The 144,179-nt window shown below is 40.0% G+C and overlaps 1 protein-coding gene across 1 annotated transcript; it reads left to right on the forward strand.

Annotated features, from left to right (window-relative positions):
• Positions 1-25,969: 25,969 nt before the first annotated feature.
• On the forward strand, positions 25,970-89,039 carry LOC124595429 (sodium-independent sulfate anion transporter-like). Its single transcript, XM_047134167.1, has 12 exons — positions 25,970-26,155; positions 31,193-31,388; positions 41,200-41,420; positions 42,684-42,861; positions 42,960-43,136; positions 56,049-56,210; positions 63,510-63,650; positions 67,521-67,666; positions 68,808-68,972; positions 77,486-77,639; positions 83,485-83,621; positions 88,486-89,039. The coding sequence occupies exons 1-11, from the start codon at positions 25,970-25,972 to the stop codon at positions 83,553-83,555; spliced, it is 1,797 nt and encodes a 598-aa protein (XP_046990123.1). The 3' UTR covers positions 83,556-83,621; positions 88,486-89,039.
• The last annotated feature ends 55,140 nt before the right edge of the window (positions 89,040-144,179 follow it).

The following is a 144,179-nucleotide window of genomic DNA, read 5'->3' on the forward strand; positions in this document are numbered from 1 at the left end:
AATACTTGAGTCCGACAGCCGCAAAAGTAATCTAAAAATGAGCAGAAATACACCTTTAACAACGGGCAGAGATTTACACATTGCGACTGCATAGAGCAAAATTCCGAGGCCACACCACTGGGACGACCTACCTCCAGTGTCAGCTATCGATACACCTCCTCTGCCTGGCCCATGGCAACAGTCTCGACTCACACGAAACTGCATATCATTTTAAAGTCAATGCGACAAACAACACGCAAAAACACGATTCTTCAAGTTTCCATGTAAACAATTGTACTTTGTTGACTAGGGTTTAGTCTCACACGTCCGACTCTTTTATTCAACGCATTCTCCAGATAGCTGCAAGCTCAGTCGCTTAGTGCGAAACCTGTTCTGGCCAGTCTCGTGCGCATGTATTAAGACACAATACTCTTCTATAACACATGGATAATCGGCATTTCACAGCCACGCACGATAACGTATTTAGAAATTCATTCACTCTTGTGACACCAACAGAATAATTTTATGGATCACTAAGTATCACTCACTTCCGACTTGATGTTCGCAACACACTTAAAACACTTCTTTCTCCCACAAGACCTACGAATCACATGCCTCACGCAGATGACTCCGCCATTTTGCGAGTTCGAAACCATCCCACCAATTTTAACATTTAGATTTTTCTGCCATATCAATTTCAGGAACAGAAATTTTGACCTTTTATTGATGAGTTCCTGCTCCCGCTATTAGACCTACTCTGGAAGCTGCTTCTTGCCCGGTCTATCCAAAAGCTTATTTCCAACAGCTGCTGTAAAACACCTGCGTCACGCCAAAGTCACTAGCCAACGCAGAAAGCCCCCGACTCCAATACATGTAGACGTTTTAGGAAAACCGACAGATCACCTGCAGGCTGGACAAGGTCCACTGTCGTCCAGACACCGAAAACTGCCTCTGGCGCCCATTAGGGCAAAGAGGGTGAGCCCTCAGGCTCTGCCACGAATGATATACAGGGTGATTCCGTGATGTTGTTACAAGCTTTCAGATGATGGAGAAGGGCAAATGTATTAATTAGAGGCAACTGACCCTGGTCCAGCAACAACTGTGTCGAAAGTTATAAGCTAAAACTGTTCTGGTACCTATCACAGTGGACAAGTGTACACGGAGTTTATCAGAGATAGTACCCAGGTTGCTGGAACACATCCCACTTATTATTCTTCAACAGATGTGGTCCCAACGTATGGAGCCACAGCTCACTTTGCACTGAGGATCCGTGAACACCTCTGTCAGACATTCCCTGAAAACTGGTAGGCAGTGGAGGTTCTGTTTCGAGGCCAGCACATTCACCTGATCTCACCTCACTTCATTTCTTCTTTCATGTAAAATATCGTGTACACAAGACGCCTGCGGAGACTGAAGAGGATCTCCTGACAATGTTCTTGCTCTCTGCGACACTGTTCAGACGACATCCAATATATTATAATGGGTACGACAGAACTTTGTGCGATGATGCCATGCCTGGAGTGACGCTGGTGACGCCATTTTGAGCAACGGTTGTATATGTAGTAGATTCTGAAACTTGCCCAGGTAAACGGAATTTGTTATTACTGTACTGTAGACTCAGGATTTTCGGTCTCTCTGACATCAAGATACGCGCGCCGTTACTAGTCCACGGACAGAGAAAGTTATATGAAGGCACTGGAGAGCATTCAGTGGGATTTATTACTTCATCATAGATCAGAAGTTGGGACCTTGGATTGAATGTTGCAGGGAAATTGAGTAGATTTTCGCTATGCCCTTCGAATCGGTCGTTTCCGGTCTAGGGTCCCTTACCTCAAATTGATCCATTTACCCTTCTCCATCATCCTTGAAAGTTTGTAACGGTGTAACCGAATCGCCCTCTATAAAAAAGAGACTGCCCTTTGTGAAAATCGTCATGATTACCACTAAACTAAACTAAACTTCGCCAGAAAAGGAGATGAAGACCCAAAGGTACCGACCGGCCGCAGTATCATCCTTAGGGCACAGGCCTCCAAGGATGCTATCATGGAGGGGCATGTGGTCAGCACGCCGCACTGAGCAGCGATATTTCGCTATGATGGGCCGAAATCGTCTAGCTACGGTGCCACGGTGGCAAATGTTCTGGCGTGGGCCATCTGATGCGTCCGCAGCTTCATCGCTCTTGTGCCACTGCAGACAATTTCGTGCCTCACTGGACCACGTCAGCGCGGGGAAAGCCTGAACCTGTTACGCTTTCGTTGCAGCTGATAGCTCTCTATCTTCCATCATAACCGAGTCCATCAACATGTAGTAGCAAATAAGAGGTAGCCAAGGAGGTGGAAACGTGGGTTCGACTATGCCAAGACTGCTAGGTAGCTACAACAGAAAAACACAATTAATTAGCAGGAGTACAGAATAAGAAAGTAGTCCAAGATCTGTTGGTTGACAATTATAGAAGACGCGACTAGACTAAGCGTCTGTAGAATGACATAATTTACAAGTCATAAATCTTGCAGTGACGAATTAATCTGTCGTAATCTTGAATGTCGAATCCGGTGAATTTGAAGACTAACTTGGAACTGGGCTACAAATACTTGATGGCAGCAATGACTGAGCTGCAGACGATGACTGTCTAACATCGGCGCTGGCTGTCGGCTGAGCGCGGCTACGAACGGCAGACTGGTACAACTGCACTACTCTCCCGCTTCACATGAAGTGGCCTGGCGGCGCCTCGCGGCGAGCATAAGTACTGCGACTGCACTTAATTTCTTTTTGAGGCGCTTAAGCAGAAACGTCTCTGACTTCCTTAGATTTTCCTTCATACCAGTCACCAAAATGGTTTTGTGTCTAGATAAACCACTGAACCGAATAATTTAGGCTTGCTGCTTGCCAAGCTTTTCTACTTATTGAAGGCAGTAGAATGTGCATCATGCACTCCAGCATTTATTCCATTAAATTAGCCAGCACAAATTGTCTTCTATTACCATTCATTAGACTTCAGACGTTATCTCTGTGGGAAGTAACGCAATTCACAAATAGCAAGCTAATAATAAATGGATGTTTCTTCGTGGCTGACAAGTAGGCTGACAATGATGGATCACCTGCTCATATCGAACGAGTGCTGGGAAAGGAAGTAAATGCAGTCTTATATTAAGAATTATCGCGATTTAGAAAAATCGCAAAGTAGCATGCTTACTGAAATGGATTCGCGATTTTCTGTCAGAAACGTCAGAATACCTAGTAATTGACGAGAACGCCGAAGACAAATCTGATGCTCCCAAGAGAAGTGTGATAGCCCTTTTTCATTTTGGATCTGTATAAATGATTTAGGAGACACGATGAGATAAAGCCGTTGTTTATCGCGAGATGAAAACGAATTACAAATATTTAGGCACGATATCTGAATCGTGCGAAAAGTGGCAATTGAATCTGAACAATAAAATCTGCGAGACCCTTCACATGAGTACTAAGACAAGGAAGAAAGATCAGGATAAGGCCCACTGACAACGAGATCACAAGCTGGGATTGTGTCAAGGATGGGAAAGAAAATCGTCTGTGCCCTTTTAAAGGGACCGTTGTGGAATCTCACACGAGCGATGTAAGGAAATAATGGTAAACCTGAATCTGAATGGTCGGACGCGGATTTGAACCATTGTTCTCCCGTATGATACGACCAGAATGTCACAGCTTCTGTTCCATCTTCACTTTCCCTAATCACCCATAACAAGCAAAAACTGTGCTTCCCTGCCCAAATCATCAACACCCTTATGTACATACGACAAAAATACGTGACCCGTTGAGTTGCCTTAGTTCAATGTCCTCTATACTCAATAAATTAGACCTCAATCTACATGTCCAAACTAAATGAATAAACAAACACAGACTTATATTTGAAGGTACTAGTGAGAGTTTTGATATGCTGACAGCTTCACTCATTCCTAGTTACTGGAACGATTTCACATTCGTGAATGAGACACATGACTTGTTAATGTTTTAAATAATTTATTTCCATCTCTCCTCATCATCACATTGTTTTCTGCTGCAAACTAAAAATAATGTTATAGCTTCTGTGCAACATTCACATTTTGTGTTTCTCAATCACAAGAATTCTGTTGGATGTTTGAAATGTACCATACCTTCACAGTGGCTTCAATGTTACAAAAGACATTTTCGATGATTTGGAAGAGCGTCTTGCTTATAAATTCCCCCTTGGTTATAAGAAACAAAATAAATTGAAAAGTAATTGTGTATAGTATGTGTTACATGCTAGATACGACATCGTGATGAAACCCACGTTGATGACTGAAGTTAAATACAGATTGTCGCAAAAGGTGCTTCGGAACTTCAATGTCATTAACTCGACTTTTATTTAACTTAAAGATGAAAAATAAAATTTGTCAGATGCACCTACTCAACAAATTTTATTTTGGTTCTTCGACCAACTTCTGTACGCGATCTTCTTGTGGCAGTAGAGTATCTTGTAGACATCCCAACTCACTCTCTGTTCGAATACGTCAGCGTCAACTGTCTCAATAGCTGCCGTTATCCTCGCCTTCAGATCAACACGTTGTGGCTTATCATTTGGTTTGATTTCCTGTAACAATTGCAGTCTGTACGGAAGCAGATGAAGACCCTTTGGGAGTACCCAGTGCAGTGTTGTACGACGGACTGGCAGTTCTTTTGATGCCTTACGAACAGAGTTCTGTGGTGTCGTTGGAAAACCTGTCAAATTCTCTCCTTATTTTCGTCGTTCCTTCTTGGCTTGCCTAAATGGCGCTTCAAATCCACACTCTCTCTTGCCACGACCTTCCTGTGTTATTTTCTTATGAGTGGCCGAGAGAGTGGTCGTTTCCCGTATTTCGTTCTGAAAGTTCTCTGAACCTGGCTGTCTGCCTTCGTTTCAGTAATCCACTGTTACGGCGTAAAGTCAAGCTCCGGCACGCCAGTCAGCAACGTCAGAGAAGAGGTGGCTGTGAGAAGACATCAGCCAATTCCACGCTGACCGACCTCTCTCCATAACGATGTGAAGAGGACGTAAGTGCCACGAGCGACTGGTGACGGCCCAGTTGAATAGCAGCTTCAAAAACAGGCACTTGCATAGCAGCGTCGACACTATTCATTTGGCTTGTACTCTTTATGTAGCACAGATTTGTAACTGTCTATACTGAAAAAGATTTATTATTTCGTATGTCCCCCTTTGCTTGTGACACATCTGTGTAGTCGAAAAAGTTAAGTATTTTATCTTTACTTATTGTAATAAAACTCATTGATACGATTTGTTTGATTGTTTGTCTAGCGAACCTTGTAAGCAGGCTTTGTAGACTCCACGTATTTGGCGATGAGAAGGTGAATGAATCCCATAGCAACAACCCAGAGCCTGGCTGCCATGAATTTTGTTCTGCCGTGGGTTTTTGTGTTTCGCTGGCGCGTTAATTCTACGTTGTCTTTTCTTTGCAGGAGTGTGTTTACATGTTTTAACAGTGTCTCTTATAGTGGTTTTTTTTCTATTCAGTGTTTTCAGGTGGGTGTTGCACAAGTTTTCTCTGTTTGGTTGCTTATTTTTACTGCTTGCATTGTCTGTTTATTCCATTTGCCTATTCCAAAATGAGCAACCCACATCTCCCACCCCCTGCTCAGGCGTCTCTGCTGCAAGCTATAGATGCAGCGCAGCTAACACAGATGTTTCAGTTTCAGACGCAGCAGACCTCAACTCTGCTAAACACGGTGCAAGAGTTACTAAACGCTCAAACGGCCAACGCAGCGTAAAATGCAACGACGGTAGCTCCAACTGCCATACCACCTTTTCGCCAGTTTAACGAAAAACAAGTGGAAACAGTATGAAACCCACATCATGGCTCACGAAGTGTCAGATACTGTGAAACTGCATTACTCTCTGTCAACAGTAGGAAGTGCCATCTTTCGTCACATTCAGCAATTGTTCCTTAACGCCACTCCGAGTGAACTTCGCAATGATCAGGTAGTAGATTCTGTAAGTAACTATTAAGACAAACGAGTGAATGTGATGGCAGCTAGGTACTAATTATTTTCTTACAAGAAAAGATCAGAACAAACTCATCGCGAGTGGGTAACTGATTTGCAGGATATGACGAGGAAATGCAAATTCTGATGTGCTTGTAGTGCAATTTCTCGATCAATATGATTCAGGTGCCATATCGGCTGATAAATATGAATCGTCACCAATTTCTCTGGTTGAGTCGTCGCTTGCTCACGACCGTCCCAGTATGCAGCAACATCTCGCGCGCGCCAAGCCGTGTAAATAGTTCTATAAACAGGCGAACAGCATTAAGTCATGCCCCGGGTGCTATTCACGACACAAACGCAAAGACTGCCTGTCCAGACATGCACAGTGTTATGCTCGTGGCAAGAAATGTCACATACAATCCATATGTTTGCAACGGAAGAAACATAAGAATTCTGCTTGATCACATAAATCTAGTCACAAGGCCCATGCAGTGTATTCGAAGCCTGATGAAGGCATTAGCAAATCGCAAACAAACCGTTTCTTCAGTGCTACGCCAGCCCAGCAAACTTTTTTTTCATTTGCATCTTAGTGAAAAACGTGTGAAATTTACGTTGTACACTGGTGCCTCTGTTACGTTGCTAAATCGTAACACATATAAGCTGTCAGGCTCCCCGCGCCTGACTAAAACTAACACGCACCTGACAGCTTATAGTGAACGAGACATTTCCGTTCTCGGAAAATGTACTTTGTCTGCCATGTATCGCTCGCATATGTGAACTGTAACTTTCACTGTGCTATAGTCACGCGATAGTGAGAACATATTTGTCTGTGATTCATTTGGTTTGTTTGGCTTTCAAATTCGTGACAATGTGATGTCAGTGACTGCATTCAACGCTAAAGACAGCGTAGCTTGCTTGCTGAAAGACTTCCCTGAACTTTTTTCTGAAGGTTTAGGCAAGGCTAACAATTTTGTTGCACACATTACTATGAAAGACAATGCTCAGCCGAAATTTTTGGGGGTCAGAACTGTTCCCGTTGCATTACGGGACAAAGTAGCTGCTGAACTTAAAAAATTGCAGGACAGTGGGCAAGTCCACTGGTTCAAAAATGGCTCCAAGCACCATGGGACTTAACAAGTGAGGTCATCAGTCCCCTGGACTGACAACTACTAAAACATACATCCATGCCCGAGGCAGGATTCGAACCTGCGACCGTAGCAGCAGCACGGTTCTGGACAAGTCCACTGGTTTTGCTCCCCAAACCTTCAGGTCCCTTTCGCCTCTGTGTTGACTTTAAGTCTACAGCAACCCACAACCTGTGATTGATACTTATCCAGTGCCACGCCCAGAGTATCTCATCGACAGGTTAGGCGCTGGTCGCTTCTTTAAAAATTGATTTGCGAGGCGCATGTCTTCAAATACCACTTCATGAAGAATCTCAAACTGTGTGTATTGCGAACAGTCATTTGCGCTTGTTTGAATATTTGCGTTGCCTTTTGGCAGTGCTTCCGCACCCGCCATTTTCCAACGGTATTTGTAACATCTGACTGCTGAAGTTCCAATCTGTTCAAACTATTTGGACGATATCGTCGTAGCAGGTCGAACACATGAAGAACACATTGCAAATTTTCGTGTTTTGTTTTGTGTGTTATCTGATGCAGGACTAAAGTATAGACTGGACAAGTGTGATTTTCTTAAAACCCGAGTTGCTGTATCTTTGTTATGTCATAAACAGTCGAGCTGTACATCCTCTTCAGTCACATTTGCTCGCCATTCGTGACCTGCCAGTTCTTCTCAATGTCACAGAGTTGCAGTCAGTCTTAGGAAAAATGAACTATTATATTCGGTTCATACAGAATGCTGCACAAATCGGAGCTCGATTACATCGTTTGCGTCGCCAGAACGGCCCCTTCGTTTGGACAGATGAGTGCCAAATAGCTTCTCAGAAACTTAAAGATGCATTGCTCAATGATCGATGCTTGGTTCATTTTTATTCTGACAAACCAGTTGTGTTGCAAGTTGACGCTTCTTCTAACAGAATCGGTGCTGTGCTTTTGCACAGATTTAGCGACAAAGATAATCTATTGCTTTCACATCAAAAGTGTTGTCCAAAGCCGAGTGTAACTCTTCACAAATAGAGACAGATGCATTGGCTATTGTGTATGATGTCAACAAATTCCACCACTATTTGTTTGGCAGAAAATTCTACTTAGTAACGGATCACAAGCCATTGCAGTCCTTGTTTCATCCGATGATGAAGCCGATTCCTGTACGAAATGCACAAAAATTGCAAAGATGGGCTTGATTGTTGTCTCAGTATCAGTACGAGATTGTATATCGTCCTACTGCTCAACATGGTAATGCGGACGCACTTTCAAGTCTTCCGACTGGCCCTGATACAGACTTTGACGCTTTTGCTGTATCTTGCTGTCACATCGCCGCTCACGATTTTGAATTGCTTCAATCTTTCCTCTGCACTACAGAAGAATTTCATAGACTACGGTAGCTGATACAGAATTGAACATTTTGCTAAAATACATCCGCACATCTTGGCCTCGCTCATTGCACCCGGTCGTTCGCCGACACTTTGTACGTCGGCATAGCTTCGATATACAGCAAGGTGTGATCCTTGTTCAAAATGACTGTGGACAGTCACATGTGTTGATCCTCAAAGCTTTGCAAAAAGATGTGTTGCAGTCACTTCACCAATGACACTGTGGGATTGTTCGTGCGAAACAGTTGGCGCGTCGACGCTGTACTTGGCAGGTTATCTACACCCAAATAGCACAGATGACGTCTCTGTGTCACGCATGTGCGGAAAATTAGTCCGCTCTACCACAAAAATTCTCTGTTCGGCCTAAGTCGCAATCACCAAAACTAGCTAGACACCAAAAGCAAACCAGAACGCAGTTAAATACTCGGTCCTGTCACATCTATGTTCGACCTCAATTTGCAATAACCACTCGCAGAATCAGATGGGGGCACTAGCAGTGGAGGATTGGAGGATATATAAAGTGCGTCGGATGGGGACGGAAAACCATGCAGTTGTTGTCATAATGCGGAAATGGAGCGATTTATCCGACGCCTAAATGGGCGCAATAGTTGGCTTTCTGGCCAATGCTGGAAGCACTTCCAAAAATTACTAATTCTGTAAACCGTTTGAGTGTCTCTGTGATTAAAGATACCGTGCATGACAAAATGGCGCTATCCGAAACTGGCACCGAGGCAACAGCGGTGCACCACAGGAGTCAACGACCGCCGTGGAGATATTTATTGGCTAATAGGCGTGCAACTGTTGAGAAGCTAACTGCCCAGATGAACCAAGAGGCTACCAACAGTGTCTTCTCATCGACCATTCAGAGAAAGGTGCTGCATATGGGGCTCCGCAGCAGACGCCTGATTCATGCACCCATGCTGAATGCTGTTTATCGACGACGAAGGCAATACCGGAGCTGGACTTGCACCGAAGGGCGCCATGTGGCCTTTTCAGACGAATCACATTTGATGCTCCATCGGACTGATGGCCGTTAGCGTGTATGGCTTGAATCTTCAGAACCCAAACACCTTGTAACAAACGTCAGAAGGGTCCAGGCCAGAGGAGGGAGCGTTATGATCTGGGGAATGCTTTCGTGGCATTCCCTGAGCGATCTTGTCGTTCTGGAAGGCACAGAGGATCAACAAAAGTGTAAATCTCTCTTCCGAAAATTTTGGTATTACCTGAGCAAATCTCTTAATTTTTCAGTTTAAACAAATTCACAACAATTCTGTGTGTGCTTCCCACTTGGGAAAACAGTGGAAGCTATAACCACTGTGAGGAACCTATGATTTTGCCCATATCCTCGGGGACCATCTCCAATGTGTCACACGGCTCGCATTGTATGTGCGTGTTTCGAAGAGCGTCAGGATGAGTTAACCGTACTCCTCTGACCATCAAACTCCCCTGATTTAAACCAAATCGATAATCTATGGGACCACCTGGATCGGCCTGTTTGAGCCTTGGATCCTGAAACGAGAAAGCAAGCGCAACTTGGCAGGTAATGGAGTCGGTATGGCTCCACATCCCAGTCGGTACCTCCCAGAACTTCATTGACTCTCTTCCTGTACGTCTCTCAGCGACCTGGGCTGCAAAAGGCGGTCATTCAGGTTTGTGACAGGTGTTAACATTAATGTCAATGGATAGTATATATAGTTGGAGGAAAATTGTAACCTCTCGAATCATCATGTAATATTTATTTCCGTATAGGAACCCGCGACACAAAAAAGTAAAAAAAATATTTCTGTGCCTTGACTGAGTAACTAGTACCATTTATAAAAAATGAAACTGATAGGCCGACTTTACGCTGACGCATTTCGAAATTTCTTGTAAAGATAACATCGCAATGAAAAAAGGCCTTTTGTTTTAATGACACCCATTCCAACTCGCTTATATACCCGAAAGACTCTTTCCTCTATTTCATCATAAAACGAAACGAGCCGCCCTTGCCGGCCGGGGTGGCCGAGCGGTTGTAGGCGCTACAGTCTGGAACCGCGCGACCGCTACGGTCGCAGGTTCGAATCCTGCCTCGGGCATGGATGTGTGTGATGTCCTTAGGTTAGTTATGTTTAAGTAGTTCTAAGTTCTGGAGGACTGATGACCTCAGTCGGCATCCAAAGTGACACACATGATTGGTACAGACGTGAGCTATCAGCTGTAGTTGGCTGCACCCTTGCTCTTCATGGCATCTGGGAGGATCTGTTCCACATCTGGAATGACCCCACCCAGTATGTAAATGGCAGCCGTCTTGGCAGCCATGTCCCTAAGGGGCCCCATAACGCGCCTGATGTTGGAGCTCCCAAGTGTCTGTGATTGCCCAGATCTTGCATTCTGAGAGGTTTCCTCTGAAACACGAGAGGCGACAGCATCTGGCTTAGCGACAGTGACAGCCACAGAACCTGTTTGTCAGACGAACCGGGGAGGCCTTATGTGCGGCCCACTGGGAAGTCTTTTGTCGCCTGCTATGTCCTGGGGAGACCTCCCACTCGACCAAAGGTGAGGGGTTAACTTTTAGTGAGAGCAGTAACTGAGCTCACCACTGGTGAGGACCGACTGGAGGACGCTGACGTGCTGGACGTCCGTTGGATCCCCAAGGCTGACCCACAACAGTGGTTCCCATCCACTGCAGCATCGAGCTGTGTAACCGAAGCTATCACAGCCTGGAGCTGAGAGCGAAGTGTCACCAACTCGGCTCACTTCCACATACAACAATCACATTTTCTATCCATACTAAAGACAGTGAAAAATTAAACTACCGAGATAAAAGGATTCTCGGTATGTGCTGCAGAACTCTACTGTAGATGCTGACGAAAACTCAGGAACTGTATCTAATAGATTAGATTAATATGCAGAGGTTCAAAAACCTAACTGCCGAAGCACTGAGGTGAAACTAAATAATTTCCCCTTAATTAGGAACTTATAATATGTCACAACGTCGGTTTACTTTCCGACGCAAACGAAAACGCGAGAACTTTGGCTATAGATATTAAATTAACATGCAGGAACTGAAGAAACTAAACTATTAAGCCACACAGATGATATTATATAATTCGCTCCTGGTTAGGAATTCGTAAAAGTCACAAAATCGGTTACTACTCTGTTGCTGCGTCCGTCTCGGTCGGATGCTGCTGCTTGACTGTCCAAGAAGAATAAAAATATCGGCAGACAAAATAAAAAGCCTCCAATAGGAACACAATTGAAACTGGAAGATATGCAGCTTGATGAAAAAATAGGAAACACATAAACAAGAATAAGAGGGAAAACAAGGACAAGTTGAAAGTCATGGAGAAAGGAAGAAGAAATTTGGTAGGACATTTCCGATTGTCGTTCATACGGTATCTGAAGAAAAATCTAGAGAGAGAGACAAAAACCACAGCGTTTTGCAACGGTCATCTGTGAATTCAGAATAATAGGGAAAAGTTACGGCCCCAGCTGGCTCAAGTGCTGTCATCACCTGCTACTGGAAAGAGAATCCAGTAAGTAGAGATAATGTACGACAAACAACTCTCCTGATTAAACGCGAAGCTTTGAGGCTACTTAACACAGGGCCGTGGCGGTGGATTTTGCAACCGATGACCAGGACTGGAGGTAATGCCTGGGAGCGCCGCTGCGACGTCAGCCGTAGGCGGCTCGCGTTATAAAGTGGCGGCACCGGGGCTGCTGCGCCTCATACGGGACAGGGACCCCAACACGGCCACAGCCGTCCAGCCCTCGCAGCAGCGCGGAAAAGCGGCAGCGCGCACCTCTCACAGCACAGTGCACATCTGACGACAAGGTCGAGGTCAGTAACGACGGAATTGTATCTGGTTCTTGTGCCTTGAACAAAAACTATTTTTGTTTTTCTCTCCCAAACATTTTAATACTGTTTTTATTTTGTTTATTTTTTTTATTTATTGATTTTTTAGTGTCCTTTTAAGATTACCCTCTTCTTTGGATTACTTTTCTCAGTTACGTTACTTTGTGACAGCGTTATGCCCCACTGGTTTCAGTAAGGTTTCAACGGAGCTATCGTTGTCCTTCGTATAAAGACATTGTTGTTTCCTTCATGTTTAACTGCTGTTACATTGTCCGCTATTTTTCACCGTCGGTATGAATCTGAACCATGAAAGTTGGCCAATATGTGTGTATTTCAGTTTTGAGTCACATTTGAACGTAATTAATCTTTTCTCATTCTCCTCCTCGACGAAAGGAAAAGAAAAAAAAAGCTTGGGAGAAATAAAAATGGCCTCAGAAATTATTAGAGAATAATGCGCAAAAGGAAACTAGTTCAAAGGGCTCTGAGCACTATGGGACTTAACATCTGAGGTCATCTGACCTCTACAACTTAGAACTACTTAAACCTAACTAACCTAAGGACATCACACACATCCATGCCCGAGGCAGGATTCGAACCTGCGACCGTAGCAGTCGCGCGGTTCCAGACTGAAGGAGCCTAGAACCGCTCAGTCACACCGGCCGGCAGGAAATTAGTCTAATACATTAACGGATAGTATTAATAAACCGCTTGACGAAAATTCCTTTCAAATAGCACTACAGATTTCCTTCCTCGTCCTAATCCAAACCTGTGTTCCGTCAGTAATGACATCATGGACGGAACGTTAAATATTAATCGCCCCCCGACAGACACAACCAACAGAAAGTACCTTACACTAGGTGATCAAAACGTCCACATGAAATTACAGTCGGAGTTTCTTCAGCAATGCAGCTCAGCGTCTCTTCCCTGTCTTCCAAGTAGGCGCTACAAAACATTTGGTGCAACAGTCTGACTTTCGTCAATGGCTTTGGAGGTCACCCCTTGCCTCTTTTAACTCAGCGACTAATTTCTCTTAGTGTCACACTTACTATTTGCTCTGAGATTTATATTTACGATAACCCACCTTTCAAATAGCTTGCTATTTGATGTGACTGTTTATCTTTCCCGGTGGGTATGTTCAACATATGCTCTCCAGTATGCCACTGGACCACGTTTTGTTTATCCCAGTCTTTCCTGTAAGTGAGCAAATTTTTGGACATCGTAGCTCCTTCTACTTTCCAACAAGCACGCAACACATGATGATGTACAGCAACTGACTCGAGGAAATACTGTGGGACACACAAAGCATGCTCCAGAGGCACACGTGAGAGCCATGTATCTCGGGATTTCATTTGTAGTGGGGAACAAACACGGTAACCAATAATCACAGAAAGGAAGCATCATTACACTAAAATGAATTTTTAAAAAAAGAAGAAAAACCGATCCATAACGTCGAAAATGATTGTGGTATAGCACGTCATTCCTTTTTATTCCCCCATGAAGTACGACACTGTAACATACTTCAGAAAATCAAGTACTCGCTGTAACAAATACTTGTTTGCAAACACAGGTAGCGGAAATGTCACTGTAGATAATCCTACAAAATCTCATCAGAGATGGGTGTCCTGTTCATAGTGTGTAATGAGAATAATGTAAAGTAGAGAAATCGAAATCTTTAGATTCCCCGTAAAGGGAGCCGAACAGCTAAAAAGTTCTTCTATGTAACTCTAAGACAATTCAGAGACAGACGAAAATAATCCTACAGTCCGGCAATGGTTTTTGTACGGTTTTCATGCAAGTTTTATTTCTTTACACTTTACTGACACGGAACAAACGATGATACTCGTACAAAGACTGTTTCTGAGAATATGTATTATAATATTCTATACAATGGTACCTGCAAGTGAAGAGTACATACCACTTTTTCCAAGCGTTGACGGATAAACAGTCATCGTATACTCATCTACATTTATTATAACCTTACTGAATGTAGCGGAAGGTACTCCAGGTACTATTGACTTTATTCTTTCCCCTTCCATTATCGACAGGAGCGTGGTAGAACGACTGTCGGTAAGCGATCGCATGAGCTCGAATATCTGTGACTTACGTGTCACGGTCTTTACGTGAGGTTTATGTGCGACGAAGTAAGACGCTGAATGACTCTGCTTGGAAGACATGCACAACGCCTCTTTGTCGCGTCTCATGTTGTAGTTTGATGAACATCTCCGTGACGCTATTAATCCTACCTGCTGAAGATTCCAGACTGACGAGCAACTAACGCGAATCTGTTGAACGTTGGTTTGGTAAACTTCTAATTACGATTCCTTCGAATCTTCCAACGAATTTCTGTCTGGTATCAGTTTTCCTGCATATTTCTCTTGCGCATTCCAGTTGAAATCACTGCAAATCATTCTTCAACATATTTTATGGCTGGTTTTGTTTCCACTGACTGAGCGCTAGTCTTGAATTCGAACATTAACGGGTTTTCTCGCCTCTTTGTGTGCATTACATAGCATTTGTTTACGTTCATTGTCGGCTGGTAATACGGTACCAATTGCCGATCCTCTGCAGGCATTTCTACTTTTCGCTACAATTTCCTTGTATCCCGGAAGTCTCATATAGGTGCCAACCTCACCCGCCATATCGTTTGTGCAGACCGATTTCGAGGCACTGTAGACGACGTTTTTGTAAAGGAAGAAAAAATAAGGGTAGGAGTCCAGTCTGGAAACATCACCCAACAAACCTAAGGAACTTCGGAATTATTGGGACCAAAGACTGCTAATAGGCCAATCCTTTGGCAGACAGACGCTAGAGAAACTTATCGAAATGGGCCTGACAAAATTATGTCAGGTTGCTAGATGGCGTCGAACACGTTCGCACCTGCCGAATACGCAAAGGGCTGTGGCGCCAGTGTACACAGTAAAGGCTGCTGCCGAGTGGGTAACCTAGTGGTAGACGCTGTCCCCTGCAGCTCCGTTTTGCTGTACCCCGTACACGTCGTCAACAGTAACGGGTTACTTTGACTTACAACGACAACGACGACTCCTCCTCTCCATTAAGAACCATCTGCTGAGTTTTGTCTTCGATATAGCCCCATTACAATCACAAAGCTGTCTCAAAATTCTGCATGTTCGTATTCTGTTCACCAGGCAACAATACGGAACCGTGGCTGGCTCTGAGCACTATGGGACTTGACATCTGTGGTCATCAGTCCCCCAGAACTTAGAACTAATTAAACCTAGCTAACCTAAGGACATCACGCACATCCATGCCCGAGGCAGGATTCGAACCTGCGACCGTGGCGGTCACGCGGTTCCAGACTGAAGCGCCTTTAACCGCACGGCCACACCGGCCGTACGGAACTGTATGGAATGACTTCCGGAAGGAAGGAAAACGATGTTAACCTAGGCGCTGTTGTTGATTGCCTATTGGATCGCATGTGCGAGCAGAACAAGCTAGACTTCACTAGGTCGCTGTTTACACGCTGATTTCTACATATTGGTTTCGATCTTGAAAGAAGTTCATAACACGCGAACATAAAAAGTATTATAATTTTACAACAGACTGAAGTAAGGAACATAAGCCTGTAGTTGTGTCTCTGTCCGATAACTTTTGAAAATGAGAATTACGTGCGCAATTGTTCCTCATCAGCTTAGAATGTTTCTTTCTTTGACTGGTCTACTATAAACTGCTACTCATGAACAAACTGACTCATGCAATCTAAATAGGATCACAGAGGTAATTCTTCAGGTCCTGTTGCTTTTTCCTTGCTGAGCGATTTTAGTTCATTTTATGTACTATAATTTCGACATTTGTGTGAACATCTCCTATAGAGAAACATTCTGAAAAAACTGAATTCAGTATTCTGGCACTACCAGTGGTCTCCTCCCATTCACTGTCACTACAGAAACTAAGTGATTGTATAGAAAACTTTCATTCATCTTCACTCACATAGGTTATTTGTCAGACATAATTTTAAATAGTTTGAAGCATAAGAGTACTCTCGGTTTCTCCTCATCCTAAAATCCATCTGTAAAAGAGAATCCTTCCCAAGTTATTGTAGTTGATGATAAAACAGATTATAAATTTTCAGTACTCATTTCTGCGGTGAATTAAATATGTATTCAGACCGTAGTTTTAGAACAGTACCGTTTCCTGGTTTCATTCCACGACATTATACTACATTTTCAATCTTTGGGTAGAATATACAAAATCATCTCATGGCAAGTTCTGGGTACTGCCAGCTTTCTCAGGACTTGAAAAAGAATCGAAAGAAACACCTACAGCTACCTGTGCAACTTTGCTGATTCTGGAATGAATTCGCGTTAAGGAGAGGCATAAGTAATGTAATACTAATGTTATTTCTTTCCAGTGCAATCGTTTGTCACATTCGTATATACATCTACTGTTTCCTGATTTTCTTTGACGACTTTTTTCAGTCTGGCTTCACCTTTGATACACGCAGAGTTAGTTAATTATAATGATTTTTTAAAGAACGATGCCACCACATCATGAAAAGTCTCTTTGCTCATACCCATAAGGTCGTAACGAAGGAAAGGATTTTCATCTAAAATTATTATTACGAAATACTTGCTCATGAAATAGCAATTAAAACTTATCGTCGTTAAGGAATAAATTTCGATTTTCCATACTGTTATACTTCATTACTTTTGTTGTACGTCGTATTAAAGAGAACGGTACATTGTTCTCCTACAGGAATGCTTTTCTCTGAAGAATCTGAAATAAAGAAGACTCTTCTCTGTTGTGAGTGAAAATACGGCATATTTACACCATTTGTATTTCATTTTGGCAGTTTATCGGAGTCTTTGGTCTTGGTTCTGGTCGCCAAGTAATTCCATACCTGTCCAGTTGTCTTCAAATAAAAAATGGAACTGATTTATTATTCGTCTAGATTTCTAAATAACACCTCTAGAAATTTCTGATGTGTGTGTGTGTGTGTGTGTGTGTGTGTGTGTGTGTGTAAGGCAGGGTGCGGAAGAGCGGGGGGAGGGGATTGCGGGCGCAGTTCCACACGGGGGAGAACACGCAGAAGAAATCACGTTTGCATGAGGCAGCTCGGGGAAACAGGGTTTCAACCAGTCTCGCTCCGACGCGGCCCCAGTGTATTTATCGATTCCAACACGCTCGTCTGGAACCGAGCGACCGCTACGGTCGCAGGTTCGAATCCTGCCTCGGGCATGGATCTGTGTGATGTCCTTAGGTTAGTTAGGTTTAAATAGTTCCAAGTTCTAGGCGACTGATGACCTCAGAAATTAAGTCGCATAGTGCTCAGAGCCATTTGAACCATTTGAACCAACACGCTCAGAGCAGTATTCAGTTTTACACATAGTGTGTGTGTGTATGTGTGTGTGTGTAAGTGAGAGAAAGGACGGAACACTCTACAGGGCTAAGAACTGTAATATCAATGGATTTAGACCTGTACTGGCAATGAGAAACACTACTATGAACGCAAGAAAAAACGTCTATTGCCAAGACATCAAGAGCCAGAAAATTGAATGACGTATCGTTTTAGATATCAGCCACGAAGAAAATTCAAAAGTAGTGTACATGTTACGGGTGTAATCGTTTCACTTTCTCCCTTGTCACAACATTCTCATTTCAGTTGGGTGAATATCTGGTCCGAGGAAAAATAAAATATAGTTTTGTGAGCTCAGTCACTGTTACTGTGAATAAACGCTTACAAAGCGATGCTGTGAAACCCACGCGAAACCCATGAACTGCATAACAGTCTCTATTTACTCCACAAAACAACTGTTTGCTTTACTTCGGTAATTACAAGGTATTCTGTAGATTTCATGATCCATAGCAACAATTCTGTTATATCATTTCTGTATCTATTTCTGCATCTTTATCAAAATTAACTAGGTAACTCATTGGAGCATATGGTTTTATATAACATTTTTGGAACAAATTGTACAGAATTCAGAGATATTATTATATCTTAACGTGCCCATTATATTCCGCCTGGAATCTCATTCACTGCAATAGAATTGTCTTCAGTGATAGTCACGCTTCGAACTGAGCCCCGATGACCGCCGAAGACGTGTCTGGAAAAGCTCTGGACAGCAGTGGGATACCGACCCGACTGCGGCCCTCCATACCGCTCGACAGCCTGGAGTGACGGCTTGAGGCGCCATTTCATTACATAGTACGTCTCCTTTCGTTGTCATCCGCGACATCCTTACAGCATAGCAGTATGTCGAAGATATTCTATGCCCCGTTTTGTTGCCCTTCACGGCAGGCCGTCCTGAGCATACATTTAGACAACATAATGCCCGCTCAGCGAGAGTTTCTACTGTTTTTCTTCGTGTTTGCCAAATCCTACTTTGGCCAGTAAGATCGCTGATTCCCTCCCCAATCGAGAACGTTCAGAGCATTATGGGCAGAGCCCTCCATACCGTCTGGGTATTTTGATGATTGGACAGAATTTGGCAAGATATCCGTCAGTAGCACGTCCAACAACTCTACCAGTCAATATCAAGCCGAATAACTGCTTGCATAGGGGCCAGAGGTGGACAAACGTGTTATTGACTTGCTCAGTTGGTGAAGCTCTTTCTTTTGAATAAATCATCTAATTTTCCTCAAATTGTAATCTTTCGTTAGTCTGTGTGTGTATATCACATCTACTGATTTCCGTCCCATTAGGACACTTCTTTCGTGGTACATTTTTTTTCCTTTACGGTTTAGATATACCTAAGACGACTGCCACTGGATACATAATTAATTCGGGTTATAGTATTTCGGCTGTAGCTTAATCTGTCTTTTAGCATTGCATACGTAGACTTCTGAACAGTGACAGAAAGTTTATTTAGTCTGCAACATCCCTGAACCACGTCTCGTTCGTTTCTCGTTGTAGTCTGCTGTTACATTTGGCTAATATTAGGAAATCATCAGCATACCCAGTTTCTCCCAATGCTTCGGGTTTTTATTGTAGGGTATTCAAAAGAGGTTTGAGGTTAATGTCCTAGAAAGAAAACTGACTCCTGAAGACAGCGTTTAATGATTGATTTTTTTCATTACCTTGTTGGGTTCAAATGGCTCTGAGCACTATGGGTCTTAACAAATGGCTCAAATGGCTCTGAGCACTATGGGACTTAACATCTGAGGTCATCAGTCCCCTAGAACTTCGATCTACTTAAACCTAACTAACCTAAGGACATCACACACATCCATGCCCGAGGCAGGATTCGAACCTGCGACCGTAGCAGTCGCGCGGTTCCGGACTGAGCGCCTAGAACCGCTAGACCACCGCGGCCGGCCACCTTGTTGGGGCTTGACAAATTTACTTCTCAATGCGCACATTAGTTCAGAAGGCTTCTGTAAAGTTTGCATAGACAGTTACAGTGTTTCAGCCACACGTGTAACGAGGTGTATGAAAGATCGTTAAACGCATTAGATATATTAATGATAAGAGCCTGTTAGATAATTACTAGAGGTAACTACAGTAAGAGTACTTACTTTCACAATGATGGATTAAAGAACAGTTAACCTCTTTTAGGCGACTAGACACAAAGTAGCTTATCTGAATGCGCAAAACCTGGGTGCTGATGCAGGCGGCTTTCGTTTTTTCTCAGCTACATGTTTACAAACGCTTAACGCAGCTTTCAACTATGAATTTGTGTTTACTGATGATGCAACTGCATTCCCCGTGCACTTCTTAGGAGATGGTGCCGAGACAATCTATTCCACTGGCGGAACGAGAGAAAATAAGTCACAAGCTGACATAGATTGAGATGGTTTACTGAAAGAGGTACTGACTGCCCATTCTCCCCCAGCGCCCTATCATTGTTCCGCAATTTAACGGTGTCTTAACCCTTTCCTTCAGAGGAAAATTACGTAATCTAGATTCTCACTGTAAATATCTGGTAGTCCCTTTTTGTACGAAACTTTTTTTTAAAACACAATAGACAAAGCATCAGTGTTATTGATTGAGGAGAGAACAAGAAAATAATGCTTTTGGTGACTCACACAATGGACAAAATCCACAGCCATGTACGCCATGCCATTTTTAAAATAAAAAGTTGATTTAGTAAATCAATATAACAAAGCCACACAAAAATTAGTATACTGATTATACAGGAAATTAAAATTAACAATTACGGCTCGCAGTTCGCTAAGACAACATATTTCTCAAGTCAGCGATGTATTTCTATCTGTGTTTTAACTGTTAAATACTAGCTGCATCGGCTTTCAGTTGAAAAGTACGTCAACTGTGATTCCTCAGTTCCTTCAGAATGCTTCTTAAAGAGAGTGTCGAAAAGAAAGTTGAGCAGTATTCTAACCTCAGGCTTTGCAGGATTAGGTCATGGGAGCTATGCTGCACATAACCTATTACGTCACTGTGATTTGGAGATGGTTCTGATTACCAAGAAATGTTAGCAATGCCGGAGATAATTTCTGAAAAGGAAACAAAACGCGAGAACTTTGGAATGCACTCCGAAACCTGATAAAGTAAATGTACGTAAAAAAATTGATGTGAAAAGAAACAGATCATTTCAAACAGTGTTATCCTATAGCGGGAAGTGTCTTATGTTACATCTGAAGCAACCTCTTTCTTCTTCCTATAACGTTTAGGCCTGCTGGCCTATTACTGTCCCAGTCCACCTCCTTGTTGGATTTCCCACCACTCTTCTACCTTCAGGTCAGTATTGGAAGATTTTTCTGGGAGGGGCGGAGGGGCGGGGGGGGGGGGGAGGGTTCCTGCCAGTCTCCATGGTGTTTCCATAATGTTCTATAATTCTGTACTGTGTTGAGCATTGTTTTTGCTTTGAGATCCTTAAGGATGTCATCAGACCTTTTGCTCTTCCATGGTCAACTGTTCTTCTCACCAACCGCATCTCCGCTCTAATTTGGTCTCGATTCGTCATCTCTGCAGAGTGTCCAAGCTTCGCTGCCATAAAAGAGGACAGATTTTACCCGCATATTGTGTAGTTTGAGTTTCGTGTACCGTTGAACAAGAGATGGTCTGAAGACATTATTTATTAGTCGTGCAACTTCTGTCCTGCAACTTAACTTCTGTCCTGCAACTTCTGTCCTGCAACCTCTGTCCTGCAACTTCTGTCCTGCAACTTCCTTGAAGTCTATTAAACAATTTGTATTACACGCAAATTTAATTTACGATGAACAAAGGGCCTTCCTTCTTAAACTTCGATCGGGCGTAGTTCGAGTGCCCTCAACTGATTTTTTATTTACGAAAAGAGCGGACTACTCAATGGAATTATATCAAACTGTCTATTTGTTTTCGCATCCGCGTTTGACACTGGCGACCCCATCATGAACAAATTATTGCTCACTGCAGTTTTCTTTTCATAGTGTTCGTTCAGAATCTACTGGAGATGTACCTGCATTAAGTGACAGCAGCAATTCTTATCGTGTTTGAAACCAATTGTCATTGGCAATGCATGACACTTATCTCAAGTCTCGGTTGCTTTAAGACACTGTTTCTTATGCTTGCGTCTAACTTGAATGTGGTACACCAAACCTGAATTGACCAGAACAGCCAATAGACAAAGGATTCGGTCTCACACTGGGCAGAAATGAGTCAACAAAAATTTTGTGGTTTTCTTGAAGGAATCATCTGCGAGGAACATAAATCAAGATAGTTAGTAAAGATTAGAAAACCCCCTCCTCCAAAATATGTGCCACCGCATCTAGTCTCTTCAGAAGAAAGTTCAATTTAAGTGGTTTAATATGTCCCATGATAGACTTTGTTCCCTGATAAAGGCCGTCTTTGCAGAATGACAGTGCCCACATTCACACAGCTACCTCAGTTGAGCTGTGGTTCGTCGAATATGCGGGTGGACTCCAACACCTCACCTAAACAGTCCAGTTCCCTGATTGGAACATTATGAGGATCTTTGGCATGGTTTCTAGAGAAAAATCTAGCGCTGTAAACCTTGCCTCCATTTAACGTAACAACTTGACAACCACCGTAAAATTCTTCTCGAAATACTTCACATATTGTATCAATATATTTCGCAACAAACCGCAACTTTACGACGGATTAAATTTCACCGCTTTTCTCTAAGGAGTTTGGTTTATTTGCGTGAATAGATGTATCGTGAAATTCGTTGTAGGATCTGGAGGGGCGACGTCTAACGTAACAGCGAGGTGTATAACAGTGGAAGTATTGTATTGCTGACGGATCCACATTAAGTGAACTCACACTCCTAGCTCGCAACGTTCTGACACGTGAGTCGTAATGCTGCACTATGAATATCTATTTTTACTGATACAGCCTACATGAAATGTCGAAACTCCATTGGTAGCACCGCGATTAACGGCTGACATGTTAAGCCTTGCATTTACCCTGAAGTTTTACAGGGATTATTGTAACTCAGTCCACTAGTAATCTGTGCAGGCTTATTAATATCATCTTACGTAAGAAATCTTAAGCGCATGACAGGACTCAAATCTCCATTTTAAGAACCTATCATTCTCACTGTAAATCCCACACTTTCTCAATAATTAATCAAAGTGGCCCTTTTTAGAACAAATAAGAGGCATTTTCCTTTTGTTATTTCTCCATACAGACGTGCATGAGCATAGCTGTGCAATCAGGAGTAGGCATTTTTTAACTTTGATTATGTCTGCCACAAGCCCTCAGTACAAGAAGGAGCACAAGTGGGACGATTCTTTGAGAGGAACGAATAAACAATAAATTTTATCTCCCCTATTGATACTATGTGGAATACACTTAAAAAATGATTAGGTGGAACTGCGAGACTACTAGCAGATAAACCAGCAACATATGACACAGTTACTTCAGCAGACCGGATACAAAGTCAAATTAGTGGATCCAGCAAGGCTCCAGAATACGCGTCTCTCGATTTTTTTTTAAAAAAAAAAAAAAAAAAAAAAAAACAGTTGCTCCAACATCATACCACGAACTAAGAGTCAGTTGAAACCTGAAGACGGGAGCTGAGAATTTTTCGATAGCATGTGGAACATATATCGGAAAGATAGATTAGACTCTCCAGGAATAACGCTGTTTACCAGGGTATGCAAAAACATTAGGTTAGCGACCTCCCAAATGAATCCGATTCCGAACTACTAAGGATGAGAATAACCAGTCCGGTGGACTTAAATTAATAACCCTACTGTTCATCAGAATCACACACATCAGTCATAGAATTCGGTTATTGAAAGATAACCTAAATCTGATAGCACAGAAATACCCTGAGCATTTGCTAGTAGTGTGTGATAACAAACCTGCCCAGTATCTGCTGGGAAGACTAAGCGTATGTTATTGGCAGTAAGTTCGAATATAATAAATTTCCATGAGAGGTAAATACTTCTATCCATAAATTAGTACAGGTTTAGAAAGCATTGCTCGTACGAAACTCAGCTTGCCATTTCCTCACATAATATACTGTGAATCATGGATGAAAGGCAACTGGCAGTTTCCATTAAGGCATTTGATACGATGCACCACAGTAGACTGTTAATGAAGATATGTGCATATGGAATAGATGTACAGATATGTGAGTGGTTCAAAGTCTGTTTATGTAACGTAACCCAGTATGTTGTACTGAACGCCAAGTGTTCACCAAAGACAGGGCTATCATCAGGAGTGTCCCAGAGAAATGTGAAAGGACTGCTACTATTCTCTATATGCATAAATGATCTGATACTCAGGTTGAGCAGCAGTCTGCGGCTGTTTGCTGAAGAGGCTGTGGTGCACAGGAAGGTGTTGTCATTGAGTAACTGTAGGAGTATACAAGATGACTTACACAGAACCTCTATTTGGTGTGATGAATGGCAGCCTACCCTAAAAGTAGAAAAATGTAAGTTAATGCAGATGAATTCAGAATTAGTAGTGTACTGCTTGACACAGTCACATCGATTGTATACTGTATACAGATGTAATGTTGTAAAGCAATATAAAATGGGATGAGGTGTAGGGAAGGTGAATGGTTGACTTCAGTTTTTTGGGAGAATTTTGGGAAAGTGTAGTTCATCTATAAAGGAGACTGCATGTAGAACATGAGTCTGACACTTTCTGGAGTACTGCTTCAGTGTTTGGGATCTCCACCAGGTCAGACTCAATGAAGACTTGGAGGCAATTCAGAAGCGAGCTGCTGAATTTATTACTGTAGGTCGGTCAATACGTATTATGGAGATGCTTTGCAAACTCAAATATGAAGTGAAGATGACGTTCTTTTTGCAAAACACCATTTAGAAAGCTTAGAGAACTGGCATTTATGGCCATCTGCAGAACAATTTTACTGCCACTAACATATATTTCATGTAAGGACCATAAAGGCTCTGTGCAGAGACATTTAGAAAACCATGTTTACATTACTTAATATGTGAGTGGAACGGAAGGGAAATGACTACTAGTGGTGCAAGGCACCCTCCACCATGCACCATATAGTGGCTTGCAGAGTATGTATGTATATTTAGACAGATGTAGGTAAGGATATTTTGTGTGGCAGCTGCCTTGAAGAAGTAGCTCGACAACCAATATTGAAGTAAATATTTTGATTTCCTGGCTACAGACTGATCACATCGTTTTGAGAGTCTTAACTATGAGAGAGGATTGCCGACCATGATGGTACAGTACTATGAGAAATATTGTCATAAAAGGCAAAGAGGTCATCAAGAAAAATAATGGGGGGGGGGGGGGGGGGCTATTTGTGTTCGCTCTAACAGATAGATAGTCACCACCAGTTCACTTATAGGGTGAATGGAGAACATTTAGTTCAAATCTGGTAAATGTACAATTTTAAGACACACACACACGCACACACATACACACACACACACACACACACACACACACACACACACATACACACACACTAACCTTCTTTTGTGCATTTCATATTCTCATCAAGGTAGCAGTTTTTCTGAAAAGTAGATTCCCTGCCTAATTGTCTATGGGGGCACACAAATTGTAGAAGTCTCAGTACTTTCCAAGCCAATCCCAGGAAGCTGTAAAGAAGTGCCTAAAGGGTGATATTACAAAGAGGGTTTGCAGTTTCAGTAGATGCTGTATATGTTTATTTTTAGTCAAATATCAACAGTAAATTGTAACTAGGACAAGGGTATTACTGAGGATGTTTGAGAGGAGATTAGTATTTCTGTCATTTGCCTTAGATCAAAGCGAAACATTTTGTAAAATCTTAGAACTGTAGACTGGTCGCAATAAAAAAATATGTAAACGCCGTGTGCACACTTACATGTATTGGTGTGTGCATTTATAAAGAAAATATTTGACAAGTGTCTTGGTGTTGAGTGAAATAATTTGTTACCTGCAAGAGCATCATCCTGTCCTTGAAGGATTTGGTGCTACATAATTAGCTGGAGTTTAATTTGGGTGTGTGATTCCTTTAATTGTGTACAATACTTTGGAACACTGTATTTTTGTGTGAACCTCATTCTAAAAAAATTCTTGATAGTTTCAAAGTCATAATGCTTTATTCACTAGAATGGGTAGTTATAATAATCTGTCGCTCATTTTCAGTATATAGTGTATTCACTATATACTGTAATGCTTCCTCCATATATTTTATATACATGGCATATACTGAACATTTTTTGGCTATAAACAGTTCCATAAAGGCTGTTGTGATTTGTCACTTAATGGCAGCAGTTACCATCATAGTAATTTTGACTGTACAGTGACTTTACTCTGACCGGTAAACATCCTGCACCAGAAGATGCACATATGGCTGAAGAGGGCATTCTCACAGAAGACACTGCTTAAGAGGTTGCCCGTCCTGTCATGGCTGCCTCGCTACTCCACAGAGGATGCTGTGGGGGACCTGGTTGCCGGCATCACCGTTGGACTCACTGTCATCCCCCAGTCACTCGCCTATGCCAGCATCACCGGTCTTCCACCACAGGTACTGCTGCCATCAGAGCAACACTGTTTCATCTGAACATTTTTCTGGTTGCTCTTCTTCATGTATACATCTTTACATCTCTCCCCATACCAACTAGCCAGTCCTCCCTCCCTTGAACTCCCCCTACCCCTTCCTGCACCTGAGCATATACATGTAAATGCTCTCTAATCAAAGTGTGTCACCTTAACACAGTGGTTCTCAACATCAGATTTAGCATCTCATGGGTGGGCAGAGGAGATGGGGAGTGTGGGAGGGGTGACGTGCATGTTTGTGGGGGGGAGGGGGGGGGGGGAGGAGGGCATTTTCGTTTCTTGAGGAGCTGTGAGACAGAAGTTGGCAGCAGCGCACTGTTGGCATGAAAAGGATGCTATGGGCAGCAGCAGCGATGAGTGTTTGTTATTTGAGCAACAAAGAGACAAAGTGTATGTGCATTTAATTTTCTAAATATTGCTACGGTAATATGTTACAGCTAGATCCAGTATCATTGATGAAAATGATATTTTTGTTGGAAGTTAGTTTAAAAATTATACAAAAATAACTTTAAAAAGATGCAAATAAATAAAATAGTTGCTTTAAAGAAAGTATTGTAAGACTGTGTACTTTAGTTTCCACAAAACATAATAATGTTGGCAGGTGTTTTACCTTTGAGTCAGTATGTACTCATAAAGTGGACAAGCTCAGATTCAGGGAAAGCTCCAACAAGGGAATTAATTCCCTGTGTCTCAGTGTACATAGAAAACCCACACACCCATGCCTTGAGCCATGTGTCACAAAGAACTTCCAAGTGAAAGATTCTGGTCCACAGAGCTCAAATGCCATCTAATAATGACAGCCTTGCCAAAGAATTATAAGACCTACGAACTGTGTTCTGGGTTCTCAGATCGACAAACTGAGTGAGTGTGGCAGTCAAAATAAATGAAAGCTGAGGAAGATGTTTAGAATGATAAACAACTAGAGATGCCAAGAATTGCTTATATGCCCAATCTCCAAAAAGATTGCTAGTCTCCTATGGAAACATGGCAGTGAGGGTTTTTTGCTCCCATCAACAAAAACATCAAGTTTTCTTTGTAATGTGAAAGACAATCCAGTTCTCTGATAGCAGGTATGTACCCCATTCCATAAGAATGTCTCATATCTTATGCAAGTCATACTATTAAAAATAGATGAGGAGAGTTGCAAGGAATATCAAAGAAACAGCCATTCCTAAAAATTTCCAGTTTGCTCTGTATAGCACTTTGAGCTACAAAACTAGAAAAACAGTCAAGTATATTGATATAATTATGTGTTTTTTCTCCCTGCCCATCCGCTAGTTTGACTTCCAGACAAATTGAATAAGTCTTCCTCATACATTCATAACACACCCCATGAAAAGAACTGCACACTGAATCATAACTTGTTCCATGCACCATGACTGCTTAGTATGTGGGATGTAAACTTGATTTCCCTGGAAGAGGGAATGACTTTAAACCATGAGTGATACTGAAAAGTGCTGTTTCATACAATGTCAAAATTGTCAGTATAGCAGCTGTAAGATATTTTTCACAATATATGCTTGACATTATTCCACTCTGGGGGCAATCTAGTAAAGTGCCATGCTCGCTTGAGAAGACCATTTATTCAGGCTACCGGTTTCAGCAAAACTTTGTTGCCATCTTCAGATCTGTAAAGCATAGACTGAGTAACTACAATAACTAGGTGTGAGATATTAACATAATGTAGATCCATAATGTACCTTATCTGCTAAACTTCAAAGTATCTCATCCAAGTCTACAATGATTTGTGTCACATAATTAACAGACAATCCAAGAACATGCATGGTACAGTGTATCCGCATGTCAAAGATAAAACAATCAGTATGTAAAAAATCATACACAGTGCACCAAATATATATTCTCATGCTTCCTTGAAAGCTGGATACACACTGAGACTGTTTGGTAAACATGGTAGATACTATAATCAGCCCCAGATGGCACCACAGTCATAACAAACTGAAATACACAGTTTCTAATAAAGCCTAGGCACAAATATGAATCTGTAGACATGATTACAATGAAATTATACAGGCAATGATGCAAATCAGAGTATACATTTTTTTATAATTTTTTATATTTAAAAAGCAATTTCTTAATTTTTTTTGTTTTACAGTTTTTAAGTTTACAATTCTTTATTAACCATAAAAGAAAGTGCTGCCCATCTATAATTATAATTCAATGTGTTTTAAAGAAGCAAGACATATGGTGTGTTCAAACTAAATACAATGATGAACAAGATGTCAAAGTAAGTCTTTATTGTTGACAACTGATTTTCACAGTTGTACCTGTTACCCTTTGGCTTCAAAATATTTTTTGCTTTGAAATGTATTACATTGTGAGTTCATAATTCATCCATGTTGTCGTTATGGTGGATAAAATAAAGCACATTATACACTACTGGCCATTAAAATTGCTACACCATGAAGATCACATACTACAGATGCGAAATTTAACTGACAGGAAGAAGATGCTGTGATGTTCAAATGATTAGCTTTTCAGAGCATTCACACAAGGTTGGCACCGGTGGTGACACCTACAATGTGCTGACATGAGGAAATTTTCCAACCAATTTCTCATACACAAACAGCAGTTGACCGGCGTTGCCTGGTGAAACATTGTTGTGATGCCTTGTGTAAGGAGGAGAAAAGTGTACCATCACATATCTGACTTTGACAAAGGTCGGACTGTAGCCTATCGCAATTTCAGTTTATCATATCGAGACATTGCTGCTCGCGTTGGTCGAGATCCAATGACTGTTAGCAGAATATGGAATCAGTGGGTTCAAGAGGGTAATACGGAACACCGTGCTGGATCCCAACAGCCTCGTATCACTAGCAGTCAAGATGACAGGCATCTTATATGCATGGCTGTAATGGATCGTGCAGCCACGTCTTGATGCCTGAGTCAACAGATGGGGACGTTTGCAAGACAACAACCACCTGCACGAACAGTTCGACAATGTTTGCAGCAGCATGGACTATCAGCTTGGAGACCATGGCTGTGGTTACCCTTGACTCTGCATAACATACAGGAGCACCTGCAATGGTGCACTCAACAACAAACCTGGGTGCACGAATGGCAAAACATAATTTTTTCGGATGAATCCAGCATCATGATGGTCACATGCATGTTTGGCGGCATAGCGATGAACGCAAATTGGAAGTGTGTATTGGTCATCGCCATACAGGCCATACTGGCAAATGGGGTGCCATTTGTTATATGTCTCAGTCACCTCTTGTTCGCATTGACGGAACTTTGAACAGTGGACGTTACATTTCAGATTTGTTACGACCCATGGCTCTACCCTTCATTTGATAATGCACGATAATGCAGGATAATGCACGACCACATGTTGCAGGTCCTGTACGGGCCTTTCTGGATACAGAAAATGTTAGACTGCGGCCCTGGAAAGCACATTCTCCAGATCTCTCATCAATTGAAAATGTCTGGTCAATGTTGGCAGAGCAACTGGCTCGTCATGATATGCCAGTCACTACTCTTGATGAATTGTGGTATCACGTTGAAGCTGCATGGGCAGCTGTACCTGTACATGCCATCCAAGCTCTGTTTGACTCAATGTCCATGCATATCAAGGCCATTAATACGGCCAGAGGTGGTTGTTCTGGGTACTGAATTCTCAGGATCTATGCACACAAATTGTGTGAAAATGTAATCACATGTCAGTTCTAGTATAATATGTTTGTCCAATGAATACTCATTATCATCTACATTTCTTCTTGGTGTAGCAATTTTAATGGCCAGTAATGTATATAGGTTACTCAAAACTATAACCATTTACATTTAAAAAGCATCTTGTGCACATGGGAATATTCACATATGTCGCACTCAAAGATGCTTGTGTATAATGTATGATATACAATAAAATTCACATTTGTCCATCTGTTAATGTTTGTGTTACATGTTAAATATTTCAGGGATCCACCTTACCCAAAGCATGTGGAAAGCAGTGGAATGGTTTTATTTTTGACAAAACTTTGTATAATGTGCTGCATTTTATGCACCATAATGACAACATGGCATGAGATATGAGTTCACAAATGGAACACAATTCTTAACAAAAATTTTGAAGACCAGGAAATGACAGTTACAACTGTTGAAACTGTTTGTCAACAACACAAACTAAGTTATGCAGTCTTGGCCATTGAAAGTTTTTTCCCACATAAAATATAAACAGCTCCTTCATAGTTCCCAACATGAGAAAATTCATTCAAGTAGTAAAAGCGCCATTCCAGTTGTAGAGAATAAGACACAGTATAGATAATTTATGATATAATATTTTTAAAGAAAAATGTATTATGTTTATAGAAAGGCAACATAACAAAAATTTAAAGCTGTAATCTTCATTTCCTTATACATGTGTCGTATACTATACAATACTAACTGTGCAATATAAATTCTGTACAATAAAACATAATTCTTGATACCTAGGAGAATTTATTTGAACTGTAGACACCACAAAGGACACATAATGGTCCTCTTCATTATATATGAAAATAACATAGTCATTAGTTTATAAAAAATTGGGACTTGTTCTCTAGAATAAGCATTCAGGTTATCTAGGTGGAATTTGCTGGTTAAGCAATCGAAATTTTGCACATGTTTCAGTTTTGACAAATATATCACAGTGAAATAATTACAATATTTGTGACTGGTGTACCCTCTTTGCTGAGAATGGCATCAGCAGGTTTTATTTTATGTTTGTAAATTTCAAGTTACAGTAGACTAAAAGCTGACATCACTTGTTTCCTTTGTACAATATGGCAAGACCAAGGTATATTTCATCTGTTGTGAGACTGCAATGTTGGATATGAGGGACTACTGTAGATGTTTTAGTTGAACTTGAAGCCATGTACTTCCCCCCTTGTAGCAGCTTACTCATTTGATGGTTATTTCATTTTGCATCCTTATTGGCAATTGATCAGGACACTATACTCCACAACAACATGAACTTGCAGAGCAGACACCACCTTTTTATGTGTTCCAGTATGGGTTGTATGGCTCATTCATGGGCTGCTTCCTGTACATATTGTTTGGCAGTTGCAAGGATGTCCCCATGGGCCCTTCTGCAGTCATCTCTCTGCTGACATTTCAGTCAGTGCACAGCATGGGTCCAGAGCATGCCATACTTCTTTGTTTCCTCACCGGAGCTGTCCAAGTCGTCATGGGGATCCTGGGACTTGGTAAGCAGATCTGCTTCATTTTTGCAATGTAATTGTGGTGATGAATAGATTAAGACAGAATTCACAGTTATATATGACAAAGGTTAACATTCAGAATTATAAGAAGTAAAAACATTCAAACATCTATATCTGATTGTTTTCTGCATTGTGTTTACTGCCTGAAAACCTGTTCTGAAGCTCCTGATTTTGTTCTTTTGGAAAGTTTAGGTCATATTGTGAATTTAAGTATTTGGTTTAGCACAAATTACTATGCCAAGATTTCTGTTTCCTGCCATTGGAAGCATCAGATCCATTTGTTATTGAGCTGATGCAGAATTCTCTAATTCTTTTATGTGTGATTATTCCTGATACTCAACAAGAGCTTACTGGGTTGCACAGCAAAATTAGTCCACACTGACACAAGATTGGACTGAAAAGTAACAAGTACATTCTTTACTATAATACATCTTAAAAGGGATGGTGCCCATTTTTTAATATTGTAGCTATGCACAGTAAAAGGTGATACTGGACTCCCTCTTTCTCCCTGAAATTGACCGCAATGACAGACTGATTTCTAGTGTCACCAGAGGTCTAGGTTACGTTCAAAGGTGAAAATTTGGTTGAGAGTAGGCAAAACCAATGAATGTGAATGCCAAATAAAGAATGTAGTGACAGACTGAGTTGTAACATAGCCTAATGTTTACATTTGGTCCATATTTAAATGCACTTTCTTAAGGTTTGTGCATATTTCAACATAGGAACTAAAACTGGAAGATAAATTCAGAAGACATATGTTAGATAGTAGACAAGTCTCAAACAGGTATTTTGTTGCATATTATGTACATGTACTGTAAATAAACTATGAAAAATGTGAAGGGGTGAGGGCCCATTACGTAACTTTTCCCACTGAATGGCATAGTTAAAAGCAAACAACATTTGTATGATTCCTCCTAATGATATATCCCACATTTATATTAAAGTACAGTAACTTGTGCTGTGGCAAGCACAATGAGACATGTGTAGTGAACTTTTACTGGTGAAATAATTCAAACATGAGATGTGTACAAATCTGAGAGAAAGGATGACAGAAGAACTGCAAGACCAATCATGCTTCAAACAACTTGAGTAATTATGTATTACACACATGCTGTAGCTGGTGGATTACATCACTGATAAGCCCCAATTATTTTGCTGTATATTGTGGATTATAAACTGCATCTGTTATGGCTCAGGACATTTGCTGGCATGGTACTGTTTGCAGCTTCATGTTCTGTAGTAGTGACCAACATCACAAAGCTCAAAATTTGCAGTTATCAAAGCTTGAGTTCTTTGTTATTATTCTGATAATTTCTTTACATTTTACAGGTGTGCATGCTATATCTTTCATACTGATGAACAAAGTGTAGAAAGACAATCTCCACTACCCCATTTAACACCTTGCAGTTTGGAAGGAAATCCTTCATGTCTTCAGGAAAAATACCAAACACATTCTTTGTAATGGTTAATACCATTTGCAATAAAGCAACTGCTCTTCATCTGTACATGACACACCAAGGAAAAAATTACTTGAAAAAAAGCTCAGTTCCTAAGCATTTCAATGGTCTCCTTCCCCATTCTTTCCTAAATTGTAACACCCACATAGAAAGATAAAGTCTAAAGAGTTTCCAGATCATTAATGATATCAAAATTTGACCACTTAACAATGTTTCTCAGGTTAAAATTATTCCCAATCTGTGTTACGTTAGTCAATGATCTTCATCTTAAAAGTGTTGCATTATACATGTTCTTAAGTGACAAACTGTACTGGAACAATGACATTGGGATTTCATCAAATTTCTCCTTGTAGTCTCTCAGTAGATAACTAAAAATGGACAGGCAGAAATGCTGAAAACTTCATTTTAAACTGTCCAAAAGTGCAATGTTTCATTACATTTGAATCAAAATTTGTGACAGGTGTTCCTGCCATATTTCATACTTCATATAGGAAGGATGTGACAGTATGTGACATTAGAACTGTTAAGAATGCAATTTCAATATTTATATCTGTGATTTTCATAAATTAACATTGTACATAAAAAAGCTTTGTCATTGTCATTATTCTGTGCTCAGTTGTCTACAGTTATTTTTCAATTTAATAAAACCAACTATTGATACATTTTTAGAGTTTTATGTAAGGCCAAGAAATTGAAAATTTATCAGGTTATGGGCCTGGGTATGGTTTAAAATGGAATTTGTAACAAAATACATGGCCACGAGTGTATGCTCATGTTAATTTTTTTCCAGATGGCAACTGAAGTGGAAAAATGACATATTTCTTTATTTGATGGAACAAATTTCAACAATTGGAAATTCATGATGGGAACTTTTCTCAAAGAACTTGAAATTTTAACATTTGTGCAAGTGAATTATCTCAAAACGGTTTACTTTGTGGATGGAGAGACTGACATACAGTGTGTCACAAAGGAAACACAACCCGCTGAATTGGGTAAACAAGAGAAGAAATGCAATTCTCATCTTATTCAATGCTTCACCAACAGTCACTTGGAATATGCAAAAGATAAAATATTATTAGGATCTCTGTGGAATATATTTGAGAGAAAAGGAATTGCTAGTCAACTTTTATTGAGATAACAGTTGTTAACTATGAAATTTAATGCAACAAGTGATTTGCTAGTTAAGTTTGATATACTGATTCGAGAATTACATTTGACTGTCAAAGAAACCAACTTTGTATGCCACCTGCTTTTAATCATGCCTGCAGAATACAACATAGAGGTTACTGCAATGAATGTCAGTAAAAGACTTTCCATTGAGCTTTATGAAAAATAGGCTACTGGATGAAGATTTGAAGGGGAAGGGAGTCATCAGGAAAAACAAAAATGAAGATACACTGCCTCCTACAGCATTTTGGACTCAACGGTATCAGAAAAAAGGTTCGTCAGACACAGTAAAACGAGAAATCAGCAAGGAACTTCAGGGAACCCATTCAACTTTACTTGTCATTGTTGTGGAAAGTCTGGTCACAAAAGGGCTAATTGCAGAGTTAAGTTACCAATCAAGAACTCAGGAACCAGCAGTTCAATTGTTGTGGCTAATGTCGAAGAGGGAGACGGATTTTCTTTTACAACATCAAGTGAAGATCAGTCACCAAACAGCATAAATTGGTTCCTACACTATGGAACAATGGAACACTTGATTAATAGTAAGATACCTCTCACTAATTTAAAAAACCTGGAACAACCAATTAAAGTTAAATTAGCTAAGTCACACATTTTTCTTGAGGCTACAATAAAAGAAGAAATTAGTCACTAGTGTTGTAAAAGGAAAGGAAATTCAGATAATGCTCAAAGGTGTTTTATCAGTGCCTGATCTTAATTATAATCTGCTGTCGGTTAGGAAACTGGAAATGAATGGTTTTAGTATCACGTTTATAAAAGCTCGAAGTTTAATTAAAAAGGAAGAGAAATCATTGCAATTAGGAATGAATCACAGCTATATTTTTTAAATTTTTTGCAACATTAAGCCTTGTCAGCCACTTCAACTGAAACTAATGTGGAACTGTGACACCACAGGTTAGGCCATTTGAGTTATGGAAGCATTAAACACCTTCAGTCATAAGTTGATGGTATGGAACTGGACACTTCAACAATCCCTATGGAACAATGTTCAGATTGCGTCAAAGGAAAACAATCACAGCTGTCATGCAATCACACTAGGAAACATGTCACCAGATCTCTTGAGTTCATCCATAGTGACCTGTGTGCGCCAATCTCACCAGAATTGTTTGACTGTATGGAGTATGTGCTCATGTTTGTCAGACTTTACACATTTCGTGGTGGCCTACACACTGGAATCAAAGTCAGAGGTAACTCACTATCTGAAGATATTTCACACCATGGCTACAGCTCATGTGACCAATTTTTTTCTGACGCAACGGTACACCACAGCATGTTGTAACTGGCTGGGCTAAGTGGAGGAGGGTTGTGTTAGCTTCGAAAAGCTCTTTGTCTCATTCGGCTGCAAGCTGCCGGAGAGTCAGGACATGCATTTCCGTCAACCCCATTTTGAGTTTATGTAACACGGCACAGTGGATCATTCTGCAGAGCAACGGTACACTATCAAATTTTGCGATAAACTTGGGAAGTCTGCCACTGAAACATTTCCATTACTTCAGCATGCCTTTGGGAATGATTGCTTGTCCAAATCACAAGTTTTCTGATGCCACAACTCATTCATGGAGGGCCAAGAGGAGATCACCGACGAACCTCGCAGTGGATGGCCATCAACCACATGAGTCAACAAAAATGTGACGCTTGTGCATGATTGTTTAAACTCTGACAAACGGCTGAGCCTTCAATTGATAGCACAATCTCTAAACATGTCAAAAATAACCGTTTTCCACATTGCGACCAAAGATTTTAACATGAGAAAGGTGTGTACCAAACTCATCCCAAAAGTGTTGAGCGACGAACACAAGCACATGCGAGTGCTTTGGTGCCGAGAAATGTTGGAAATTTTGAAAATGATCCTCATTTTTTAAACTAAGTTATCACTGGTGATGAGTCATGGATTTTTGAGTATGACCCTGAGACAAAAAGGCAGAGTTCAGAGTGGCACACCCCATCATCGCCCCATCCCAAGAGGACACGCATGAGCAAGTCCAGGATCAAAACCATGCTCATTGTCTTCTTTCACGTCAGAGGCATTGTCCACCACAAATTTGTACCTACTGGGACAACAGTGAACTCAGCTTTCTATTTGAAAGTGCTCGAAAGACTGAAAAGGAGGGTCTCACGCTGCCAAAGTGACATCAAGGACATGTTGAAAGTTCACCACGACAATGTGCCGAGTCACAGCGCCTTCATTGTCAATGATTTCCTGGCCAGGACCAAGACCCCCATTGGTTCCCTAGCCTCCCTACAGTCCTACCCTGCTCCCACTGACTTTTTTTTGTTTCCTCAGTTAAAAGGAGTCATGAAAGGAAAACATAGGGACACAATTGAAAGCATCCAGGTGCATGTTACTTCAGCTCTAAAGGACAATCCAGAAAAGGCATTCCAGGATGCCTTCCAGGCATGGAAACACCACCTCCAGAAGTGTATCAATGCAAGATGCTGCTATTTTGAAAATTTTTGATTATTTGTACAAATATATTCAATAAATGATTTTTTATGAATTTGGTCGCATCACTTATGGAACACACCTTGTACATATCAAATGAGTTGAAGCAGTTTTTTGAAGAACAAGGAATACAGTTTGAGTTTACAATCAGATATACTCCTCAGCAAAATGGTGTCTCAGAATGGATAGACAGAACCATTATTGATAAAGCTCCCTGTTTGATACTTCAATGCAAATTAAGTAAGGCATTCTGAACAAAAGCTGTTTGTAATACTGTATATCTGCAAAATAGGAATCCTACTGTGGCTTTGGAAGGAAATGTTCCTACAGCTTTGTGGTACAATGAGAAACCTAACTTGAGTAAGCTGAGAGTATTTGAATGTATTGTTTACCTACGTGGAATTGAGAACAGGGAAGTTTGACAGCAAATCTTTGAAGTGCTACTTAACTGACTACTATCCTAATGGCTACAGACTTTGGTGTCCAGAGGAAGGAAAAATAGTCACAGGAAGGAACATTGTTTTCCACAAAGGAAAATTTTCCTTTGAATGTGTACCAGATAAGGACTGCATTCCAGAATCTGTTCAGAAATCATCAGAGAAGAAATACAACAATGATAATGGAGGTGTGAGCTCATCGAAGATTATGTTAAATCAAGTGATGGAGGTCGTGAAAGAATTCCCATACCAGAAGTGTCCAATGATGAACAGGAAACTGAAAATGAAGCTGTTCAATGTTCCATCAGGAAGAAGAACCCTCCCAAATATTTAGATAACCATGCTGTTCTTAATTGAATGCTGAATCATTTGTGGATGATGTACCAAAAAGCTACAAGGAAATTGCAACTTGTGAAGATAAGGAATACTGATATAAAGCTATACTGGATGAAACCGACTCTATAAAGGAAAATAAGACTTAGATTTTTGTTAAATTACCCCTGGAAGTAAGGCCACTGGCAGTAAACATGTATTCAAATTGAAGGACAAGGATGGAAATATCATAAGACACTGAGCTACATCTGTGGCTGAAGGATGTTCACAGACAAAAGGATTTGGTTACAAGGAAACATATTCATCAGTGGCTTGACTTGCAACTGTTAGAATAATGCTAGTTATTGCAATCCAACAAGTACTGGTTCTGGAACAATATGGTGTTGGCAATGCTTTTCTTCATGGATTACTCAAGGAGGAAGTATACATGATTATTTCTGAAGAGCTATTCCTGGATAGCTAAAAGACACAATTGATTTGCTTTCCAGTTTACAGAAGGCTTTATGCGGCTCAAAGGAAGCACCACTAGCATTGAATCATTCTATTCATACGTTTCTTATCTCTATAAGATTCACTCAGTCAGAAGCAGATAAACGTCTTTAATATATAATTTTACAGGTAGTTGTTATTTGCTCTCTGTTGACATTCTGATGGTACAAAATAATGCAGAGGAATTTGACGGAGTATTTTCCTATTTGAAAGTGCAATGTTTATAAAGAAATAACAATAACAAATCCTAGTATCCTCCTCAAAAATGAAAATGTTCATCATCATAATACAAGACAGAAAACTGACTTTCATGTACTCCATACAAAAACCAGTTTGTGCCAAAAAGGAACATTACACCATGGAAAAATTATCTACAATAAATTGCCAGAGAAATTAAAGTAAAGACTGATGTAAAAAATTTTAAAGCAGCATTAAAAAAATATCTGTTGACACATTGCTTTTATAGCATGGAAGAGATCCTCCAAAATCCTCGAGAGTCTAAGTGATGATTATGCAAATACTGTGACCATTAATACTGGCCTATAAATACATTCAGATGTAATTCTCAAGTTTCTAATGGGGTTCAAGTATAAGTTGTATACTGACTTGCCCAGTATATGAAGTAAAATTTTGTGAATGTAATTCTCTAGTGTACATGTCGATTCATAGTGTAGAAGAGCTTCTCAAAAATCCTTAGAGCTTAAGTGAGGATCATGTAAATACTGTAATCGTTAATATTGTCTTATACATGTATTCAGTTGTAAACTTCAAGTTTCTAATGTGGCTTAATTATAACTTACACATTGACTTGCCCAGTATATGAAGTGCTGTAAAATTTTGTGAAGATAATTTTCTAGTTTCTAAAGTGTTTTAATTGTAAGATATACTTTGACCTGTCCAATATCTGATGTGCTGTACTGTACATGTAAGATTTACTGGACCAATAAATACAATACAAATTTAAGTTAGAGAAGAAGTTTAAAATAAAGGAATTAGGAAAACCACAATCATAATTGGGAATTGAGATTTCAAGGATCAAAACAGAAATGTATCTTCTAAGTCAAATGCCATATTTGAAGTGTTTGCTAAAACGATTCAGGATGCAAGATTTTAACCTGGCTGAAACACCTATGGAAGTTAAACTGGAAACCAGGGAAGAAAAAAGGATCTACAAGCCATGCAGAGAGTTGATTGGATGCTTGATGTATGCAATGACAACAACAGACCAGAAACATGTGCTGAGGTCAACCTCTTAAGCAGGTACCAAAACAATCCATTGGAAGAATGCCGGGAATACCTGAAAAGTATTTTGAGATAAATCAAAGGAACTATCTATTTGAAATTACATTATGGAGAAGTGAATGTGATTATCTGTTACAACTGTTTGGAAATACTGTCTGTTGGGCTTCTGCAGGGGCAGAGTATGTACTCTGGGAACAGCAGCTGCTGAGTTGCTCTGACTGAAATACTTGCTGGACAGCATTCAAATTGTACTCCAGCTACCAGTTTGTGTATTCAAGGATAATAAGTCCTGTACATGCTTCCTGAAGAAATGGGAACATCATCAGCTGAGGCACATCAATGTTAAATATTGCTTTGTGTGTCAGCTTCACCACAACAAATTAATCACTGTTGAGCATGTGCATTTGGAGGACCAGATTCCAGATATCTTTACCAAAGGCTTACCAGCACCTAGATTCATTGCTTTGAGAAGCTTGTTGGGTTTACCTTAATTTTTGTTACTGTTAAATATAAAATCATTGATCAGATGAAGGGATGTTGAGAGTGCAATTTCAATGCTTATATCTGTAATTTACATAAAATATCTTCATAGATAAAAAAGCTTTGCTACCATTGTTATTCTGTGCTCAGTTGTCTTCAGTTATTTTTCAATTTAATAAAACCAACTAATACATGTTGTGACTGTTATTTAAGGATGAGAAACTGAAAACTTATCATTTGAGTGTTATTTAAGTGTGAGTCATGTAAATGTTATTCAAGGGTGAGACTGAAAATTTATCAAGAGCACATCTGGTTGTTTGTCTCTGTACAAATGAGGGATGTCTAAAAGATAGACTGAAATTTAAATGGATCCCTAGAAGCATGCAACATTCAGTGTATAGTTTTTGTCAACTGCATGTGCCAATGGTGTCCCCTCTTCTTCAGATGAGACACCATAACAGTCACCAGTACTTGAGGAAAGCTTTCTTGGCAACAGAGATAAAAGTGCATCTCTTACAAAGAGCATCACAATGTAAATGTTAGAAAATTGTGGGCTTCATTTGAGGTAGCAAGTGCCTTCCAAATTGACACACACAAGAGCTATTAGTGAAGTTTTAAATATCCTGTGTTTAGTGATGTCTCATAGAAGGAACTTATGAATCAACCATTGTCAGGGTATGATTAAAAGTTAGACATTTAAAACTGAACTGTGACAGATGTAACCTCTGAAAGACATTACATTTTGTAAATGGGTTGTATTGCCAAGGCAGACAAAAAATTTTACACTGAATGTCAAGCATCTACATTTATAACCTGTAACGGACCCCAATAATTTGGGATTTTTTTCAAAAGAGACCCAATTTGTGTTTGCCTGTCTATTATATCTTCACCAGTGGTCATTCCAACAAAGGAGCAATTTTCTCAGAACTGCTTCACTTCATGACTGCAAAGAATTTGTGTAACATCCATCCATTTTATGTGATGTAGACTACTTTTTTAGTTTTCATTCAAATATTTTCATTTTATTTTAGCTTCAGTTTTCTGATGTAATGAAACTTCATGTTCTGGATTTATTCTTATGTATGCATATATCTGGAAATATGTATGTGAAACATGCAAGAAACACATGAGCTACCAAAAATTACTCTGTATGTTACACCCCATTCATCTAGTAATAGTAATTATCTTAAAACATAAAAATAAAACAAATATCTCAGATAAAATTTCATTATTGGGACTTAAAGTCAGACATAAAAATGTCCTTACAGTTGTTTCATCTAGACCGCACAGTTGGGAACCTGAAATTGGCACACAGTCATGAAATTCACACAAGTTTAGGAAACATGGTGGCAGTGCTACCACTAGCACACTCCTCTATACCTCTACCCTATCATAGACCAAGTTGACTAAGTAGACTTCCATAACAAAATGATTCCTGCCAGCTGGAAAGAGTTTGGACTCATGATACATCTACACTTGAAAATGAAAGAGTCCAGTAAGTGTGAATAAAGAAAGATTTTCAGAACTAGGTGGCTGAACCCTGTGAACAATGCTATACAGAATTACATTTTATCCACTCACAGGTAGCTGAGATGCAAGATTTACACAGATAATGTGCAATAAAAATATAGTATAAATAATATAATAATCACGCATCCCCAATATAAAAATAGAATTCTGGATCATGGATTAGCAGAGGATTAAAATATTGTTTCATTTTGTTTTTGTAGGTTTCGTTATTGACTTCATATCTGGACCAGTGTCATCAGGTTTCACATCAGCAGCTGCTCTCATGATTGTAACATCACAGATGAAGGATCTGTTGGGAATCACAGCAGAAGGCAGTACTTTCATTGAAGTATGGGGAAGTCTTTTCCACAACATGCATAACACAAAACTCTATGATAGTGTTTTGGGTGCAGTTTGCATTGTGGTGCTACTATTGATGAGGGTGAGTTGTTACCTTGTGATCAAATAATAGGAACTGTAGTGTGATTCCACTATTAGCAAAGCCCGGACATTTATTATTTCAATTGATTCAATGTTACTTCTCTCTGAAATGTTGCATTTTGTGTCAGTCAAGCAAATTAATTTTTTGTGTTGTTTCACAAAACTTCATTAGTTTTGTAAGACCTCGGTTATGGGTTGTAGGTCATTTTCCTGATTCAGTTATGTAATGGAAAATGAGCTTGTAACCTGACACTTGTATAGTAAAAAAATAATTAAGTTTTCTGAAACAAGGCAAAAAACCATTTTGCTTAGTAAATACAAACACTTTTACAACAGCTCAAATATGTCTTGTCATCTCCATAACACCACTGGAAAAATGCTCATGCATGAATGAACAAGTTATTTTCCAAATAGTGTGCAGGAAATTGTCATATAATTTGAATATAAAAATAAGTGAGAAGCATATTTATTTCTTGTTTTGCTAGATAATTTGGTATCACAGCTAAAAACATGACAGATTGTCACTTCATTGTATATACAAAGGGCATTCAAAAAGTTTTGCAAAGTCGTCTCTAATTTATTTTATTTTATATTATTTTATTTTTTATTTTATTTTATTTATTTATTTGCAGGAGGAGAATGATATCTTTTGTGCAAAACTTTTTAATGCCCTTTGTATAATGTTGGGTAATCAGTGCTGATGCAAGCACTTTAAAAAAATAAATATTAACCTACTGATGATGGCACTAACACGTTGAAACATGTTTGGGAGATAATATTCTTTAAAAATGAGTTTCTCAAATAGCAGAATGTGACAATACTTTCATTTTGTGCATAAAAAGAAATGTAATCTGATTAACAATAGTATTGTATGGTTGCATATGTAATTCAGTATCTTAAGAAAACATCTTTTTTCCCATCTAACATTAATACAGCAGAGTTTGATGCTAAGAAAACTGTTGTTGTCAGTTCTTCATATTATATTTGCCACATTTACTCTAAATTAATGACAAAATCACTGCTAAATGATCTGCAACTATCCTGAAGTACAAGTTGCAGACAGATGTGGCAGAATGACACTACTGGCTGGAATCCTACATGGTACACCACACATGGTACACTGCTCTTGCCATTGCAATGACCTTTTTACTGTGCACCTGAACAAAGCAAATGGCAGGATGTGTATGAACAAATCGAACTCTTAGATTCTTATTTTTAGTGCTTTACATTAATCATCACTTATGGACAAATTTGATTGTTACAGGTACTGGCGAATTTTAAAATAGGACCAAAAGAAGATGAAAGGAAGACAACCACCCACAGGATTCTAAATAAAGCTATCTGGCTTATTGGGACTTCTCGCAATGCTATCCTCATGGTTATATGTGGTATCATAGGACATCAGCTATCACTCTCAGGAGATTCACCTCTTAACCTAATAGGTTTGGTTTTAAATTCAGAAATATTAATGTTCAGTTCTAGAGTACTAATAATAACTGTTTGTGACTTTGACTAATATGTGAATTTCCTTTTTCTTTAGGTCCCATACCTCCTGGACTTCCACCTTTTCAGTTACCACCATTTACTGTGACTTTAGAGACAGCAAATTCCACAGTCAAATATTCATTTGTTGACATGTGTTCAAACCTTGGATCTGGAATTTTTGTTGTACCTCTTGTAGCACTACTGGAAAATATTGCTGTCTGCAAGGCATTCTGTAAGTTCAGGTTTTGTTACACAATATTATTTGATTTTACCCTTTTCTTCAGCTGTACTGAAAGGCCTTTGAGTTACATTATGACAGAGAAAACTTTTGCTTAAGTTGTGACAACAGATATACATGAACAGAAGCAATAATATCACTAACATGCAGCATATTAGGTTTCTTCATCTAACAAAAGAAGGAAGAGGTTGGTAGAGACAGAACTATTGTAGTATTAAGTAGTATTCTTTCTCAAGAAAGACATGGAATGTCAGAGTGAAGGGACAGACAACAAACACCACCAATAGGTAATGCCTATTCTCAATAACACCAGGTAATGCAGCCAAGAGTGTCCAATATCACACAGTGTGCATCAACACTGTAGATTCTTTTTCTGTCAGAATGTGTTAATACAGAGTGCTGAGCTAGTTACAGTGGAGCAGGAAGTTTGTATTAATGTACATGAGTCTAATGCATTGTTCATGATTGTAAAATATATTGTGGAAGGCATTTTCTGCAATATGTTGTGGTAACACTGAATTTGGTGAATGGTGTTTGACTGTCTGAAATTCTTCTTCTTGGTTTGGGTATGGACCACTACTTTTTTTCAGTACCAAATTTATGTATCAATGGAATAATGTTACTTGCCACAATGCAACAACCATCTCCTTGATGGGTTGAAGAAAATTAGGCCATCTTGTTGGGTGACACATTTCAAGTCCCAAACCTGAACCAGGAAATCATGTAACATCTTTAGGATGCAATAAAATTTAAACTATGGAACATTCAGGATGCAATAACAACAGTGTTATGAAAAGGATAGATTGCTACTCACTATGCAGAGGAGATGTTTAGTCCAAGACATGTACAGCAAAAAGACTGTTAAGCATTTAACCTTTTGGCCAAAAGCTGCCTTTCTAAAGTAGAAAACACACTCACATTCACACAAACAAAACACACACACACACACACACACACACACACGCACACACACACACACACACACACACACACACACACACACACACACACACACACACACATGACCATTGTCTCTGGCTACTGAGGCTGGACTGCAATTGCAGTTTGGTCTTGGTGGCCAGAGGCAGTGCTTATGTGTGTCTGAGCTGTGCTTGCATGAATGTGTTTGTGTTTTGTAGTGTTGAAGAAGGCTTTTTGGCCTAGAACTTAAACGTATAGTGATCTTTTTGTTGTACCTGTCTGCTACTCAGTGTTTCCTCTATATGATATGTAGCAATCTATCCTTTTCATAATATTGTCTCTGAGATGAAACAGTCATTTGTGTGCTATATATATTTGTCCAGAATATGGCAATACCTCTCATCACCTTAATTATGAAAAAATGTAAAAAAGAAAAAAAAAAAACACCTCCGGTATGTCAAAACTTAGAGTAAAAGATATCCCACGTACTCAACACTATAATATTGACAAACAAGTTTTTGTAAGAATAAGAATAAGAATCTTTATTAGCTGTTCAGTATTTTCTTATACAATGGGCTTCGTCAATAAGTTCAATTACAGTATAAAGATGGTTATATTCTCATAACAATGTATATATAAATCATATGAAATTTAGTGTAGTACAATAGCACACATTTGTAATTTTATATATTATTAATTTTACAATAAAAAGGAAAACATTATACAGATTTATATTAAGCAGGGAGTATTCATGTTGATGACACTATTTCATTATCATATACACGTTGACAACACTATGTCATTATCCTAAGCTATTGATACAAATTTAGGTCCTACTACAGGCAGAGGTCCCTTTCTCTATGTTAAAACAGCAAATCTGCCATATTACAATCATTAAATTCATCAACTGAGTAAAATGCTTTACCTTTGAGCCATTGACCCAATGTTGTCTTAAATTTACTTTTAGATACTGTTTGTACAATTTTAGGGAACATATTAAACAGTTCGAGGCCTACATATTTATAACTATTACGTATCTTAGACAGTCTAGAGTATGGCAGATCAATTGTGTGGTTTCGTCTTGTATTGTGGGTGTGAACAGATGACCTAAGGGGATATTGAGCTATGTTTTCTTTTACGTGTAGCAAGCAATAATAGATGTACAAACAAGAAACTGTCGTGATGTTAAGTTTTTTGAAATGTTCCCTGCATGTATCCCTAGGAGATAAACCCACTATACATCGAAGAGCTTTTTTTTGCCATCTGAAAATTGATATTTAATTGGGAGAATTTCCCCAGAACAGAATACCCTATGAAAGATGGGGGTGGACATAAGCAAAATATGAATGCAGCAGTAAGTTTTGGCTAACATTACTCCTAAGCTTATAAAGTAGGAACATAGCACGTGCAAGTTTAGAACAGACGTAAGTGACATGTTTATCCCAGCTAAGTTTCTGGTCAATCATCATTCCTAGCAGTTTAACAGACTTATTTTCTTTGTTTGATACCTTCAAATTAAAGAATATTTCCTCAGTTTTTGTTTCATTTATGAATAGGGAGTTTGGACTAAACCAATGAACTGATTTTTCAAATATTATATTATTTTTTTCTCATACAGATTCAAGAGTCTGTCCTGAATTGATAAAAGTTGTATCGTCTGCATAGAGGACTGTTTTACAGGGTAAATACTGTGGCATATCATTAACATACACTACAAACAGAAAGGGCCCAAGTATGGAGCCCTGTGGCACACCTCTTTTTATTGTTTGTGGATTTGACAGCTGCCCATTTATACTAACAAATTGTACTCTGTAGGATTCTAATAATTTCAGGGTGACCTCTTCCATGCCGTAGTGTCTTAATTTCATGATCAAAGTACTATGAGATACATTGTCAAATGCTTCACTCAGGTCTAGGAGAGTAGCACATGAGATTAATTTATTTTCAAAGCCATCATATATATCACTAACAATATTTTCAACTGCTTTAACTGTGGATAGTTTAGACCTGAATCCATATGGTAAGTTACTTAACAAATTATTCCTCTCAAAATAGTGATTGTTTGTTGGTGAACACAGTCTTCGATTATTTTAGATATTATTGGGATTAATGAGATAGGACGATAGTTACTTGGATTTGATTTATCTCCTTTCTTAAATATGGGAATAGTTACTGCTATTTTCAAACAGTCAGGGGAAATCCCTTGCTGTAATATACGGTTAATGAGAGTGGTTAGAGGGGGCAGAAGATCACTTGACATCTTCTTTATGACAAAGTTTGACAGACCATAGAAGTCCTCTGCTCTGGAACTACTTAGTTTGCCTATTGCTTTGCTAACATTATTTTCAGTTACTGTTGCCCAGCAGAATTTATGGACTACATACTTATTTGAACCTAAAAGAGTTTTAGCATCAAGCATGGCGTTGGGGGGAGACAAATCTTGTTGTAAACTGAAGTTAAGAAAGTGTGAGTTTAAGATATCTGGGGCTATGGGTATAGCTAGTTGAGTTGTTGGTCTATTTATTTCACTTTTAATTACTTCCCAGGCAGCTTTACAGCTGTTTCTGGATTCAAGAATATAGTTATCATTCACCCTATGTTTTGCCAAACTTATTTCAGATCTATAAATTTTTCTTATTCTAATGTACCTCTTTGTACTCATTGCTGTTATGAGATCTGTCCTTAAACATAAGAAGCATAATCCTGAAGCTGTTGAGGTATGGTGTAAACCAATTATTTAGTCTCTGTGGTTTATGAGCTTGGTTATTATTCTATCTTTTTACTAATCTGGGACAACACTCATCAAATATTCTTGCAATTTCCTCTATAAATAATTTTCTTGTCTTATTCACACACACATATCTTTGTATAAGATGTCATTCCAGTTAACTGACCTTAATCTAGTTCTAAACTCTCTTATGTTGCATTCACTCATAGGTCTAACAGTTTTGTGTTGTTCATCTGGAATGCTGACTGGAACTGTAATCCATAGGCCATCATGGTCAGCTAAGCCTAACTTGACTACTCCAATTTCAACATTATTTTCATGGATATTACTTCCTGTATTGTCTAAGCATGCATTATATCTTGTAGGCTTGTCATTTAGACAATAGCAATCAAAAGCTCTTAGGCTATCCAAGAATTCCAATATGATATGACTCTGTACCCTGATATCCATATTAATATCACCAAAAATTAAGATTCTTTGATATTTATATTTAGGCTTAGTTTATTTATTTTATTTATTTATTTATTCATCCGTGGAACAATAAATATTGTATGGATGTCGTCACTTTACAACACATGAGCACACATTTACATTTACAATGAAACAGGTTTCTCACATTTTGTGTAGTTTTTATAACTAGTCATACACACATTTACAATTACATAATATTTTGGTGATAATGTCATATGTTGCTAATAATCTACATCTATGTTAAATATTCTTTTACCGTATAACAACTTTTACTTTCTAAAAAGGTTTTAAGCTTTTGTCTGAAAGTGAGGGGCTCATTTATTCCATTAGTTTCTTGTGGTAATTTGTTATACAGTTTTATCCCATTATAAAATATACTTTTTTGCGTCTTTGCCTTGTTCTTTCTATCTAGATGGAGGTGGTGACAAGCTCTTGTTTCATGGTCATGCATTAGGCTGTTTGTGTTGTACATGTTGAGATTTTTCTTAACGAACATTATGTTCTGAAAGATATACTCACAAGAAACAGTTAGAATGCCTAGCTTTCTAAATAATTCTAGTCAGTGGGCCCTGTTGTTGCTGTTTGTTACTATCCTTATGGCTCTTTTTTCTACTTTGAACACAGTTTGTATGTTACTGGCACTTGTTCCCCAAAACATGATCCCATAGCTGAGGACTGAGTGTAGATATCCGTAATACGTTATTTTAAGACAGGTATTATTGCATACCAGTGCAAGGATAATAAGAGCATAGCATGCTGTGGATAATTTCTTTGCCAAAATGTTGACATGGTTTGTCCATTTCAGTTGGCTGTCTACATTCATCCCTAAGAATTTGGTAATTGTTACACATTCTAAGTCATTATTATTAACTTTTATTCTAGTGGCATTGTGTTTTTAGTTCAGTTGGAAGTTAATATAGTTAGTTTTCTTTACATTTAGGATTACTTTATTTTTTAATGACCAGTTGTGGACATCATTGAGAGCCTCGTTTCCTCTTTCTGACAGTTGTGTTGGATTTTCACCTGTTATTACTATGTTGCTGTCATCAGCAAAAAGTATTTTTTCTCCATGTCTGATACTTTGTGGGAAGTCGTTAATGTATATAAGAAACAATATTGGGCCTAATACACTTCCCTGTGGGACGCCTATATTCACATTTTCTGGATCAGACAGGTGTTTTATAAGGGAATTGTTTGAAACTTGTGATATCTCAACTCGTTGAACTCTGTTTTCCAAGAATGATTTGAACCACTTCTTTGTCACACCTTTTATTCCTATTTGCCCTAATTTATGAAGTAAGATTTTGTGGTCAACTGTATCAAAGGCCTTGGACAAGTCTAAAAAGATACCACTTACATTTTCACCTTTGTCCAGTGCTTCTAAAATTACTTTAGTGAACTGTGCTATAGCAGATTGTGTGCCTTTTCCGGGCCTAAAACCAAATTGGTCATTGGAAAGAAGATTATATTTATTCAGGTAATTTAGCAGTCTCTTTTTGACTAGTATTTCTATTATTTTAGAAATGATAGACAGTATAGAGATCGGCCTGTAGTTCTCTACATTTTCCACATCTCCGTTTTTAAGGATAGGTATAACTTTTGCTTGTTTTAGGTACTCCGGAAAGTATCCAGATTCGAAAGATTCATTAATTATGTCTGTTAATGGGCCCTTTATGGAGTCTATATAATCTTTAATTACGCAGACTGGGATTTCATCAAGTTCTACTGAAGTTTTATTTTTTAGTTGGTGTACTACTAGTGCCACTTCCCTTTCTGTAGTTGGCAAGAGCACCATTGAGTTTGTTGGCTGGTTCTGAGTAGGTAAATCATACGTATCTGGAAATTTCTGCTGTAATTTTTTTGCAATACTACTGAAATATGAGTTTGCAAAATCAGCTATTTTTTTAGGGTTACCTACTGGTACATCTTTGTTTTTAGTATGTGAATTGAGGTCCTTTTTAGCAGAGTTAGATGTTTCCTGTTTGACGATGTTTCAGGCTGCTTTGCTCTTGTTTTCAGCTTCAAGTAATATTTTGTTGTTTGAAAGTTTTTTTGCGGCTAGAAACACCTTTCTGTATATTTTCCTGTACATTTGTCGAATTGCAGAACTTCTGGGTTAGATTGATTATTTTTTATGGAGTTGAGATATCTAAGAGTTTATGAGGAGTTTTTGATACCTGTAGTCGCCCATTGATTTCTCTTTGTAGTTTTAATTTGATAAAGAGTTTTGGGAAACATCTCTTCAAATCTGAGTTTAAAAATTGGCATGAACTTGATAAATTTCTGATTTGCATTGGTTTCTGCATAGACTTCCCTCCAATCTTCATATTATAGCTATGATTTAAACTGATACAGGGCTGATTTGGAAAACATTCTTTTGTATGTACAAAGTTTTGGAGGAGTTTCTATATGAATGTTAGTTTTTAAGATCTGGCAGAGGTGGTCTGATAGGCCCAGGTTTTGTACAACAATATAACATTTTTTACTATCAATATCTGTAGCTACATGATCTATAGATGAGGAGAATTCTTTCGTTATTCTAGTTGGACAATTAACAAGGGAGATTTGCATCGATTTACATGATGAACTTTGAGATGTGTTTTCCAAAGAAACTGACCAGAGTCAAGTCTACTGGATACATAAAGTCAAGTTCTTGGATGACTCTTGGAATTAAGAAATCATGTGAAAACATGAAAAAACTGAATTCAGAGTTGAGGGAGTGTACAAATATTGATTTTATAGAATATGTAAAGAGGTATAGGAAAATATACCGCAGAGTAATTGCAAATGCAAAGTTATTAAGTAATAATATGGAAATAAAACAGTCCAGAAATAAAACTAAAATAGCATGGGAAATTGTGAGAAAAGAAACCGGGGTACCTACCAAAGACAAGGAAATTATTCTAAAAGATGAGGAGAATAAAATGGTAGATATATATGCCATGCCTAATTATATAAATAATTACTTTTTAAATGTACCCCAGACATTAAGCAGGAATCTTGGGGAGCAGATTAAGATGGAAGCACCCAAGGCAGCCAGCAGTATGATGGCAGTTCCAACAAACGAAAAAGAAGTTTTAAAAGTGATTAAAAGTCTGAAGTCCAAGATGTCAGCTGGAGTAGATGAGGTGCCAATAATATTAGTAAAGAAAACAGCTAATCAGATAGCGAAACCATTGACGCACATAGCAAACTTGTCAATGACTGAGGGCGTGTTTCCACAAAAACTGAAAATTTCTAAAGTCATTCCCCTGTTGAAAAAGGGTGATAAACTTAAAATAGAAAACTACAGACCTGTCTCACTCCTCCCAACTTTCTCTAAAGTTTTAGAGATACTAATGAAATATAGAGTCACACATTATCTTAATATGCACAATCTGATAAACAGTAATCAGCATGGATTTCAAGCTGGGAGAAGTACTGAAACAGCTGTACTAGAATACACAAAAGAAATAATCACTAAATTGGAAGAGGGAAATAGTGTAGTTGGGATAAATCTAGATTTGTCAAAAGCATTTGACACTGTTGACCACAGCATACTTTTGAAAAAGCTTGAAGCTATAGGTATCAGAGGACCGATAAAAAAGTGGTTTGAGTCTTATCTGGAAAAGAGGATGCAGGTGGTTGACATTACAGCACCAAATATTAATCAAAAAATTAAACTAAGATCAGATCCAAGGGAGGTCACCGTAGGAGTATCTCAAGGAAGTGTATTAGGCCCCTTGCTGTTCCTCATTTACATTAAAGATATTCAGGTGTCAGAGAGAAAAGCTAGAATCATGTTATTTGCTGATGATACTAGTTTAATAGTTAGTGATATGAAGCACTCATTGCACAGTACTGTGGACCATGTCCTACAAGATATACAAAAATGGTTTAGTGCTAACAAGCTAACACTGAATGCAAAAAAACTAATTATGTGCAATATGGAAAAATAAGTGAACAGGACGACCTAAATCCCACCATGGAGGGCAAACAACTTGAAAGAGTACAGTGTGCAAAACTCCTGGGTATGCACATTGATGAGAAGATTAATTGGAAGGACCATGTGGTGAACTTAGCACTAAAACTAAATTCAGCATGTTTTGTGCTTAGAATAATTTCAAGAGTTTGTAGTAATGACTGTACCAGATTAGTATATTTTGGCTATTTTCAGTCCATTGCATCCTATGGGATAGTATTCTGGGGAAAAACAAATTGTCGTCTAAATGAGATTTTCAAATTGCAAAAACGTGCTATTCGGATAATGACCCATAGCCCACCTCAAACACATTGTAGGCCCCTTTTTAAAGCATTGGAAATTTTAACAATTCCATCATTATACATTCTGAAATGTCTGTTGGTGATCAAAATAAATCGGGACAAAATGAAAACCAATACAGACTTCCATAATTACGATACACGGCAATGTAAAGATCTCCACATACAAGCCGTAACAAGGACCCGAAGCCAGAAACATGTATGTAATCAAGGCATCAAACTTTTTAATGCACTACCAAAACACATCAAAGAGCTGGAAAATGAGGATAAATTTAAAACTGTTCTAAAGAACCACATGCTTGACAAATGCTATTACAGCATAAGTGAATATCTCTGCGCAACTGTATAAAATATATGTTTAAGTTAATGTGACAAATGAAATTACATCAGTGCATAATAAATTATGTTATAAAAACACTTATTAGTTTTATATTGTATTAAACATAAGATAGATTAGTATGAATTCAGCACAGATACAAATTTTGTAAAGATATTATATAGTTGTTAAAATGTACCCTGACAAATCCTATATCACAAATGTGATCATTGGGATGATAATAAATAAATAAAATAAATAAATAAATAAACAGCTTAGAATATTCACATATATGTTGCTAGCCTTGTCAGGCTTCATCATATTAATGTTTAAGTCACCACAGGTAATTACATTTGCTTTTGGTCCAGAAACCTTGTCCAAGCTTTGATTCAGTTTTGAGAAGAATATATTAATGTCTCCACTGGGAGAGCGGTACACACAAAATATGACTAATTTTTTTGCTATGCCAGGTCCTATTATTTCAACAGCGGAAAGTTCAAAATATTTGTCCTCACCTAGATCTAAAAGATCATATCTAACTTTAAATGACATACCTTTTTTTTACATAGATACATGAACCTCCACCATTCATTGAGATTCTGCTATAGTAACATGCACGGTCAAATGAGGCTAATGCAATGTGTTCAGTTTCCTTCCCTTTGCACCAGTGTTCAGTGATACACAAAATTTGGCTATCAAAATTTTCCAATTCTACTTCTAGCTGTTGTGCTTTGTTCTTTATGGCTTGAATGTTTTGGTGAAACACTGTTAGGCATTTGTTTTCACTTATCTTGGTGGTGCCTTTCCCTTTAGACCTGATGCTAAAAAATCCTTTAGATGAGCTGGTGGCATGGTTATTCTTCTGTTGATGACAGTGGAGGTGAGTCTGTTGCCAGTTAGACTTGGAAGTTGGTGTATCTGAAGGTATCTGCCTTATGTTAGTCTTGTAACTGAGGCCGGGTACCAAAAATCCTTGTTGTAAATTCTCTGCTTGCAAGCATTTATCTCTTTCCCTGTTATGTGCTGTTGTTCACTGCTTTGCCCCAGCAAAAATCCTGGCTTCTCAAGGGTGGCTGCTTTCTTCTGGTGTGATGACTGCTCCTATTACCACTGCTGCTGCTGTGTGCTGTTGCAGTGAATGCCAGTGATTCTGATTGCTTGGTTATTGATGTTGGAACTACTGCTTCTGATGTTGCTGTGAATGCTAATGATTCTGGTTGGTTGGTTTTTGATGCTGTAACTATTGCTTCTGTTGTTAGTTCTGCTGCTGCTAATGTTGGTTCAGTAGTAGGTTCCTCTGTTGCTACTGTATTTTGGATGGTCCATTTGCGTGCTGCTCCTGTTTTTGCTGGTGTTTCTGCTATTGGAGATTTATACCATCCCAGTTCAGTGGCTGTCACTTTGTAATTGCATTTAATTGCTTCCCTTATTAAGTTTCCTAACCTGGCCTTTCCATTTCTGTTAAGGTGAAGCCCATGTTTCGGAAAACATTCTCTGTCAAGTGTGCTTGAGTCAATTAATCTCACATTGCTGAATAGCCTACAACTACTTTTAAGTTTCGCATTAATTCTGTGAATTTCCTTATTCACACATGACCATTCAGGTAAATCATGCCTGTGGGTAAAGTTCACCAGTAAAATGTTTGTATTTGACAGTACTAGCAAACGACTCAAGAGCTGTTTATACATTTTCATAGCATTGTTTTCGTAAATGTCTTTAGCTCCTGTGCAGATTACAACACTGTCCTGCTTGTCATAGTTATATTTTACGATGTTTTTCGTCACTTCTTTGAAACCAGCACCTGGTTTAACCATGCCTGTGACTGTCGTTGATTTACTATTTACTTGCAGTTCTTGAGAAATTCCTTTGGTGTGACTGTCTCCAAAAACGTCGACTTTTGATTCTTTCTTCTTTGTCACACACGTCGGTTTTTGGTTATTTGTATTTTCACTTTGTTGCAAAACGTCGTATTTGTTTTTATCACAAAATGTGACAGATTTTACGGAGTTTGTTATTCTTTTAGTGGACAAGAGATTACCTTTTAGCGACACTTTTATCCACTCGGACGTTGTTTCACTGTCTTGCATCACTTCACTAGCGTTTTGCATATCCTTATTGCAGGCATCACTACTATTCGACAGAACACTGTACCTGTTTTTATCTGTAATTATAATTTCATTTGCTGCCTTTGATGCCTGTCTATCGCTTCCTTTCCGCTTCTCATAACTCACCAGGTTCCCGTTTTGTGGCTTTATTGTTTTATCATTTAGAATATGGCGCAACTTCTTCAGCTCACAGTTTTCATTAGTTATATGCGCAATCTCACGTCTTAGAACATCTACAACTTTTTGTAAACTTGAAATGCGTTCGTTTAGTTTTTCGATTTCACTTTTACAGTTTTCACAGGATTCCTTTTTTACGACAGAACAGTAACTTTTATTCACTCGTTCACTATGCATCACTACACTCGTCGCCATCTTGCACATTTACTCCAGTTAGTAAGACTAACGGTTTTTTTAAATTTACCATAAATTCTTATTCATTAGAAGATGGTGTGCGATATACAGATGCAACAATAATATTATGTTTAGTTATATGTACAACTGCAGCCTCAAAGATGGTGTCTATGCACAGGTCTGTGACATCAATAGTAAAGTATTGTAGATTTAGTTCATTCTTAATATATATTGCAATACCCCCATGTCCAATTGTTGATCTGCAGTAACTACTAGCTAAGGAGTAACCAAATGGAATATTGAGGTCAATTTCTGATGAATATAGCCAGTGCTCATTTACACTAAGTATACCACAGTTAGAAGTTTCTAACTAGTACTGCAATTCTTCCAACTTCTTTCTTAAAGACTGTATATTAATATATAAGAACAGAAGACTACTTTTGCTAACCCTGGGCAGTAAAGATGAGGGTCCAGATTGTCTTCTTAAGGGCACTTCTATACAGCTGATATCTTGAGTTGTTTGTAAGTCTACTGCTGGTAGCCAGGCCCCATTTTGACAACGTTGGGATACATCTAGCAACTGTTTGTGACATGATTGATGCCTTTCAAAAGACTGGATCAGTTTCTGAAGATTTTGATGACGTAGTAAATATGTACATAATAACTTACAAGAGAGAGACAAGGTGATCAGTAAGTTAAAAAAAAAAATGAAGAGGAAAGACTGTAAGTGGGAAAGAAGATGGACAGCAACAAAGACCAGCTGAAGAAAAAGCTTACAGAAGATGAAAAGATGCAAAAGAAAGAAAAGACTAAGCAAAAAGCTGAAGATTGAAAAATAATTATTAAATTATGTTTCCACTAAATCAGTCACACTCCAACAGTCACAAAAGTATGTTTGCCCTGTAATTATCTATTGCCCATTTTCTCTCATTAGTTCCAATTAGTTCACCCTCCACTCTTCTTTGGAAAGGCAACTGACAACTTCAGAGGGTATTCTCATTTGTCTTTAATAATCATCATTCATGAGTCTATACACATGATTACTAGTATTCAGTTATATGAGTTAGTTATTTCATGCTTGCAGTGTCCATGAAAGCAGGTGTAGCACCCCAAGAGAAACATGACCACACAAGGAAAATGACCACATCCTTTTCAGAGGAGACATTGTAGCACATGTCTTGGCTGATTCATGGAAACCATTGAAAATTTAAATTTCAATGGTCAGGCACAAACAAGAACGGCGAAAGCTCTGTGCTTTTATCATTAGGTATGAATCACATGATCCTACAGAACAAATATAGGGAAGGAAGTTGGCCATGTCCTTTTCAAAGGAACCATCCTGGCATTTGGCATGATTGATTCAGGAATCTATGGAAAACCTAAATCTGGATGTTCAGTTGGGAATTTAAATCCCACTTCTCCAAAATGAAAATTGTGGGCTCTATAATCACTGTGCCAATTAACATTTTCTTTTTTACAGCAATGGATATTGCTACTTGCATTTGTTACATATTCAGAAATTTAAGGAAGCAGTTGTTACATGTTTCCTGATATATGGTGAAAATTATTGAAAGCATTTGGCAATACACTTTTTCTTTAAATTTCTATATCCTCAGTCATTATTTCTCAAACATTTTTAAAAGAATAAAATTTAAACATTTAGTCTGTAGTACTTACTGTTCACATGTGTTAACATAAACAACTAAATGAATTTAAATAACAACACTGTTAGGTTAGTCTGTTTTATTTTTCAGCTAATGGTAACCCCACAGATGCCACACAAGAACTACTTGCCATTGGTATTTCCAATATTGGTAACTCATTTGTCCAAGGTTTCCCAGGAACTGGAGCTCTAGCTCGTAGTGCTGTTAACAATTCCAGTGGAGTCAGGACAACACTTGGAGGGCTTTACACAGGTGATTGTGCTTTAAATTCAAATGATACATTGTGACCAAAACCTATTCAGCAGATGTATAAAATGCTCCATAGAAGTCACAGCGAAGATTTTACAGCTGTTTACTTTCTTCCATTTTGTTATCTTTCATTTCAGTAATTTGTTTATTTATTTATTTATTCTAGTAACATTTTTATTTTATTTATTTATTTTTTTGTGTGTTAGTCAGATTTTATATAATAAGTGTTTCACATATGATGCCTGAGGTAGGCCCACAGCTCAAATAGCAAATTTACTGGCTGTTGGCCACTGGCACCTGTCATAAGATGGCTGCTTGCACTTCCCCTGAACTGGGTGAAAATTATGATACAATCTGATTGAATTAAGCTTACATTTATTTAAGGCAGTTGCTCAAAATGATGTTCCTCTGTGGAAAGAACACCGTCTCAACACATTATGAAACACTCGCTGAATTTTGGCTCTTGAAATTTGGAAAATGACTAGCCAAATCCTGTCTTCGACTATATGGAGATTGTTTGCATATACCTTATCATTTAACATTCCCCAAAGATAAAAATTACATAGTATTACATCTAGAGAATGAGGAGGCCAACCAACTATCCTATCACCAAAAACACTTCATATTAACATAACAGAGCACTGTCAGTATGTGGTCTTGCATTGCCTTGTATAAAATAATCATAGATCTCTTCATTAGGTGCTAGTTCTCTAAACAAAGTATTCAGTCTGTTATTCACACACCTATCAGAAGTTACTGTTTCATGAAAAAAGATAGGTCCCATAATTTGTCTTGAACTAACTGCACAATGCAGAGGCGATTGCTGTAACTGATGAGGACATTCAAAGCTCCAACATTGATTGTTCCATGACTTTAGATACCCTGACAAATACTGCCATGTCTCATCAGAAAAAAGAGCATTTCAGGATCAACCTCCCCATCCTGCACAAACTGTAACAGCTAGTTGCAATAGTGATGTCAAGTAACAGCATCTGAATTAGCCAGCCAATGCACTACTGTTACTTTGCACGGTTTCAGTGTTGAGTTTGTGTACAGTGCGGTGAGGAGATGCTACTGACACACAGGTCTGAAGTGCTAAATTGTACAATGATTTTCTTAGGCTTCTTTCTGAGACCTCTCATACCTCATCTAATTAATTCTCAATTAAAACACTGAGTTCTCTAGACCTCTGCTTGTCTAATATGAATCCAGTCTCTAAATTTCTTCACTAATCTGCACTCATTAAACCACTGGGAATGCACATGCTAGCAAATTTTCGTATGAATGCAAGCTGACATTCCACACAAGATTTTGTTTTTACTTAGTTCAACACAAGAAACACTCATTGATCCTTTGTGTATACCATAGAAAATGAAAACCTGACAAAAAACTCAAGGGAAAACACCCATACAATCAATCATATGGGCAGGAAAGTCCCAGACTGAGCACAGGCATCATATGTGAAACACTCAGGGGAAGCAGCAGGGGAAGCAGCAGATACAGGGAGCAAGAGCTTGTAAATCTACTGTGTGGGCAGCCGGTTTTCCCAGGAATTCCACATGAGAAATCGTATTATCACAGTTACCTAACACTATTGCCCTTGATATTTTGGCCCCTTACTTAATTGAAGGATTCAAAATGCAAAAAATAATTACATTATGTTTGAGACACAGCTGATGAACTTCACAAAAATAAAAACCTGAATCTGAGATGTCAGTATTAGAGATATGTTTTCCCTACAATATGGGCAAAAGTAGTATGAATAATATAATGGCAGCTACATCATTTCTTCAGAGAACCACTGCTTCATTTAAGTGGTGAAAGACTGCACATTCCAGGATATATTCTACTATTATTCAATGCAAATTATTATCATAGCAATGGCATTTGCTCTTATTTTACTGATGGTTGTCTTGTTATCAAATTCTTACCTACACTACAATGAAGTAAAGACTATGTGGTAATACCTTCTAGCATTCAATACATGATGATTCACAGTTGAGATAAGCAGGGATAATTTTTCATGCAGACCAACTCCCACATTTATCTAGCTACCACTAGTGCTTACATGAGCACCAATTATGGTGATGACTACTTTGATCTAATGATCATAACATACAATAAGTCATTCATTAATTGGGTAGGATTATGAGTGATCATCTCAGTATGCAGTTATTGATAGGTCAGAAGAAGACTTCAACTGGTAGGTGAAGAGTTGAGTAGTAGAAGCTTTACAGTCATAACTTGACACTTTTAAACCCACTTTTTTTGCTTTAATTATTAGGGTATACTGTGTTTTGGGATGTACCTGAGGCAGATTCTGAAACATTCTTAAAGATCAAAATTATCAGCATGACTGTGATTTCAATGTGGGTACTTGGTATAACTGAAACTGTAAAGGCTGGCCAGTGGCATGACTGGTGAGCTTATTTTTTCAAATTGTGAATGAAATTATAGTAAATGAATATGTATTATCACTTTGCTGTGATTCATTGCCTCTTGGAAAGCTTTCTATTCAATTTCAACATAACTGGGACTCATAGCCATTGAACACACAATTACTAATGTAAAGTGCATTGGTATACTGACAGCTTACATTTGATGTCATCACAATAAAAGGAAATTCAGAATCATAAAATAAGTCAGGCCATGAGAAGCTCCACAATCATGACTTGACACTTAAGTCCCCACATTTTTACTATAAGTACTAAAGAGTATTGTGTTTTTGGATTAGATTATCATGTAATGGAGGCTGATGCTAAAACATTCTGAACAGTCATTCTATAGTAAGGAACTATAGAGGAAGTCTTCGTATTTATAAGCTGTGAAAATTAAGAATGTATGTGGATTAAATGCATCATACCATGACCAACTTGTTTGTCTGTAGTGTGGATAATCTTCATCAACAAATTGGAGAACTCAAGATATAATATGACTAAAGTAATATATTATCGACACATTAAAAGGAATATCATAGATTTTAACAATGGATTTGTGGGAAATGTGGCACTGGAGGTGGGACAGAAGAATAGTGACATCCCACAGAGATACAATTTCCACACTATTTATTACTGACCACAATGTACATCACTTGTGTAATTGTTACAATCATATGGGGTGTACTAACTCTTCTTGCCTCCGGTAGCAGCAATCTTCCTTTTCTCCAGTGAGAGATGATACACCACAACAGAGAAACACACCCTTCTCATCCCCCCTCCATCCCTTGTAGTGCAGAAAACACACGAGGAGAAAGAGGCTGCAGTGAGATGTGGTCTGTCAGAAGTGATGTAGACAGCTGTGTGATGGTGGATGCAATGGAAGACATGTCATAATCAGCTGTCATGGTAGGTGACTGTTGTATACCTGAGCAGTGAATGACACACGGGGTGGTAGAGGCGGGAAGCACAGACCAGTTCGGGTCAGTACAGCAGTTGTTAGGCAGTCCTTGGCTGTGCAGAATGTCAGGGTATCTCAGCCGGGATTGTGCAAAATCGGTTTTGGTGCAGGTGCACTGGGTATTGACGGCAGCGTACGGCTGATGATTGTTGATTAGAATGTGGTGTTATAATAGTGCCTACATTCTGTCAGTGAGTTGAAGATTAAACTCCAGAGGTGCCTCCTCATGTGCTAATCTTGCTATCTAGATTTTCTCTGGCAGTTTTAGGAGCAAAAGTGTCCATAGCACACGATTAGGCAGTAGTGTTGGATCAATTAGAGCTTACAGGTGGCACCAGACCAAAGACAGCATGCTATTGCCCAAAGTAGTCTCATTCATGACAAGGTGTAGCTACTATTCAGGTGTGTGTGTTAGTTATTGTACAAGTAGTGTCTGAGCCATTTAGTATTTACGAGAAACTGGAATATCAAAAACAAGTCACTAATAAGGTCCATACTGTCTCTGAGGTGGTTAAGAAGAGTGGCTAACTTCTCATCATCCCCAACGATGCCACTGGCTGACATCAAACACTCACTGAGGACAAAAAACATCTTGAGAGAATCTGCACAGAACGAATGTAGATTCAGACAGTGGTGGATGCTGTGATGGCTGTCAGTGGTTTGATTGTAAGGCACCATCAGGAGGTGGACGTGGCATGGTGTAGGAAACATGGGAGGTGCAAGAATGTTGGAGCATGAGATGGGTGGGAAATGTGGCTTCACATAGGGAGGTGCGTGAAGAGGCAATTCATGTTGTGGCACAGGTGGCATTGGCATCACATGATGATGTATGTAGAAGTTGGGTTGCCGTTTGTAGAATGGCTGCACATGTGAGTGAAGTTCACGGGCCAATGCAGTAGGTATGATTCTCCCAATGTTAGATGTCTGAGATGGTGTAAAATGTTTATGAGACTGCACATGAGGTTGTGGCACCATAAAGAAGGAAGGTGTGGCCATTTATTATCAACCGGCACAGTATGTCATGGATTTCACACAGTCATTCACAATGTAGCAGACACAGATGTGATGTCACTCAAACTGGGAGTCAGCAGTATCTGATCTTGCCAAGGAGAGACAGTGAAAAACATGTTCAAGGAGTCCATAGTTGTTTTTGGTACTGGGTGTGAGTGATGCACATGCAAAGCACAGTGCTGGACTGCAAGGAGTCAGCTGTGATGCAAGGCATGGCTTGCACAGAAGGGTGTCTTAGTCTGTCTCTCAGAGCTCACGTTTAATGGCAATGGTCGTAACTGAATTTGGAAAATAGGAATGCACTGGTACTGAAAGATGATGCAAACCTTGAACACATGGTCTGCTAGCAGATGGATGGTGAAACAGAGTAATGGAATGGTATGGTGTAGGCCAGTGTTCAACCGTAATGGCACTGTCGGATGCAATGGTCAGAGGCACTTAGTTTAACATGTGCTCTGGAGGTGGGCAGCCATTGTTTATTGCTGTTCTCTGCTGCACTTTTCTCTGAAGTACCAGGAACAGATTCACTTAGAGTCAAATCTGGAAAGTTTATCAATAAGTCACTCAGTAAATTAGGTACTTGACATCAGTGGCAATGTGAGGTTGGTACTAAAATGTGGCGAAAAATGAAGGCATTGTCACTATGTTGTTCAGCACTGTGGTACTGTCTGAGCTTTAGTGGATATTAAGCAATTCTGCACACAGAATGTTTGTGGAATTCATGAGCACTTGTTGAGAGATGTTGTCAACGTTGCCAAAGAAACAGTGATGTTGTAGTATTTGTAACTTCAGTATTCTTGAGGTGTAACTGATGCTTCGGATTTTCAACTTAACAATAAAATCACAGCGTGACACAGAAATTCGTGGTCACCACTGGGAGGAGTGCGGTACTATCGATCAGTGTGATAGCAGAATAGTCATACATTATAGAGGTATAATTTTCACACAGTTTACTTCTGAGCACAATATACATAACTTGTGTAATCGTTTCAAGCACAGAGAGTGTACTAACTCTCCATACTTCAGGGACAGTGATCTTCCATTTCTCCAGTCAGAGATGTTATGCTGCCATGTATTTATAGAGCCAAATGAGTTTTGTATTTAGTGCAGTTTAAGCTAATAATCAGATAGGCAAGTAAAGAAAATAAGCACATGGATGGGAGAACAAACTGAAGTGGAGGATGTTATTATAGTCATAATGGCGATGATCAAGACATGTACCGGTAGTCAAGAACATAAGTTGTAGATGGTACATGGAATCTCTTCATTGGATTCAAGAAATAAGAAAAGAATGAGAAGATGATCTAAAGGTGGGTAGGTGATGTTAACTAAAACAGAGGAGCAACATCAATCCTAATAGCTAAATACCAAAATGCATAGAGATGTAGGGATGAAACTGTTGTTTGGAAGTGGTTGCCGAATAGCTGGTGATGACAACATTTCCACAAAGTAAAACAATGCATATTTTTGCTTATCCCATTCAGGTTACAAAGTAAATGAATCCAATTTTTAACTTAATAACATCTTAGTTTTCCATTTCTGTAGGCCTATTTATTTTGTTTTGAATTGACAAACGTGTCATTTACACTTATGTGGTATTGTTCTGCATTATTTTTACAGGTGTATTTAAGACAAATAGAAAAATTGTCAGGGGAGGTTAAAAGTAGGCGCTAACAATCTTCTGTTGATCATTATTGTAACTCAATACTAAAAAATAGTGTTTTGTAAATAAATGAGATGTTTCAGTGTGTTATATACTGCAAGTTGATTCCGTATTTCTAGATTTTTGGGAAGCTTTTGACACCGTTCCTCACAAGTGACTTCTAATCAAGCTGCGGACCTATGGGGTATCATCTCAGTTGTGCAACTGGATTCGTGATTTCTGTCAGGAAGGTCGCAGTTCGTAGTAATAGACAGCAAATCATCAAGTAAAACTGAAGTGATATCAGGTGATCCCCAGGGTAGCGTCCTGGGACCTCTGCTGTTCCTGATCCATATAACTGACCTGGGTGATAATCTGAGCAGTTCTCTTAGGTTGTTCGCCGATGATGCTGTAATTTACCGTCTAGTAAGGTCATCATTTAGAAAAGATTGCTGTATGGTGTGGCAGGTGGTAGTTGACGCTAAATAACGAAAAGTGTGAGGTGATCCACATGAGTTACAAAATAAATCCGTTGGAATTCGATTACTCGATAAATAGTACAATTCTCAAGGCTGTCAATTGAACTAAGTACCTGGGTGTTAAAATTACGAACAACTTCAGTTGGAAAGATCACATAGATAATATTGTGGGGAAGGTGAGCCAAAGGTTGCGTTTCGTTGGGAGGACACTTAGAAGATGCAACAAGTCCACTAAAGAGACAGCTTACACTACACTCGTTCGTCCTCTGTTAGAATATTGCTGCGCGGTGTGGGATCCTTACCAGATGGGATTGACGGAGGACATTGAAAGGGTGCAAAAAAGGGCAGCTCATTTTGTATTATCATGTAATAGGGGAGAGAGTGTGGCAGATATGATACGCTAGTTGGGATGGAAGTCATTAAAGCAAAGATGTTTTTCGTCGCGGCGAGATCTATTTACGAAATTTCAGTCACCAACTTTCTCTTCCAAATGTGAAAATATTTTGTTGAGCCCAACCTACATAGGTAGGAATGATCATCAAAACAAAATAAGAGAAATCAGAGCTCGAACAGAAAGGTTTAGGTGTTCGTTTTTCCTGCGCACTGTTCAGGAGTGGAATGGTAAAGAGATAGTATGAGTATGGTTCGAAGAACCCTCTGCCAAGCACTTAAATGTAAATTCCAGAGTAATCATGTAGATGTAGATGCATTACTAACTTATAAATGTGAAATGAAGATGGCAATCTTCCACATTTTTTTCTCTTTTCTTCACAGGACTTCTGGTGATTTTATCTCTTCTTTTTTTTGCTGATTATTTCTACTTTATACCAAAATCAAGTCTTGCTGCCATAATCATAGCTGCTGTGATATTTATGGTAGAAGTCAAAGTTGTGGTCCCAATCTGGAAGACAAAGAGTAAGTATTCACATGCTAAAATATGTTAATTTATTTATCAATGTGCAAAGGAAGACATACAATAAGAGTTTTAATCATGTGTAGATGAATTAATTGTCTGATTAAAAATGAAATCCAGGGCTTAAATCCATCTGCCTCTTTGACTGCAGTATTTTAAAAATTTGCCAATACAAAACTATAAAAATCTGTGTCATGAAAACTGTGGTGTCACCGCCAGACACCACACTTGCTAGGTGGTAGGTTTAAATCGGCCGCGGTCCATTAGTACATGTCGGACCCGCATGTCGCCACTTTCAGTGATAGCAGACCGAGCGCCACCACACGGCAGGTCTAGAGAGACGTACTAGCACTCGCCCCAGTTGTACGGACGACGTAGCTACCGATGCACACTGATGAAGCCTCGCTCATTTGCAGAGCAGATAGTTAGAATAGCCTTCAGCTAAGTCAATGGTTACGACCTAGCAAGGCGCCATTAGCAGTATATTGTCTGAAACTATAGAGTCTCACTTGTATCGTATGAAGCATGTCTCATCAAGAACGATGTATACAAAGGATGGATTAAAGTTAAGTATTCCAGAAGCTACGTACTTTTCTTTATAGCATTCATTACGTATCCTGTTTCAGACCTCACTCCATCCTTCGTGAGTTAGCGCGTGCATCTTGGCCGCCTCTTTCAATTAGTGTGCGTAGTGTTGGCAAGTCTGCCGACACTACAAAAACAAAAGCAATGACTGGAAAATCAAGTTGCTGAGAACAAAATATGCACTTTAACTAAAGATTCATAAATTTGCCTTGTTCTGGACGAGATCAGGGGGTCAGCTTGTGGTTGACACAATGACTTCCCTGTGTTTAGTCAAGCTGGAGAAGCAACATTTGATATTAATATGTGTGCCTCTTATCAGGCTATAGTATGATCTTAAACTCAATATGAAATCTGTTAACAAAGAAATTGTGTCAGTTGAAAACATTGGGTTTTATATACCGACTATCTAGTAAATCAGAGGGGACAGAAACAAGCACTGTGAGACAAGAATAAAAGCTTTTATAAAGAAAAGTAAATTCTACTGTGAGACTGTATTATTGGCTCCAAATGTTAACATCATTACAATAGGAGCACTGTACATAGAGCATATACTTATTCTTCAATATGTCAGATATAGTTAATGCTGACAATATCCTAGGGTTTCAAAGGTTCACATAATTGTGTTTCAAATTAGTCTACATTTCAGTGACGTATTTTTCTTTCATTGGAGCTATGATAGTAGTGAGAATTGTCATTGTTACTAAAAGAGACACAACATATTAAGTTCTGTGTATGCCCGCAATTGATGTTAACGCAAAATTTAATATATTTATCAATAAAGTTACAAGTCTCTTTGAAGAAACCTTTCCAAAAAAGGCAGTGAGAGAAAACCTGTTAAAATCTGGAAACAAGCCATGGATTACTAAGAGCATCAAAATTCCTTGTAAAACAAGAAGAGAACTATGTGCAGTGGCCAACAGATCAAATGATCCCAGTAGGAATATGCACTATAAACTCTACAATAAAGTTATGAATAAGACCATATGAGCAGCAAAGAACATGAGCTTGAAGACAGAAATAGATTACTTGAGCAATAAAGTAAAAACTTTTTGGGATTTTGTAAAGAAGGAAACAAGGAAAACTGCAGTTTGTAGTGAAAATATCCAAATAAAAAATGAGGGTCATCTTGTCAGCAATCCGAAAATAGTTGCAGACACATTAAACAAACATTTTTAACATTAACAAAAAAAAGGGTTTACAAGACTCCATGAACCAAGCCATCAACCTTTTGAAAGCCAGAGTGCCTACCTCAGTACAACACATGAAGGTAACAACAGTCACTGTTCAAGAAATTGAAAGAGTAATTAAATGTCTGAAAAGTAAAAATTCCACTGGGATTGACAATATTTCTAAAAAATTATTAAAATACTGCTGCAGCCATGTAAGTAAAGTCCTTCGCCACATTTTTGATGCATTACTTAAGCAAGGAATAGTTCCTGAGAGGCTTAAGTATGCAGTTGTAAAACTGTTGTACAAGAAGGGAGATAAGATGGGTGCTGCTAACTATTGGCCAGTATCACTACTGACAGGTTTTTAAAGGTTTTAGAGAAACTAATGCATGCCAGGATAGTTAAGCATCTCAGGGATCAAAATATCCTCAGGAAAAGTCAGTCTGGATTTCAGAAAGATTTGTCAAGAGAAGATGCAATATTTGCATTTGTTCGCAAAGTTTTGGAATCTATCAACAAAAAACTAAAGGTGGTTGGGATTTTTTGTGACCTAACAAAATCATTTGACTGTGTCAGTCACCAGATTCTTTTACAAAAAGCTGCACATGTCAATATAAGTGGTTCATCAGAGAAATGGCATGACTCGTACCTATCAAACAGGAAACAGAAGTTGTAGTGGATAGTCAAAATGCAGTTTCATTATCTTCAGAATGGGGTACCATCACATGTGAAATGCCCCAAGACCCAGTTCTGCGCCCCCTACTTTTTATTATCTTTATAAATGATATGACTCTCTGTAAGGAACATTGTAGATTCACCATTTAGCTGATGACGCTACACTACTTATTGATAATTCAGTACATAAACTTGAGGAAACAGCAAATAAGGTTTTAAGTGAAACAGTGTACTGGTTTAATATTAATGGTCTTTCTTTAAATTACACCAAAACAAACTATGTTCAGTTCCACACATCATTCAAAGATGAAGAAATAGTAGTGAAAATAGGTGAGCAGGTGATAACCAGGGTGGATACCTCAAAATATCTAGTCTTGCATATTGACAGCAAACTGAACTGGTCAAGCCACATCCTGGATCAGCAACTTACACATTTTGCATTATTTCTTCTTATAGAAGTATGGAAACCATAAAGTCAGCCTATTATAGTTATTTTCATGCCATTATGGCATATGGATTTATATTTTGAGGTAATCAGTCACTGGCTAAAAAAGTACTGTGTGCACAAAAAAGAGCCATAAGTATCAAGTGTGGAGTCCATCCTTGGAATCATTTTAAGAAACTTGGACTCCTTACATCCACTGTGCAATATACATATTCTCTTTGATGTGCTTCATAAGGGAAGAAAAATTCATTTTTAAACTGAATAGTGAGTATCATAGTCACGACATGAGAAGAAAACATGATATCCACTAGGAACAGGCAAATCTAAGTATGGTACAAAAAGGAGCCCATTTCCACTGGCTGTAAGATTTTTAATGCCCTCCCTTCAGGAATTAAGTGTTTGGTAGAAGATGAGCTCTTGTTTAAAAAAACTTTAAGGCAGTTCCTATTAGAAGGATCACTTTATACAATAGAAGAGTTCCTACTACAGTGTTTAGCATTCCTTGCATTGTTAAATGCAAATATGTGCCCAAATCTACATTTATAATCCTGACTTTTGTTTATTGTAAACACATATTCTGCAATGGGTATATATGGTATGCATCTCCTGAAAGAAAATTTTGCTTAATAAGCAGCTTGCCGGCTGGGGTGGCCGAGCAGTCCTAGGTGCTACAGTCTGGAAACGCGCGGCCACTACGGTCGCAGGTTTGAATCCTGCCTCAGGCGTGGATGTGTGTGATGTCCTTAGGTTAGTTAGGTTTAAGTAGTTTTAAGTTCTAGGGGACTGATGACCCCAGAAGTTAAGTTCCATAGTGCTCAGAGCCATTTGAATCATTGTTTTGCATAAGCAGCTTGTCCACTCTTTGGAGCTAGCCAGATGATAATGCTACATGACTAATTCTAGGTTTCATAACTACTTCTGTGGAGTATTTATGCTACACTGCATTGGTTTCATTACTTGATTATAATCTGCAAAATCACAATATTATTTCTTTCCAGAAAATGATCTTATTCCTGGATTTGCAACACTTTTTGCCTGCCTGATACTGCAACTGGAACTGGGCATCCTCGTGGGAATTGGCTTGAATGTACTATTCATTCTTTATAATGTTGCACGCCCAAAAATAACAATTGAAACAAAGAAAGTAAGCATTTACAGTTTGAAATATATTGCCTTATCCTCATTTCACTTGGTAAAAGTAACCTAACAAACGTATTCAGACCAATACAAAACTTAAAACTGAATTCTGAGCTTCCAAAACTAATATCATACATTACTACACCTTTAATATTGACAGGAGAAAATTTCACAAAAGAGAATGTATGCAACATGACAACTGAAATTCTAGGTTATTCTAAATAAATTATCAAAAAACATGTATTTGAGTATAATTTTGGAATGAAGCACATGTTAATAAATGTAATTGAGAGATTCAAAAGGATATTGAGAAAGGTAATTTCTGTCTCACCACAGTTGGCTTATAACTAACACAGATAGGAACAGTGGGTGTATGACTCAGGAGTTAGGTTCTGAAGAAATTATTCAAGAACTGAATAATGTATCAATAAAAATCTGCAAAACAGGATACCCAGATGAACTGCTGTGCAGATTACTACATATCCGCTAAAAAGATTTCCATCATAGATGATCAACATGTCCACCCCATTAAATAAAGATATAGGAGAAAATTGGAATTTTTAGTCATTTTAACTAGGAATGAAAATATAAGTGTAAACAATGAATGTAATGTAATGATAACAACAAGAGCTGTAATAACTCTTAACATAGCTAAAAGTCACAGGAAATGAAGCAAAAGAGGTAGAAGAGATACTCAGTGTAATGATATGGAAGATGAAACCACTATAAAAGGAACACAAACACATGTCTTTTAGGCACATGAAGGTTAATGGGGCCATAAAATAGATGGATGCTCAGGATTTGGGATGTTAGAAAGGAAGGGATGAAAAAAGAAAAAATATGGTGTAAATGAAACTCTGGTACCTGACAACGCAAGATTTTATTGTAGATGGCATTTGCTCTCCAAAGTTCCAATTCAGTTTTACCAACTTCAATTTATTTCTGGAAAGTCTAACATTTTCTTCCATTTCCATGAACAGTCAAACTTTCATCTATTTGAAAAGTAACATGAGAGTATATTGTACACATAAAGTGATAACTCTTGCACTTTCTATAAGTACAGAAGCTTTTTTACATGAATAATTACTAGTAGCATTTTAACAGGTTAACAAGATTCTCATTAATGGTAAACTTTTCATTCATTTCAGACTGCAGAGGGCACTGACTACCTAGAGCTTACTCCGGATAGGTGTCTTATTTTTCCTTCTGTTGAATATGTACGCAACCTGGTGGTGAAGCAAAGCATGAGGAATGATATGCCTGTTGTAATCAACTGTTCACATATATTTGTATCAGACTACACTGCAGCCAAGGTAATAAATTATTTTATCCTTTCATTAGTACATTTCTGTGAACAAAAAGACACAGTTCAAGGCCTGAAATTAATTTATGCATGAGCTACAATCCACAGAGAGTGGGATAATAAATTAAAGCAGTAACCACATGAGGGCAAATGTACATAAATCCTCAAGCAATCTTGGAAGTGAGACATTAGATTCGCTTTGGTATCAATGTGTGAGCAGAAATTGTGGGTGACACACTTAGCACCATACCAGATACTGGTAATGTATTAGGTGCTGTTTATCTCCAATTTGTGTACAACAAATTAACCACACTACTGGAGAATATTATCCTTGCATAAATACAATACATGTGCAGGTTGCCAGTTGGGGAATCACCTCAGTTTCTGCACCCCACATGACAGTACCTAAAACAAATGTTTAATTCAAAAGGGGCAATGAAAAATGTATGAGAATAAATGGTAACCCCAATGAGTATCTCATGAGCTGAAAATGAAATTTCACTTGGGATAATTGTAAATTTACCAGGAGACAGCCTGGCTGGCCATGTATTACCTCCAGGGGGCAAAATTCTTTGTGGAACTGCCATGTAAAAGTGGCATAAATAGTACTTAACTTTTAAAACTATTAGTTTGTATTTTAGGGAGGAAAGAGGGACAAGCCAGGATAGGTTGGAATGGAGGGGCAGGTACCTCAAATCCCAGACTGAGCAGAGTGTACCTGGAACATCATGTTCCTAGGTTCCAGCCTGAGGAAGGCACTAACAATTGTGAGAGCTAATCATTGTTTTTGGTTATTTTTAAATCTGTCTGTTAGCAACACCTAAAATTTTGCTTTTGACACAGAAAAATTGCCCACCATGTGGGAACTCACAGTTCAGTTGCTGAACATGCTCATCACCAGGATATAACGAATCTATGTGCCTCAAGGAACCAGAGGCCACCTGAATCCTCCCACTCAGCTGTACTTTCCCTGTAAAGTTGTAAAGTTGAGATGGGAAATTGCACCCACTACATTCTTGCATATGACAAGCTATCTGGCTAAGCCTCTACTAACAGTCCTCCCTCTCCCAGTAATTGCGAGGCATGTTTTTTAAGTAAGGTCCATTTGAACATAAGAACACAATGAAAGGTTATTTCAAAAAAGTAAATTTATTTTCAGAAAGTACATATTTCACTCTATTTTTCGACATAGTTGCCATGCTTGTTCAAACACGTATCCTACCTCACAACCAATTTTAAAATACCCTCTTCACAAAAACTTACCACCTGCTCTGATAATCAAGAGTTCACTGCCATTTTCACGTCGTCATCATCACTGTAATGGTTGCCACTGAGGTGTTGTTTGAGGTGGAAGAAGAGATGGTAATCGCTCACCACAAGATCAGGACTGTAGGGTGGGTGGTCTAAAACTTCCCAGCCAAAACCATCAAATAAATCACAGGTCCGACCTGCAGTGTGAGGTCTTGCATTGTCATGGAGAAGGACAATTCCCTTTGTCAGCATTCTGCGTCTTTTGTTTTGAATCTCTCTGCATAGCTTTCTCAGGGATTGTCAGTATGCTTCTGCATTGATAGTTGTTCCTCGTTGCATGAAGTCGACCAACAAAACACCATGCCTATACCACAACACTGACGCCATTATTTTGCGCTGGGACAGAGTCTGTTTGGCCTTCACCTTTACAGGTAAGTTTGTGTGTGTCTCCATTCCATGCTCTGTTGCTTCAATTCAGGCGTGAAAAAACCCATGTTTCATCTCCAATTATGATCTGACTCAAGAAGCCATCACCTTCTTCATGATAATGAGTTGAGAACTTCATCACACACTCAAATCTTTGGTTTTTGTGGTCCTCTGTTAGGAGTTTCAGGACCCAATGGGAGCACAGTTTCCTAAACTTTAGGTGTTCAGAAAAAATGTTGTAAAGCACTGATCTTTACACATCAAGAAATTCATTTAAGAGACCTGTTATTGTGAAGTGCTTGTTCTCATGAATCCTCACTTGAACTGAAGCCACCAAATCATCTGTAATCAAAGAAGGGTGCCTGGAGTGGTCCTCATCATGTCACAGCCATCTTTAAATTCTCATACCCACTTACGCACTTTGCTTTCACTCATAACAGCATCACCATACACTACCCAAATCTGTCAACGAATTTCTGCAGCAGACAAGTTCCTTGCTGACAAAAACCGTATTACTGAGTGAACCTCACATGCAGTGGGCGAGTTGATAGTCTTAAACATTTTGAAAGCACAAAACAGAACTGTACAGGTTAGCTACAGAGCTGAAACTGAACACAGTTGTTCCCAAAGCATACCAGTACATGGCGCACATGCTTGTTGTGGTATGGGAGCGAACTACTAGTGTCTACAACAAAACAAACCTTACTTAAAAACCATGCCTCATACAATTTTCGAAACTTGGTTTCTGCTGGTAGTATTATTTTTCATTGTTGTAGTTTTTTATTTATTCCATAACTTGTTTAGCTTACTCTTTTTTGTTTTTTCTCCATCTGCTTTCTTTTTGGATCTTAATCACACTATGTAACCACTTCTTATCCTCTTTCTCATTCTGTCCTTCTGTCAGGTCAGAACTTCAGTTTGCTGATGCAGTGCTTATCATGGAACATTTTTTACCTCCTACTCTCAGAGATGACTCACTCTTTATCAGTTTCTCATCATCTTCTTCATAACAGGTGGGTTGCCTCATCTTCAAAACCTGTCCCTTCTTCCTCCCTGTGACAGGAACTAACTGTTCCAAAATCTAAGCAATAGTTTTTCTACATACTGTATATCAGGAATACTGAAATTTTGCCTTATGTAGATTAGTTCTGGCCAGCTTTTACAGTGATTTCCTAATCTAAATGAAATTGCAGTTGGCTTTACTTTTTCCATAATATAACTATGAGGGCTGTTTTTTTTTTTTCAACCTCTGATTGGCTGTAAATAAAAGTAAAATGTACAGAAAATAATAATTTTATTACCAAAAGTACAGTAAAGTCTTAACTTATTTTTCTACATAATCGCCAAAACAATTGAGGCACTTGTCATACCGTGACACAAGCTTTTCGATGCTTTCCTCGAAGAATGTTGCTGCCAGTGAGGACAGGTAAGTCTTGACGGCGTCCTGAAGTTATTCGTTAGTAGCGAAGCGCTGCCCACCTAACCATGACTTCAGTTCTCAGAACAGGTGATAATCACTTGGTGCTAGGTCTGGGCTGTACGGTGGATGATAAAAAACTTCCCATTTAAACTTTTTGCGGAGGTCTTTTGTCATGTTGGCGCTGTGTGGTCGGGCGCTGTCATAGATCAAAACAACACCAGACGAAAGCATTCCTCTGCATTTGTTTTGAATGGCTCTACGGAGATGATGTAAAGTTTCACAATAAACTTCCTTGGTTATTGTCATAGCTTGCTCCATGAAGTCTACCAGCAGCACTCGTTTATGGTCCCAAAACACAGTGGCCATTGTTTTTCTTTCCGTCAGTGAATGTTTAAACTTTTTTGGCATGCTTGGGGAAGCTGTGTGCAGCCACTGCTTTGATTGTTCCTTTGTTTCAAGATTGTCATAGAGGACCCACGTTTCATTGCCAGTAACAATCGACTTCAAAAACATGTTTCCCTCATTGGCATAACGTGTGAGAAATGATAATGCTGACGCTGTCCTTTGGTTTTGTGGTCAGTACTCAGCATTTTTGGGATCCAACGTGCACACAATTTCTGATAGCATAGGTCTTGAGTCACAATTGTGTACAAAGCAGACCTTGAAATGTCTGGAAATTCATCAGACAGTTCGCTAATTGTAAATCTTTGTTTGCATCTCACCACCTGATCAACACGGTCAACAAGGCCTACAGTGGTGACAGACTTGCGACCTTGTCCACCTTCATCATGGATGTCTGTTCGTCCTTCTTTAAATTTTCGACACCATTCCCGAACACTACCATCACTCATAACGTTGTTACCATACACGTTACTCATTCTGCGATGGATTTCCGCAGCCATACATCCTTCTGCTTGCAGAAAATGGATTACACTTCGTAACTCACATTTCGCAGGAGCATCGAGCGTAGCGGCCATGTTTACACGGACATAGCTCGGCTATGACTGACACACTGAAGCTGAAAACGGCAGAGGTTGTGGTGGAGGAGCTGCGCAATCACATGACGCACAGGTCTGGCCCCTCCCTACCTCTTACTTGCTTAGATGGACGATCGGAGGTTGAAAAAAAAACAGTCCTCACATTTATCTTTGTTTCCCAAATACTGCAAACTTTCATGTAATGTCTCACAGAGATTCAGTCAAGAACAATAAAGTTGTGCCCAGCTGTCCAATCATATACAAACTTTGCTATTCTGAACCATATCCATATTACTTGAGTTACTACAGTTTCACTACCACATCATTCACTGGGCATCATTATTCTCACCCACCTTCACAACTGCAGTTGCTAAGACACACGTATGCAGTAGTACTCAACTTGGAAGTGGTTGGTGTGAGTCATAGCATTGGAAAAATACTTGGAAGAAGTACTTAGCTGGCAAAATTCCAGAAAGTTCCAGATACTACCAACAGGCACATCTAAAATTGGAAAAAATACCTAGCGTTCACAACTGTTACTTCCTTCCCCAGTGCAGAATCCAGGAACTCGAGGTTCCAGTTGACCCTTTTCAGCCTCATCCTAAACCCCTGAAATGATTTCAATCAAATTTGGTACATATACATATATTTATTACAGTCTGGAAATAAGTACTGTAGGGGTAAGAACCACCAGTCTCCCATTCAGGTGAGTGTGATGATGTGGAGAGAGAAGGGAGGACTAACAGTTGGAAACACAGTGAGGGGGAAGGAGAAGATAACCACAGACAGGAGGATGAGCAGATGGACAGAGATAGGGGAGGGGGAAATGGATGGTTAGAGGGGAAGGGAGAAGGACAGAGAAAGGAAAGAAGAGAAGATGGGCAGACACAGGGGGAAGAAGAAACAGGCAGAGAGATGGGGGAGGAGGAGATGAACAGACATATGGGGAGGAGGAAATTGACAGAGAAAGCGAAGAGTAGGACATTGACAGAGAGAGGGGAGGAGGAGATCAGCAAAGAGAGGGGTAGGAGGAGCTTGACAAATAGAGGGGGAGGAAGAGATGGACTCGGATGGAGGATATGGATATGGACCGAGGGTGAAGGAGCAGATGGGCAGAGGGAGGAGGGGCAGATTGACAGAGAGAGGAGGGAGCAGGAGATGGATAGAGAGAGGGGCACAAGAAGACTGACAGAGAGTGGCTGATGGAAGAGGAGGATTAATAGAAGATTGGAATAAATACATACCTTGGCAACATTGGGTACGCAGATAGTCTTAAATAAAACTAATTTGAGTATGTGACTCTCTGGATGTGTTCTTATTCACACCACTGTTTTGGCTGCTGTTGCAAGTGCCATTCATCAGGGTGATGTATTTGGCCAGTACAATATAAAGATCTCATTTACTGGCATTCCATCCTGCTCTAGTGTTGATTGTTAATGAAGTCCATTTTCAATTCTGTGGGAGGAGTGGGAGGTGGGGTCAGTTCCCCTTTACTGAGAGTTATGGATTGATGGATGAGAAGCAGGTGAGCACAGTGACAAATTACTGTACTACTACCAAAGTACTTAAGGTGATGGAGACAATACCATGTTTACTGCCGTCCCCAATGAGGCTGCCTCATGAATGCTAGCAATAATGATCGATCCCTGGATTCCTACTTCTACCATAGAATCAAAATCAGGTTCAATAACATTTTTAACAATTTATACTACCAACATAATGAAATATCAGATCCTAATGTGCCAATGGATCAACAGTAAACACATCAACCTGACAAAACCCACATGCACCAATGACTGAAACATTAGTACACAAAGAACTCAGATGACATGGTCATTACCCAGGAAAGCTTTATTGAGGACAACAATGACCACACATGCCTTTACTGATATTTAAGCCATCAGCACATGTTTCATGAAGCATGAGGCAAGCATTCAGACTGGACAACACAGCAAGTCTGTGTGGCGGAACATCATATTGTGTGGAACGAAACTATTGTTTTCACAATCTTGAATATATCTCTGCAGCCATTTACCCTTAAGAGAAAGATACAAGGAATGCCTGGTGTTGTGAAATTATGGATGTTGCCTTCCACTGTCTTTTAGCTGTCAGATTGGATTTTTTGTGATCTATCAAAGGCTTTTGACTGTGTAAATCATGGAATACTTCTAGATAAGCTCAAGTGCTGTGGTATGAATGGGACAGTGCTCAAATGGTTTAAATCACACCTAACTCGAAGAGTGCAGAAAGTTGAAATAAACAGTTCACATTATATGTAAAAAACTGGTGATTTCTCAAACTGGGGAACCATCAAGAATGGGGTGCTGCAAGGTTCGGTCTTGGGTCCTCTGCTGTTCTTAATATATATTAATGACTTGCCATTCTATGTTCACGAAGATACAAAGCTGGTACTTTTTGCTGATGATACAAGTATAGCTATCACAGCTGACAGACAAGAATTAACTGGTGAAATTGTAAATGATGTTTTTCAGAAAATCATTAAGTGTTTCTCTGCATATGGGCTCTCATTAAACTTTGACAAAGCACAGTATATACAGTTCCACACAGTAAATGGAATGACTCCCATTAATAAATATAGACTTCGATCAGAAATTGGTAGCTAAGGTAGAATATTCAAAATTTCTAGGTGTATGCACTGATGAGGGGTTGAACTGGAAAAAACACACTGAAGATCTGCTGAAACGTTTGAGTTCAGCTACTTATGCTATTAGGGTCATTGCAAATTTTGGCGATATACATCTGAGTATATTAGCTTACCACACCTATTTTCATTCTCTGCTTTTGTATGGCATCATATTCTGGGGTAACTCATCATTGCGTAAAAGAGTGTTCGTTGCACAAAAGCGTGTAATCAGAATAATTGCTGGAGCTCATCCAAGATCATCCTGCAGACACTTATTTAAAGAGCTAGAAATCTTCACTGTAGCCTCACAATATGTATATTCACTTATGAAATTTGTTATTAACAATCCGAACGAATTCAAAAGTAATAGCAGTGTACATGGCTACAACACTAGGAGAAAGGATGATCTTCACTACTCAAAGTTAAATCTAACTTTGGCTCAGAAGGGGGTAAATTATGCTGCCACAAAAGTCTTTGGTCACTCACCTAATAGCATCAAAAGTCTAACAGATAGCCATATAGCATTTAAAAGGAAATTAAAAGAATTTCTTAATGGCAACTCCTTCTACTCATTAGATGAATTTTTGGATAAAGTAAGTGGGTAATTTCCCAACCCCCGCAAAAAAAATTAAAAATATTGAGTGTCATGTAATATTTTGTCTAATGTAATATCTTGTATAGACACCTTTTATTAACCTGACATGTTCCACATCATTACGAAGCGTCGTATTTATGATCTATGGAACAAGTACTAATCTAATCTAATCTAAGAGTAGTCAATTTCCAGACTGATAGTGGTTAAAAGACAACCTCTTTTAGTGTGGCAGTAATAGAGTCCTCCTCATTCATCAATGTGAAACAATAGAAATAGATATAAAAACTATGTCAATAAATGGCATCGCCTCCTTCTCACCCCTACCCTTGTCATCCATCCAATCAATCAAAAACTGAGCTCAGTAAGTTGCTTGATAACTGACATTTGGAGCTCAATGAAATCTCAATATATAAGATATTAATTTGGTATACGTCCACTCTAATGAAGACCTTTAAGAACAGCGAGAAAAATGTTGGTGAATATAATAGTGATACAATATGGTTGTGCACCCAGAAAAAGTTGTCACAAAAAATCGCAATTCTAATTATCAGTACCCATAAATAAGGAGGCATTATCAGATTGAGTGAAGTCCTCACAAGAAAAGTAAGAGACGTTATATACAAAGATTTGTATATTGAAATGTTCCATGTCAATGAGGGTCTCCATACTGTGTGACCATGGAAAAACAATGTATCTAATAATGCTTTTTACTTTATTTTTTCTTATAGAAACTGTGTCAAGTCTCAAGTTGCACAAGGCATATTCATAGGCATTTATGTGTGCCCCATACATATGCATGCATGCAAGAAAGTGCGCGTCATGCGCGCGCACACACACACACACACACACACACACACACACACACACAGCTTCCGTCATTACATCAATTTATTATGTTTAATTTTTCTTCAAGGACTGTAGCAGTAGACTATATTTTTCAGCAGGCTGTCAGAAAGTGCCACTTTATTGCAAATGTGTATATGCAACCCCAATTCAGTTATAACTGTCACACTGAATAGAAACTCAGAGTAAAATATATATGTTTCATTAGGACTTTGCTTTGATACATAAAATGATAAGAAATTGTGTGCTATATGCTGCCTGCTATGATCATCACAATAAATATGTTGTTGTAGCCTAAGGTGACAACATAATATAGCAGTTACCTCATCTCAGGGGAAAGGAAAATTTGGTTCATAATTACTTACAGGTGGTTGACTGCCTTACACTTGACTTTAGTAAGAGACAACAGCCACTTTTCTTCTATAAACTAAAGCCAAGCATAGTAAAGATGTTCCAAGGACTACATCCAACAGAATTTGTTGATTATCATGATGAGAATGAACTGGAGAGTCTTATCAGAGGTAAGATATACTTCTGTTACTACTTGTAATGTTTCTAGTTCTGTAACTATTTGTCTCTGTTTAATAGTCTTCAACACGTGTTTGAACAAGATGTTAAGCACATGTAAATTGATTACTTTAATTTGCTGCACTTTAAACATAGTTTTCCTTCCAGTATTTGGTAGGTTGCCTGCAATGGTTTCACACTGGGTGATGGGTGCAAGAGTTCCCTACACCAGAACTAATGAACTTATTGCTTTTTGTAGTATTTACATGTTTTGTGTTTCTAACTGTTATAATTTTCTATGCCTGTAAGTATGAAAAAGGCTCAAATCTGTGAATTAAATTATGTTTTGTTTCTCAGCCCACAATAAGTACCTGGATCCATGAAATGGTATTTCTGAACACAGTTTTGTCAGTAGTGGATGCCTACCACAAACAAGCTTACAAGAAACCTCTCCTTTGCCAATCTCTTCATCTCAATCTCAGGGTAGCACTTGTAACTTATGTCCTCAATTATTTGCTTGATTTATTCCACTCTCTGTCTTACTCTACAGTTTTTGCCCTCTACAGCCCCCTCTAGTACCATGGAAATCATTCCCTGATGTCTTAACAGATGTTCTGTCATCCTATCCCTTCTTGTCAGTGCTTTCCACACATTCCATTCCTCTCAAATTCTGCACAGAACCTCCTCATTCCTTACCTTACAGTACACATAATTTTCAACATTCATCTGTACCACCACATCTCAAATGCTTTGATTCTCTTCTATCCTGGTTTTCCCACAGTCCTTCTTTCACTACCGTACAATGCTGTGCTCCAAATGTACAGTCTCAAAAATGTCTTCTTCAAATTAAGGCCTGTGTTTGATACTAGTAGACTTCTCTTGGTCAGGAATTCCCTTTTTGCCATTGCTAGTCTGCTTTTGGTGTCCTCCTTGCTCCATTTGTCATTGGTTATTTTGCTGCCTAGGTAGTAGAATTCCTTAACTTCATCTGCTTCATGACCATCAGTCTTGATGTTAACTTTCTTGAGGTTATCCTTTCTGCTACCTCTTATTGCCTTCAACTTTCTTCAGTTTACTCTCAGTCCATATTCTGTACTCATTAAACTATTCATTCCATACAAAAGATCATGTTATTCTTTTTCAGTTTCACTTATGGTAGCAATGTTATCAGCAGATTGTATCGTTGATATCCTTTCACCTTAAATTTTAATTCCACTTCTGAACCTTACTCTTATTTCCATCATTGTTTTTTTTATGTACAGATTGAACAATAGGGGCAAGAGACTACACCCCTGTCTTACACCCATTTTGATCCCAGCACTTCATTCTTGGCCATCCTCTCTTATTATTCCCTCTTGTCTTATCTGTCTCTCCCTATAGCTTAACTCCATTTTTCTCAGAATTCTGAACATCTTGCACCATTTTACATTGTTGAACACTTTTTCCAGGTCAACATATCCTATGAACATGTTTTGATTTTTCTTTAATCTTGCTTACATTGCCAACCACAATGTTAGAATTCCCTCTCTGGCCCCTTTACTTTTCATAAAGCCAAACTGATCATCACCTAAAACATCCTCAATTTTCTTTTTCATACTTCTGTATATTACTCTTGTTAGCAACTTGGTTGCATGAGGTAGTAAGCTAACTGTGCGATAATTCTCACACTTGTCAGCTCTTGCAGTCTTCGGAATTGTGTGGATGATATTTTTCCAAAGTCAGATGGTATGTCATCAGACTCTTGTATTCTACACACCACAGTGAATAGTCATGCCACTTCCCCCAATGATTTTATAAATTCTGATGGAATGTTGTCTATGCCTTCTGCCTTATTTGATCTTAAGTTCTCCAAAGCTCTCTTAAATTCTGATTCTGATCATGGACCCCCTATCTCCTATCACATCAGGCAAATCTTCCCCCTCATAGAGGCCTTCAATGTACTCTTTCCACCTATCTGCTCTCTCCTCTGTATTTAACAGTGGAATTTCTGTTGCACTCTTAATGTTGCCACCCCTGTTTTTAATTTCAACAAAGGCTGTTTTGACTTTCCTATATGTTGAGTCAGTTTTTCTGACAATCATTTCTATTTTAATCTCTTCACATTTTTCATGTAGCAACTTCATCTTAGCTTCCCTCTACTTCCTATTTATTTCATTCCTCAATTAGTTGTAATTTCTGTATTCCTGGATTTCCCTGAATATTTTTGTATTTTCTTCTTTCATCAATCAACTGAAGTATTTCTTCTGTTACCCAAGGTTCCTTTGCAGTTGCCTTCTTTGTATCTATGTTTTTCTTTCCAACTTCTGTGACTGACCTTTTTAGAGACGTCCATTCCTCTTCACCTGTACTGCCTACTGAACTGTTTCCTATTGCTGTATAAATAGCCTCAGAGAAATTCAAGCTTATCTCATCATTTCCCAGTATTTCCATAGCCCACTTCTTAGCATATTGATTCTTCCTGACTAATCTCTTAAACTTCAATGTAATCTTCATCATTGCAACATTGTGTTCAGAGTTTGTATCTGCTCCTGGATATTCCTTACAATCCAGTATATGATTTTAGAATTTCTGTTGGCCCATAATATACTCTAACCGAAATCTTACTGCGTCACCTGCTCTTTTCCAAGTATATCTTCTCCTCTTGTGATTCTTGAACAGAGTATTTACCATTACTAGCTAAAATTTATAATAGAACTCAATTAGTCTTTCTCCTCTCTCATTCTTTGTCTCAAGCCCATATTCTTCTGTAACCTTTTCTCCTACTCCTCCCTTAGAACTGCATTCCAGTCCCCCATGACAATTAGATTTAAAACTCCTTTGTGTGCTGAAACTTACTTTCTTCTGTAAAGCCGAAGTACACAATTATCTATAACTACAACAGTGACAAATTCAATAGATAAACCAATGCACTCAGTTCCTCAAAAAAAAGCTGCATAGTATTTTCTCTGAAGTGATTTGTCAACTCAACACTGCAGGCTTTTATCACCCCCTTATGTTAATTTGGAACTGGTTCATTATTAATGAAGCAGTGATGTAATACTCAAAGTACTTGGAGCAAAAATCTCAATGGTACAAACAGATGTTAGGTGCTTCTCCTAACATTCTACACCTGGTCTCAAAGTTCCATTGTGACTGGCTTGGAAAGCCAGTCCTCTCACAAACTAACACCAGCCCACTGTGTTGAAAATGATGAACAAATACTGGTTTTAGACTTTAAATATGCTTATAAGAGCAATCTGCATAATTTTGCAGAAGTAAGGGCAGCAACAAATTACATGTTATGAATATAATGAAACAGTATACTCAGTTACTGTACCATTAATCTGTTATTGTCATAATTTCAATAATGAACAGTTTATAAGGATCTTACAGTGAGATTTTATCAGTATCTTGTCATGCATTTTTTCTGTAAATTGCCTATCATTCCACTAACTACAAGGCTCAGTTTATGTGTATTATGAAATGAATGAAATCTCAATATATAAGAGCTGAGTTTGGCACTCATTCATACTAATAAAGACCATTTAGAACAGTGACATTGATGTTGGTGATTATGACAGTGGTACAATGTGGTTGTGCACCCAGAAAAGTTGTCATGAAAACAACAATTCTAATTACCAGTACCTAAAAGTAATATGGCATCCTGTGACTGAGTAAAGTCCACACAAGAAAATGGAGAGAAGTTATCTAGAAAGATCTGTATTCTGACATGTTCCACATCAATGAGGATTTCCTCACTATGTGACCATGGAAACACAATGGCTCTAATCATACTTTTTATTTTATTTTTTCTTATAGATAATCTGTTAGTTTGTATTGGGGGTTGATTTGGGGGAGGAGACCAAACAGCGAGGTCATCTGTCTCATTGGATTAGGGTAGGATTGGGAAAGAAATCAGCCATGCCCTTTCAAAGGAACCATCATGGCATTTGTCTGAAGCAATTTAGGGAATTCACAGAAAACCTAAATCAGGATTACTGGACATGGGATTGAACTGTCATCCTCCCGAATGTGATTCCAGTGTGCTAACCACTGTGCCACCTCGCTCGATAATCTGTCAAGTCTCCAGTTACTCAGGATGTATTTGCAGGCATGTGTGTATGAGCCACAGGCATGCTGACACAAAAGTGCATGTGCATCTGCGCCCCCCCCCCCCCCCCCCAACAAACTTTCTCTCTCTCGCTCTCTCTCTCTGTTCTTTTGTTGCAGTATTATTTGTATTCCATGAAGGAGTTTCCCTCATTATGTTAATTCCTTATGTTCTCATTTTCATCGAGGATTGTAGCAGTATATTTGACAGCAAGTTGTCATGACTGTAGTAGTATATTTTTCAGCAACCTGTTAGGAAGTGCCACTTCAATGCAAATATGTACGTGTATTCCCAATTCAGCTATCATGTGTCACATTAACAATAAAATATTTATGGTTAATTAGGACTTGGTTTTTCCACTTGAAATGATAAGAAATATGTTCATCACAATAAATACGAGGTCTGTTCAAAAAATCCTGAAACATTCATAATTTTGTATGAGTGGTGTGTTGGAGCATTATGAGGTTGGCACCCCTGCACACACCTGTGTTTAATATGTAGCTGCTGGAATTTTCATTGTTGTATGTGTCAAACAGTATGTGAATTTTGAGATGGCAGAGTTTGAGAAGCAATGTGGCTGCATTAAATTTTGCGTGAAACTCAAGAAAGCTTTTACAGAGACACAACAAATGATGCAGAAAGCCTACAGTGATGAGTGCTTAAGCCGACCTTGATGTTAGGTATGGTTCACATGGTTTAAAAAATGGATGGATGGAAGTTAAAGATGACCCTCATTCAAGACACCCTTCGGCGTCTACCGATGATCCTCATGTCAGGAACATCAATGAAATTGTGCAGTCCAATCAAAGACTGTCTTTCTGAGAGATCGCAGAAGAATGCAACATTTCAATCAGATTGTGTCATGAAATCCTGACTCAGCTTCTTGGATTGCATCATCTTGCTACCTAGTTCATCCCATCCCTCATTACTCAAGAAAGGAAAGACCTTTGCCACACAATCTGTGAAGACCTTTTGGATCACACAAATGAGAATGAGATGTTCCTTAAGAGAATCAAAACTGGTAATGAGATGTGGGTCTATGGATATGATGTTGAAACCAATGTTCAATCTTCACAGTGGGTTGAGAAACGTTCTCCAAGACCATAAAAAGCTCAACAGATCAGGTCAAATGTCAAAGCAAGGCTGATAGTTTTCTTTGACTGAAGGATTAGTTTATCATGAATTCATACCACAGTGACAAACTGTTAATTGGTGGTATTATCAGGATCTGTTGCAATGCCTACAAGAAAATTTGTCAGAAGAAAACAGCCTGAAATGTGGTGAGATGACTTGTGGCTCTTGTATCATGAAAATGCACCCACACATTCATCCTTGTTGGTGCATGAGTATTGCACAAAAAACAAAATCACTGTGCTGCCTCATCCTTTGTACACTCTAGACCTAGCCCCTTCCAACTTCTTTTTTTATTTCCAAAGTTGAGGAGCCTGTTGAAAGGATGAAGACTTGCAATGATAGATGAGATAAAAGAAAATTTGCAAACGGCACTTCATGCAGTCCAGCAAGAGAAATACCAAGACTGCTTCCAGAAGTGAAAACAGGATTGGAAATATTGTATCAGTTGTGGTGGAGAGTATTTTGAAGGAGGCTATGCACAACAAGTCAAAGGTAAGCATATAAAAATAAAAATGTTGTGGATAAAGATCCAGGATTTTCTGAACAGACCTCAAATGTTGTTGTAGCATAACGTGATAACACATGAGTGACGTCACCTCAGGAGGAAAGAGAATTTAGTTATTAATTACTTACAGGTGATTCCCTACATATGACTTCAGTAAGTGACAACAACCACTTTCCTTCTGTTAACCAAAGATCAGCATAGAGAAAATGCTCCAAACAGAATTTGTTGTTTATCATGAGGAGAATGAACCAGAGGGCCTTATCGGAGGTAAGATCCACTTCCATTACTATTTTTAATTTTTTCAGTTCTTTAACTGTTTGTGTCTGGTTAATACCATTCCACATATGTATCTGAGCAGGATTTTAAGCAGATGTAAATTGTTTAGTCTAGTTTGCTATGCTTTAAACATAGTTTTTATTCCAGTATTTGGGAGGCTCCCTGCCGCCGTTGGATAAGCAGCTGAGCAGCAAGTCGTATACTCCTAGCTCACTCATTTGTTACATAGTTTAATTCTTAACTTCTTTGCGTGTTTTTGGTACTTGCATTGTTTAATTCATAAATTTCGGGCGTATAATAGTATTTGAGAGTTGTAGCATCGCATTTTAGTACCTGAATAGTGTAAATTCGCGTAGTCGTTTGTCTTCTGTTTTTGTTTTGAACAGCCAGTGTCGGTTGATCACAGTCAGTGTGTTCCCTGCTGCCGTTGGATAAGCAGCTGAGCAGCAAGTCGTATACTCCTAGCTCACTCATTTGTTACATAGTTTAATTCTTAATTTCTTTGCGTCTTTTTGGTACTTGCATTGTTTAATTCATAAATTTCGGGCGTATTATAGTATTTGAGAGTGTAGCATCGCATTTTAGTACCTGAATAGTGTAATTTCGCGTAGTCTCCTTCTGCCACCGAGCAGTGTCAGCAGTGCGCAAGTAGCAGCATTACTGCATTTACTAGGCAATCTTGTATTTTAATAACCGTTTAAATTTTGTTGATTTGTTTGCGCTCTCTGTAGATTAGTTCAGACGTTCTTTGCAAAACAGTTTTTAGCATGGATAGGGACTGCATCTGCTGTGTTCGGATGCAGGCTGAGTTGGCATCCCTTCGCTCCCAGCTTCAGGCAGTGTTGGCTTGTGTCACACAGCTTGAGGCTGTTGCCAATGGGCATCACTGTTGGGGTCCGGATGGGGGTTTGTCGGGGACGGCCAGCTCGTCCCACGCATCCCTTGATCGGAGTACGACTGTGGTTGCCCGGGATACTGCTCGCATTGAGGCTGATCCCTCACCTGTGGTAGAGTGGGAGGTCGTCTCAAGGTGTGGCAGGGGGCGAAAGACATTCCGGAGGGTTGAACGGAAAGCCTCTCCAGTTTGTCTGACGAACCGGTTTCAGGCTCTGTCTCAGGCTGATACTGATCTTCGGCCTGACATGGCTGCTTGTCCTGTTCCAGAGGTTGCCCCTCAGTCTGAAAGATCCGGGCAGTCGCAGAGGGTGGGCTTACTGGTAGTTGGGAGCTCCAACGTCAGGCGCGTAATGGGGCCCCTTAGGGAAATGGCAGCAAGAGAGGGGAAGAAAACCAATGTGCACTCCATGTGCATACCGGGGGGAGTCATTCCAGATGTGGAAAGGGTCCTTCCGGATGCCATGAAGGGTACAGGGTGCACCCATCTGCAGGTGGTCGCTCATGTCGGCACCAATGATGTGTGTCGCTATGGATCGGAGGAAATCCTCTCTGGCTTCCGGCGGCTATCTGATTTGGTGAAGACTGCCAGTCTCGCTAGCGGGATGAAAGCAGAGCTCACCATCTGCAGCATCGTCGACAGGACTGACTGCGGACCTTTGGTACAGAGCCGAGTAGAGGGTCTGAATCAGAGGCTGAGACGGTTCTGCGACCGTGTGGGCTGCAGATTCCTCGACTTGCGCCATAGGGTGGTGGGGTTTCGGGTTCCGCTGGATAGGTCAGGAGTCCACTACATGCAACAAGCGGCTACACGGGTAGCAGGGGTTGTGTGGCGTGGGCTGGGCGGTTTTTTAGGTTAGATGGCCTTGGGCAAGTACAGAAAGGGCAACAGCCTCAACGGGTGCGGGGCAAAGTCAGGACATGCGGGGACCAAGCAGCAATCGGTATTGTAATTGTCAACTGTCAAAGCTGCGTTGGTAAAGTACCAGAACTTCAAGCGCTGATAGAAAGCACCGAAGCTGAAATCGTTATAGGCACAGAAAGCTGGCTTAAGCCAGAGATAAATTCTGCCGAAATTTTTACAAAGGTACAGACGGTGTTTAGAAAGGATAGATTGCATGCAACCGGTGGTGGAGTGTTCGTCGCTGTTAGTAGTAGTTTATCCTGTAGTGAAGTAGAAGTGGATAGTTCCTGTGAATTATTATGGGTGGAGGTTACACTCAACAACCGAACTAGGTTAATAATTGGCTCCTTTTACCGACCTCCCGACTCAGCAGCATTAGTGGCAGAACAACTGAGAGAAAATTTGGAATACATTTCACATAAATTTTCTCAGCATGTTATAGTCTTAGGTGGAGATTTCAATTTACCAGATATAGACTGGGACACTCAGATGTTTAGGACGGGTGGTAGGGACAGAGCATCGAGTGACATTATACTGAGTGCACTATCCGAAAATTACCTCAAGCAATTAAACAGAGAACCGATTCGTGGAGATAACATCTTGGACCTACTGATAACAAACAGACCCGAACTTTTCGACTCTGTATGTACAGAACAGGGATTCAGTGATCATAAGGCCGTTGCAGCATCCCTGAATATGGAAGTTAATAGGAATATAAAAAAAGGGAGGAAGGTTTATCTGTTTAGCAAGAGTAATAGAAGGCAGATTTCAGACTACCTAACAGATCAAAACGAAAATTTATGTTCCAACACTGACAATGTTGAGTGTTTATGGAAAAAGTTCAAGGCAATCATAAAATGCGTTTTAGACAGGTACGTGCCGAGTAAAACTGTGAGGGATGGGAAAAACCCACCATGGTACAACAACAAAGTTAGGAAACTACTGCAAAAGCAAAGAGAGCTCCACTCCAAGTTTAAACGCAGCCAAAACCTCTCAGACAAACAGAAGCTAAACGATGTCAAAGTTAGCGTAAGGAGGGCTATGCATGAAGCGTTCAGTGAATTCGAAAGTAAAATTCTATGTACCGACTTGACAGAAAATCCTAGGATGTTCTGGTCTTACGTTAAATCAGTAAGTGACTCGAAACAGCATATCCAGACACTACGGGATGATGATGGCATTGAAACAGAGGATGACACGCGTAAAGCTGAAATACTAAACACCTTTTTCCAAAGCTGTTTCACAGAGGAAGACCGCACTGCAGTTCCTTCTCTAAATCCTCGCACAAACGAAAAAATGGCTGACATCGAAATAAGTGTCCAAGTAATAGAAAAGCAACTGGAATCACTCAATAGAGGAAAGTCCACTGGACCTGACGGGATACCAATTCGATTCTACACAGAGTACGCGAAAGAACTTGCCCCCCTTCTAACAGCCGTGTACCGCAAGTCTCTAGAGAAACGGAGGGTTCCAAATGATTGGAAAAGAGCACAGATAGTCCCAGTCTTCAAGAATGGTCGTCGAGCAGATGCGCAAAACTATAGACCTATATCTCTGATGTCGATCTGTTGTAGAATTTTAGAACATGTTTTTTGCTCGAGTATCATGTCGTTTTTGGAAACCCAGAATCTACTATGTAGGAATCAACATGGATTCCGGAAACAGCGATCGTGTGAGACCCAACTCGCTTTATTTGTTCATGAGACCCAGAAAATATTAGATACAGGCTCCCAGGTAGATGCTATTTTTCTTGACTTCCGGAAGGCGTTCGATACAGTTCCACACTGTCGCCTGATAAACAAAGTAAGAGCCTACGGAATATCAGACCAGCTGTGTGGCTGGATTGAAGAGTTTTTAGCAAACAGAACACAGCATGTTGTTATCAATGGAGAGACGTCTACAGACGTTAAAGTAACCTCTGGCGTGCCACAGGGGAGTGTTATGGGACCATTCCTTTTCACAATATATATAAATGACCTAGTAGATAGTGTCGGAAGTTCCATGCGGCTTTTCGCGGATGATGCTGTAGTATACAGAGAAGTTGCAGCATTAGAAAATTGTAGCAAAATGCAGGAAGATCTGCAGCGGATAGGCACTTGGTGCAGGCAGTGGCAACTGACCCTTAACATAGACAGATGTAATGTATTGCAAATACATAGAGAGAAGGATCCTTTATTATATGATTATATGATAGCGGAACAAACACTAGTAGCAGTTACTTCTGTAAAATATCTGGGAGTATGCGTGCGGAACGATTTGAAGTGGAATGATCATATAAAATTAATTGTTGGTAAGGCGGGTACCAGGTTGAGGTTCATTGGGAGAGTGCTTAGAAAATGTAGTCCATCAACAAAGGAGGTGGCTTACAAAACACTTGTTCGACCTATACTTGAGTATTGCTCATCAGTGTGGGATCCGTACCAGATCAGTCTGACAGAGGAGATAGAGAAGATCCAAAGAAGAGCGGCGCGTTTCATCACAGGGTCATTTTGTAACCGTGATAGCGTTACAGAGATGTTTAATAAACTCAAGTGGCAGACTCTGCAAGAGAGGCGCTCTGCATCGCGGTGTAGCTTGCTCGCCAGGTTTCGAGAGGGTGCGTTTCTGGATGAGGTATCGAATATATTGCTTCCCCCTACTTATACCTCCCGAGGAGATCACGAATGTAAAATTAGAGAGATTAGTGCGCGCACGGAGGCTTACAGGCAGTCGTTCTTCCCGCGAACCATACACGACTGGAACAGGAAAGGGAGGTAATGACAGTGGCACGTAAAGTGCCCTCCGCCACACACCGTTGGGTGGCTTGCGGAGTATAAATGTAGATGTAGATGTAGGCTGACTGCAGTGATTTCTCACTGAGTGATGGGTGCAAGAGTTCCCTACACCAGGACAATGTATACTTATTGTTTAGGGGCCAGTTCTTCCTCTTTTTGTAATATTTCTTGTTGTGTATTTTTAACTGTTATAACTGATTTATTGGAGATTTGAAATATTCCCTGTCTCTGCAAGTATGAAAAAACCTCAAATCAGTGAATTAATCTATGTTTTGTTTCACAGCACACAAAAAGGACATGGCTACACAAAATGGTATTTCTGAAGCCAGTTTTGTTAGCAGTGGATGATTACCACAAAGAAGCCTACAACAATCATCATGAACTTGAAAATGGTGGTTCCTCAAGTGCAAATGATTTAACATGAATCAGTATAATACTTCAGCAAATGAGATTATCAAAATGTGTGCCATAACTGAAGACATATTTATATTAGTGCTAGTGCAATACATAGCAACTGATTTTCAACACAACTGAGGCAAGGACTAAAGATGATATTAGGTGGTAGTATGTATGAAGCTGAAAACCAGTCAATACATTTACTTTCTTCTGAAAAGCCTAAGGACAAAACTATCTACAATTACCACAGTGGAAAAATCAGTAGATAAACTAAATGTGATATGCACTTAGTTTCCCCAAATAGAAAGCTGCAGAGTATTTGATTTGAATTAATTTGTCAAAACAACACTGCAGATTTTTATGACCCCTTATGTTAATTTGGGACTGGTTCATTATTAATGAAACAGTGATGTAATACTCAAAGTATATGGAGCAAAAATCTCAATGGTACAAGCAGATGCTAGATGCTTCTCCTAACATTTGGGTTCAAACTAAGCCTGCTCTCAAAGTATTATTGTGGCTGGCTTGGAAAGCCAGTTACAAGATGGTGAAACTCTCACAAGCCAAAATCAGCCCATTATCCTGAAAATGATGAACAAATACTGGTTTAGAATTTTAGATATATCTATAATAGAAATCTGCATGTTCTGCAGAAGTAAATGCAGTGATGAACTGCTTGTTATGGATTTAATGAAATAGTATACTCAGATACTGTATCATTAACCTGTTATTGTCATAACTACAACAATGAACAGTTTATAAGGACATTTCATGAGTTTTTATCAGTATCTTGTCATGCATCCTTGCTGGAAGTTGCCTATTGTTCTACTAACTACAAGGCTTGGATCACGTGTATTATAAACAGATTCACATGGTCAGACATTGTGTGCTGAACAACTATGGCCTTCTGTGAGGGAAAGTAAGTCCAAGACTTAGCATGTTCTTACTTTATGCAAAGCAGCTGAGATGCAGAATTGTCTCCTTTTCTGTTCAGTATATTCTGGTGATTATACACAACTTCCTCTTTAAGGCCACTGTGATTCATTTTTTCAATAGTGTAAGGTTTTCAGCTGTGTAACCAGGGTTACTGCAGAAAACATAAAATTAATATTTCTTTTCTCTGGGATATGTAGCCCTATTGTTAACTAGCTTTCAAATTTACATTAGTTAACAGGGGAGTATAAAGTTTTTGATAAGTAATATAACGATTTCACATTGCTGCATTACTGATTATTTTAGTTGACTGTCTCTCAAGTACCAGTGTAGGACATATTTCAAATTAATTGTTCTTGCACTGTCATATTACAGTGTTAAAAACAAATCTTCTGTTAAATGTTTCTGATTTTGAAAAGATAGAGTGGTAGTGTATTATCTACCACTGGAGAAAAGGGAGATCACTGCTTCAGAAGGCAAAGAGAGTTAGTATGCTGTGTAAGCTTGTAATGATTACATGAGTTATGTAATATGTGCTCAGTAATAAATAGTGTGGAAAATGAATCTCCATAGTGTATCACTATTCTGCTATCACACGTCTGTTACCCCATTTCCCACAGGGGTGAGCCCAAACTTCCGTGTCGAGCTACGATTTTGCTGTTAAGTTGAAAATCTACCACATTGGTTACACCATCGAGAATGATGCTACTATAAATGGCACAATCTTACCGTTTCTTTGGCAATGTCGAAAATATCTCTCAACAAATTCTCATGAATTCCATGAATGTTGAGTCTGCAAAATTGCTAAATATCTACCAAGGCTTGGAAAATACAACAGTGCCAAACAACGTAGTGATAATGCCTTCACTGTTTGCCACATATTTGGACTAACCTTGCATCATGGCCAATGTCAAGCAATAAACTGTGCCATGACAAGTGTTGAATTTACCAAATGACTTTATGATAAACATTCCAGATTTGACACTGAGTGAATCTATTCTAGGTACTTCACACAAAATTGCAGCAGAGAATCACATTAGACCACAAAAAATTTGTGCATGTGGGGTGGTACACCCCACCAATTACAGCCACACCAGGTCTCTCTGTCCATCATCACCCCTGTCATCTAGTTCCTCACAAAATTAAAGTGGCTAAAGCTGCAGTCTATGAACTTTTGTAAGCTGTCATATTCAGGCCATCAGACAGTGCTTGGTCCTCTCCCATTAAACCAGTTCACAAGAAGAGCAGTACTTGGCATCTATGTATGGCTACTGCTACCTCAATGCACATACACTCATTGACAGCTGAAGTTGCATCATTTTTCTCACATCCTGACTGGGGAAAAAATTTTCGGTGTCGTTGAATGCAAATTCTGATGGCAGCAGAAGCCATATCAAAAACTGTCATAATCATACCATTTGGTCTCTCTGAGTGCCTCTACATGCTGTGTGGACTAAAATATGTGGCACAGACATGGCAAAGATTTATTAACAATGTACTGTTGAATTTGCACTTTTGTTATGCCTGTCCACATGAAGTCATAATCTTTCTGCAAAACAAGCAAGACCAAGATGACCCCCTATGTATCATCCTTGATAAGCTGGACTGTCACAGGGATGACAAGTAGCAACCTCGGCAACCCCACATGACCTTTGTCAGACACCACATTGATGCATATGGGGTGTGTCCTACTGCTGAGAAAACTTAAGAAATATGCCTCCTCCCACATCCTAACAACTGCCAAGAGCTCCAATGGTTAACATTACATATTGTCAATGATAGTTTGCATGACAAACTGGATGGAGGCCACACCCATTTCCAGCATATCAGCAGAGACAGTAACAAAAATGTTCTTGAAAAGCTGGAGTGCAAGATACAGCTTCCTGGCCTCCTTAACATCAAACAAGGGTTGGGAGTTTGAGTCCCAACTATTCAATGACTTACACCGCCTGTACCAATGCCACTAGTTCTACACAACCGCCTACCACTGCCAAATCAATGGCCTCATGGAACAGTGGCATTGGAAGATGGAAGTTACTCTTCTGTGCCCCTCAGAATTATGGGTGGAGTATCTTCATGTGTTCTTCTGGGCATTTGCATAGCACATAAAAATGACCTTGATGTGTCACTCATCGAAATACTATACGATGAACCCATCACCATACCTGCTGAGTTCGTGGTGCATGAAACAGTCCCCACAGACCAGTACTTACCAGACTTAATCGCGTACTTGCCCATGCATATACAAAGCATCCATGCTCCACTCACCTCCCATCACATGACGAAGCGAATTTTTATTCATTAAGACCACATTAGATCCACCATTTATAGGACTAATACATGTGTTGAAATCAGATACATACACTTTTTATACCAAAATTGCTGAAAGACAAGAAACAGAGTTGGTGAACCAGCTTAAACTGGCATGGACGTTAGTACACCTGTCACAGCAGACACTGCCCTCCCCACTATCTTCTATGCACCCAATAATCAATTTACAAATGCCTACGAATCTCCACAATTTTCTGCCTGACAACATATCTGTCAGGTTATGCAATACTAACCTTATGACTACTGCTACCTACATGGACAGGTGGTCAGGTGCAAGCACCGTCACACGCAGTTTTGTGCACAGCACTCCTGTCCTTCCAGAAGTTGAAACGTCAGGACTCATCTCCTATTTTTCAGCAGAGGTTCACTTACACTGACAAAGGCCCCACAACACCTCCTGTGGATGTATAAATGCCAGACAAACTGCCAACATGCCTCCCTCTTCAAATACCACCATTGAGCCAGCAACAATTAAAGACACTGCTGAGAGTACATCCTTATCAGCTGACAGTGCCAGCAGCAACCTGTTAGCTGCACTACTGATGCTGCAGGTTTTGCACCTTGCTGACTACAATGTGTCTTCCATCACATCCACCATCACACAGCTGTCTACATCACTTCTGATAGCATCTCCTCATATGTTCCACCCTATGGGGAGATGTGTCTCTGTGGTGGTGTACCATCTCTGATTGGAGAAAAGGAAGATCGCTGCTCCAGGAGGCAAAGAGAGTTGGAATGCTCTGTATGCTTGTAATGATTACTCGAATTATGTATATTGTGTTCAGTAATAAACAGTGTGGAAATTGTATCTCTACAGTGTGTCACTATTCTGCTATCACACCTCTGGTGCCCCTTTTCCTACATTAGTTCTGATATTTAATTTTTACGCTGGCAGATAAATAAATTATTTATCACAATAAGAGTCTACCTTTTTTTCTCATTTTTAAATTTTTTTTAAATACCTTGTATATGTTTAAATATCCTGTGCAAAAAATCATTATATTGTTTTAAATGGTGCATGACAAACATTGTCCAAGATCAAATTATGTCAATCAAGACAATTTTTGAGTTTTAACTCATCTTTTAGTGGTGCAGTACAGTTATATGTTCACCATTACGAATATATACTGATGATGCAAAACATCATGATCACCAGCTTAATAGCATGTTGGTCAGTCTTTGGAACACAATACAGCAGTGATTCTACATGGCATGCATTTGACAGGTCCTTGGTAGGTTTCCAGAGGTATGTGGCACCAGAAGTCTACACACAGATCATGCAATTCCTGTAAATTATGGGTCAGTTGTTTGTGGGTGTGGAACTGATGCCCAGTAATGTCCCAGATGATTTCCATCAGGTTTATATTGGGAAAATATGGTTGCTTCAAACCACAGCAGCATAATTCTGGCCTTGTGACATGGACAGTTATTTGACTGGAGGATGTCACTGTCATCAGGGAAGGCATTAAACATGAGAAATGCAGGTGATCTACAATAATGTTCTCGTAGTCCATAGCTGTCACGGTGTCTTCAATTACTACCACAGGTCTTGTGTAAGTCCACATTAATGTTCTGCAATAACTTAATAATGTCCTCACTGGTCTGTGCCAGTGATGCAGTGCACACTTCAAACTGCCATTCCGTCAGATGGCATTCCAGGCACAGCAATTGACATGAATGGTATGATCCAAAACAATTGTGCCTGCACCAGGATTGTACTATCACCAGATCTGCCACACATCACTGCTTGCCCTGCTTTTCAGAATGACCAAGCTGCTTACCTCCACATTCTGTGATAACATGTGGGCATTCGATACCTTGTGTCCTACTTCGGATTTCACCATCCAACCATTTTCCATAGGTGCTCATTACAGTAGCATATGAAGAGCCAACTGACTTCACCAATTCTGAGATCTTTGTGCCACAAAAATCTGCCCTTTGTCGAAGTTGCTTATATATGTGGATTTGTAAATCGGCTGCCCATATCATTGCTAGAATGATTCCCCATTTGTCTCTACACCATATACATACTTTCCTTGGCTTATCACGTTCCTGCAACAATGCCAGGCATTATTCAGTGTGAGATAATGTTTAGTTTCTTCAGTGTATAACTGTATTACAGGAGCTCAAGATGGATGAGAACTCAAAACATGTATTGCCTTAAATAAAGCTATTAACATAGGTGGCTGGCTGCAACATTTTTTCTTCAAGTAGTTTAATCTACAGCCTTGGAGCTAAACTGCATTTATCATAGATAATTTAATATCATCATTTCCAATGCAGTGAAATAATTCTTAGGCCACTGAATTTGTTGAGCGACTTTTCATTTATGATGAAAGACTTCCATTTTCAAATGCTCTTGATCATTGTGAGACAGAATCTAACGTGCACAAATAAGTTTTAAAGAGTTATACATGAGCTGCTATAGGCACTTCTTGCTGTAGAGCTTCAATATGTGTCCAGATGCGAGCACTAGGTCATTGTTTCTTCTCCTCGCAGTGTTTTCAGGGCATAAAACATGTTACTTTAGTGTAAATGTTTCCTGTTCTTCATAAATCTCATACTGCTAGGCAAATCAGTCAGTAGCATAAAATTTGCAGCTAAGCAGTGGAGACACATGAAGTGCAGCCTACAGTTTATAAAGAGGTGGATTATAAGATTCATTAGCTGAGGAGATAATGTGAGCAACATTAAGATTATGAAATTCTTATGTACTGGAAAGGAATGCCTGAAATCTAGACACATTCAAGAAATGCAAACCACTGAGCAGCAGGCAGTGGTGAGTTTGTGTGTCTCTGGGCAGAAGGTGAAAGAGGGAATGGGATGCATGGTTGGTTCCTTATGCCGTAGCAAGAGGTACAAGGTGCAACACTGTATTCATAATACCTCTGATTAAGCACAAGGTGCCTCTCCTGTTGGGCTAGTGGCTGACATCCTGTCCAAATAGGACAAGTGCAGAGGGTGAGTTTGCCAGTAATTGGGAGCTTGAGTGTTAGACAGGTAAAGGAGCCTCTCAGGGAAATAGTATGCAGGGCAGGAAAGAATACAAGTGTGCAGTTGTTTGTGATTTGAAAGAGGTCCTGCCAGTAGACCGGCTGCAACTAGCTGCAAGTAATGCTGCATGTCGGCATGAAAAATGCCTCCTGCTTGGGTTCTGAGGTCATCCTCAGTTTGTTGTAGTGGATGGCTGATTTGGTGAAGACAACTAGCATCACATGTGGGGCACAGGCTAAGCTTACTATTTGTAGCATCATACCCAGGGCTGATTGTGGTCCTCTGATTTCGAGCACAATGGAAGCTCTCAACTAGAGGCTCAGATGGCTCTGTGGTGGTAATGGGTGAAAATTTCATGACTTCCACTATTAGGTGCTGAATTTCAAGGTTCTCTTTATTGGTCAGGTGTGCACTACATGCAGGAAGTGGCTACAAGAGTAGAGGAGTACACGTAGCACGGACATGGGGATTTTTTAGATTAGAGAAACTCCCCTTGGAATCAGAGATGAACTGCCTGACAATACTGAAGTTACATCAGCCACAATGTTTGTCCTTGCAGATCAGATATAGAAAACACTAACATGATATTAATAAACTATGGAGCATCCAAGGAAAGATCACAGAATTGGCATCACTTGGTAAACATTATAATGCTCAGATAGTACACACAACAAACAACGTTTTACATCACCCCAGTTCCCAGAACTACTGAAGATAGACATTGACTGTGGATATTGTATCACAGACACAGTCTCTTTGACTGTGCAGAGATGTCACTAAACCTACCCAAAGATGTAAACAACCACACATAAGCAACACTTATTAGATGGAGGGGGTCCAACAGCCAATCAGTTCCAGTCACTCCACAAGGAAGGAGGTACACGGCTCATGTTGTCTGTAGTACAACCATGCGTAGACGGCAATACCATGGTTCGATCATGTCCGCATTGTTACTTTGTGCCAGGAAGGGCTCTCAACATGGGAAGTGTCCAGGCGTCTCGGAGTGAACCAAAGCGATGTTGTTCAGACATGGAGGAGATACAGAGAGACAGGAACTGTCAATGACATGCCTTGCTAAGGCCACCCTAGGGCTACTACTGCAGTGGATGACTGCTACCTATGGATTATGCCTCAGAGGAACCCTGACAGGAACACCACCATGTTGAATAATGTTTTTTGTGCAGCCACATGATGCCACATTATGACTCAAATTGTGCACAATAGGCTGCATGATGCGCAAATTAACTCCTGACTTCCATGGCAAGATCCATCTTTGCAACCACAACGCCATGCAGCATGATACAGATGAGCCTAACAACATGCTGAATGGACCGCTCACGATAGGAATCATGTTCTCTTCACCAATGAGTGTTGCATATGTCTTCAATCAGACAAATGTTGGAGACATGTCTGGAGGCAATGTGGTCACACTGAATGCCTTATACACACTGTCCAGCAAGTGCAGCACAGTGGAGGTTCCCTGCTGTTTTAGGGTGGCATTATGTGGGGCCGACATACACTGCTGGTGGTCATGGAAGGTGCTGTAATGGCTGTACGATACATGAATGCCATCCTCCAACCAATAGTGCATCCATATCAGCAGCATATTGGCAAGGCATTTGTCTTCATGGACAACAACTCGTGCCCCCATAGTGCACAACTTGTGAATTACTTCCTTCAGGAAAACGACATCACTCAACCAGGCATGAACCCTATTGAACAAGCCTGGGATGTGAGACTTGAGTTTCTCCTGGTGTATACAACTTTCAAATAACTTCTGGGAATTCAGCCAGGTAACACTTTCAGCGACCGCCGATATTTCGGCGGGAGAACACCCAGCCATTTTCAAGGCAAACTGCAACGGACAGGCGGCGTACATGCAAACTTAATACCTCGGTTCTCGGACCCAAGCAGGAAAGATAACACACACACATTGAACACTAGTGCCACCAAAAATGGCCAAAGTCAGAGCTATCGATAGTGAGACTATGAATTCGCAGGTGAGGTAGCATTGAGTCTGTCCCTCTGTTTCTCGACAAGGGAGAGAGCCGGATTCCAAACAGAGTTTAAACAGAAACCTCCATCCCTGTTAACAAGGTTGCTCGCTAATTTAATCTCAACTGCCTCCCGAATCACACTGTCCCAATAGCTGGACGTGCATGCCAATATCTCGGTGTTATTATATAACATGGGGTGACCAGTATCCAAGCAATGTTCGGCAAACAGAGGGACAGACTCAATGCTACCTCACCTGCGAATTCATAGTCTCACTATCGATAGCTCTGACTTTGGCCATTTTTGGTGGCACTAGTGTTCAATGTGTGTGTGTTATCTTTCCTGCTTGGGTCCGAGAACCGAGGTATTAAGTTTGCATGTACGCCGCCTGTCCGTTGCAGTTTGCCTTGAAAATGGCGGGGTGTTCTCCCGCCGAAATATCGGCGGTCGATGAAAGTGTTACCTGGCTGAATTCCCGGAAGTTATTTGAAAGTTGTATACGCCAGGAGAAACTCAGGTCTCACATTGTTTACCTCTATGGGGAGGAAATGTATCGGTGTTTACGTAAGTTGGATAAACTTCGTAGCTGTCGAGTTAGACTGCAAGGGGTTTTTTCGTTTTATTGAGGTGTCGTGATGAAAATCATGTCCCAACATTTGCTAAGGTTGTGCACCATATTAATTCTCCTGCCGCCAATCGAATTAAGCAACGTGCTGGCATGGCTCTTGTTCGCGAAAGGATTCATTTTACTCGTCGACGTTTGGATTCTGTTTCCAAAGAATTGTATCATTTTCATTTAATGGTTGCATCTGAAGTGTCTGATTTCACTTGGGATTGGTTGGACGGTGCCTCATGGACCCAAGCTGACTGGGAGTACAACTCCGTTACTGCCCGGCATTAGGCAAAGTTTGAACGTTTTCATCGCGCGGAGTCGGATGTTATATCTCGACGTTCTGTGATAAATCTCACAGAGAAATCTTTTGACGACGCAACCTTATCCGTGCTAGGGAAGGAATTAAATTTTGCACCCACTCCAAAGAATTTGCCGGTAGTTGATTTTATTAGTTCAATTGAACAGGCAGTTTGCAAACTACCTCCTGACGCTGCAGAGGAAGTTAGGAGGGAGGCATGCCGTGTTTTGACTAGGGCTCGTCCACCCAAGAGTAATGTAACAGCAGCAGAGAGGGCTGCTTTACGCTCTCTCAAAGTTGATCCCAGTATTGTTATTTTACCTGCTGACAAGGGCAATGCCACCGTTGTTTTAAATAAACATGATTATGTACAAAAGATGCAACGTTTACTATCTGATTCAACGTATCGCAGAATCGATGCTGACCCCACGAAAAGTGTTGAGAGAAAGACCAACAGCCTCCTGAAGAAAAGTGGTTTGTCGCAGGACACAATCAAGAGGCTTAACACCTATAGTGCGGTTCCCCCTAGGTTATATGGCCTTCCAAAGGTTCATAGGGAAGGGGTTCCTTTCCGTCCTATAGTGAGTAACATTGGCGCCCCGACATATTGTGTATCCAAGCATCTTGCTTCTCTGTTGAGTCCACAAGTAGGACGGTGTGAACATCATATCAGGAACTCAGCTGATTTTTTACGTCGTTTGAAGGGACTGAGGCTGAATGACTCTGATATTTTAGTGAGTTTCGATGTGGTCTCTCTCTTCACTCGTGTTCCTCTGTCTGATTCGTTGCGGTTAATTGAAGCCAGGTTTGGTGCTGATTTAACTAATCTCTTTAGTCATGTGTTGACATCCACTTACTTTTTATTTAATGACCAGTATTACGAGCATACAGATTGAGTTGCGATGGGTAGTCCGTTGTCTCCTGTGATCGCAAATTTGTTTATGGAAGACTTCGAGGAACGTGCATTGGAGTCGGCGCCTTTAAAACCCGCCTGTTTCTATAGATACGTTGACTATACCTTCGTTGTCTGGCCTCACGGTAGGGAGAATTTGAATGTCTTTCTAGAACATCTGAACTCGATCCACCCGAACATTCGTTTTACGATGGAGGTGGAAAAGGATGGTTGCCTTCCCTTTCTCGACGTGTTGGTTAGGAGGAAGGATGATGGATCATTGGGACATGCAGTCTACAGGAAATGTACTCACACCGACTTGTACTTACAAGCTAATAGTTGTTACCATTCGGCTCAGTGTGAAGGGGTACTTCGTACCTTGGTACACAGGGCACATATCGTTTCTGACGCTGAGACTTTGCCAGCTGAGCTGTCCCATCTTGAAGTTACATTTCGTCAAAATGGTTACAGTGATAGACAGATTGAACGTGCGTTGTGCTATCGACCAACTGTACATCAGGTGATTGATGATAATTCTGAGTCAACACCTAAGTCTACTGCCTTCTTGCCTTACGTAGGAAACACGTCCAATAAGATCGGTCGTATTTTACGGAAATACGATGTCAAATGTGTTTTCCGACCTCCATCTAAAATTAGAGCACTTTTGAGTTCCGTTAAGGACGATCTTGGACTGCGTAAGGCGGGTGTATATCGTGTCCCTTGTAGCTGCGGCATGGCATATATTGGTCAAACTATCAGGAACGTGGAGGACAGATGTACTGAGCATAAACGGCACACACGATTACAGCAGCCAAATAGATCTGCTATTGCCGAACATTGCTTGGATACTGGTCACCCCATGTTATATAATAACACCGAGATATTGGCATGCACGTCCAGCTATTGGGACAGTGTGATTCGGGAGGCAGTTGAGATTAAATTAGCGAGCAACCTTGTTAACAGGGATGGAGGTTTCTGTTTAAATTCTGTTTGGAATCCGGCTCTCTCCCTTGTCGAGAAACAGAGGGACAGACTCAATGCTACCTCACCTGCGAATTCATAGTCTCACTATCGATAGCTCTGACTTTGGCCATCTTTGGTGGCACTAGTGTTCAGTGTGTGTGTGTTATCTTTCCTGCTTGGGTCCGAGAACCGAGGTATTAAGTTTGCATGTACGCCGCCTGTCCATTGCAGTTTGCCTTGAAAATGGCGGGGTGTTCTCCCGCCGAAATATCGGCGGTCGCTGAAAGTGTTACCTGGCTGAATTCCCGGAAGTTATTTGAAAGCCTGGGATGGATTAAAAAGGGCTGTTTATGGACAAAATGACCCACCAATGACTCTGAAGGATCCATGCCGAATCGCCATTGAGGAGTGGGACGATCTGGACCAACAGCACCTTGATGAACTTGTGGGTAGTATGCCACTATGAATACAGGCATGCATCAATGCAAGAGGATGTGCTACTGGGTATTAGAGGTGTGTAGAGAAATCTGGACCACCACCTCTGAAGGTCTCACTGTACGGTGGTACAACATGCAATTTGTGGTTTTCATGAGCAATAAGAAAGGTGGAAATGATGTTTATGTTCATCTCTGCTCCAATTTTCTGTACAGGTTCTGGAACTATCAGAACCGAGGTGAAGCAAAATCTTTTTTGATGTGTGAATTAGGAACAGAAAGTTGGTTGAAACTGGAAGTGAATAGCAACAAAATCCTAAGTTCAGATTGGAATGTGTATCATAAGGATAGGTTAGTCAGCAATGGTGGTGGCGTGTTTATTGCAATACTGACTTTGATAATATGTAATGAGGTTATCATGGATTCTGAATATGAGTTATTTTGGGTAAAGTTAAGCCTCAAAGATCAGTCAAAAATTGTTAATGGTTGTGTTGATGGCCCACCTAGGTCAGGAGTGTATCAGATAAAACTTGTAGAATGTCATTTATAAGTTTATTGGTCATGGAATTGTATTAGGGGGTGACTTAAACTTGACAGGTATAGATTGGGAGAGCCATGCATCGAAACTGATACCAGGAGTAGGGATTCATGTAGCATTATTCTGAATGTGTTGTCCAAAGATTACTCAAAGCAGATAACTAGAGAACCAACTTGTGAAGGTAATATGTTAGACCTACTAGCAATGAACAGGCCTTAAATATCAAATAACTTAGCACAGAGGAAGGTATCAGTGATCATAAGACTGTGATAGAAACTATGACTATGGGATTTACTAGGACTGTTAAGAAAAGTGGGAAAATATTTTTGTTTAGCAACAATAGCAGGATACAAATTGCAGAGTATCTGAGTAGTGAGTGTCAAATATTCAGTGCTGTGGACAAAGACGTGGAGAACAAACGGAAAAAATCCAAATGCATTTTTCACTATGCCTTAGATAAGTATGTTCTGAGAAAGCCCCTAAGGGATGGAAAAGACCCACCATGGTTTAATAGCCATGTTAGAAAACTACTACACAAGCAAAGAGAGCTTCAACACAGGTTAAAGAGAAATCAAAACCCAGCTGAAACAAGTCGAACAAAGTGAAAATGAGAGTAAGGAATCCAATGATAAATGCATCTAATAAATGTGAAAGTAAAATTTTGTCAACTGAACTGAGTAAAAACACTAAAAGGTTTTGGTCTTACATAAAATCAGTAAGTGATTTGAAATCCTCTATTCATACAATCTGATAATACTAGCACAAAAGTGGAAGAAACCAGAGATGATGCTGAAATACTGAATTTGGCCTTCCAAAATTGTTTCACTGTGGAAGACCACAACTTGGTCCCTCCTTTCAGTCTTAGCCAGAATGGCAGATATTGTGATAGTTGATCACAGAATATTAAAGCAGGTACAGTTGTTTAGTTGTGTAAAGGCATCACGACCTGATGAGAAATCCTTAAGTTTCTACAAAGGTTATGTAAAAGAATTTGCTCCCCTTCTAGCAGCAGTTTATTGTAAATCACTGGAGCAACACAAGATACCTAGCAACTGGCAAAAAGCACCGGTTGTTCCCATTTTCAAGAAGGATTGTAGGACAGAAGCATATAATTACATGCCTATGTTGTTGACATTAATCTGTCGTAGAATAGTGGAACATGTTTCACGCTCAAGAATTCTGATGCTTTCAGAGAATGTGTAAAAACAAATATGGATTCCACAAGCAGAGATCTAATGAAACTAAGTTCATCTGTTCTTCCATGAAATCTGTAGCTCTCAGGCTGACACTGTGTTCCTTGACTTCAGGAATGTATTTGACCCTGGCCCACTCTGCCATTTAGCGAAAAAATACCAGCTTACTGAGTACTGGACCAGATCTGTGACTGGATTCAAGACTTATTTGCAGAAAAAAAAATCAACACGTTAATCTTAACAGAACAAAATCAACAGATGTAATTATAATTTCCAGAGCATCCCAAGAAAGTGTGAGAGGGCTGTTACTGTTTACAATGTATATAAACAATGTAGTAGAAAGCATCAGAAGTTATTTAAGATTGCAGATGATGCAATTGTCTATAAGAAAGGAGTGACAACTGAAGACATTATTGATTTGTAGAAAGACCTGCAGAGGACTGATGAATTGTGCAGGCTCTGGAAGTTGACCCTGAATGTAAATAAATGTAAGATATTGCACATACTCAGGAAAAGAAATTCAATACTGCACAGCTACACTACTGATGACAAATTGCTGGAAACTCCATCTACTATAAAATATCTGAGAAACCTTAAATAGAATGACTACATAACACAAATACTAGGAAAAGCAGCTACCAGATTGAGATTCATAGGAATAACCTTACAGAACTGTGACTCATTCACAATGGGAATGGCATACAAGCTGCTTGTTTGACCTGTTCTTGAGTTATGTTCATCTGTCTGGTATCCTTACCAGGTAGGACACAGAAGAGATAGAGAAGATCCAATGAAGAGTGGCGTGTTTTGTCATGGGATCATTTGGTCAACACAAGAGCATTACAGAGGTGCTCAACAATCTCCAATGGCAGATGTTACAAGAGAGGCACTGTGCATCACAGCAAGGTTTATTACTGAAATTTCGAGACAGAAATTTCGAGACAGAAATTTCGAGGAATAGTCGGATAACATACCCCTTTCTCCCACATACATCTTGTGATATTACCACAACAAGAAAATCTGAGAAATTAGAGCTGATACAGAGGCTTACCAACAATCACTTCCCATGCACCATTCACTAGTGGATCAGGGTAGGGGGGGGAGGGGGGGGGGGAGCATTCAGTCAGTGCTACTAGAAATACCCTCCACCACACACCATTAGGTAGCTTGTGGAGTATGACGTAGATATGGTATTTAGTATAGTGAGCTAAAAATGTAAAGGACTGCAAAATAAAGTAGTTGATCTCTTGTAGGATTAACTAAATTAGTTAATGAAAAAACACATTCTTGTACTGTACCTGCTGAACATAATTTAAAACAGAGAAATAAATATTGAATGACATAGATGTAAAAACTTGGTATTGTAGAAGCTAGATTAAGAGAGCAGCTATTATGTGATAAATGATCTTAAATTCAGTACTACAGGTATGAGCAGTTTTTACAAAGAACAACACATACAAGAATGAACATGTGAAATGATACTCTTCATATAATTACAGTTTACAAATTCTTAAAAACAAGTTCCCAAACATTTGTGAAAATGTCTGAAACATTATTATGTAACTGTAGGACAAGAGGAAGCAAATAACACTATGTTGTTATTTCAGAACTATTTTTTAAAGAGTCACTCAAACACATGATCCATAAATATTATTTAATACTTAATGACAATATCGTGAAAAGAATAGACTGCTGCTCATCATACAGTGGAAATGTTGAGTCGCAGATAGGCACAGCAAAAAGACTGTTAACAAGTAAGCTTTCAGCCAAAAGGCCTTCTCCCAAATTGGACGACATACATGTACACACATATTCATGCAAATGTAAACACACAATACATGATTACTGTCTCTGGCTGCTGATGCATGCTTATAATGTTTATTAGCTGTAAAGTTCTCAATCATGATCTTATAAAATAATAGATAAGATTTTATTTACAATGAAATGGTGAGTAAATGAAACAGTCACAATGTGTTGTCAGACTATAACGGCCAGTTAGCCAAAATAGGGAATGTAGAGGCTCAAAGGCAGCTGTTAATAAATAAAAGAGAATTGTTAATGATTTCAAAACCAAATAGTTTTATGAAGAATATGTGGAATGCCAATTGTAATTATGTATGAGAGAGACACAAAAGTAACAGACTACAATGGCCAATTAGCCAAAATACGAAAAGTGAAGACTCAAAAGCAGTAGTTAATAAGTAAAACAGAATTGTTAATGATTTCAGAACAAACAGTTTTATGAAGAATATGTGAAATGACAATTGTAATTATGTGCAAGAGAGACAAAAGTTACAGGCAAGGGGTTAGTGGTAATGGGTTATACAGCTAGCTGCTGCCACCACACCCTGTTTTGAATTTGTCGTGCAAAAATTTCCATACAAAAGAATCAGGATGGAATTCTAGTTTTTATAAGCGCTATTTGATACACAATAAAGATGTAGGACAAAGCAATGAGTTAAAATTTGTGCCTTCTTACTAGGCAGATGCCTGAGTGTGGCATAACAGGTACCACATCTGTCTAGTAAGCAGGAGACTCACGTCCGAATCCTGGCATTAATTCATTGTTTCATCCTACATCATTATTGTAGATAAAGGTGAGACTCAATATATTTCAGGACTATCAGTTGTATATGATTAATAGTATTTCATATGTTTCACAATTTTGCAGTGGTAATCATGACAGAACAACATGCTAAAATGAAGTTATGTTTCCCATTATGTGACTCAGCAGCAAAAAGTGTATTGTTATGTCCTAGAAGCAAGAGCAACAATTGAGCCAATGGAAGTGCATAACTGTGACAAAAGAAACCTGGTGAGAACCAAAATAGAAATATTTTTTTATCCCCCTCCCCCCCACAGTCAGGTTAACCATGGTATTTCAGTTGACCAGAGTCATTACCTTCAAAAGCTACAATGATTGTAAGAGGCATGTGGAAAAAATAACTAGCATTATGATGATCAAAGGATTTGCCCCTTGACCATGGCAATGCTTTTGGTCACCGATTATTGAGTGTCACGCACTGCTTGGCACAAACAAAATGGCAACAGTTTTGTATCCATTCTACTTACTGCATCTAGATCTCCAAAAGTCTCCTGTTCTCTACACTGAAGAAAGACCTAATAAAGAGGTATTTGCTCAGTGAAACAAAAATTACTGCAGACATTAAGTAGCATAACTTTGGAAGAATTTAAAAACTTTAACCATCAATGGGTGAAACAGTGAATCAAGTACAGTGTTTCTGACACACAGCACTCCAAAAGTGATGAAAGTTTGTAAATGTAAACTTATGTCATCCATTCTGGATGCTGAAGTTTGTGATTGTGGTTCAGCCAACAGAAATAGATTTATAAAAAATTTACTAAGCATTTTAAACAGAACATATTTATGGATATGTTTCTCTCCTCCTACCACAGGCAACTTCCCTTTGAAAAAAGTGAAACATGGCATTAGTGCAGTATCATTTGATTTATAATTGAGTGAAGACAAAGTGTGAGGACCATTCTCAACATGGCATGGGAGGTAACATTTGTTAAACTGAAATTACTTGCTTCTACATCTATATCTGTACTCCACGAAACACTGTGAAGTGCATGGCAAGGGTAGGCCCATTGTACAGGTTATTAGGGTTTCTTCCTGTATCATTTATCTATGGAGAGCAGGAAGAATGATTGTTTGAATCCCTCTGTGCATGGTGTATGATATGTAGGAGGTTGTAGTAAATCCTTAGAGTAATCATTTAAATCTGGTTCTTGAAACTTTGTTAATAGACTTTTTCAGGATAGTTTATGTCTGTGTTCAAGAATCTGCCATTTCATTTCAGTTCCTTCAGTATTTCTGTGACACTCTTCAATGGATTAAGCAAACCTGTGACCATTCATGCTGCCCTTCTCTGCATATGTTCAATGTACCGTGTTAGTCTTATCTGGTATGGGTCCCACAAACTTGAGCAATATTCTAGGGTGAGTCACAAGAGTGATTTGTAAGCAACCTCCTTTAGACTGTTTGCACTTCCTCAGTATTCTACCAGTAAACCGAAGGCTACCACCTGCTTTGCCATGACTGAGCCTATTTGATCATTTCATTTTATATCCCAGCAAAATGTTACACTCAGATATTTGTATGAGTTGGCTGATTCCAACAGTGACTCATTGATATAATAGTCATAGGATAGTACATTTTTTCATTTTCTGGAGTGCATAATGTTACATTTTTTAACATTTGAAGCAAGTTGTCAATCTTTGCACCACTTTTAAATCTTATCAAGACTTTAGTGAAAATTTATGCAGCTTCTTTCAGACAGTACTTTATTATAGATAACTGCATCATCGGCAAAAAGTCTGAGGTTACTGTTACTACTGTGTGCAAGGTCATTAATAAACAATAGCAACAGTATGTGTCCAGACACACTTCCCTGGGGCACATTTGAAGTTACTTCCACATCTCACAGTGACTCTCCATCCAAGATAACTTGCTGCATCCTCACTACCGAAAAGTCCTCATACTACTCACAAATTTCACTTGATACCTGATGACCCATGGATCTCACTGTTGGTGGGGTGGCTTGGATGCCTTAGCAATACAGATAGTAGTACTGTAGGTAAAACCACAATGAAAGAGTATCAGTTGAGAGCCCACACAAATATGTGGTCCCTAAAGAAGAGCAGCAGCCTTTTCAACAGTTTCATGTGCAACAGTCCGGGTGACTGACTGATTTGGCCTAGTAACATCAATCAAAATGGCCTTGCTGTGCTGGTACTGCACATGGCTGAAAGCAAGGGGAAACTCTACTGTGTGGTTAAATGATGATGGCATCCTCTTGGGTAAAATATTATGAAGGTAAAAAAGGCCCCTGTTTGGATCTCAAGATGGGGATACTCAGAAGGATATCATAGGGAGAAACAAAACTGGCATTCTACAAATAGGAACATGCAATGTTAGATCCCTTAATTGGGTAGGTAAGTTAAATTTTAAAATGGAAATGGATAGGTTAAAGTTAGATATAGTGGGGATTAGTGAAGTTTGTTGTCACCAGTGAAAGGACTTCTGGTCAGGTGAATACAGGGTTATAAGTACAAAATCGAATAGGGATAATGCAGGAGTAGGTTTATTAATTAATAATAAAACAAGAATGCAGGTAAGCTATTACAAACAGCATAATGAATGTATTGTCGTGGCCAAGAGAAACACAAAGCCCACACCAATGACAGTGGTACACATTTATATGCCAACTAGCACTGCAGATGATGAAGAGAGTGAAGAAATGTATGATGAGATAAAATAAATTATTCAGATAGTTAAGGGAGATGAAAACTTAATTGTGATGGGGGACTGGAATTTGACAGTATGAAAAAGAAGAGGAGGAAAAATGATAGATGAATGTGGACTGGAGGAAAGGAATAAAAGAGAAATCCACCTGGTAGAGTTCTGCACAGAGCATAATTTAATCTTCACTAACACTTGGTTTAGGAATCATGAAAGAAGGTTGTATACTTGGAAGAGACCTGGAGACACCAGAATGTTTTAGTTTGATTATATAATGTAAAACAGAGATAACAGAACCAGATTTTAAATTGCAAGACATTTCCAGGGGCAGATGTGGACTCTTACCACAATTTATTGGTTATGAATTGTAGACTAAAACTAATGAAGCTGCAAAAAGGTGGGACATGAAAGAGATGAGACCTGAATACATAAAAAGAACCAGAGGTTGTAGAGACTTTCAGAGGGAGAATTAGGGATCAACTGACTAGAACAGAGGAAAAGATTACAGTAGAAAACGAATGAGAAGCTGTGGGAGATGAAACATTGAAGGCAGCTGAGGATCAAATACATTAAAAGACAAGGTCTAGTAGAAATCCTTAGTGGACACAGGAGATACTGAAATTAATTGATGAAAGAAGGAAATACAAAAATGCAACAAATGAAGCAGGGGAAAAAGAATCTAATTGTCTAAAAAATGAGACTGACAGAAGGTCTAAAATGGCTAAACAGGGATGGCTACAGGACAAATGAAAGGATTTAGAACAGGGTGTCTACATATAAATTACACTGACAGTTAATCTGGATGGTAAATTGGTTGGAAAGTTATTTGTGCTGTGAAAAGTAGGAGGTACTCTTCTCCCCTACAATTGTTTTCTCATGTGTGTTATCTTGCAAGGGCAGTAGAGAATATTTTCATTGCAGCAAGCAAGAATTGGATAATTGGCATAAGGGAACCACAACTATGGTATAAGCACTGCTTTTGGCCAATAGCTGATCAAAATAACTTGCTTTTGCTTGATTCCTGGTCTGTGTATAACAATCATGCTCCTTTAGAGCAAACTACCATTTGCAAAAAGTGTGTGACATTGCAATTCGTACCAACTGAAACCACTGGACAAATTCAGCCTTTTTTCTGTGCCTATAAAACATATTATCACACTATCTGCAGCTACACCTTAAAGGATTGCCAGTTTAATAATAAGCACCATAATAGGTTGTTTCACATTTGGTTGCATGCCATCACATTCCATCAGTTCTCATCACCCAACTATGTTAATATGATTCTATATACATTCTTTAATTGTGGATTCCTTGCTGAACATCCTTTGTGGTTTGTAACTCCCAAGGAGTTTGCCTTTGATCTTTATGGTGCAAAACTTTGTAACCACTGTGGTGCACCATTTTTCATTTGGTGTTCATGGTGCAAGTTAATGGTTTGTTATGAACATTTCTTGAATGCTGACGATGTCCATTTTGTGAAGTTTAATAAAACACACATCCCATAGACGGTTGATCTCTGCACCTCCCAGTCACTCATTTTCAGTCACCCTCCTGATGTGCATGGTGATTCATGAGCAGCTAACATTTTTCCTGTCATAATTGTTAGCACAACACTTTCAAATGAGCTTTACTAAAGACTGAGCATGCCACCTTGAACTCAAGGGTTCCTTGTAAGTTCTTGACTATAACTTCTTTGTTTACATTAAAACCTCTTTCAGCTGTAGTATTTCCATGAAACATGCATAACAGCTTTTGCACGAACTTGATGAAGTCATGGTTCACACTTTGCAGTAAATTCACCAGAAAGTGATCAAGTTTGTCCTTCTTAGGATTTAATTTGTCACTTGTTTTTCAGAATATTCACAAATTTTAAAAGTATTCTCTCTTTGTTACATCAGCTGTTGGTGGAGTCATGTCATTTTGGCACAAATTCTTTCAATGCAATTGCTGCTCAATCATTTCTCAAAATGGACCTCTGCATAGCTTTGGGTGATCAACATGAGTCACCTTTGACTATCTTTAATTTCAAAGGACTCTTCTCAGCGATTCTGAGATACAAACTTCGCAAAATACCAGTGCACTCACTTCTGAAAATAATCACAAATTGCTCAATGAAATCATACTTCTAAATTTCTCCATCTACATCTGCCCCTCAAGGTTGCAAACTGCAGTAGCAGAGACTCTGTTTACATGGTTTGCACAGATAGACAGACAAGTCCCTTACAGATAACAAAAACTTTTAAGATAGTAAATGTGGGCATATGTAAAGCAATACTGACACTATGACTTATCTTAGAACATAGGTTAGGGAATGGCAAACCTAACTTTATAGCATTTGTAGACCTCATGAAAGCTTTTGACAGTTGACTGAATACTCTCTTTGAAATTCTGAACGTAACAGGGGTAAAATACAGAGAGTGAAAGGCTATTTACAACTTGTACTGAAACCAGCCAGCAGTTATAAGAGTCAAGAGGCATGAAAGGGAAAGTCATGATTGTAAAGGGAGTGAGACAGGATTGTAGTGTATTCCTGATTGTTGCAATATGTGCATTGAGCAAGCAATAAAAGAATCAAAAGAAAAATTTGTTGGAGGAATTAGAGTTCAGAAAGAAGAAATAAAAACATTAAGATTTGCCAGTGACATAGTAATTCTGTCAGAGACAGCAAAGGACTTGGAACAGCAGTCGAATGAAATGAACAGTGTCTTGAAAGTTGAGTGGATATAAGATGGATATCCACAAAAGCAAAACAAGGATAATGGAACATAGTCAAATTAAATCAGGTGAAGCTGAGAGAATTAGATTGGGAAACAAGACACTTGAAGTAGTAGATGAGGTTTGCTATTTGAGAAGTAAAATAACACATGGTGGCCAAAGCAGAGGGGATATAAAATGTAGACTGGTAATAGCAAGAAAAGTGTTTCTGAAGAAGAGAAATTTGTTAACATCAAATATAGATAAGTGTTAGGAAGTCTTTTCTGAAAGTATTTGTATGGAGTGTAGCCATGCATGGAAGTGAAACATGGACAATGAACAGTTTAGACAAGAAAAGAAAAGAAGCTTTCGAAATGTGGTGCTACAGAAGAACACTGAAGTTTACATGATTAGATCACATAACTGTCCATCCCCAGTAGCTGAGGGATCAGTGTGACAGAATATCAATCCTAAAAGCCCAGGTTCGATTCCTGGCTGGGTTGGAGATTTTCTTCGCTCAGGGACTGGGTGTTGAGTTGTCCTAATCATCATCAGTTCATCCCCATCAACGTGCAAGTCGCCAAAGAGGCATCAAATTGAAAGACTTGCACCTGACAAACGGTCTACCCAATGGGAGGCCCTAGTCACACAACATTTACATTTTTTCACGTAACTAATAAGAAGATATTGCACAGAATTGGGGAAAAAAGATATTTGTGGCACAACCTGACTAGAAGAAGGGATCAGTATGTAGGACACAATCTGAAACAATCAAGGGGTCTCTAACTTAGTATTGAAAGAAAGAGTGGAAGGAAAAACATAGAGGGAGACCAAGAGATGAAGACTGTTTGCAGATTCAGAGGGATGTAGGTTGTAGTAGTTATTCAGAGATGAAGAGGCTTGCACGGGATACAGTAGCACTGAGAGCTGCATCAAACTGGTCTTCGACCTGAAGACCACAGCAAATAGCAACCCCATATGATCGAACTTTTGACAATAATCATAGGCATGGTACTGAATCAAACCATTTTCAGAAATCTAGAAATACTGCATTTACCTGACTGCCTTGATCCAAAGAAAAGTGAGAGTTCAGTTTTGCATGAGTGATGTTTCTGGAATCCATGCTGGTTGTCATGGAGGAGGTCATTATGTTCAAAATACCTCATTATATTTGAGCTCAGAATACATTCTAGTCCTACATTGGAAATATAGAAAGATGTTGTTGGTTATTTTCAATATGATAGATTCACAACAATTAGTAATACACTGATGTTTATTAAATATGAAGAAAAGTCAACTTAAATGATGCTTCTTATTGTGGGAATGTCCAATACAATTAAACGTTTAAATTATTACAAATCCTCTAAAATTATAAACTCATGTCAGTGTGCCTCTGAGTGATGCCTACGTTGGGGTCTAGAACTGGCCTGTGACACCTACAGAGCCTAAGTCTTGGAGACACTGTAGCTTGTGGTCTTGGCAGTAACTGGAGACTGCATACAACTCAGCGCACTGAAGAGATTGATCCACCATAGTTCAGTGTTCCGGTATTTAGCGAGGCAGCAACCAACCACTATCCACACAGTTGATGCACATGGGTTGGCAGCTGCGTCCCCTGGCAGACATCAGTATAGCTCATACTGTCGACCCATCAGCTGATGCACTACAAGTGTTTCAAGTGTGGCTTATTGATTGTGGTGTGGTACTCTCTGCAGTTGTGGGCACCATCATCAGATTCTAAGATCCTACAACAAATCAATGTTAAGGATATTGAATGGTAGTTTTGTGGATCACTATTACTACCCTACTTGTAGATGAGTGTGACCTTTGCTTTTTTCCAAGAACTGGGCATTGTTTTTTTGTTTGAGGGATCTACAATACATTATATTTAGGAACAAATTAGGTGTAGAATCTGATAGGGATTCTATTGGCCCCTGGAGCATTGTTCAGTTTTAACAATTTCAGCTGTTTCTCGACATGACTGACACTAGTACTCATTTCACTCTTCATTTCAGTGGTGCAAGGCTTAAATGGGGGCAATTCTCCTGGGTTTTCCCTTGTAAAGGAATATATGAAAACAGAGTTAAGTGTTTCATCTTTTGCTTTGCTACCCACAATTTCAGTTCCTGTCTCATACACTAGAGACTGGACACTAATTTTGCTTTCCTTTACATATGACAAGAATTTGTTTGGATTTTGTGAAAGTTCATTTGACAATAATTTGCTACAGTAGTCATTGAAGGTTTCATGCATTACTCTCTTGACATCCAAATGCATTTCATTCAGCATTTCTCTATCTATAGACCCATGCTTTGTTTTACACATTTGGCAGTAATCTCTCTTCCTTTGGAAGTTTTTTTTACAGTGACTGTATACCATGGAGGGTAACTCCCATTATGAAATGTTCTACTGGGTACATAATTATCGAGTGCCTGGCCAATTGTTCTTTTAAACTTGAGCTACAGTTCCTGTACATGCTACTACACTCTGCTAAAAGTTTCAAGAGCCTCATTGAGATGTGACACTACTGATTTTTTATCTATTTTACTGAATGTATATATCTGTCTTTTAGCTGGCCTTTGTACTTTGGTAATCACTGTTGCCACAAACGCATTGTGGTCACTGATAACAATTTCGATATGGACACCCTCAGAGAGCTCAGATCTGTTTGTTGACATAACATCCAATATATTTCCATCATAAATGGGCTTCTGAACTATAGGTTCCAGGTAGTTTTCAGAAAAGACATTTAGCAATGTTTCACAGGGTCTCTTATCAAACCCACCACTAACAAAACAGTAATTTTCCCAATTGATTGTTGAATTATTAATGTTTCCAGTGATGATTACAGTATGACTGTGGAACTTACTTACTAATGAATTGAGGCTTTAACTCAAGTTTTAAGTTACATCAGGAGATGAGTCTGATGCCAACAAAAGGATACAGTTATCATTTTATGCCCATCCTTGATACAGCAGTTAACCGTTAGGATTTTAATACCCTCATCTGTGGGAGGCATTTCTTTTGATCAGAATCTGATACCTCTGGGAAACTATAGCTATTGTTATGTGGATTGGATGAAGAGTTAACCTAATCTACAAAAGCTCTTGTGTGTTCACCACACACAGTCAGCCTCCAGAGTAGCAGCATCTGATGTACAGTGTACACCTGGCCTATTTAGAGGGACCCTACAGTTCTCAACCCTATTGTGCAAATCCAGATAGATGCAACCTATCTTGTCACAGAACCTCAGAACCTTTGAAGTCTCTGGCTCAGTCCTTCCACTCAGCTTTGAATAAAATGGTCACAATCAGTTCTGGGAAAACTGCTAGGAATTGTGAGCTCCAGGCATGATGCTGGTCTTCTCAATCTCCTCTGCCAGTAGCTGGAATGATCCAAGTATGACCTCAGAGCCCAGGTGGCAGGCATCATTTGTTCTAACTTGCACTAAAATTGCTGTTTGTTGCTTCCTGTTCCCTCAATGGCTGCTGGAATAGCCTCTTCAACATGTTGAATGAGGCCCTGAGATATACATACTAAGTGCACCTGGTGTCCTTTCCTGTCCTTTGCTGCCATTCCCCTAAGGGATACCTTCATTCAACTGCCGATGATTAATAAAACCATACCCGTTTGCATTTGCTTCCTCTTGACGCCAGACAAAACAGGTTTCCCCAAAATAGGTGGAGCGAGTTCTACTGGCTCAGCTTCCGTTTCATTGAAAGACTGCACCTCCTCAGTTGACATCCACTCTGTGCAGGTGACATAGATCTACCATTGACAGGCTGCTCACAGTCAAGTGAATGAGTAATGACAGATCTTGTACTTTCTGCAGGAGAGACAGGATCCACAGGAGTGAACAGTAGTTGGGGTACCTCTGGTACCAGTGACACAGATACCTGACTCTTTGGAGCTCTTCTAACACACTAATTTGCAGCAGCTGCCTATCATTTTACAGTAGTCAGGGCAATTTTTGTCTGATTGGAAAACCTCAACAAACTCATCCTATGTTTGTGAATGGGATTTACAGTGGGGCTGGATTTTGGCTGGTGCAGTGTATTCAGGACAGTGAACAAAAACTTTAAATTAAGCTTGCTGATTATTTTTTAATCTGTTGAGCCAAAAGTTGCTAATTGAATATAAGCATTGAAGCAAATACACAAAAACAGATTTCTATTAAGGCAACATAAAAACTTGTGGTAAAACTTACTAGTTTCCTAAAACTCTTTGAGGTTAATCATAGCTTTTAGCAAACTCAAAAATCAAGTTAATTTATAATAAATGTAGATAATATAGAGCTTCCATTCTTTAAGGGAAAAATAGCTTTAACACAATATGTTAGTTAGAATATCTGCTACAGCAACTGAAACACTAATGCTGATCTACTACAAACTACTCTTGGATTATGGAGTGGACAGTGGTAATGTGGATACCAGAGGTGTGATAGCAGAATAGTGAGACACTATAGAGATATGATTTCTGTTATGTTTATAACTGAGCACAATATACATAACAAGTGTATTCGTTACAAGCTTACAGAGACAACTTACTTTCCTCACATCCTGGGGCAGCAATCTTCCTTTTCTCAATGCAGAGATGTTACGCTGCTGCAGACACCCCATCCCTCCCCCAGTAGTGCAGAGCACTTGGGGAGAAGCTGTGGTGGGTTGTCTTGTGTTGGAAGTGATGTACACAGCTGTGTGACTTTGTATGTGATGGAAAAGTCACCAATGTGTACTGGGGGGCACAAGGCACACCCAAAGCACAATGTCGATGGTGCAACTAACGGATTGCTGCCAGCAGCGTTAGCAGATAAGGATGTATTCCCAGTGGCACCTTTAATTGTAGCTGACTCGACAGCAGTATTTGAAGAGGGAGGTATGTTGGCAGCTTTGTCTTGTATTGTTCTGTTCACAGGAGGTGCTGGCAGAGCATGTGGCAGTGTAAGCTGGGACAATGATGCTGAGCATACCATCTGCTGACAGACAGAAGGTGAGTCCTGTTGTGTCAACTTCCAGTGAGGCAGAAGTGATGTGCATGAAACTGTGTGATGGTGCTTGTACCTGACTGCCTGTCAGTGTAGGTAGCGGTAATCACAAGTAGAGTATCACATAACGTGACAAACATGTCATCAGGCAGAAAATCAAGGAATTACTTTTGAATGCATTATGGGGACAGCAGTGATCAATGTCTTGTAAATAATTACTATTAAAAACAGTCTTGATCACGATTTATTTTACAAGGTGACCGGTTTCGACCACTACTGTGGTCATCTTCAGACCATTGAGTAGGAACCCCTTTCTGTTGGAGAATCACAACTGTGATTCTCCAACAGAAAGGGGTTCCTACTCAATGGTCTGAAGATGACCACAGTAGTGGTCGAAACCGGTCACCTTGTAAAATAAATCGTGATCAAGACTGTTTTTAATAGTAATTATTTAGAAAATCATGGAGATTCACACACAATTATAAATTGATTAATGGGTGCAAAAGAGGGGGAGCAGGGTGGGAGTGACTACTGTGACAGGTCCACTAATGTCCATGCCAGTTGAAGTCAGTTCACTGACACACTGTTTTCCAACAATTCTCAGGTATCACTGCATCTGTATGTAGGGGGTGCCACACAGATGTTTCGTACATGTGTGCGGACATGTGTGAGTAATTCAGTTAAGTCTTACTCTATTGGGACCCTTTTTCAAACACTACAATTGCAATGGGTAGTATGAGGGGCTCCTTACATAATATTTTGGCGAGTGACACATCAAGGTCATCTCCATGTGCCATGCAGATGCCCAGGAGGACCGATAGAAGTGCCACCATTCACGATTCTGAATGGCACATGAGAGCAGCTTTCATCATCAGATGCCAGCATTCCATGAGGCCGTTGAATCTGGGGTGGTAGGCAGTTGTGTAGAACCGGTGGCATCCGAATAGGTGGCATAAGCCATTGAACAGTTGAGATTCGAACTGTTGACCCTGGTCCGACAATAAGTAGGCTGGCTGGACTACCGAATCTGGCTATCCAACTGCGAACAAAAGTTTTTTCTACCATCTCTGCTGATATGTTGGAAATGGGCGTGGCCTTCATACAGTGTGTCACGTGATCTGTCATTGACAGAATGTAATTGTAACTACATGATTTGGGTAGTGGGTCCCACGATGTCAAAGTGAACGTGCTGAAATTTACCAAAGGGGACAGTGTGCAGCTGCCAGATAGCGGAATGCATCTGCCAGTGGATTGTGATCTGTATATATGGTAACAGGTCTCCCCCCAACATCATCTTGAAAGTGAAGAATGGCTTCGTATATGGGGCTAGTAGTTCTCAGTCAGATGTTGGCCATTTTTTCTTGGTGTTGGTAAGTTTCGGTCAAAAAACCCCAGCAGCTGAGTGAGTCCGTCGATCTCATGCTGTAAAGCAACCCCAATCACTAGATCGTTAGCATCAGACGCGATAATTAGATGTGTGTCAGGTGTTGGATGGGTGAGTGTCATGGCGTGTAACAGGTGTCCTTTTATTTTGTCAAAGGCCGTCTGCATCTGCGGTGCCCATAGAGGCATCGTTTATCAGATGTATTCTTGCGCCAGAACGCTTGCGTGAATGGCAGTACAGTCTCAGCAGCATATGGTAGTTGGTTCCTGTAGAAATTTATGACCCAGGAGGCAGAGGGCGATGTGATTTGTTTTCGCTGTTAGCACTGTCTCAGGAGTGCATTCGAGTGGGGATTGACATCTTCACTAACTTGAGATGTGTCTGTAGTAGTGGCGCCACAGTAGTGATCGGTATCAAGATGGCAAAGATCGGCTCACTTTGTAACTTCGTGTCGAGTGGTGTGTCGATCGGTGGCAGCGTAACCGAGGGCGTTACTGTGCCGGTAGTGTATCGCTGAGCACACCACAGGTCTGCTGCTGGCCATCCCACTGTAATAGGAGGGCACGATTTAAACGCGGCAGTAGTTGGTAGTGCCGGAGGAAATCAGCTCCCAGAACTGGTTCAACTGTTGCTCCCACTAGGAATGTCCAAGGGATTTGTGAATCAGGCCAAGTGTGATATGTGCTGTTCCAGCAGCTGCGATTACAGTGTCTTTGACCTCCCGCAATTGCAGGAGACGACAGCGACAGTGTAGCTGGCGCGACAGCAGGCGGTAGAGTGCTCACATCAGCCCTGGTATCAACGAGGAAAAACGTTTGCAGGCGCATATCAAGGACGTATAGTCGGCAGTCAGTCTGCCCATTGAAACGCTGCGTCGCTGCTCTTTTGCCGTGGTATCCAGAGGTGTCTTGTTAATGAAGAGCGGCCTAGTGTGCCTACATCAGGTCGCCGTTCTAATTTCGGTAGGCGCAGGGTTGTCTGCACTGCTATGCGTCTTGCTCCAATCTAGTGTGAAACCAGCAGTAGCGTTGCTATGTGTTGGGCGTGGAAGCAGGCGATTCACTTGGTCGGCGCGGCTTTTGTTTATACACAGAGTTGGGGCGGTAGTCAGCTAGGTGGGCAATGACTTCGGCTGTCGTGGTAAGCGATTGTTGTACGCCAAGCCGTGAAAGGCGGTAGTGGTGGGTGGCACAGCCCTGTTTGTGTCGGTCCGGTCGTCGGGCAGTCCGCGGCTGCGCGGAATATCGGGGCAGCTCGGGCGGGGTCGTGCAAATTCGGTTTCGATGCAGGTGCACTGGGCGTTGATTGCAGCGTAGCGCTGTTGAGCGTTGATTAGAGTGCAGTGTTGTGGTAGTGCCTATATTCTGTCAGCGAGGAGAAGTTTAAACTGCATAGGTGCCTCCTCATGCGATCGCTGTCTGGATGTTCTCTGGCAATTGTAGGAGCCAAAGCGTCCATAGCGCCCGATCAGGCAGTAGCGTTGGATCAATTAGACTTGCAAGTAGCGCCAGTGCGAAGACAGCACGCTGTTGTCCAAAGCAGTCTCGCTGATGATGAGATATAGCTGCTGTTCACACGTGCGTGTTAGTCGTTGTAGCAGTAGCGTGTTGGCAGTTTCGTCTCTGTAAAAAGCTGAAACGTGCAAAAGCAAGCCGATAATTAGGTCCGCACTCTCTCCGAGGTGGTTAAGAAGAGTGGCGAACTTCTCGTCGTCCCCAATGATGCCACTGCTGACGTCAATTACTTGCCTGAGGGGAAATCAAATCGCGGGAGGACCCGCGTGAAACAACGATAGCTTCGGAGGGTGGTGGATGGTATGATGGCCGTCAGTGGTTTGACTGTAAAGCACCATCGCGAGGTGGGCGTGGGACAGCGCGAGAGACGCGGTTAGCGCGGCAGGTTTGGTTCGCGAGACGGGCAGGAAATGCGGCTCAATGTAGGGAGGCGCGAGATGAGGCGACTCATGTTGCGGCAAGCGCGGCGTCGGCGTCACGCGGCAATGTGTGTAGAACTCGGGTGGCTGTTCGAAGAATGGTAACACGTGTGATTTAAGTTCCAAGGCCGACAGGTTAGGTACGACTTTCCCAATGTCAGATGTCTGAGATGGCGGAAAATGTACGTGGGCATGAGGTATAGTGTCCTAAACAAGGAATGCGTGGTCCATTTATTAACCAGCGGTACAGGCGGTGTCTCATGGAGTTCTGCAGACATGCAGACGTTCGCGACCCAGCTGACGCTGGGGCAACATCACTCGAATCGGGAGTCAGCGGTACGTGACCTTGCCGAGGCGAGGTCGTGAAAAACGTGTTCTTGGAGTCCATAGTCAATTTTGGAGCTGCATTCGGGTGTTACACATGCGAAGCACACTGCCGGACTGGAAGCGAATCGGTTGTGATGCCCGGCACGGCTGGCATGGCTGGGATATAAGTAACGTCACAGTCTGTCTAGTGGTACTCGCGTTTAGTTGCAACGTTCGGAACTGGATTTGGAAAATCTGAATGCATAGGTAATGAAAGATGATGCAAATCTTGATCCCGAGGTCCGCTAGCAGATGGGTGACGAAACAGCGTGACGGAGTGGTATGGCATGGGTCATTGTTGTTCAACCGTAACGGGACTGTGGGAGGCGTCCGCATGGTTCGGGCCGTTAAAGCGAGTGTCATAAGGCTGATAATCACTAGCACTGAAACAGGCGATGATCTGCCCTGTGCGAAGGTCGAAATCGATTAGAGTAACGTTTGTTACGGAGGCGGGCAGTCACTGTTTATTGTGATTCTCTGTAGCACTTCTGTGTAAAGTACTCCATGTCAAATCTCGAATGTTTATCGCGAAGTCACTCGGTAAATTCGAGACCCGTCGTGGCACAGTTCGATGTTTGACATCGGGAGCGATGCGAGGTTGGTCCGAATATGTGGCGAACAATGAAGGCATTGTCGCTATGCCGTTCGACACTGTACTATTGTCCAAGCCTTGGCGGATCAATTTTGCACACAGAATGTTTGTTGGATTGATGGGCAGTTGTTAAGAGATGTTGTGGATACTGACCAAGAAACAGTGACGCTGTACCGTTTGTAATGGTAGCATTCTCTGTGGTGCAACCGACGCTTCAGATTTTCGACTTGACAGCAAAATCGCAGCGCGACGCAGAAATTCGGGTTCACCACTGTCGGAAATGGGCTATCAGAGGCGTGATAGCAGAATAGTGACACACCACAGAGATACGATTACTACACTGTTTATTACTGAGCACAACATACATAGCTAGTGTAATCGTTACCAGCGGACGGAGCACATTATACGGACAAACAAATTTGACACTCGGTGTGGTGTCTGATGGGAGCGACTGCCTTTACAGTCGCCCCCAACAGCCAGTGCGCCGTGTGTCAACTTGATGATGATGGTGAAGTCCCTACTCCGTGACAGAGCGTAGGGGAACGATGCGGGAGACCCGCACCGCCGTACTAGGCAAGGTCGTAGCTTGTGGATATACTCTCCTCGCCTCCCGGTGCACGATCTTCCTGTTCTCCAGTCGGATATTTTACGCCAACACAGTAGCTTCCGAAAATTCTCAAAACGCATGTTTATTTGCGTTGATATATAATGACATTCAGGGCTGATGTTATAAACCACAAACGCTGATTTGCTACGAAATAAGTTATGTATTATCCAAAACATTCGTATCTCTAACTTACGAAAATATGGTTTTGTAAGCTTCCGAAAATTCTCGAAAGTAACTTATTTCTCACGTAATTATACAATGAAATTAGAAAACGATTGTTTTGAACTAGAATAGGGCTATTGTTCTCAAAAATTGAAAGAGCACAGTTAAATTTATCCTACAATTGACAATAACAGTATCAGTTTATCGCGGTACTCGCAATTGTTCGAAATTCCACGTTATAACAACGATACAACAATCAATGAAAGATTATACACAGAGGCGACGTGCACAGCCAAACACTCGAATCTACTACTTACGATCGGCACACGAATCTTGCACATACGGTCTCATGCAAAAAATAATCCCGATGTCGGCTTTTTTATACAAATAAACGTGCGAATTGCACGGTTTTTCACTTAGTTGTTTCTGTGCAAACTTCTACATGGCGTGCCGAAAAAGAACACTGCAGCGTGAATTTATCTCAGTCAAAAACGCTGAAATTTATAGCACCAACAAAGCACGTCTTCTGCCTGTTGCAGCTTATATCCCAATATAAAGCAATGAAAAATAACTCTAAAACGATAAGGAAATTTAAAACAAAGTGTCACATGTATGAAACTGAAACAAACACTATGGCAGTCTATACACTTTCATGGCCATCGTTAAGTAAAGAAAATAATGTGTTGGCAACCCTGGCAGTGCGTGCTGCTTTTGGCAATTTGTCGATTTGGCCGAAGCCAACTGGGTGATAATATACGGTAGACGATGACAATCACTTGGGCTGATGACTTCTTTCAGCAGAAGATGTGAACTGATTATGTTTGGTATCTATATATATAACAGTACTCTGGAAAATATTGTGTGAAGTGTCTGGCAGAGGGTACATCACATTGTATCAGGGCTTTTTCCCATTCCATTCATGTATGAAGCATGGGAAGAATGATTGCTAAAATACTTCTGTATGCAATAATTAGACTAGTTTTCTCTTTGCAATTTCTCCGGGAGTGAAATGTTGGGGGTTGTGAAGTATTATCAGATTCATCACTTAAAGTTGGTTCTAGAAACTTTCTAAATAGCTTTTTACAGAACAATTTTCGCCTATTTTCAAGTATTGGCCAGTTCATTTCCTTCTGCATCTTTGTGAAACTCTCCCATGAGTCGAACAAAACTGTGGCCATTCATGCTGTCGTCGTTCATTTCAGTGTCGCCTGATTGAGCTATTTGGTATGGGTTTCACGCCTTTGAGGAGTACTGTAGGATGGATCACACGAAACTTTTATATGCACTATGGTTTGTAAACTGATTGTTGCACTTCCCTTGCATTGTACCAATAAGCCGCAGTCTCCCACCTGCTTTACCTATGACTGAGCCTATGTGATCATTCCATTTCATACCCTTACAAATTTTGACATCCACGTCTTTGTATGAGTTGACCCATTCCAACTGCAACTGACATTATAGTTACTGTTACTACGTTTTTCCTTTTGTGACATACACAATTTTATAGTTCCGAACTTCTTAAGCAAGTTCCCAGTTGATGACTTACTTTGAATTCTTATCAATGTCTCATTGTGTATTTGTGCAGCTTCTTTGGGACAGTACTTCTTTGTAGACAATTGCATCACCTGCGAAAAGTCTGAGGCCCCCAGTCCAGTCACAAATTTCAGTTAATACCTCACACGATCATACTTCTTATAATAAGCGTAGATGAGGTCGTGTGTCAAATTCCTTTCAGAATTGGAGAAGTACTGTATCTACCTGATTGTATTAATCCGTGGCTTCCAGTACGGTATGTCCTGTGAGAAAAGTGCGAGTTGGGTTTCACACGATCGATGTTTTCGGACTGATGTTGGTTGGCACAGAGGAGGTCCCTCTGCTTGATATACGTCATTAAATTTGAGGTCAGCATTTATTCTAAGATTCTACAACAAATGGATGGCAAGGATAATGCGTGATAGTTTTGTGGAGCGCTTCTGCTACCCTTCTTGTAGATGAATATGACATGTGCTTGTTTGTAACTACCATACTGGGCGCCCCCACCCCCAAAGCCTCTGCTGCAGATTATAGTTAGAATAGGGGCTAACTCTGCCACAAATTAATTATATAATCTGCTGGTGATTCCATCAGGCCCTGGAGCGTTAAGTTTGAACGATTTCAGCTGTTTCTCATTGTCACTGGAACTAACAGCTGTTCTACTCATAATAAATGAAAAGCACCAGTTTGCTTTTGTTCTACAATATTATTTTTATTGCTAACCGGTTTTCGGCTTACAAGGCCATCTTCAGGCATTTACTGAGTATTATCACCAAAGAAGTTAAATGTTAGCAGACAACACTGGAAGAGAAGTAACACATCTAGAGTGAAGTAGAAACATACAATGAGTAACATCTTTGCAATGAAATAGTAAAAACTGAACAGTACATAAATAACAATGGAGTTGACACGAAAACATTTAGCACAATATAAGAATAACATGCCTACATAACGGTATCTATTGATAAACAAAACTATTGAATTAAGATAAACTTAGTACTAGGCAAGGCTGCATCAAGAGGTATGAAACATGGAGAGTGATACACAACCAATTAAAAAAGAAGAGACAGTTGTCAATGTAAATACAGAATACACGAAGAACTTAAGCTATATCAATACAATAAACAGAAATTAATAAATGCAGGAAAATTGAGGTGTTTGAGGGAACCTACAGTTTGAGAGTGTGGTGGTACTGCATTTTAACATTAACTTTATAATCAAAGCAGTGGCTGTATACCAGTTTACATTAAATAAATGAGCAAAGTAAAATATGAACAGTATTTGATGAGACAACTACAAGGGGAGTTAAACATGGACAGTAATACAAGTACAAGTTAAAAGCAAACCCTTAACTATTGAAACTACAGCATATGTGGAATACAAAGACAACTGCAACAAATAAAACAACTTAATGACTACAGGAAAATGGGAATATGTAGGAAGAGAGGGTGTGGGAAGTAGTGAACAACAAAGATGATTATATGAAGTTTAGGAGAGGGGAAGTGTTGAGTTGTGTCTGGTCATTTAGGATGAGATCTGGACTGTGAGCAAGATGTTTGTTAATTTCCAGGGCTTCCAGCAGGTTGAGTTTATGGCCTTTGTTTGCTAAGTGAAGTACATGGGACACTGGCTGGTAGTTGTGACCCTCACTCAGTACATGCTCAGCAAATGCAGAGTCTGAATTCTGCAACCTCCAGCTGCGTTCATGTTCAGCCAGCCTAGTTGATATGTCTCTGCCTGACTGACCAATGTAAAATTTGTCACAATCAGAACAGGTGATTTTGTATACCCCACTGTTGGCTAATAACTGGATCTTATCTTTGCTATTAAAAACACACTGGGCTGTAGTGTTCCTGACATAGTAGGAAACCCTATACTTGCAGGATTTCAGTGCTTTGGCTATAGTCTGTGATACCTTACCTAGAAATGGTAGAGTACACCATTTCTTGCAGACAGTGGATGGGGAAGCAGGTGGGGCATAGAGGAGGGGAATAATTTTCCGTTTTTGTTTCCTGTGCAAGATGTGGTCAATAAGAACTGGATTGTAGCCATTGGCTGAGGCAATAAATTTTATTGTATCTAACTCTGCTTTAAAATCATCTCTGGACATGGGGATGGATATGAGACGGTGTACCATTGAGTGGAAAGCTGCATGTTTGTGAGCTATGGGGTGTTGTGAGCAAGAAGGTATTACTGTGTCTGTAGTTGTTGTTTTTCTGTAAATTTTGAAACAATGTGTGTGTGTACTGATGTCAATGGTGAGATCTAAGAAGTTTATGGATTTGTTGCCAATTTCCATAGTGAACTGGATATTTTTATGTTGACCGTTTAGGTTTTTCAAGAATGTGTTGAGTTGTCTTGTAGTACCAGTCCACATACACAGGACATCATCTACATATCTAAACCAGTATTTGATGTTTGCACTCAAAGGTTCTGTTTTTAGAAAATTTTGTTCAAAATGGTCCATAAATATTTCAGCCAACAGTGGACTAAGAGGGGAACCCATAGCTAAGCCATCTAATTGTTTATAAAGAGTGCCTTGGAACTGGAAATAGTTCTGTGCAAGGCAGGTCTGTGTGGCAAGTCTCAAGTCATTCAATTCCACAGGATTGACATTAGACTTGTGCCTCAGCTCTGTCAGAATGTCTATACATTCTACTACTGGTATGTTAGAAAACAAACTGCTGACATCAAAGGATACTAATTTATCACTGTGTGAGACAGATATACCTTTTAACTTGTTTACTAGGTCCACAGAGTTTGAAATACCATGCTGTGGTTTAAATTTAGTCTTGCTCTTAATTAGGACATCAAGTTTACTGGCTAGTTTGTAAGATGGAGCAGTGAATGATGATACAACTGGACGAATAGGAATATCTTGTTTATGCAGTTTAGGAAGGCCGTACATTCTAGGAGGCATTGGGTTCATGTTAGTTAACAGTTTTACTTCAAATTCAGAGAATATGCTTCTGCATGAACAATTTAGTAGGGTCTTTAGGACAGACTTGGAAGCCTGTGGTATTCAGAAAATCATTAACTTTATCCACATAATCACATTTGTTCAAAAGCACAATGCTGTTGCCTTTATCAGATTTTGTGGCAATGATACCTTGGTGTTGTAATTTCTGTTTTAAGGACTTGAGGGTGTGAAAGTCAATAGACCGTGGGATGTTACACACGAATTTGGTTTCGTTCTTTAGTGCATTGGCAACTATATATTTTGCAGTGGTGTCTTTCGTTAAGGCATATTCAATATCAACTTTCATAACATCTAGTTGTTTTTCTGATGGAGGGTGGGGAGGAGCATATTTAAAACCTTTTTCAAGCACTTTTTGTTCCTTTGGGGACAGAACCAAGTTCGATAAGTTAATTACACGTTGCGAAAAATTTTGTTTACCGTTTGAGGTTAGAGGTTCACTCACCTTCCTAATCATAGATAATTTCTTGTTCTGACGCAAAAATACGTCGTGAATAAGATCACTTACACTTTGACGAACTTCTCGATCGAAAACATCGAACTCACACGGGTGTAACTTAGATGTGATTGCCATATGTACCACTTTTAGATGTGTACACACGTTGTCACGAACACGATACCATTTCTTCATTTCTTCCTTTATCCACGTGTATCTTGCGACGTCAACGGCTTTGTTTGCTGCGGCGGATGTTCCTCTTGACTTTATGGAGACGTATTTTGGCGTGATTTTGCGTTGCAAACACTGTTTGTTAAACCAAATGTGTTGTGTTGATTTAGCTTTTTGTCTCAGTAATCTACTATAAAAGACGGATAATTGTGCTGTTGTGGCACATTTTATCATATTAACAGAATCTTCCGTCGGTTCTTGGTAGAACAACATTATAATAATAATTCTACTCATCTTTTTAGTGGCACAAGAACTAAATTGAGGCAATACTCCTGGCTATTACTTTGCAAAGGAGTATTAAAAAATGTTGTTAACCAATTCCACTACACTCAATTTCAGTCCATTTCTCACACGTGAGTGACTGGACACCGATTTTGGTGCCTGCCAGTGACAGCCCTTAGATACAACCATAATTTCTCTGTTTTTTGTGAAATATCGTTCAACAGTATTCTGTTATGGTAGTTCTTGAAGGCTTCATGCATTTCTCTCCTGATAGCCGAATGAATTCCGTTGAGGATTTATATATCTATAGCTGTTTGTTTTGTTTCATACTTACTATGCAGTAGTCTCCGTTTCTTTAGAAGTTTCTTAAAAGTCACTGTTTAGCATGGAGGATCCTTCCCACAACAGACAGTTCTATTGGGTATATATATATCCTGAGTATGGTTAACTGCTCTTTTAAACTTAATCCATAGTTCCTCTTCATGCTCCTGACCTGAGCTTAAAGTTTCAACTTTCTCATTGAGACATGGCACAGTTGTGGTTGTGGTCTTTAGTCCAAAGACTGGTTTGATGCCGCTCTCCATGCTACTCTACCCTGTGCAAGCCTCTTTATCTCCAAGTAACTACTGCAACCTACATCCTTCTGAATCTGCTTACTGTATTCATCTCTTGGGCTCTCCCTGCGATTTTACCCCCCCCCACCCCCACCCCCTCTCAGGCTTCCCTCCAGTACTAAACTGGTGATAGCTTGATGCCTCAGAATGTGTCCTACCAACAGTTCCCTCCTTCTAGTCAGGTTGTGCCAAAAATTTCTCTTCTCCCCAATTCTATTCAGTATCTCCTCATTAGTTACGTGGTCTACCCATATGATATTCAGCATTCTTCTGCAACACCATATCTCAAAAGCTTCTATTCTCTTCTTGTCTAAACTGTTTATTGTCCATGTTTCACTTCTATAGATAGCTACACTCCACAAAAACATTTTCAGGAAAGACTTCCCGACACTTAAATCTATACTCGATATTAACAAATTTTTCTTCTTCTGAATCGTTATTCTTGCCATTGCCAGTCTACATTTTATATCCTCTCTACTTCGACCATCATCAGGTATGTTGCTCCACAAGTAGCAAAACTCATCTACTATTTTAAGTGTCGCATTCCCTTATCTAATTCCCTCAGTATCACCTGATATATTTCGACTACATTCCATTATCCTCGTTTTGCTTTTGTTGATATTCATCTCACATCCTCCTTCCAAGACACTCCCATTCCGTTCAACTGCCCTTCCTGGTCCTTCGCTGTCTCTGACAGAATTACAAGGTCGTCGGCAAACCTCAAAGATTTTATTTCTTCTCCCTGGACTTTAATTCCTACTTGAATTTTTTTTTATTTCCTTTATCGCTTGCTCAATATATAGATTGAATAACAATGGGTATACGCTACAACCCTGTTGCACTCTCTTCCCAATCACTGCCTCCCTTTTGTGCTCCTCCACTGTTATAACTGCTACCTGGTTTCTTTATAATATTTAAATAGCCTTTCGCTCCCGCTATTTTACCCCGCCACCTTCAGCATTTTAAAGAGCTTTTTCTAACTCTATAAAAACTATAAAGGTAGGTGTTTCCTCTCCTTAACCTATGTTCTAAGATAAGTCGTAGTGTCAGTATTGCCTCGCGTGTGCCCACATTTCTCTGGGATCCAAACGGATCTTCCCCGAGGTCGGCTTCTACCAGTTTTTCCGTTCTTATGAAAAGAATTCGTGTTATTATTTTGCAACCATGGCTTATTAAACAGATAGTTGTGTAATACTCACGTATTTCAGCACATGCTTTCTTTGGAGTTGGAATGATTGTATTCTTCTTGTAGTATGAGGGCATGTCGCCAGTCTCATACATTTTGTTCACCAACTTGTCATTTCTGGTTCTCCCAAGGCTATCAGCAGCTCTAACGGAATGTTGTCTACCCTCGGGGCCTTGTTTCTACTTAGGTCTTTTAGTGCTCTGTGAAATTCTTCACATCTCATTTTCATCTACGTCCTCTTACATTTCCATAATATTTCCCTCAAGTACATCTCCCTTGTATACATCATCCATATACTCATACCACCTTTCTGCTTTTCCTTCTTTGTGTAGGACTGTTTTTCCATTTGATATCCTGTCATTAGTGCAGGTGGCTGCCTTTTCTCCAAAGGTCTCTTTAATTTTCCTCTAGATGGAATCTATCTTACCCCAGAGACATATGCTCCTACATCCTTACATTTGTACTCCAACCATTCCTACTGAGCCATTTTGCATTTCCTGTAGATCTCATTTCTTAGACGTTTGTATTCCCTTTCGCCTGCTTCATTTACTGCATTTTTATATTTTCTCCTTTCATCAGTTAAATCCAATATTTCTTCTGTTACCCAAGGATTTCTAATAGTCTTCGTCTTTTTACCTACTTGATCCTCTGATGCCTTCACTATTTCATCTCTGGAAAATGGAAATGAGCGTTTGGCGTCATTGGCCGGGAGGCCGCTTACGGGGCAGGTCCGGCCGCCTTGGTGCAGGTCTTACTACATTCGACGCCACATTGGGCGACCTGCGCGCCGGATGGGGATGAAACGATGATGAAGACAACACAACACCCAGTTCCTGAGCGGAGAAAATCCCCGATCCAGCCGGGAATCGAACCCGGGCCCGTAGTACGGGAATCCGTCACGCTGACCACTCAGCTATCGGGGCGACATTTCATCCCCCAAAGCTACCCCTTCTTCTTCTATTGTATTCCTTTCCCTTGTTCTTCGTTCCATAATGCCCCCTCTGAAACTCTCTACAGCCTATGGTTCTTTCAGTTTATCCAGGTCCCATCTTCTTAAATTCCTACCTTTTTGCACTTCTTCAGCTTTAATCTATAGCTCATAACCAATAAATTGTGGCCAGAGTCCACATCTGACGCTGGAAATGTCTGTCCCAAAACCTCTGTCTTACCTTTACATTATCAACCTAAAACAGTCTTTCATGATTCTTAAAACAAGTGTTAGCTACGATAAAATTTTGCTCTGTGCAAAACTCTACAAGATGGCTTCCTCTTTCATTCTTTTCCCCCAGTCGATATTCAACTACTACTTTTCCTTCTGTTGAATTCCAGTCCCACGTGACTATTAAATTTTCGTCTCCCTTAACTAACTGAATAATTTATTTTATCTCATCATAGATTTCTTCAATCTCTTCAGCATCTGAGGAGCTAGTCGTAATATAAATTTGTACTACATGGTAGGCCAGGGCTTCATGTCTATCTTGGCTAAGATAATGTATTCACTATACTGTTCATAGTAGCTTATCCACATTCCTATTTTTTATTCATTCTTAAACCTACTCCTGCATTACCCTTATTTCATTTTGTATTTATAACCCTGCATCTACCTGACCAGAAGTCCTGTTCCTGCTGCCACTGAACTTCACTGATTCCCACTACAGCTAACTTTAACCTATCCATTTCCCTTTTTAATTATTCTGACATATCTGCCCGATTAAAAGATCTGGCATTCCACTTTCCAGTCCGTAGGATTCCAGTTTTGTTTCTCTTGATAATGACGTCCTCTTGAGTAGTCCACAGCCGGAGATCCGAATGGGGGACTATTTTACCTGTGGAATATTTAACCCAATAGGATGTCATCATCATCATTTAACCTTACTATAGATGTCATTTGTTTCTTATAACTATTATTGCTACAACTGCCTCATGATCACTCATACCAGATTCAATGTTGACATCCTCAAAGAGATCAGGATTATTTTTACCAATAGACCTAATGTATTTTCATCATGAGCGCGGTTCCAAACCATCTGTTCTAGACAGTTATCAGAGAACGAATTTAGTAATATTTCACAGGAAGTCGAATTTAGTAATATTTCACTGGAAGTCCTGTCATTGCACCGACTAACAAAACTGTCTTTACCCCAACAGATTGTTGGATGATTACAATATGACTGAGGAACTTACATACTAGCAAACTGAAAACTGACTTGTTCTCTAAATATTTCGGTTACAGAGAGATGAGTCTGCTGGTCGAGAGAATGATCCAATTATAATTTTATGCCCATCCTTGACACTAAAATTTACCAATGCGATCTCATGTGCAGCTTCAGTTTCTATCTCGGTCGATTCGAGTTTCTTGTCTACTGCGACAAAGACAACACCTCCATTTCCCATTAGCCTATCTTTTCGATATGTGCTTAAATATTCCCCAAAAGTGTATCTGCTACCAACTTCGGGTTTAACTAGCATTCTGAACCTAGTATTTTATGTGCGCTTCACTGCCTTTTCGGAGTGCTCCAAACTCTGGCAGTTTGTTCCGAATGCTTCAACAGCCAATCACTAGGGTTTTTATACTCTCACCTGTGGGACAGGTTCTTACACTAATACTTCTTTCTCTCCATCGGGCATGGGTGCGTAAGTTAGTTTAAGTTAGATTAAGCAGTTTGTAAGCTTAGGGACCGGTGACCTCAGCAGTTTGGTTCCATAGTATCTTACGACAAATTTCCAAATTTGAACCGGATGAAGAGTCACCTAATAAAAAAACGCTTGCATGGACCCCACACGCAGTCAGCTACCTGGGTAGCAGCCTCTTATTAAAAAAGTGTACACCTGATACATTTAGGGGAACCCTACAGTTGTCACCACTCAGATGTACACCCAGGAAGTCACAGCCTAGTTTCTCACAAAACTTTCGTAGACTCTGGTTCAAGCTTTCCACTCAACTAAAAACCAGAAGGCGACAATCTGTTCCAGGGACACTGCTGAAGATTGTGAGCTTTGTTGATACACCATGGGCACCTTCTCTGCCAGACGCTAGAATGGTCCGAGTATGACCTCCGAACAGAGATATACAGGCATTGTTTGTTAAAAGATGCGTCACAATCTGCAGTTGGTTACACCCTATTCCCTCAGTGGCTACCAGAATAGCCTCTTCAACATGTTAAATGAGGCGCCCAGGTACACACACACTGAGTGAATACGGTGTTTCGTCCTATCACTTGTTGTCATTTCCCTAAGGGACATCACTATTCACCATAAGTTTGAACTGCCAACCGTTAACAGACCTTTAACCTTCTCTGTTAGTCTTCCCTTGACAGGAGACTCACCATTCCCAAAAGGTAATGGAGGTCTTACTGGCTCATTTTTGGTTTCAGTGGAAGACAGAAACTCGAACTTGTGTTGGTTAGGAGCTTGTATGTAGCCTATCGCGATTGCGGTTTATCGTATCGCGACATTGCTGCTCGCGTTGGTCGAGATCCAATGACTTTCAGCAGAATATGGTATCGGTGGGTTCAGGAGGGTAATAAGGAACGCCGTGCTGGATCCCAACGGCGTCGTATCACTAGCAGTCGAGATGATAGGTATATTACCCGCATGGCTGTAACGGATCGTGCAGCCACGTCTCGATCCCTGAGTCAACAGATGGGGACGTTTGCAAGACAACAACCATCTGCACGAACAGTTCGACGACGTTTGCAGCAGCATGGACTATCAGCTCGGAAACCATGGCTGCGGTGAACCTTGACGCTGCATCACAGACAGGAGCGCCTGCGATGGTGTACTCAACAACGAACCTGGGTGCACAAATGGCAAAACGTCATTTTTCCGGATGAATCGAGGTTCTGTTTACAGCATCATGATGGTCGCATCCGTGTTCGGCGACATCGCGGTGAACGCACATTGGAAGCGTGTATTCGTCATCGCCATACTGGCGTATCACCCGGCGTGATGGTATGGGGTGCCATTGGTTTACACGTCTCGGCCTCCTCTTGTTCGCATTGACGGCACTTTGAACAGTGGGCGTTACATTTCAGATGTGTTACGACCCGTGGCTCTACCCTTCATTCGATCCCTGCGAAACCAAACATTTCAGCAGGATAATGCACGACCGCATGTTGCAGGTCCTGTACGGGCCTTTCTAGATACAGAAAATGTTCGACTGCTGCCCTGGCCAGCACATTCTCCAGATCTCTCACCAATTGGGAACGTCTGGTCAATGGTGGTCGAGCAACTGGCTCGTCACAATACGCCAGTCACTACTCTTGATGAACCGTGGTACCGTGTTGAAGCTGCATGGGCAGCTGTACCTGTACACCCCATCCAAGCTCTGTTTGACTCAATACCCAGGCGTATCAACGCCGTTATTACGGCCAGAGGTGGTTGTACTGGATACTGATTTCTCAGAATCTGTGCACCCAAATTGCGTGAAAATGTAATGACATGTCAGTTCTAGTAAAATATATTTGTCCAATGAACACCCGTTTATCATCTGCATTTCTCCTTGGTGTAGCAATTTTAATGGCCAGTAGTGTATTCCAACTTGGTTCATCCATGCCTCGAAAATGGTAACACTTCGTGACTGCCAACACATCACATATGTTTTAAATCTTTACAGAACATTTTCTCGCTGACAGACCCCACAAAATACCGGAAGGAGAAAAAATATCACTTACTACATTTTCGCTGCTCGTGTGATCAAAATTCAGCGTCTGCCATGAAGTTTTAATTTTTTACTTCTTAAGTAGTTTGACATTCGCAACACACTTTGTACACATTTTCTACATGGACTGATGAGCCAAAACATTATGACCACCAACTTAAAAGCGTGTTGGCCCACTTCTGGAATGCAGTTCGGCAGTGATTCTGCATGCCGCGGATTCGGTAAGTACTTGATAGGTTTGTAACACTAGATGCCTATCCACATGTCACTCACTTCCCGTAGTTTACGGGCGGCTGATTTGTGGATGCTAAGTTGGTGCCCGATAGCGTCCCAGTTGGGTTTCATCGGATTCAGATAAGCCGAATTTGATAATCAAGACATCAACGAGAGTTCACTATCACGCTCCTCAAACCACTGCATCACGATAGTGGTCTTGGAACACAGACAGTTGTCCTGCTGGAAGGTGCCATCGCTGTTGAGGAAGACATCAAGCATAAGAGGTTACAGGTGGTGTCTAATAAAGTTCACGTAGTCCACAGCTGCCATAGTGCATTTGGTTACTGTTACAGGTTCCATGGAGGCCCAGGTGAATTTCCCCCTAAACATAATATTGCTCCCATTGGCCTGCGTCCGTGTCAAGCTGCATATTTCGAGCAGCCTGGATGAGGGCGTATCTGGACATGACCATTGACCTGGTTTAATAATAAAGAGGATTCATCTGACCACACGACGTGATTCCATTGATAAACGGTCCAATCTCGATGATCCCGGGCCCACTGTAATCATAATTCACGATGTTGTCAGATCAACATGGGAACACGTAGGGGTCCTCTGATGCGGAACACCGAACTGTGTGCGCAGAACGGTGTGCTCCTACACACATGTGCATGTGGCAGCACTGTGCTCTGTCGTCAGATCTGCCACATCGCCCCATATTCTGCTTTAGAGAAAGGGCAAACCCCTGATCCATGTGTTCTGTGATGAGTTATGGACGCCCAACTTGTCGCCTACTCGTGGTTTCAGTGCTCTTCAATCTCTGGATGACCAGGAACAGAAGAACTGGAAGTGGATGGCCGCGAATGTAACTGCGATTTATTCATGCTACTGAGCATATTTTCGATACGAATAAAATTTTTGCATGTGCTGCTGCTTCTCGCACATTGGCTGGCTTGCAAACATTCATTCACTGTGGAAGTAACTAGTTTACCCCTATTTTTCATTTTTATAAAATTCCTGTTAATAAAAATTCTTTCGCAGTCAGCAATTGAGTGTGGAAGTGATAAACATGAGAGCGCAAACTCTGGCAGCGCTGGGAATTCTCTCTCGCCCAACAAAGCTTTTACGTTGAGTATGTTCCCCCAAAATACGTCCAGTTCTGAATAGTTCTTAATATTTTCGTCTATTCTTCCGATAGAAAGTTTCCTCTAGTCATCATCGATTTGTCGTAGATGCTTATCATAATCTAAAGAGACTATTCTTGGCAATTTTGACATAAGACGTATATAAGAGAGGGAGTTTGTTTGAAAGAACACTTTTAAATGCCAAAACCGCAAGTAATGGCAATAAATCATCATCAAAGTTATATCTCTTCTTCAGTTCCGATTATCCTGCTTGCGTGAAATCCTTACATCTGCGGTAAAAGTCTTTCACAGCATCCCGTTTCTTATATATTCCTGGTTTCTGAATTGCTTTCAGAACTTTAACTCCTACATTCATTTGGCTGTCAGGAAGGAACTTCCACCTGTTGTTAGGGTCAATGTCAGTCAATTTATTGGATACGATATACTTCCAGTCCACGTATCAAAGCAACTTGTCCTTGTTCTCTTCTATCATCTTTTCATGCAAGTCAATAATAACAACTTTACCACTCCGGAAATACTTATTTAAATCTGTAAATTTCTGTAAAATATAGGCCAAAAATAAATAATTTAAAAAATTGTTATTGGGGGATCGGCGAATTTCTTCTGCCGCAACCAGCCCCTCTTCCTGGTATTAAGAATCAAAACAGAGACGCAAAACATTGCAGTGTCCTAAAATTCTCACTGCAACGGCCCGCAAAGATATCTGTGATGGATCCAACATTTTATGAATTTTGAAATTCATGCACTTGTCCCTGTCTCTTAGCACTATCTTTAAAATGATTATCAATGTTCCTAGCTAGGTCTTCACAACGTCTGGGCAGAGATTTAGAGGCTTCACTGGCACATACGTAAAGCGAGCGACATATGCGTTTCAGAAAAATTAGCCCAGAACATTTTTCAGTTATCCGAGTAGCAACAGAGGTTTTGCCCCCATCATAGAATTACAACCATCGGAAACAAATGCCATAATACTGTTTTCGGAAACATTGTACTCAGAAAACAAAACCATTAGACTAGAATAAAGGTTTTCTCTTGTTGCACTTTCGTTTGCCTTATCATTATCACCCTGCTTGCGAATTTCACAAAGATTTAAAAATTTACTTTTAACTTTATTTGTGTCTATATCAAAATATCCAACCACGACACCCGACGTTTTTATAGACCCTACGTCTATTGACTCGTCAGTAAGAACACTGAATTTTGTATGTCTCAGTTTTTCTGCAAAGTTCGTTCTTATGGCTCTTTCTTATCACGTTCGTTACGATCTGGGAACATTTAGTGCGACTCATATACATAGCATCTGCGATTTTAGAATCGGCAAAGCAACTCTTAACAACGTTCTCCCCATGATCTACAATACTGAAAGGAAGATTATGTCCTGCCAAGAATCCTGCCAATTTAATTTCAGCGCCGGCCGCGGTGGTCTAGCGGTTCTAGGCGTTACAGTCCGGAACCGCGCGACTGCTACGGTCGCAGGTTCGAATCCTGCCTCGGGCATGGATGTGTGTGATGTCCTTAGGTTAGTTAGGTTTAAGTAGTTCTAAGTTCTAGGCGACTGGTGACCGTAGATGTTAAGTCCCATAGAGCTCAGAGCCAGTTTTTTTTTTTAATTTCAGCAATGAGAGCCTAACTATTTTAAGGCACATCACTTGTAGCTGATTTCATAAATGTACTCAAAATTGTCTGACTTTTAGATGCTACCACCTTCACCCGTTTGACATGATTTTCACTTTTCGAATGTTTTTTAACACATTCCAATTCAGACACGAAAGTTACGTTACAAATTCTACGTCTATCCCTTTCAGTGTTCTACTCATCAGCGCACAACCAACCTTTAAATTCAAGATTAGTTTCCCAGACTTTTCTATACTTTTGTTTTCGCCTCTTACATTGAAACACGCCCGCTGTAGAATTCTTGGGAGTAGTAGGGTCACTGTCACTTTCTTCTGTTACCACTGACTCAATTTTGCACAACTTTACGCATTATGACTCGCTCACTGTTCTCAACTAAGCCATCAAGTTAACTGTAATCTTTTTCACTTATGTATTAACACCGTTCAGGGTGCAAAGCAGTCAATATGGTGAATTTCTCTGGGGATTCATCTCGGGGAATAACCCAAGCTGACTTGTGCACCTGGAGCGTAATGAACTTAGGGAATCCCACGGATGGACGGACTCGCAATGTAGGCTGCTCATTGTATTTGTGAAATAAAATGTCAAAAATTAAATAAACCATAAAATTAAAACAATAAGAAAGATCAAGTCTTAACAATAATAAGCGTTTCAAATTATCGTACAATAGATTTGCGATCCGAAGTGTGGTTCGTACGTTCGTGCAAAATCTTAAATTATCTTACATGTACGATCCACTGTTACCAACTGCAGCATACAACGGAAAAGCCACCAGTAGGTGCACTTTTATGTATTTAAAGCAATGGAAAGAGTGTCACATGCGTTAGACTAAAACAGCCGCTACGGTCGCAGGTTCGAATCCTGCCTCGGGCATGGATGTGTGTGATGTCCTTAGGTTAGTTAGGTTTAAGCAGAGGTTCTGGGGAACAAACGTAGCTTTTGCTCACCTAGCTCAAATTCATCACTTCTAAATCATGCACATTTTACACCGGTAATGGGCGTTTCAACAAGTGGTAGCTCACGGTCCTACAGATGTTTGTCCATTACCGCAGTTTAGTGCGTGAATTTTCGCGCGCAAGGACATGATTGGCTAAATTTAACGCTAAATAACTCAGAGACGGTGCAACGTATCGAATATTTTTCTTACGAAATATTTCTCAGCACAGTCTCCCCTGCAACTGTCTTACAAGCTTTTCAGACTGTTGCTGGCCGCCCTGTGTAGCGGCTATCTAGTAATACCTGACGTCAGTTGTAGAGTTTTTGACTTCATGGTCGGTCATTCTTAACCATCCACACAAAATATAGAGTAGCTCAGTACAAGGTTATGTATTTAAAAAATAAACGAATTACAGGTGAATTTATATACAGTACACTTCAGATTCTACCATCAGTTTAATGTGCACTATTGCTGTTGATCTCGCCCGAACATTCTAATCGTGATATAAAAAATGACGGCATACATGGCACTGCTACATCAGCAACAGCCAAACTTAAGAATGGTATCAATCCAAGTTACTTACATTACCTTCTGCAGTTCATCGTCATTGTTGTAGCACCGACATCACATTTTAAATATCCAGCTGTTGTTGCTGCTACTCTTATTTGTACATTGTGCGTTTCAGTTACCCGTTCTGAACCTTAAATGTAATACAAAGCATCCGCTGAGCAGTAGTTTTTGAACATTCTTAAAGCAACATTCTACAGTACGTAGAATTTCCAGCCATGAACAATGCACTCTATTTCTCGTTGACACTACGGAGTACCTGTACTGTCTCTTCCAACTATTTATTACATGGCATTTTCGCCTTTCCCAACTCTGTTAAATGTAATTATTCCGCACATCTACATCATTACACACGTTTATAAAATTATTTTTTCAGCATGCATTTCACACTCCCGTATTTTTTAACCGCATTATGGGAAGGAGAGGAAAAAGGAAAACTCTAACGACCAAGTCTTTCGACTACTATCATGGAACGAAAAACTTTACCCTTAATAACTGTGAGCTGCTCAAATGTAAAACGATCAAAGTGAATATGATTGCAGCTGAATCGATCTGTTATAATGTCAGTACACACACTATGTCATTTTCGTTCATTAAAAAAAATTCACAAATTACAGTACTGTGGCATTAATAGTGGGATCCCATAGGATTTTGCATATCTGGATATTTTATAGTGACGAAGATATAGGAACGGATTTGATAAATCGTATCGCAGCAGTATTTATGATATAGGCCTATATTTATTCATCATGTCTGTGTAAAAGCGATTTCGGGTACAGTGCAAGTTCAAGCCTTTCTTATGTCCCACTCTTCTGCGATGGGTGATGCTACATCTTCAAACACATTACGTCTCTCAGTACGATGGAACACCTCCAACCTCCCCTCGCCATACACTGACACACATGAATTGAGGTATGGAGTTTCGCATGTTTTTAAATCAGCAGCTACCAAATCGAGCGATCGGTCGTATTGGTAAAGATTACGCCACGTTCTTGTCTTAGACTCCTATACATGATCTACACTTTCCTATAATTCTTCCAAAAAGAACTTAAGTCGACCATTCTCCTTCCATAGTAAGTTCATTATTAGACGCTTGTTCTATTTCATATCGCTTTGCCACTTACGCCCATATATTTAATCAATGACTGTAAAGCAGAAGACTAGATATCCGGAACTGTCACTAATGTATTTATGGAAGAAAACACACACGAGTATGCTGTAATATTCTATAATGGATTTATTTGAATGTGATCATGTGAAACACCTACCGTATGAGAGCAATTTCAAAATTCCACACGTTCATTTATAATGCTTTCGCGTCGGCGGCTCCACATATGTCAGTATGTATGATGTGAAATGGGTCAACTGATTTGATTCTTGTTGACTCCAGAAATCCTGTTGTGTGCTGTTACCTATGGATATGGGACAAGTTACAATTACAGTTTGTACAAATGTTTTAATTAACGCATAATACGAGAAAGACAATAGATGTGGATGTGGGGCAAGTTACAGTATTAAGGTACAATTATTCATGATAAGAAAAGAAAACAAAAAACAACTAAAAACCAATGGTATTCAAGAAAACATTTAACTTGGCTATTTTCGACTTACAGTACGAAATATAACATCTGAAGCACTAACCAGCCATAAATTTATGGTACAGAAGAAAATTTTCATCTTGGTATTTTAGACCGGCATTCATAAATTCTTCAACTAAATGCAAGCAGCACTTCTGAAGTAACGTTTTCACTATTGCTCTCAATCCTTCTCTATTCGGCTTAAGCTTTCTGATAGCTTGTCGTATGGAAGAACTCCCATGCGCCTTACATTGCTGTTGACTAATTACAGATACTTCACTGAACTGACGGGTCTGGTGATGGTGCAGGCTATTATTTTTCACAAATATACGTAAATTTCCATAAATGAAAGACACTTTGGTGACTAAATATAAGGCAGTGCAGGGTACTGAATTCCAGCAATAGATGTATATCCCATGCTAGTCTGCGAACGTTTTCTAAACATTTGCGAATCGTGTAACTGAGTCGGGCTGTGGGTCCAGCCCAGCATCCCCGAAGTTAGACGTCGCAGAAAACACACACACACACACAGACACGTACACACATACACACACGCACACACATCAGGGCTGGCCAGCACCGCCGGCCCTAGTCGTTAATCCGCTGAGTGGATTAGACATAGGGGCGGCACGCCTCCCTGAATGCTGAAAGTGGCACGCTAATGTGCATGGCTATCCATGACGATTGGCTTATTAAACTGGCAGTTCGAAGATATTGACACCTGTTAACAACTGTCTTCTTCGAAAATGGAATTATTACAGTCTTATTGCAGTCTGAGTATATTTTGTCAGTCTCATATACACACGAGGTAGAATAGTTTTCACATGGTTGATCCTACAAACGATCTCAATAACTCTGTTGGAATTTTATGTACCCTATGTGCACTGTTTCAATTTTTGTCTTTCAGAGCTATGAGACTTCCTTCTCACAGTATCTTCCATATCATCAACATATACTTCTTCTTCTCTTCCCATGATAGAGCTTTCAAGTCTGTTTCCTTTTTATAGTACTTCTGCACATACCTTCCACCTTTCAGCACTTTATTCTTTACTAACATTTCGCTCGCCATCCTTATTGTTATTCACAGAGCTGAGTCTCTTCTCATTAAAAGTTTATTTAATATTCCTTTACGCGGCAACTATCTTTCCCATACTCTTGAATGTCTCTATAGCTTTTCTTTTCTCTTTTCGCCATTCCTGCTTAGCTATTTGCACCTGCTGTCAAACACAACTTACAGACGTCAGTGTTCCCTTTTGCCAGCTGCATTTTTACATGCTTTCCTTCCGTCAATTAAACTCAGTACCTGATGTTTTATCTAAAGGTATAGGGCCAAAACGACTGAACGGGGTGAGGCAGTGGTTAGAACACTGGACTCACATTTGAGAGGAAGACTTTTCAAATCAGCGTCCGACCATTGAGATTTCGGTTTTCGGTGATTTACCTAAATTGCTCCAGACAAATGACTGAATAGTTCCTTTGAAAGGGCAAGGCCGAAATCCTTACTCATCCTTAAAAAAAAGTCAGAGTATTGGGATGTGTAACTGAATGTTATTATCAATTCAGCCCAAACTTCCAATATAGCAGAAAACTTATTTCTACTATAGTTCACTAAAAAGGTAGCAGTATGTACTCTCGTTAAAATCTATTTAATATTTGCTTGACAGGGCTGCACTAGAATGAAGATATGGTAATTATCAATACAATTTATAAAAAGTGAAAATAAACTTTTAACTTAACTTTGGCAGCAGTTTGATTCGTGGCACTTGAGATCCTATAGCCAATATAGTGAAACTAAATAACTTTGCGGTCTCGTGGCAGTCTATGATTTAGTCACTGCGACTGAAAGTACTAAGCAGACCCCCGTTAACTGCTTCTATTTCTCCACAAACAGCGACTGCAAAGATGGAACTGCATTCTTCTCAGTGTAACTCCCGGGACTGTGTTCCACAGAGTAATTGCAGGAGATGCCGGCAGTGTCTGAAGAGGTGAACTGCACGAACTGAATGAGCGTCGGTGGCGTATCGTCTTTTGTCGGCGTTGGCAGAAGAATCTCCGTCTGTGCGAGTACTAGGCGGAAGCAATACGCGCTCTCTGGAAGAAAAATCGCAACACCAAGAAGAAGTTGAGCGACATAAACGATAGTTGGTAGGCGTGTTTCAGCATCTAAAAGATGACGTCTGTTCAGATTTCGCGTCAGACGCATAAGAGTGGCGCTTGTAGCGTCACTATGAGGATGCAGATCGAGTTTGCTTTAAATATGCCTTGTAACAGTCGTGCGCGTTAGTTATCTTTGAAAGTGTACATGGTGAGTCGATGTCAGTCAAGAATGCCTTTAAGGCGACGAGACGCCATTATCAACAGCTCACTGAGTTCAAACGAGGTCGTGTAATAGGGCTAAGAGAAGCTAGCTGTTCCCTCTGCGATATTGCAGAAAGACTTTGCAGGAATGTAGCCATTGTTCATGATCGCTGACAACGATGGTCTCGAGAATGTACAGTGGCAAGAAGACCACCTTCCGAATGGTCACGTGGCACCACAGATTTTGAAGACCACTGCGGTCAGCGTACGGTTCTGGCGCATCGTACTGCATCTGCAGCAGCAATTTGAGCAGCAGTTGGCACCACAGTGACGTAACGAACTGTTAAAAATCGAATACTTCAGGTATATCTCCGAGTCGGATGCCCTGTAGCGTGCATTCCTCTGACTCCAATCCACCGCCATCTGCGACTTCAACAGCGTCAAGCGAGAGCTCACTGGAGGGCAGGGTGGAGGTCTGTTGTGTTTTCTGATGAAAGCTGGTTCTGCCTCGGTGCCAGTGACTGCCGTATGTTGGTTAGAAGGAAGCCAGTTGAGGACATGTAATTAACCTGTCTGCGTGCTGCACTCACTGGACGTGCACCTAAAGTTATGGTCTGGGTTACTATTTCGTGTGACAGCAAGAGCACTCTCGTGGTTACCGCACGCACCCTGAATGCAAGTTTGTATGTCAGTTTGGTGATTCGACCTGTTGTGCTACCACACATGAATATTCCAGGGGGTGTTTTCCGGCATCATAATGCTCGCCCACATACCGCTGTTGTTGCTCTACATATTGTTGATATGTCGCCTTGGCCTGCTCGATCACCAGATCTGTCTCCAACCCAGCACATGTGGGGCATCATCGGACGACGAGTCCAGCGTCATCCACAAATAGCATTAACCATCCCTGTATTGAGCGACCATTAACCGCCCCTGCATTGACCGACTCAGTGCAACAAGCAAGAAACTCTATCCCACAAACTGACATCCTGCACCTGTACAACACAATACATGTACATTTGCATGCTTGCATTCTACATTCTAGTGGTCACACCGGTTACTGTTGTACCAGCACTTCACATTTGGAATGACTTATCTCGTACTTAAATAAACCTGTGATACTGCAACATTACTCATTTAAATATGTTATAAAGACAAACGAATTCTCGAAATTTCTTTACACTGATACTTACAGTAGTAGAAGAGTTTTGCTATTTGGGCAGCAAAAGAACTGAGGACGGTCGAAGTAGAGAGGATATAAAATGTAGACTGCCGATGGCAAGGAAAGCGTTTCTAGAGAAGAGAAATTTGTTAACATCCAGTGTAGATTTAAGTGTCGGGAAGCCTTTTCTGAAAATGTTTGTTTGGAGAGTAGCCACGCATGGATGTAAAATATGGACAATAAATAGTGTAGACAAGAAGAGAAAAGAAGCTTCTGAAATGTGATGGGTAGATCACATAACTAATGAGGAGGTACTGAACAGAATTGGGAAGAAGAGGAATTTGTGGTACAACCCGACTAGAAGAAGGGATCGGTTGGTAGGACACGTCCTGAGGCGTCAAGGGACCGTGTTTTGCCTCTCCACGGGTTCCCCTTCCGTATGGTTTACACTAATGCCATATGAAATAATTACACAAGTAAATGCAGTAAATTGTTCTGTACATCTAAATTTTATAAGAACGATTTAAACGACTAGGTGTTCTCATAGCATTCTCTCACGACTTTTACTAGCTAGAGACGTCTGTCGGTCGCAGCTGGTATCAGCTTCTAAATAACAGAAACAGTTATAAGTACAACGCTAGCAATAAAAATGACTCCACTACTTAAAGCTTGACCTTTCTCTGGTATGCTAAGAAGCACTTCACTATCTTTAATCGTACAAGAGCTAATGAAAAGAGTTTTATTTTTATTGAAAATGTATTAAAAGGATTGATTTAGTTATAAACAGAAACCTCTTACATTAGAGACACATCGCTGCGAGATACTGTGAACATTACGCAGGGAATTATGTTTTGTCACTTGTGTACCACAGCTTTTATAAGTTACAGAAACAATATCACACCAACACCTTCAGCTGCTGTTCAATGGCCGGCCGGTGTGGCCGTGCGGTTCTAAGCGCGTCAGTTTCGAGCCGCGTGACCGCTTCGGTCGCAGGTTCGAATCCTGCCTCGGGCATGAATGTGTGTGATGTCCTTAGGTTAGCTAGGTTTAAGTAGTTCTAAGTTCTAGGGGACTGATGACCTCAGTAGTTAAGTCCCATAGTGCTCAGAGCAATTTGAACCATTTTTTTGCTGTTCAATGTATTCTTTATTGTGCGAGCAGTTTCGGTCGAGACCATTATCCAGCACCTGTTGTATGCACGCTGGAAAATTATGGTAAAAAATACGAAAAATACGTACAGATTTTTGTTGGCAGCATTAGTTACATATACAGGGTGTTACAAAAAGGTACGGCCAAACTTTCAGGAAACATTCCTCACACTCAAAGAAAGAAAATATGTTATGCGGACATGTGTCCGGAAACGTTTACTTTCCATGTTAGAGCTCATTTTATTATTTCTCTTCAAATCACATTAATCATGGAATGGAAACACACAGCAACAGAACGTACCAGCGTGACTTCAAACACTTTGTTACAGGAAATGTTCAAAATGTCCTCCGTTAGCGAGGATACATGCATCCACCCTCCGTCGCATGGAATCCCTGATGCGCTGATGCAGCCCTGGAGAATGGCGTATTGTATCACAGCCGCCCACAATACGAGCACGAAGAGTCTCTACATTTGGTACCGGGGTTGCGTAGACAAGAGCTTTCAAATGCCCCCATACATGAAAGTCAAGAGGGTTGAGGTCAGGAGAGCGTGGAGGCCATGGAATTGGTCCGCCTCTACCATTCCATCGGTCACCGAATCTGTTGTTGAGAAGCGTACGAGCACTTCGACTGAAATGTGCAGGAGCTCCATCGTGCATGAACCACATGTTGTGTCGTACTTGTAAATGCACATGTTCTAGCAGCACAGGTAGAGTATCCCGTATGAAATCATGATAACGTGCTCCATTGAGCGTAGGTGGAAGAACATGGGGCCCAATCAAGACATCACCAACAATGCCTGCCCAAACGTTCACAGAAAATCTGTGTTGATGACGTGATTGCACAATTGCGTGCGGATTCTCGTCAGCCCACAAATGTTGATTGTGAAAATTTACAATTTGATCACATTGGAATGAAGCCTCATCAGTAAAGAGAACATTTGCACTGAATTGAGGATTGACACACTGTTGGATGAACCATTTGCAGAAGTGTACCCGTTGAGGCCAATCAGCTGCTGATAGTGCCTGCAAACGCTGTACATGGTACGGAAACAACTGGTTCTCCCGTTGCACTCTCCATACAGTGACGTGGTCAACGTTACCTTGTACAGCAGCAACTTCTCTGACGCTGACATTAGGGTTATCATCAACTGCACGTACAATTGCCGCGTCCATTGCAGGTGTCCTCGTCGTTCTAGGTCTTCCCCAGTCGCGAGTCATAGGCTGGAATGTTCCGTGCTCCCTAAGACGCCGATCAATTGCTTCGAACGTCTTCCTGTCGGGACACCTTCATCCTTGAAATCTGTCACGATACAAACGTACCGCGCCACGGCTATTGCCCCGTGCTAATCCATACATCAAATGGGCATCTGCCATCTTCGCATTTGTAAACATTGCACTGACTGCAAAACCACGTTAGTGATGAACACTAACCTGTTGATGCTACGTACTGATGTGCTTGATGCTAGTACTGTAGAGCAATGAGTCGCATGTCAACACAAGCACCGAAGTCAACATTACCTTCCTTCAGTTGGGCCAACTGGCGGAGAATCGAGGAAGTACAGTACATACTGACGAAACTAAAATGAGCTCTAACATGGAAATTAAGCATTTCCAGACACATGTTCACATAATATCTTTTCTTTATTTGAGTGTGAGGAATGTTTCCTGAAAGTTTGGCCGTACCTTTTTGTAACACCCTGTATACACAAAGCACACTGTCAAAAGTATTATATTTATAAATAATATTTAATCATGCAGAGACAGGTGCATGGAAGATTAATTATGGGCAACTATGCAAGGAATGCACAAAATAAAACGGTAAAGAAGCATTAGCAATCATTAAGTAAAACATAGCTAATCTGTAAA

The sequence above is a fragment of the Schistocerca americana genome, chromosome 2, assembly GCF_021461395.2.
Source record: "Schistocerca americana isolate TAMUIC-IGC-003095 chromosome 2, iqSchAmer2.1, whole genome shotgun sequence".
NCBI classification, from domain to species: domain Eukaryota; kingdom Metazoa; phylum Arthropoda; class Insecta; order Orthoptera; family Acrididae; genus Schistocerca; species Schistocerca americana.

Coding starts and splice junctions, on each gene's coding strand:
- LOC124595429 (XM_047134167.1), top strand. CDS start 25,970: ATGCACATATGGCTGAAGAGGGCATTCTCACAGAAGACACTGCTTAAG. Junction 26,156..31,192: donor TCACCGGTCTTCCACCACAG/GTACTGCTGCCA, acceptor TATGTGTTCCAG/TATGGGTTGTATGGCTCATT. Junction 31,389..41,199: donor CATGGGGATCCTGGGACTTG/GTAAGCAGATCT, acceptor TTGTTTTTGTAG/GTTTCGTTATTGACTTCATA.